The sequence below is a fragment of the Pongo pygmaeus genome, chromosome 4 (assembly GCF_028885625.2).
Source record: "Pongo pygmaeus isolate AG05252 chromosome 4, NHGRI_mPonPyg2-v2.0_pri, whole genome shotgun sequence".
NCBI lineage: Eukaryota > Metazoa > Chordata > Mammalia > Primates > Hominidae > Pongo > Pongo pygmaeus.
The window spans coordinates 17,557,944-17,702,122 of record NC_072377.2 but is presented as its reverse complement, the minus strand read 5'-3'; the positions used below and the strand labels follow the sequence as shown (position 1 = coordinate 17,702,122).

Sequence of the window (144,179 nt, the reverse complement as noted above, 5' to 3'; positions counted from 1 at the left end):
GGATAAAAGGAAGTTATTAGTAACCAGGATAACTATGGGACTCTTCTATGTTTTTTGGAGCCAGAAACTTCACAAAGGACTATGAGACTGATACATTCGTTTTTACCAATAGAAACTGTTGATGTACTAAATCGTGTTGTACACCATAAATATATACAATTTTTAAAAATAAATAACTCTTTTTGAAAAAGAAACTTGATAGACCAAACAAAATTGCTTGTAAAATATTTCTGATGATTAATATAATCGATTCTGACTTTCCTACTTCCATAGTTTGATTAAAATGCATGTTTGCTGTGCACATGATAGTAGTTACATTTTAGTTGATCAGAATTCTCTTTCTTCCATCCTAAATGTGCCCCCAGCTACATCTTAACAGTTTAGAGAGATTTCCAACCACTGAAGAATACTAACCAGAGCTTTATTTTGTTCATTATGAATTCAACTTTTTAAAAATAAATTATGTATAAACTTTCTTTCCCCTAATATGTCACTTATAACTAAAGATTATATCATCCTTTTGAGAAATACATTGCTGTCCAGGGTTCTATTATTATGGTATATTATCATTATATTACAGATTATATTACTATTCTATTATATATTATAATATGTGATTATATAATATTATTATTGTAATCGAGCTTGAAGTCATGTCTTAATACACGTCTTTGTCCTTAATACATACTTGATTGGATACAAGTCAGGGATGGGAGAGACTCAGAGATGGGATGAATTTTAAAGATAGATAAGGCTGATATGACAGACTCAAACCTATGGGCCAGATTGGTCCTACAGAGTATCACATTTGGCCCATATATTTTTAAGTATTACGTTAACATACGTATAAAAATTTAGAAGTTTCAGGCTTTCACGGTGGCTCACACCTGTAATCCACCACTTGGGAAGGTGGAGGCAGGCGGATCACTTGAGGTCAGGAGTTCGAGACCATCCTGGCCAACATGGTGAAACTCCATCTCTACTAAAAATCCAAAAAATTAGCCTGGCATGGTGGCGGGTGCCTGTAATTCCAGCTACTTGGGAGCCTGAGACAGGAGAATCACTTGAACCCAGGAGGTGGAGGTTGCAGTGAGCCAAGATCCTGTCATTGCACTCCAGGCTGGATGACAAAGCAAGACTCTGTCTCAAAAAAAAAAAAAAAAAATTAGATATTTCACATAAAAATTCAAATTGGGGGCTTCTTTTGGGGAAAAGGTCTGGAGACTCCGGTCCTGCATTCACTACAACAGGCAGCATGGGAAGGGAGCCGTAACTGGCCCAGAGCACTTTGCCCCAGTCCCCACACAGCCCTACCTGGCTCCGGCAGGCACCTGAAGTCTCCACACCCCCACCCCTAGTGAGGGAGTGTGAGGGCGAATCAGAGCTAGCGATGGAGGAGAACTGGGGATGAAGGCAGAGTCACAGCTGAGAGTTCTGTGCATGTATACACTGTGCATAGCACCGTGATGTTACCATTTGATGCAGCACCAGAAGGTTCTGCTTAACGTCAAAGACTGCTCTGGGGACTCAAGGATGATCAAAGGAAGAGGAGGAAGGCACTCATAGCAGCATGACCAAGGAGAACAATGAGTGTCTGGTGGGCGAAATGAAAAGACATTGACCTGTGAATGACCTTGAGCATAATTTAAGCTTTTCTTTGTGATTCAGTCATTTTTATGCATGTCAGATATTTTACTGTGCACCTCAGCGCAAGGATGTTTTCAAGAGTTCCTGAGACCTGTGGCCCCCCTCACCTGTGCTTGATGGACTCAGACTCCATCCTGTCTTCTCTCTCCATGACAACCATTACTGTGCGATAAGCTGGTTGTCTTTCTCAACTACTCCCTTACTTACAGACATTTGTCTAAGGAGGGTCTGGGAACTCCTGGAGAGCAGCACCTAGGCTCCGTGGCAGAGATTTTCTTTGTTTGTTGCACCTTGTTTTCTTTGACTCGTTCCTGGGTTCACATCTCATGAGTTTCCGTCAACCTAGTCCCCATTCCCAACCTCCATTCCCAGGTAAGGAGGAAACTACATGGTACCCAGTGCATCCACGAAGGGTGCTCTTTGATCTTCAAAAAAAATACTTACCCTATAGCACTGGTCATAAAAAATATATTTTTTTGTATTTTTGAAAACAAAAAGCAATTTTTTTTTTTTTTTTGAGACGGAGCTTCGCTCTTGTCACCCTGGCTGCAGCGCAGTGATGTGATCTCAGCTCACTGCAACCTCGGCCTCCCAGGTTCTAGCGATTCTCCTGCCTCAGCCTCCCAAGTAGCTGGGACTACTGCCATGATGTGCCACCACGCCTGGCTAATTTTTGTATTTTTGGTAAAGATGAGGTTTCACCATGTTGGCCAGGCTGGTCTCGAACTCCTGATCTCAAGTGATCGACCTGCCTCAGCCTCCCAGAGTGCTGGGATTACAGGCATGAGCCACTGTGCCCGGCCTAAAAAACAAATTTTTACTGTTGGAAATGTGCATGGCTTTGGCTACCAAAATGCTTCAGTTCATAAGTGTTTACAATTTTAACTCCAAATATCTACTTATGAAAGATGCTTCTCCAATTTATGAATAATTCAAGATAACAAATACATTTTCTTTAAGGGCTAGGTGAATTTAGAATAAAAACAACTTAGGAAATTTAATCCTGTTTCCATTCTTACTTCTACTCTTTTTTTATGGGAAAAATGTAAACTGGTTCTTCCCCAAACTCCTCTCAGCACGGCAATACTTCTTAGACGGCCAGCTCAGAAAGGGAGGGAAGAGAGTGACAGCAGCTGCATCTGTCTTCCTGCCCTGTGCTGTCAGTTCATTGATAGGATTGCTGCCGTCTCATATTAATTGTCTGCATCTCCAGTATGTTCATTTGCTTTCTACCTATTAATACTTATATGCACATCCATGCACATGCAAATGTACATATGCTTTCCATTCGTTGTCACTTGTTTGTCCACATATAAACTTAATCTAAAGTGTGTGTGTCTGAATCAGCAATGTCTCCATCCAATTTCTCTTTCCACTTTCTATCTCTAATAAATATGGACGTATCAGCCATGCCCTTACCTGAACCCACTATCTATCAACAATAGCCCCTCCCAAACCATATTAGTACTTCTCTAGGAATGTTGACCTTTCAGAGGTCTGATTAACTAGACAAACAAGGCATGGAACTCCAGCCCATATTTCCAACACATACAGTAGCCTTTTTTTCCAAATTATGACTTTTGCCTGTAAGAACAGTGAATGTAATGTATAAAAACCAAAAGCATTCTTCAAGACAGTGATTTAGTAGCATCTTATTCTGGAAGCATAAGCCATCTTGAACACAGATAATGAATGCATTAGTATGGAAACATCCAAAGGATTATTAAGTCAGAAGGCATACCCACCGTCGCACTCACGTTCTCAGCTGCTTGCTGAGTGTGTACTGGGCACATGTATGCCCAGAACTCATGGCTTTTCCCTTTGAAGTAAATCAGAGAAGACAAAAATTACTTTTCAATGAAATGGCTACCCAATCAAGAACAAGAAAGGTTTTAAGCCGGATTTAAACTGAGACATATTTATGTACAGCCATAAATCCACATAAAGTCAGGGCATTAGAAAACAGCAGCACACACCGGGCGCAGTGGCTCACGCCTGTAATCACAACACTTTGGGAGGCCGAGGTTGGCGGATAACTTCAGGTCAGGAGTTCAAGACCAGCCTGACCAACATGGCAAAACCCCATCTCTACTAAAAATACAAAAATTACCTGGGTGTGGTGGCACGTGACTGTAATCCCAGCTACTCAGGAGGCTGAGGCAGGAGAATCGCTTGAACCCAGGAAGTGGAGGTTGCGGTGAGCCAAGATCGCACCATTGCACTTCAGCCTGGGTGACACAGCAAGACTCTGTCTCAAAATAAAATAAAATAAAATAGAAAGAAAGAAAAAAGAAAACAGCAGCATAAAAACATTTGGATGCTACCAAATATCCATTTCAGATTGAGATTTCCATGGAGTAAAAAAAAATAAAAATAAAAATGTGAGTAGCACTTTCCAAGGGCCTGGCACGATTAACCCCATTTATCCTCACAAGAACCCCATGAGGTAGGTATTGTTAGCATTCGCATTTTACAGGTGGGTCTGAACGTAAGTAACTTAGCTAGGATTTAGCTCTGGATAGACTCAGACCTGGACTTCAAACCCAGTGAGTGAACCCTCTGAGTCTGTTATCAACCACTATGCCATCTGCTTACCTGGTACCCATCAGCAACAGAAACAAATCATTACTTTTTAATCTGGTGATGGGGCTTTTTGTAAGGAATTAAAATGTTAAAATATGGCATATGGAATTATATTGGTCAGTATGAAAGAAACAGAACCAATAGAAGATATGTAAACATATATAGGATAGATGATTGATAGATAATAGATGGATAGATCCTATTGTGTATATATATATACACACACACACACACACAATAGGACATACATACGTATATATATACACATAGTGTATATATATATATATACACATAATGTGTATATATATATATATACACATAATGTGTATATATATATACACACACATGATAGGACATATATATATATACAGTCATGCACTGCATAACAATGTTCCAGTTAACTGTGCACATACAATAGTTAACTGCATATACAATGGTGGTCTCATCAGATTATAATAAAGCACATATAGAAATCTGATATTTGGCACTTGATGTTGGCGTTGCAAATCAAGTAGGGGAATTGACTGATATTCAGTAATGGTGCTGAGACATGCGGTTTTCCAAGTAAAAATATAAATATATATGTATATATATACTCACACAACAACAAAATTCCCTAAAAATGCAATTCTGACAATGTATCTCCATCATTAAGTGATGCATGACTCTATTTACATATAGATATAAATACAAAAACACAGAGAAAGAGAGAGAGATTTGTTCTAGAAATTGGCCAAGAAGTCCCATGATCCATTGTCTGCAAGTTGGAGAACGAAGAAAGCCAGTGGCATAATTCAGTCCAAGTCCAAATGCCTAAGAACCAGAAGACCCAAAATCCAAAGGCAAGAGAAGATGGATTTATAGCCCAAACAGAAGCAAACTCATCCTTCCTCTCTGCCTTTTTGCTCTGTCCAGTTCCTCAATGGATTGGATGGTTCCCACTCACACTGGGGAGGGCCATCTTCTTTGCTCAGTTCACCAATTCACATGCTAACCTCTTCCAGAAACACCATCACAGACACACCCAAAAATAATGTTCTACCAGATATCTGGGCCTCCCTTAGCCCATTCAAGTTGACACATAAAATTAACCATCTCAGGTCATTTTCCTAAGAACACTTCTGGCCTTTTCTTCAAGGCTTTATATTTTATATTCAGGTCAGTTTACCTCCTCTGGGATATCAGCCCAAGGAGTAGGTATTTACAACAAGGCTTACAGTTTGGGAGGCTGAGGAGGGCGGATCACAAGGTCAGCCCATCCTTGCAGTGGGGCTGGAGGATGTCCACTTCCCAAAAAGATCTCTCTCATCCAACAATTACACTGCCTAAAATTTCACCACCAGAAAACTTGTAGGGATGGTCACATGTTCACAGTGTATTGTAAATTTGCCTTCAAATTGATTTCTCCCATCCCAATTATTCCACAGCAAAGGGCACCAGGATAACAAGACATAAAGCATCATCATATCAAAGATGATGTTTTAATCACCTCCTCTTCATACTGTTGACAGAAGAAGGATTCCCACCTGAGAGTTATGGGAATGGTCATAACTTTTTATTTTAAGGAACTAAAAAGTATCTAAAATGCCAAAAATATTTTTGTAAAATGAACTGTGAATGCCCAATGATAGTTTCATTACTATATCTGTATTTCACAAAAGAATCCTTTTTTCCTCACAGAGAGTTAACATAATCTATGGTCAAACACAGGTACTCTATGATCATTTCTGGAGATGTTTAATGGTGTGTGAAGAAGACAAGCTTTATGCCTCACAGTAATGAGAAGTACATGGCTCATGGGTCTGAGAGTCTATGCGAGATTAGGCAAAGAAAAACTCTTCCCCAAAACTTCTTTTTTTTTTTTTTGTGACAGAGTCTCTCTCTGTCGCTCAGGTTGGAGTGCAGTGGTGAGGTCTCAGCTCACTGCAACCTCCACCTCCCGAGTTCAAGCGATTCTCATGCCTTAGCCTCCTGAATAGCTGAGACTACAGGCATGCACCACCACGCATGACTAATTTTTGTATTTTTAGTAGAGACAGAATTTCTCCATGTTGGCCAGGCTGGTCTCGAGCTCCTGATCTCAGGTGATCCACCTACCCTGGCCTCCCAAAGTGCTGGGATTACAGGCTTCAGCCACCGTGCCCAGTCTCCCAAAATTTTCAATAACATCTTCATCTCAAAATTTTAGGACACAGTTCTTCTAATGAGTGACAGCATCACTGAACACCAGAAGCATCAAGGAACATCTGCTCCCCCACACCCATGGCTTATCTCAGGATATTGTCAGGCAGAGTCAGACACATTATAGTGGGAAGATCAGACTGGGAGAGCTGAGCCCCAAAACAGAACTGCGCCTTAAAGAGGGGGCATCTCAGAGCACCCTGACTCCTGCCAGCTCAGGGACAGAGCCAAGTCTGGCAGTGAAACCCTTTTTTCAGAGAATTTGGCAAATTTCTTCCAGTCCCAACAAATGGCCCCAATTTTAGGATGTGTAAGATGGAATAACAGGCCAGGCACAGTGGCTCACACCTGTAATCCCAGTAGTTTGGGAGGTTGAGGAGGGCAGATCACAAGGTCAGGAAGTCGAGACCATCCTGGCCAACATGGTAAAACCCCGTCTCTACTAAAATACAAAAAATTAGCCAGGCATGGTGGTGTGTGTCTGTAGTCCCAGCTACTCAGGAGGCTGGAGAATTGCTTGAACCTGGGAGGCGGAGGTTGCACTGAGCAGAGATCGTGCCACTGCACTCCAGCCTGGGCAACAGAGCAAGACTCCGCAGGAGGCTGAGGCAGGAGAATGGTGTGAACCCAGGAGGCGGAGGTTGCAGTGAGCCAAGATCGCACCACTGCACTCCAGCCTGGGCTACAGAGAGAGACTCCGTCTCAAAAAGAAAAAAAGAAAAAAAAATGGAATAACAATTACAGAATCATCTATACAGGTAAAGGTGACAGGAGATCCAGGAAGACGGGAAATTCAGAGATTCCTCCACAGGCACAGCCTCTGCAGAGAATTTGGGAAACCTGTGTTGGCTGCTGGCTGGGCTTCTGTCACTGGCAATGGGTTGAAGCTTCCTAATCTAGAAGACTGATAAGATCTCAGTGAGGCCTGCATTTTGGAGGAGCGTGGTTTAGGAGAGCTTATGTTCCAGAATATGATTCTGATCCTCCTACCCTAAGTGGGGTGTAAGGGTGGACTGTGCCTCAGGACTAAGGCCACAGTCTCATAATTTTTTTCTTTATTTTTTTTTTAGACAGGGCCTCACTGTATTGCCCAGGATGGAGTGCAGTGGCATGATCTGGACTCACTGCAACCTCCACCTCCCAGGTTCAAGAGATTCTCCTGCCTCAGCCCCCCGAGTAACTGGTACTACAGGCATACACCACCATGCCCAGTGCATTTTTTGTAGAGATGGGGTTTTGCCATGTTGCCCAGGCCAGTCTCAAACTTTGAGCTCAAGCAAACCACCCACCTCAGCCTCCCAAAGTACTGGGATTACAGGCGTGAGCCACCGCACCCGGCCCACCATGCCATTATTAACTTCAGTGTTGAACTAGGGCTTCCTAGGTCCTCAAACTCTCTGAGATCAAGAATGGTCCTCTATCCTAGGGGCAAAGATGAATCTTTATGTGAGAACAAAGTATTCCCAGAGGCAGATAGAGCAGGATTCACAGGATGAGAACTGGGCAGGGGCTGTCTATGCAATGGACAGTGATAGTGCCATCTTCCCATTCTTACGTGGAGCCGCATCCTTGCGAGGTCCAGTGATCCAACCTTCTATATCTAAATCAGTGGATTCTGCTCTGAATCTGGGTTATTCTTCAAGGGCAGGGATTATATTAGAATTTATTCTCTTTCAAAATATAACTCTTTTCAAAGTGATGAAGATTCGCGCATACCCCAGCATTCTGTAAGTTCTCCCTTATGAGCAAATCAAAGTTGTGTAGCCTTAATTTAAGCCTACTTCTATTTCAGTCCTATGTGAATAGAGGGAGACAGAGGGAATTATCAACCATTCTTTGGGAAAAAGAAAACAACTCTAAAAGTGCCTAAAGATACAAAAGCTGTCATTTAGCTTTCTTTTTGGAGGCAAGTAATATCCATTCAACATTTCACCACTTAAGCCTAGCATTATTCAAATATACACAGCAAAGTATAAAGCCTGGAAATTTTTTTTTTTTTTTTTTTTGAGACAGGATCTCACTCTGTCGCCCAGGCTGGAGTGCAGTGGCACAATCACGACTCACTGCAACCTCTGCCTCCCAGGTTCAAGCGATTCTCCTGCCTCAGCCTCCTGACTAGCTGGAGCTACAGGCATGCACCACCACACCCAGCTTACTTTTGTATGTTTTGGTAGAAACTATGTTTCACTGTGTTGGCCAGGCTGGTCTTGAACTGGCTCTAGTGATCCACCCGCCTCAGCCTCTCAAAGTGCTGGGATTACAAGTGTGAGCCACTGTGTCCAGCCCTAGAAATAATTTTTAATTACCAAGCCGGAAGAAATTAGATACATACCTATGACATATATTTTAAGAAGCAGTTAACTTCCAATTACATAGAATAATATTAATAATTTGAAGTCCCCTAAAACCTTGCTACTCAATGTGTGGATCAAGGACCAGCAGCATGAATGTTCCTTGGGAGCTTTTTTAGAAGCAAAGCTTAATCCAAACCTACAAAAGCTGCAATTTAACAAGAGCTGCAGGTGATTTGTATACATATTAAGTTGGAGAAATACTCTAAGCTATACACTAGTCCATTTGCCTCTTCAGTGTACTCAGTAATGATGAAGAACTTTTGAAAATTACATTTATTTCTATTGCAGAAAACTCTCCATCATAGTTCTCATCAGTTCCCTTTAAATATAGTTGTTAAATGAAGGTAAATATACTAAGCCACTAATCCCTATCTCTACCCTCCAGCCCTCCCATCTCAAAAAGATGAAAAATCTTTTTTTTGTTTTTTGTTTTTTGTTTTGAGACAGAGTCTTGCTCTGTTGCCCAGGCTAGAGTGCAGTGGTGTAATCTCGCCTCACTACAACCTCCACCTCCTGGGTTCAAGTGATTCTCCTGCCTCAGCCTCCTGAGTAGCTAGGATTACAGGCACACGCCACCACGAACAGCTCATTTTGTATTTTTAGTAGAGACGGGATTTTGCCTTGCTGGCCAGGCTGGTCTCGAACTCCTGATGTCAGGTGATCCGCCTCGGCCTCCCAAAGAACTGGGATTACAGGCGTGAACAACTGCAACCAGCCAAAAATTATTTTTTATTTGGCAAACCTATTATGACAAACACAGCTGGAATGAGGAATGGTGCAGGCAGCAATGGGCAGCCCACATGTTCAAGAAAAGCCCTGGAGGACTGGGGAGAAGCCTGAAGGCAGAGATACACTGGGGAAAAGTTGAAGGCACTGAGCATTTCCATCAAATGCACATGTAGTTGGCTGTTCTGCCTCGCAAATCATAAAGATCTCTGATTTCTGACCTTGTCTGCTGACGGGGTGCTCACATGGGTTACCAGTTTCTGCATTTGAGTTGCCGGTTCCCCAGGGGTATGCTCCTTTCGGGCCCTGCTGGTTTTCAGGCATCTATCGTGTCTAGAAACTATCACCCCAGAACCCTGATCTTCCTGAGTCCTCAAAGACCACACAAGACTCTCTTCTAACTCTTCCCGTAAACCCAAAACCATCTCAAGGAACAACACAGAGTCATTATCTAAGACAAAAAAGGAGGCCAGGCGCAGTGGCTCACACCTGTAATCCCAGCACTTTGGGAGGTCGGTGCAAGTGGATCACCTGAGGTCAGGAGTTCGAGACCAGCCTGGCCAACTGGTGAAATCCCGTCTCTACTAAAATACAAAAATTAGCCAGGCGCAGTGCCACATGCCTGTAGTCCCAGCTACTCGGGAAGCCAAGACAGGAGAATCGCTTGAACCCGGGAGGCAGAGGCTGCAGTGAGCCGAGATCGCACCACTGCACTCCAGCCTGGGCAACAGAGGGAGGTTCTGTCTCAAAAAAAAAAAAAAAAAGGCAAAATTCAAGTTAAAACTATCTTTAGGCTCAACACAACAAAGCTGTGTCTGATTCAACAGCAGTACTTTTTGGCCTCCTATTGCATTTGAGAGTGGCTTATAGCTGGTGTGAAATCTCTCCTAAGTATGAATTTATACCTGCTTCAGAGAATCAGATGATGGGGAAATCTACAGGAAGAATTCTGATTCTAATGTCAGAAGGACTTGGTGTGAGTGAACCTGAACTCACTGGTTGGGCAGTGAGGTGGTTGGGCAGGTATAAATAACCAACCAAAAAAATGGTGGCCTCAAAAAAATCAACCAAGACCAAATCTAGCCCACTGAGAATTACAGACCCCTGCCAGATGCAAATGTTTCCTGGAAGACCAAGTTTATAAGAAAGTACCAACCAAGCTAGGTAGATAGCACAACTGCCCAGAATGTCTCCCTAAAATCAAACTCCCAGTTTAAATGAAGCCACTACCAATGGGAATGTCTTTTAAAAAGTACAACGTTCTTGTAGCATCTTTTTGTATGTGTTGTGTAAATGAAGAATAAAAATTTTTAATTACTAAAAAGAAAGAATCCCATTATTATACATAAGCATGCTCAATAATACAATTTATAATACAAAGAAAATAATCTGCATAAGTTTATAAAATATAAGATTATTTTATTTTTAAAACATATTCACACAAGATAACACATTGTGTTGCTACCAAATACAAAATTGGCCTTATTAAGAGAGGGAGTCAGAAGTGTTCATAAGTAATAACGCAATTTCAGTGATTCTAGGGTGACTCCCACCAATATAAGTCTTCCTTCTCAGCAAGTCACCGTATTCTTCCCCAGATAAATACCTTCTCCTCTGCCCGACCATTGCCTGAAATTGGACAGTTGAGTGTCATTTTATTTTTTTTTCTTTTTTTTTTTTTGAGATAGGGTCTTACACTGTCACCAAAGCTGAAGTACAATGGCACGATCGTGACTCACTGCAGCCTTGACCTCCTGGGCTCAATTGATTCTCCTACCTCAGCCTCCTGAGGAGCTGGGACTGCAGGTATGTGACGCTAAGCCTGGCTAATTTTTTAATTTTTTGTAGAGACGGGGGTCTCACCATGTTACTCAGGCTGATCTCAAATTTCCTGAACTGAAGCAATCCTCCCGCCTCAGTCTCCCAAAGTGCTGGAGTTACAAGCATGAGCCATCAAGCCTGGCCAAAAGTCATTTTTACTTAAAGTTTTTGTCTCCTTGTAAAAGACAAATAGATCTGGAGAGAAAAGACTGTCCTGTTACTTAAGGCATTTACATCGCAACAGATATTTTGAAATGCTGAGCATGAAGCAATGTTCAAGGTACTGGGGATAAGCGAATGAGGAGGGTCCCTGCCCACAAGTCACGCGCAGCCTAGTGAGGAGACCCTCGTGCTCATGAGTCGATGTCGGTAAGTTGACAGTTGCTAGGAAGGAGCTGGAGTGAGCGACAGAGGAGCACCGGAGTAGTTACGTGTCAACACTCCTGAGTCAGGAATGGGTACAATGGGTAGAAACTTACAGACACACAGTGAGCCGTAGTGAAGTGGAGAAAGCAGAGGAGACTCATGAAGGAAAGGAATTCCAGGCATGTTCAAAAGCATAGCAGGGAGAATTGGACGATGGGTTGGAAAGTGTCCCGTACAGCTAGAGTCAAGGGAACAAACCAGGAAGTGGGAAGAGATGGGGCTGCACTTTTTCTTTGATCTCTTACTAGGTTTTAGATACTGTGTTTTAGACCACTTACGTCATTTGATCCTGGTGACAACGCTATGAGTTGAGCCAGATTATTACTCCCAGTTTACAGATAAGGAAGATAAAGCACAAAGAGGTTATGTAACTTGCCCCAGAGTCTCAGTGCCAAGCTTCAAGCCAGGGGTCTGCTAGCATCTTCTAGTCATGAGAGAGGGAGGGTCGAGAAGCATAAAGCCACGTAAGTCTTCAAAGAGATTTGAGGTGACAGAACAGTGAGTACCTAACCTGAGTGTAAAGTATGCCCGCCCACTCGTGCTTGGTTTGAGGGCCAGCCTACTAGGTGGACGGAGACAAAGTGGGGGACAGCGTAGAGAAAATTCAGGGCTTCCTCCTTTGCACTCATTAAGATAGCATCAACCTCCAAGAAGTTATGACCCAGAGCTGTGCAGGGGTGGAATTCACCTCCCTACCCAGAAGCTTAGAAGGACCTCACCCCAGGTCTTCTGACTCGAAACCTTTAGCCATTAGGCTCAGGGCTCTCCATCCCCCACGGGACTGCGGAAATCGAATCTCCATGTCCCTTATCTCCCATCACTATCAGCCAACACTGGGGTAAACTGCCATGAACAAACATTTCATTCTGCAACACCAGCAAATCCGTAAGGTTTCATATGGTTCCTTGCCCCAGATTCAGCCAAGTTCTGCCCTTACCTCCTGAATACTGCCACGTTGCCCTCCAAAACCTCTGCCTCATCATGTGCAAACTCCTTTTTACCCTCAACCTTCTTTTTGGAGGATCCTTCCCACCTCCTTGCCTTAACTGAAGCCCCTGATGACATCACTTTGCAACAGACTTTTCTTTTTTTTTTTTTTTTTTTTGAGACAGAGTCTTGCTCTGTCACCCAGGCTGGAGTGTAATGGCACAATCTCGGTGCACTGCAACCTCCACCTCCCAGGTTCAAGCAATTCTCCTGCCTCAGCCTCCCAAATAGCTGGGATTACAAGCTCGCACCACTATGCACAGCTAATTTTTGTATTTTTAGTAGAGACGGGGTTTTGCCATGTTGGCCAGGCTGGTCTTGAACTCCTGACCTCAGGTGATCCACCCACCTCAGCCTCCCAAAGTGCTGGGATTACAGGCATGAGCCAATTCTGTGGTTTTTACCACCTAAATAAAAGCCTCAACAGCCTGGTTTTCTCTATCTTTTCTGCCCCCTCTGTCATCCAAGCAACTGTCACCCAGCAGTCTGCAAATAACTTTCTCTCCAGTCTCCCTGAGGCCACCCCCATCTGTTCTCTACACTGAACCTAGAATAATCTTTTCTTTTCTCTCATATGCCCTTTCTGTCTGCAGCCCTCCTGTGACTTCTAATCATCCCAAGGATGAAGGGCGGCATCCTCCGCATGGCTTGCAAGGGTCTGCTGGCTCAAACCTCAGCCAGGTGCCCACACTCATCTTTTCCAACTTTGCTTTTTTGTCTGTGCATTTCCACTACTGTGGCCTCTCTTAGCTCATCAAGTGTTCTTCGTTTCCTCAGCACACAGTCAGCTCATCAAGTGTTCTTTGTTTCCTCAGCACACAGTTAGCTCATCAAGTGTTCTTTGTTTCCTCAGCACACAGGCCCTTTGTCCAGCTGTTCCCTCTGCCTGGACACCTTTCCACCTCCCCAGCTGGCTCCTGGTTGGGGTTATGTCTTTTGTGGAACTGGGTTACTGATATGGTTTGGCTGTGTTCCCACCCAAATCTCATCTTGAATTGTAACACCCACAATTCCCACGTCATGGGAGGAACTTGGTGGGAGGTAATTGAATCATGAGGACGAGTCTTTCCCATGATTTCGTTCTCGTGATAGTGAATAAGTTTCATGAGATCTGATGGTTTTAAAAACAGCAGTTTCCCTGCACAAGCTGTCTTTTTACTCGCTGCCATCCATGTAAGATGTGACTTGCTCCTTGCCTTCTGCCATGATTTTGAGACCTCCCCAGCCATGTGGAATCGTAAGTCCATTAAAACTTTTTCCTGTTTAAATTACCCAGACTTGGGTATATCTTTATTAGCAGCATGGAAACAGACTAATACAGTTACCTTCCTTCTCAGTACATGATTCTGGTTTAATTGTGTATTGTTGGATGATTGTTTGTTTAATTGTTACATCCTCTGCCACTGACCTACTCATCTCTTCAAATAAGATGTATTGACAATCTACTCCATCCTAGGCACTGGAAGTAACATTGAATGAAAAAGACAAAAATCACCATCCTCTGGAGTTTATAGTCTATGGAAGGAGACCGAATAACTAATTATTTAAGAAAAAGGCCTCATATCTTGATGACTAGCACTCTAAAGGAAATAATCAGGGAATGGGGAGGAGAGCAAGGTGTGTGTGTGAGAAGGGGTGTGCAGTGGCTTGCAATTTAAAATAGGATGATCAGGAATGGCCTCGCGAGAATGTGACATTGGAGCAAAATCATGAGAGTAGGGAGGGAATTTGGAAAAGCTCCAGGCAGAGGGACTAGCAAGCACAAAGGCCAGAAAGTGGCAAGGTGCCTGATTTCCTCTTGGAGAACCTGTCAGCTGGCCAGCCTGGTTAAGCAGAGAGAAAGGAAGAAGATGGAGTCAGAGATAGTGGAGGGAGGTATGGGAAGGAGGCCCCGTGGAGATCTTGCAGGGAGGACCAGCTTCATGGGTGTGCCACCTGGACAGTCACAAAGGACCCCACACTCAGAGTCCTGTGCTGGATCGAATGCTCTGCTCTCTTGAAATTCTTAAGAGTTTAAGCAAGGCCCAGCACATTTTGCAGTCAGTCCTGCCTGTAGGACCTAGTGAGTCACTGTTCCTTCTGCCAGGTCTAATCTAGTGGAGACCTTGGCTCTCCCTCTGAGCAAGACAGGGAGCCCACTGAAGGTTTTGAGCTGAGGAGTGACATGATCCCACTTACACCTTAGCAAGGTACTTCTGGTTGCTTTAATGAGAAGAGTTGAGTTTTAGTAGCAAGGGTAGAAGCAGAAAAGTTGGTGAGAAGGCTCTTGCAAATAATCAGAATAAGAGATTCCCGTGGCTCACATTTGTAATCCCAGCAATTTAAGAGGCAGAGGCGGATGAATCACCTGAGGTCAGGAGTTCAAGACCAGCCTGGCCAACATGGTGAAACCCCATCTCTATTAAAAATTGTAAAAGGCCTGGCATGGCGGCTGATGCCTGTAATCCTAGTACTTTGGGAGGCCGAGACAGGGGGATCACGAGGTCAGGAGTTTGAGACCAGCCTGGCCAATAGGGTGAAACCTCATCTCTACTAAAAAGACAAAAATTAGCCGGTCATGGTGACGCGCCTGTAATCTCAGCTACTCAGGAGGCTGAGGCAGGAGAATCGCTTGAACCTGGGAGATAGAGGTTGCAGTGAGCCGAGATTGTGCCACTGCACTCCAGCCTGGGCAATAGAGTGAGACTCTAAAAAAAAAAAAAAAAATTAGCTGCGCATGGTGGCACACACCTGTAATTCCAAGTACTCAAGAAGCTGAGGCAGGAGAATTGCTTGAACCCAGGAGGTGGAGGTTGCAGTTAGCCAAGATGGCGCCACTGCACTGCATCCTGGGCAACAGAGTGAGACTCTTTCTCAGAAAAATAAAGAATAAGAGATTCGCTTGGCCTGGGCCAGGGTGGCAAGACTGGCTGGATCCCGGTTATGGGGGACATGTAGAGTCAGCATTTCCTGACACATGGACTATCAAGTATAAGAAAAGCTGAACCAAGGGTGGAGTTGATGACTTGGGGTGAGTATCTGGAGGATGAATTTACCCTCAGATGAACCCTGAAAGGATGAAGGAGCAAGGTCTGGGGGAAATCAGAAGTTCATGTCAGGATATATTACCTCTGAGATGCCTGTGGGTCATCCAAGGGCAGCGGCCAAGAGGCAAGTGATATTTTGGAGTCCAGAGTGGAAGTGAGAGTTGTGGGCTCTGGGGACTTTTAATAGACAAATTATAGTTGTATATATTTACCGAGTACAAAACAATGTTATGGTTTTTGAATATAATTTGAAATTATTAATGAGTGACTTAACTTATCCATCACTTCCAATATCTGACCTATATTTTTGTGATGAGAGCATTTGAGATTTACTCTTTTAACGAATGGAAATGTGCAGTGCTCAGTTGTTAGGGATAGTCACCACGCTATGCAATAGATCTAAACAAAAATCAAACTTATTCCTTCTGCCTAAGTGAGGCTTTGTATCCATTGATTATCATCTCCCTGTCCCCCCACCAGCTAGTCTCTGATCACCATTGTTCTACGCTCTGCTTCTGAGATCAGTTGTTTTAGTTTCCACATATAAGTGAGAGCACGTGGTGTTTGTCTTTCTGCGTTTTGCTTATTCCACTTAGCATAATGTTCTCCAATTCCATCCATAGCATCACAAATGACGGAACTTCTTCCTTTTATAAGGCTGACTAGTATTCCATTATATATATATATGCCATATTTTCTTTTTCTTTCCTTTTTTTTTTTTGAGATAGGGTCTCACTTTTTTTTTCCACTGCAGTGGCATGATCTCAGTTCACTGCAACCTCCACCTCCTGGGCTCAAGTCATCGTCCCACCTCAGCTCCCCAAGTAGCTAGGACCACAGGCATGCACCACCACACGCAGCTAAGTTTTTTGCATTTTTTGTAGAGACAAGGTTTTGCCATGTTGCCCAGGCTGGTCTCAAACTCCTGAGCTCAAGCGATCTGCCCAAAGTGCTAGGATTATAGGCGTGAGCCACCACACCTGGCCTGCCACATTTTCTTTATCCATTCATTCATCCACTGATGGACCCTTAGGTTGATTCCGTATCTTGGCTATTGTGACTAGTGCTACAATGAACATGGGCATACAGACTTCTCTTCAACACGCTGATTTCAAATTTTGTGGGTAACTACCCAGAAGTGGGATTGCTGGATTATATGGTAATTTTATTTTTAGTTTTTTGAGAAACCTCCATGCAATTTTCCATAATGGCTGTATTAATTTACACTCCCACAAGCAGTGTACAAGAGTTCCCTTCCTCCACACCCTCACTAATATTTGTTATCTTTTGTCTCTCTAATAATAGCCATGCTGACAGGTGTGAGGTGATATCTCATTGTGGTTTTAATTTGCATCTCCCTCATGAGCTCTGTTTTTGCTTTTTGTGTTTTAAATAGAGATGGGGTCTCACTGTGTTGCCCCAGCTGGTCTTGAACTCCTGGACCTAAGGGCTCTTCCTACTTTAGCCTCCCAAAATGCTGAGATTACAGGCATGAGCCACCGAGCCTGGCTGGCTCTGTTTTTATGCTCAACATATTCCTAGCATTTGTGGGAATATAGTGCCTGGAAGATAGCAGCTGCTTAATAAATATTTGTTTAATGAATGAATGAAGCAATGTAGAACACACTAGGAGAGGTGACATATGGGAAAGTGTTATATATACAGAATGAATAAAAACTAAACCAGAGTTAATCCGTAACATCAGAATTTTCCTTTAAGAGAAATTGCTCATAAAATGGTGAGGGAAAAGATGAGATTGCCTCACTCATGATTGCTCTCTTGTTTCAGAAGGAAATGAACGTCATGGTCTTGCATCCATTTAACAAATGCTTGTGTACTAGGCTGTGCGCTAAACACAGCCTTCTATCCTCTCCACAGCCCCCGAGGCAGATATATTCTCCAGTTCTTTTTTTTTTGAGACTGAGTCTCACTCTGTCACCCAGGTTGGAGTGCAGTGGCATGATCTCGGCTCACTACAACCTCTGCCTCCTGGGTTCAGCGATTCTCCTGCCTCAGCCTCCCGAATAACTGGGATTACAGGCTCCTGCCACCGCATCCAGCTGATTTTTGTATTTTTAGTAAAGACGGGGTTCACCATGTTGGCCAGGCTGGTCTCCAACTCCTGACCTCAAGTGATCCGCCCGCCTCAGCCTCTCAAAGTGCTGCGATTACAGGCGTGAGCCACTGAGCCCAGCCTATCCAGTTCTTGAGTAAACACACAGAGATTCTGAGAAGAAATCTGTCCCCAGGTTACAGAGGTAACTAGGATATGAAGGTGGGATTCCAGCTACTTCACCTCCTATACATAAAGGCAATTTATTCTTTTTCCTTGGTTCACATCTTGTTATCTCCATAATCTAATTTGAATATTCTCAGGAGAACCATCTTGGATTTTGACTCCCCCTTTTCCCCTAAAAAGATTGCCATACATTTGCGTTTTCTTTTTCTCCTACAAAGAGGGGTTGTTCTCTGTAGGACAATTCAGATCTCAATTCTGTGGTCGTTGTAACTCTATTTCCAAGGAAACCTTAAGAAATTCCTTCTCAATTGAAGTAGACAGGCAGGCCAGAACTTATGACCCCAGCTTTTTTTTTTTTTTTTTTTTTTTTTTGGAACTGAAGCCTCCATTGGAATAGCTGTGGCTCACTGAGTGTATATCATAAGCAGTTACTTCCAGGTCTTATTGAAAATCCTCACAGCAACTCTGTTGTTATTATTACCATCTTTTTTTCTAATGAGGTAAACTTAAAATCAAAGAATGATCCACCAAACCCTGATTCTAGTCCAAGCTTCTTTGTTCAAATCTTGTGAGTCACTCTATCCCAGTAGATTCCCAAAGAGGAGCTTCATGAAACTCTTGCCCTGCCCCTCTACTTTCCTTACGAACTACTGAATCAGGCCAGGCACAGTGGCTCATGCCTCTAACAGCACTTTGGGAGGACAAGGCAGGTGGATCACTTGAGGCCAGGAGTTCAAGACCAGCCTGACCAACATGGTGAAACCTCATCTCTACTAAAAATACAAAAATTAGCCAGATGTGGTGGCACATGCCTGTAGTCCCAGCTACTTGGGAGGCTGAGCAGAGAATTGCTTGAACCCAGGAGGTGGAGGTTGTAGTGAGCCAAGATTGCACCGCTGCACTCCAGCCTGGGCAACAGAGCAAGACTCTCTGTCTCAAAAAATAAATAAATAAATAAATAAATAAATAAATAAAAACTACTGAATCAGGATCACAGCTTAGGGGCTGGGATCTCTTTATTTAGACATCCAAGAAAATTCTTATGTAGTCAATTTGTATGACATTTAGGAACTGATGCCTTGTTTTCTGAAACAGAGCTTCTAGTTGTAGAATCTTCAAGATTCTCTTTTAATAAGCACTGTACATCAAGGACTATTTCAAATTACCTTGAATCCTGAACATGGTCTCTCTTAATCTTTATTATTCTTATAGATAAATGAGGGGCAGGGGGAAGTGGAGGAGAAAGATGAGTAAAGTTCCAAGTAAATTATATTTGTTCTTCCCAAACAAATGAAGAATGAGGGTTATGCAGTCCAAAAAACCAGCAGGCTTAAAAATGTAAGAACTATACATTTCATGTGTATAGCTCTGGCCCAATGTAAGTGTTTGCCTCAGAGTGCAGTCAGTGGAAGGAAGGAAGGAAGGAAGGAAGGAAGGAAGGAAGGAAGGAAGGAAGGAAGGAGGGAAGGAAAAAAGGACGGAAGGAAGGAAAAGAAGGAGAGAGGAAGGAAGGGAGGAAGAAAGGATGGAAGGGAGGGAGAGAGGAAGGAAGGAAAGAAGGAAGGAAGGAAGGAAGGAAGGAAATAGGTAAAGAGTGAAACTATCACAATAGAAGTTATGTACTTGAACAACAACAAAAAAAGAGGAAGTAGGGAACTTGATGGGAAAGACAAAATGTAGAGGAAAGAAAATAAGGAAGGGAGGAAATAAACAAAAGACAAAAAAGTTATTATGAAGTTCTAATTAGCAGCCCAAATGTAAGCAACTCTTTCTGATTCATTCAAATTAGGTTTGTCTTCTATTTAATTGATTTTGATTTTGTCATTTCTACTATAGTGTGTGCATGTGTGTTTTATTTTGTAAAGGTAGATTTTGCTCTGAATGTCAAGGCAATTTCAGCTCCTGAAAGAGAAGGTAACTATTATTTTCAGCTCTTAAAACTGAAAAAAAAAGAAAGAAAGAAAGAAAGAGAAAGAAAAGAAAAACTCTACCCTCTGGGGAATTTGCATACTAGGCAGACTTGGGTGCTCGGCAGTGGGTGGTTCCGGCTGAGAGTTTGTCTATTCTTAGATGTCTGTGCTGAGGCAGAGTGGGACGGAAATTGTTCACTGCTGCTGTAGGACCTTAGAGTCATTTCTTTTAATGGGGTTCAACTGTCAAATCAAATCTCCCAACCTGTGTAAAAGGCTCTTGTAATTACATGTGTCATCTCTTTTCACGACAAAACTCAAAACTGGTTTGTTTCTGAGGTACTGAAATGCAGTCTTTCTCCTGCATTAAGAGGATTGCTTTCTTTTTAGAGGGAGGGCTGGGGGGATTTTTTTTTCCCCACTTTTTTGGTTAACAAAAGCATGTGACAAGGTCAACCGATCTTCCTCAAGGTAAAACACGGGCCTGTTTTTCTTTGAGTAATTATGTGATGTGCCTGACTTTCAGGTGTGTGGCTTTTAAATACAATAAATCAACATTAAAGATTAATTCATTCAATTACAAGGCAAGAATCTTTGTTGCCTATTCAAACATATTTTCTACTTGAATAAATTCATAGCTTAAAAAGCCAAAAGACAGTGAGATCACCAATAATGAGCCTCTAGTGTTTGGAACTCAGTCTGTAAGATCATTTTTTTTTAATTTATCAAAATATATATGTAAGTTTTACAAACTATACATAAAGTGCTCTCTAAATGATTTATATATGTGTATGTGTGTATGTGTGTGTGTGTGTGTGTGTATATATATATATATGTATATTTTTATTTTTAGACAGTCTCATCCTGTTGCCCAGGCTGGAGTGCAGTGGCACAATCTCAGCTCACTGAAGCCTCCACCCCAAGAACCTCAAGTGATTCTCCTGCCTCAGCCTCCACAGTAGCTGGAATTACATGTGTGCGCCACCATGGCCAGCTAATTTTTGTATTTTTAGTAGAGACAGGGTTTCGCCATATTGGCCAGGCTGGTCTCGAACTCCTGGCCTCAAGTGATCTGCCCACCTCGGCCTCCCAAAATAGTGGGATTACAGTCATGAGCCACTGCGCCTGGGCCAAAATATATTTATTTTTAAGCTTTGGTATAAGTTTCTATACCCAGATACTCGGGGAAGCCTGTAGACTACCAATGTTTTGTTTTTATCATCTGAAACTCTGATTCAGAATTCATGAAATATATGTAAAAATTATATTTAAGATGAGAATTCCCCAAGACAACATTTTTATTGAGACCGTTTTAGTCTCTTAAATCCTGGACTATATAAGCAATAAAAATGAAAACAAAACAAAACAAAGCAAGTACATGTGTACCCATCATTTTTTCATTTAACATTTTAACACACTGACCTCAAGGAGTTGCAATAAAAAGAATGGGTACATTATACAAAGCCATTAAATTATAAATGAATGGTATTAATGACAAATTTTCCTGGACCCAGAGGGAAACTCAGGGAAAATATAAAATTACCTTCAAAGACAACAAAATGAAAAATAAATGTGACATAATGGACCTTAGGAAAAAATGAAAATCAACTGCACATGAGATAAAAAGATAGGGCCAGGCATGGTGACTCATGCCTGTAATCCCAACACTTTGGGAGGCCAAGGTGGGCAGAGCGCCTGAGCTTGGAACTTTCAGACCAGCCTGAGCAACATGGCAAAAACCTGTCTCTACCAAAAATATTATACACAAAATTAGACGGGAGTGTTGGCGTGCACCTGTAGTCCCAGTTACTCTGGAAGCTGAGTAACTGGAGGATCACTTGAGCCTGGGAGGAGGTTGCAGTGTGCCAAGATTTTGCCACTGCACTCCAACCTGGGTGAAAGAGTGAGACTCCATCTTAAATAAATACATAAAAATTTTAAAAATAATAAAAAGAGATAAGGAGATAGGTATGAGATTTTTATTTGTTTATTTCAGTGTGTACAGTTGCACTGAGTATTTTTTTTTTTTATGATTGTAGTTCTTTTTCAAAGTTATTTCCCTCAGGAATTTCCTTAAATATGTATGTGAATGGAAGCATATAGCTTCAGAATGAATAATGCTTTTAATAAAATGAAGACTGAGGAAACTTGGAGAAATGTACCAAATCAATGATTCCCTGGACTTTGAGATTTTATATACTACTAATAAATTTTGTCCTTAAAAAGGTTGAGGCTGAGCATGGTGGCTCAGGCCTGTAATTACAACACTTTGGGAAGGATCACTTGAGCCCAGGAGTTGGAGACCAGTCTGGACAACATAGTGAGACCCCAGTTTCTACCAAAAAAAAAAAAAAAGAAAAAAATTAGCTGGGCCTGGTGGTGCTTGCTTGCAGTCCTAGCCACTGAGAATGCTAAGGCAAGAGCATCGCTTGAGTCCAGGAGTTTGAGGCTGCAGTGAACCATGATTGCACCACTTCACTCTAGCCTGAGTGACAGAGTGACACTCTCTAAAAAAAAATTTAAAAACAAACAAACAAAAAGAAACAGTAGAAAGCATATAGGATCATGGTAAGAGATAGCATTTATAAAACAATCAAAGAAATATAGCTTCATGAAAAACTCCCTACATTGCCTTTTTAATTTTTCTGTGAGGAGATAGCATTGAGGAAATACATGACGCTCTGGCCAAATAGCACTCTCTGAGCTAAATATTTAAAATATTAACTACTTAGTAAACCAAATCAGTGTCAGTTACAAATCAAGCAAATTGTGCCTCCTTTTATGAGGATAAATGTAAAAGCTCACCTGATTAATCTCACACTACTGGTGGTACTGCCATTTGGTACATTTTTAAGATTACCTCCTGAGCATCCAGTTTTCATTATTATGCAAATTAGCTAAAACAAAGCTCAAAATAACTCCAGTTACCTTCCCAAACAGCAGAATAGAAATCAAAAGGATGGAGATTAATCCCATCGATCTTGAGACAAGAAACCGGAAAACACCAAAATAGGAAATTTCATAAATAAGTTTTTTTCATAGATGAAACCTGACTGAAATTTGCTGGATGTGTATATGGCTTCTATCTATGAAAGAACTACTTAAGATCGGTGTCCTATAGTTAGCTCTGATCACGGACACTAACTAGTATGTTCATGTTTCAGTGAAGATACTGTGTTTCGTTATACCATGATGTTTCATTCAAGGAAAATTAAAGTCCCAGGATGCTTTATGAAAACAAACTTCCTGTTAGCAATGCAGTAAGTACTCTTGGCTATGCTGGTACCTAATAATTTACCCAACTTAGGTAAAGAAGTTACCCAGCTAAAGTATGTCTAGGTCTTGTCAGCGCAAGTAGTTGACAACCAAGTCCTTACTGTCCACTAGACCTACATCTTGATTCCAGAGAGAAAGGAGATTCTCCAAGAATGGGGAATGACGTTCTGGGAGTGCCAGTATCGCCTCTGCCTCCATATTTCCAGGAACAGACTGAAGATGGCCTTCTCTCAGGGTTGAGACCAGGAAGGGCCATCCTGGGATGCATGGCACATGCCAGTTCTTGGGGACCAGAGTCCATTCCCATCATGCAGAGGCGGCATCAGCTACCGAAAACAATCTTCAAAGTGGAGGGACAAACCTGGCATCCCTGTACAAGTTCCTCTGGATTCCTCATAGTTTCCTCCTTGCAGTATGCACAAAGGCACCCAGTAAATGAACATTAGACCCTGGAACCATTCATTCTTCATAGAGGACAGGGGCATCCCTGAGTTAGTGAAGCAAATACGTGGTAAGTTCCCCGATGGTTCTGACTTGCCTGTTCAGCACAGGCTGTGCAGTCCCTTCTCTTCATTTTAAATCATTCATGAGGCAAGAACAATCTAGGTTAATCCAAATTAACATGGCCCAACATTGTTCCCTTCCTGGCTGAGCCAATTACTCCCACACATACATTTTCTGCTGCATATACAACTTCAAACTACAGCTCAAGTTTTTTTCTTCAGTATGGTAAAATTCAATGTCATGAACCGTGGCTAGGTTAAAATTCTGATTTAAACATTTTGGTGACTATATTTCTAACACTTTTTAATTGCTTCAACACCTAATAGAGTCAGAAAAAAGAAAAATAAATATATATATATCTCAGATTTTAATTCTCCTACTCTGCAACTCCAAATAAATTCAGAAAAATGTCTATTTATTCAAAAAATGGCAATTTATAGTAATAAATGCTAATCTGGGAAGCTGATTTGATTGTTCTAATTACCAAAAAGCTTAGCATTTTTTTTTATTAGAAGAAGGGGAAGTAGGGAAGACAGTGAATATATAAAATATTACTTCCACCAAGCACATTTTTCTTCAATAAATGCATGGCATTTAATCAGTAATTATATAAATGTCCTCCATGGTTCACTGAATCTTTTACCACTCCATCACCATCACCGGCCCCCAAGCTATTTTGTATATGCGAGGACACACGGGTAATTACCTGGACATTCCCCTTCTTTTTTCTTATGTAAAACAGTTGCCTGGTGGTTACTGTGTTTACAGATTTCTTGTATGCTGTGCTTTCAAGCATTAAGAATTCAAATTTATCTCACTATAGAAACAAGAACCCAAAGTGCCAAAAAATGATCATAAATACCAATTGAACCCAACGGGTATAATATTTACATAATCCTCACTTTCACCACTTTTTCTTTCCCAATGAGGTGAGAGACAGACTATAGGCTACTCCCGAAATACTCAAAGATTTTTTTCCCTTTTTTATTTAACCATGTGTAATGTAACCTGTAAGAATGGAACCAAGTTCGTCTGAATCCATTGTGTCATTAATGTCCCTTTGAGAATCAATTCCATTACACTGGCCTTCACACATTCCACAGGACATTTCCTATGTCGGAGTTTTCTAAACTATGAAATTGTTATTCATTACTCTGTGAGTTTTGGAGAATCAAGACATGGAAGAGATAGCCCATCAGTCTGTGCGTACCTATGCATCGTGACATTAAATTGTCACCGGGTATGTACCCAAACCATTAAATGGGACCTTGCCTCAGAGATCATAAAGGCCACACCCTTTTCTAAGTAAAGCAAGGAAGGTCTGGGAAGGTTGGAAGGGACTTAAAACCCATCCAAGTCACTAGTGGCAAAAACAGGACCGAAATCCGGTCACCATAAAGGCCAGCTCCATGCTTGCTTCCGCATCACTGCTGTCTCATAACACAATTCTCAGGTCACCTTTCCTGGCTCTACCATGAATATGATAAAAATAAAAATAGGGGATGGGATAGAACAGAATAACCATTAGTGGTGCCACAATTTACAAACACAAGTTTCTATAAGATCCCGTCATTCATTTTTTCCCCAGCCTTCAAGATCAAATCTATTTATTGTCTTTTAATGTGTTTTATTCAAAATCTTTCTTCTTAAGTAAATTAATTTGTTACATTTTTAGAGGGTGCATATGCATAGACACAGTAAGTTTTCAGTTTAACTTCTTCTGAGATAGTTTACTGACATTGCCCTAGCTATTTTTTTCAACAAATAATGTTGACAACTTTTTTTTTTTAAATAGAGGTGGGGTCTCACTATCTTACTCAGGCTGGTCCTCAACTCTTGGGCTCAAGCCATCCACCCGCCTCGGCCTCCAAAAGTGCTGGGATTACAGGCATGATCCACCGTCCCTGGTCTATTTTTTACTTCTATCCAAATATATTCAGAAAAATGGCCAATACAGTGCTCTGTTCTCTGATAAAGTAGTTATTGAGGGGGACTAGACAAGTAAAACAAACAGAACAAAAAACCCAATAGTCCTTATTACTTCTTTTTAATTGTTTAACTTTATTACTGTTGCACCATTTATACAATTACATATAATTTCAATGCATCCATTGTACATTTTTTTGTTTTTTTGTTTTTTTTTTCCATTTTCCAATGAGTGGTGTGTTGGTGTCTGTGACACAGAATGAAGAGAAACTGGAACTGCAATGAACGCAGACTTTTTTTTTTTTTTTTTTCATTTCCACTGACCAATAAACAGAACTACAGGTGCACCCAACCACGGACATGCATTAACTCGTCATGAGAAATCTAGGTAGGCTAAGTAGGATGAGAGAATGTTTGTCACTCCCAAAAATATCTGGAGAGGAAGAATGGAGGATTGGCATTGAGATCCATGTGGACAAGCTAAGTGGGCTCTGTCTGAAAGCTGGCATTCATCCACAACATTAAAAAAATATCAAAATAAGAAAGGCTGTAAATTAAAAAGAAAACACAGAAAATACTGCTCTCATAAAGATCTGATTGCCTTGGCACAGGCCCTGTGGGCAGAATCAAACGCATCACTCCCAACTCCCATTGCAGAAGAAAAGCTATTCAACTCTCAGCGGTGGAGGAGTGCATGTGGCGGCAGTTTCAGGTACAAACGATGTACTGCACTTTCAGACGCGGATCTTGGAAATCCAGGACTTCTTGGTAAAGTTGACTGAAGGTATATTAGATATTTCCCCACAAAAATACTATTTGGATTCTCCCACCCCTCCCTCCCTTGATGGGACAACATCCTTTATTTTTCCTTGGGCATACATATCATTACTTCCAATTTGAAACAAGTTAGTATAGGAGAGAGAGAGAGGAGAGATAGGAGAGAAGAGAGAGAGAGAGAGGAGACAGAGAGAGAAAGAGAGAGAGAGAGAGAGGAGATTGTTTTAAGTGGTATTATTTTTCCTATAGGCTGTCCTTGTCACTCTTTCACGGCTACGGTTTGATCGGAATTAGCTGCCGGGGCCTCCACCGGCTTGGGCTCTTCTGCGGAGGCTGCGGGGGCCTGGGCCTTGGGTGTGGAACTAGGCGCTTCCGTGGCTGCGGGGGTCTCCTTGGAAGAGGGGGCAGCCTCCGAGCTGCCGGGTTTTGAGTCTGAAGCTGGGGCCCCGTCACTTTTGGTCTCCTGGGCGGCAGGAGCTGCGGGCGCCTCAGTCTTTTTGGGTTCCCCTTCCTCCTTGCTGGGCTCCTCCCCGGCGGCAGGGGCCGCGCTCTCGGCCGGGGCCGCGGCGGCCTCGGCAGCTTTGGGGGCCTCGCCGCCCGCAGCGGGGCCGGGGGCCGCCTGCTCCTGCTCGGGCGCCTTCGGGGGCTCAGCCTTGGCCTCTGCCGCGCCGTCCGTCTTCTCGGGCTCTGCCTTCGGGGCCTCCTCCTTGGCGGCCGCCGCGTCCTTCTCGCCCTCCTTTTCCTCGGCCTTGCCCTCGGCGTCCTGCTCGGGCTTCTCCTTGCCCTCCTTGGCCTCGGCGGGCTCCGCGGCCGCCTGGGGCTCGGTCTCCTTCGGGGTCCCCTCCTCTTCCGTCGCCGCGCCCTCAGCCTTCTTGTCTTTCTCCTTGGCTTTCTCGTCGTTCACATTGTAGCCCTTCTTCTTCTTGCTGAGCTTGCCTCCCATCTTGGAGTTCTGGAAGCAAACACAAAACAAAACAAAAACGGCGGTTACTAGGCAAGTGTGGGGACCACAAAAAGCTGCATTTTGCAAAGCAAGGGGTTCTGGGCCTGCTGCACTGCACACCCCAGTGGGGTGGCATGGTAAACTATAGTTAGGCACAGTTAAATTCAATTTATTCATGTATTTATTTTTGAGACAGGGTCTTGCTATGTTACCCAGGCTGGAGTGCCGTGGTGAGATCTCTTCTCACTGCGGCCTCCACCTCCTGGGCTCAGGGGATCCTCCCGCCTCAGCCTCCCACACAGCTGGGCCCACAGGTGTACCCACCACGCCCGGGTAATCAGTTAACTTATTATATTACACTATTATTACACGATTAAAAGTTAAAAATTTTAAAAAGAATCAAAAACATTAAGGAGCTCAATTAAGTGAGTTTTGTAATAATTTTAAATGAGTTTTTAAAACAATGTGTCAAGAAAAGAAATTAAGGAGCTCAGTTGTGGAGCTTCTAATCATAGCCAGTTGAGGGAATAATAAGCTGAGATCAAAGAATCAGTGATTAGAGGCAAAGTTTGTCAACCCTGGAGAGGAGGAGCACTATCTGTTTTTCATCTGCCATCCCATGTCTGATGCAAACACCAAGCGTGGAACAGGCGTGTGCAGCATGGCAGGGGCAGCCATCTTAGACCCAGGCTAGAGCTAGAGAAAGGCGTTGCAATTTTAAAGTGCTTTCTGGAGAAACTGCACAGCTGTAATAAAGCACAAATCACAGATTTCTAGAAAATAATCTCAAACTACAAACTCTCTCTGCTACATATGTGTGTGTGTTATATCAGCAAACACATCTTCAAACACGTAAGGTAAACGATTCAGTCTATCTTCTTACCAAGCAGGGGCAGTTACAAAAAAGCCAGTGTCTCCTGCTGGCTGTGTCTGACATAAATTCATTTCAAGGTATTTTCAGCTTAAAAAAAATAGTTCCATAGTAACATAAAATTGTTGTTCATTATCAATCTCCTGGTTAGAATTCAAACTATACATGTACGTTCAATGGTCATTAACAACTGTCTTGAGGCTGCCGCTTTCATTCTGGCACAAGAAACTCGATTTGTATTTGAATCTTGAAATTCTCTCCTCTGAAAACCAAGCATTAAACCAGATAAATAATAAATTATAAATTTATAAATAATAAATTTCATCCAGAACCATGGCCAGAGCTAAACAGGCTCTTGGTGCGTTTTTTTTCCTTCAAGTCCATTTTTCTGTCACCACCCATCAGTGAAAATCCACTGAAATGTTGCTTTTGCAAAGAAAATAGGTTGCTTTTTCTGGATGAAACATGGCAGAAATCACATTATACTATCCTGGTTAGTCCCACAAATGAGAAAAGCCCAGGAGAGGGCATCAGCCTCGCCCTGGACCCCAAGGGAGGTTAGAAAGAGCAGGGGGGAACCACCCGGTTTTGCCCAGGTCAGGTCCACTGGCAGAACTGTACACACTCCTTTGCCAGCTTTGCAAATATATACATCCCTCATTTAGAAGAGAAAGATTTGCTGTTTATTTATTACCTCCTTGGAATCAAGATTCATGACAGTGAAATAACCTACATTTATCTTATTCAAAGTCGAGTTTTTGATGGAAGAAAATGAATTCTTCAGTCAAAATTTTTCTCACCATTCTATATGCTAATTTCTTATCTGGAATGACTTCAGTAGTTGGGGAAGAGAAAAGCAATAAACTGAAATTTGACTAAAATACTAGTCATATTCTCAGGAAAGGTCTTTATGATGTTACCTAAGATTCTCTTACATGTCCTTTTTTTTAGAAAAAGGAGTGGCAGTTGGTCATAACCTGCTTCAGACAGGCTCTATTGGATTTACTTTTTGATTATTTCTCCCTCAAAAGTAGAAACAAACATACATGGCAAAAAATACAATTAAATATACTTTCATCCTATAAGCAATCACACGGCAGTACATGAAAATATAAAGAAATAAACCGGATCAATATTTTAAACTGTAGTTTATAACTCTTCCATTGAATTCTTAACTAGTCAGTACGCACGAATGGCCTATACCAAATATAATTTCAGCTCTGATATTTCAAAATACATTGGGTTCCTTAGGTTGAGCTAAATAAGAAACAGGAAACCTAACAGGTCTGCCTTTAGAATCTTCTCTCAATCCAGCAATAGAAACCCATACACCAACTTAGAAATTACAGACGCTAAGATGAAGTGCAAACATAGGGGGTACAGTAAGTATAACATGGGGTGCTGCTTTCTGACACCCACAGCATGAAATTCTATACAGCAATCCCCAGAGGTTTAAAGTCATGTTGGGTTACAAACCTAAAATCTGAGTTACTAAAACTGGATTTTCTGACACATAGTTAAGGCCACATTCTATTCTTTGTTTTATGCCCAGCTGCGATTTGTTTCTGGGTCAAAAATGAACACACATAATCAAGTTATAAGTAAGAAAATATGTCTCAATCCAGTTTGTTTTTCAAACAAAGTTAACAAACACCCCTGGCATTTTGCTAATTTACCTCTACTGGTTACATTGAGGTATCAGAGGGAGGCTCATAGGACCCACCTGAACCCTCGAAAAGCAGGATTGTCTCATTATTTCCCAAGACCATATGGGTGAAGACCTTGCCTACAACATCTATTAACTGTTTCCTAGGTATCAAGCACAATCCTACTCATAAATATGTTACATAAAATATGTAATCTCAACAGCACCATGGGGTAGTATGCCATTCACATTCTCCTTTTACCCATAAGGAAATCCTACTAGCTGAGTTCGTGGAGCTGTACTACAAGCTGTACTACGAGCAAAGGCCAAGTCCAGCAAAATTCAGTAAGGCAGGAAGGCACCATAGAGGGGATAGAAGGAACTCCGCTGAGAAGCCGGCAACGGGGCAAAGCTCTCAGCCCAGGAATGTTATGCGCCTGGGTTACAAGGATGGTGCCACCTGGGGTAGCTCAGAACTCAGGTGTTGAGGGAATAAGGAAGAAATTCAGTATTTAGAGTATCCTCTGCCTCTCAACATTTCATCTTCCTATTTGCCAGAGAAGCTTTTTACCAAGAGAAAGCAATGAGCACACAGTTTAAGGATTTCATTTTCTTTCTTTCTTCTTTTTTTTTGAAATGCAGTCTCGGTCTGTCACCTAGGCTGGAGTGCAGCAGCAGCACAATCTCGGCTCACTGCAACCTCCGCCTCCCAGGTTCAAGCAATTCTCCTGCCTCAGCCTCCTGAGTAGCTGAGATTACAGGAGCCTGCCACCATGCCCAGCTAATTTTAGTATTTTTAGCACAGATGAGGTTTCACCATGTTGGCCAGGCTGGTCTTCAACTCCTGACCTCAGGTGATCTGCCCACCTCGGCCTCCCAAAGTGCTGGGATTACAGGCGTGAGCCACCATGCCCAGCCGATTTCATTCATTTCTGTTACTTCTAATTTTGAAAGAAATCATTTGGTATAGAAAGTTAGAAGTTGGAACTTTTAAGATTAAAATAAAGCAGTTAAAAAAAACACAGCAACAGACCATCCATGCTGAAAGTCACTTCAACTAAAAAAGTCACTGAAAAGGCTGAGACTGACTTTGCATTTCTCCACAATTAGGAAATTCACTAGAAACTGAGCGGCACAGCAACAAAATTCAGACCAATGCTGAATGCACTGACCTCAGCTCTATGTGTTTATGTATTAACCAAACACTAAAACTGGACTCTGTTATGACATGTCAGAAAAAAGCAAATTCTGGAGCTGTCCTTTAAAGACCAGGTGTGGTGACTCACACCTGTAATCCCAGCACTTTGGGAGGCCGAGGTGGGTGGATCACTTGAGGTCAGGAGTTCAAGACCAGCCTGGCCAACATGGCAAAACCCCATCTCTACAAAAATTACAAAAATTATCCAGGCGTGGTGGTGCGCACCTATCATCCCAGCTACTGGGGAGGCTTGAGCCCGGGAGGCAGAGGTTGCAGTGGGCTGAGATCAGCCACTGCACTATGGCCTGGACAGAGTAAGACTCTGTCTCAAAACAAAACAAAAAACAAAAAGCAAACAAACAAAAAGGCTGTCCTTTAAAGAAAACTCGATGCCACAAGGGCCAAAATGACAGGCTTACCGATTAATATTGGCATAGAAAATAATCATAAACAGAAGTAGAGAGAGGAATTTCACCAAGTTTAATCTGGTAAATATTGGACAAGAATTGAATTTCAAGGAGACTGCACATTGGGTCATGGCAGAGTATAAAAATCCCACATCCACAGCACACCCACCCAGAATCCTTGGGCAAGTTATTTAATCTCATTGTCCTTCCGTTTCCTTTAAAATTTTTTTAAAAATGTCAATTTCATGGGAATTTAATGTGAGGTCATGTGAGTACAACATTTTACATATCCAGGGCCTGCAAAAATGTTAGTTCCTTCCCCCATCATTTAATTTGAAAATTCTTAGATAATTCTTTGCTGGTAAATTCCAACAGAATAGTTAGAACACAGGTTCCACACACACAAGTTCTAGAATCCGGAATCTGAAGCGCCACAATGAAAAGAACATTTAACATCTTTTAAATATGTTTAATGTTATCAGAAAGATGTTTGGTATATGTGTTCCATGCATGCCCCTGCTGGTTCTATTTGAAAAAGAAGTTTTTACAGTTATCTGTGGTCACCATATTGTAAAGGTAAAATCTCTACTTCTTCAATCTGAATATTTTACATACTTAAGATTCTAAGAGGTTTTGAGTCTTTTTAAATATATTAACAGTCCATTCTACCAAGAAATCAGTTTCTACACAGAGATAAAAACCAAAGATTAGTTAAATCCATTCCTCCCAATTAGAACGAGTATTGGAGTGATCAGAGAAAGAGAAGAGGGGGCTGGGTGTGGTGGCTCACGCCTGTAATCCTAGCACTTTGGGAGGCCGAGGTGGGCGGATCACCTAAGGTCAAGAGTTCGAGACCAGCCTGACCAACATGGAGAAACCCCGTCTCTACTAAAAATACAAAATTAGCCGGATGTGGTAGTGCATGCCTGTAATCCCAGCTACTCAGGAGGCTGAGGCAGGAGAATCGCTTGAACTTGGGAAGTGGAGGTTGCGGTGAGCCAAGATCACACAATTGCACTCCACCCTGGGCAACAAGAGCAAAACTCTTGTCTCAAAAAATAAAAATAAAGAGAAGAAATGTAATTCCATTTTTTGCTGTCCCCTCACCACCTCTTCATCACTTGGTCCAAGGAAACAAGAGAAAAGTGTTTTGATCACCAAGATGGAAAAGGAATCCCAATTCTTTTACTCATTTAATGCCTCAAATTTCATATGTAAAGGGTAAAAACCTGGTCTACAGCTTATCTTGGCTAATAAGCTAAACACACCATGTTTATGAGAGAAGCTAACATTGTCAAATGTCATTTTGTTTTGCCACTGCCCACAGAAGAATATTGTTCTTTTATCATATGTCAAATAGCTTAATAGAGATACTGACTTACATCTTTAAAATCCCCCACAACTATCTTGTGACTAGTTTTATTCCCTTCCACCTTATAAAACCAAGCCTCCATCTAATTAATCCCACCTGGCTAGAAACAGATATTCTGGAAGAAACGTGTTAAAGTTCTGCTTTTTGGTGAAGAGAGAAGACAATGTGCTATTCGAGCACTGTGAGTTGATCAGAGCAACCTGGGCTGGAAAGCAGGAAAATCAAAGGGAGGCCTGAAAAGGTCAGAGGGAGGGTTGGAGGTGATTATTCATCACACCAGCCTGGTCCTTTTTTGCCTACACCTGCCAGGAAACTCAAAAAGCGTTTGCATCCGTGGAATACATACCTATCACCTTCTGAGTCTCACTTCCTATAACTGATGTTAGCTTAGACTACACACTCAGTCCTGACACAAATCTTTCTTTTGTTTATTGGCAGCAAATCTTGTTCCCTAATAAATAAAAGTGTATATTTATGAACGTTCATGAAACTTCTAAAGACGAGTTTCTCTAACTTCTTCATGCCTAGGAAGGCCATAAAAGAGCAACTTCATAGCTAGGTAGGCAAGGTAAGGTGAAGTTTTTTTGTTGTTGTTTGTTTGGTTTTTTTTTTGTCCTCAGAGACAATTATACTTTAGTTTCTTCAGAGGACCTGGTTAAAAAAATCAATAAATAAAAACAAAGAACAAACATATGGCCTAAAAAATTGGTTTTAATTCTTCCTCCAAAGCAAATTGAAACAATTCTGTTGAGTCTTAGAGCTAACAAGTATTTCTTATTTTACAGAAAATTCTATTTATAGGAAAAATATGTGGTCCTATGCGTTGCTATAATAGCAAACTGCCCCCCTCCCCCCAAAAAAAACAGTAAATTCGTTCTTACTATTGAGAGCTTAAATTTAATATGAAAATTTCTTTGGAGAGTAAAGGTGAGAAATAATTTGAAATCTGATGTTATAATGAAGACCCTCTGTAATAGAGACAATCTCCTCTACCAAGTTTTCCAATTGCTTGTTCCTTTTTCTCCAGGAATCCTGTCAGGGAACACAGAAGATATTCCTTATGCATTCAGATTATCTGCTGTGTTTATTTTGTACACAGAATCCACAGGACACACTGGGTCCAGATCCCCTCTGTACATGCTTAATAGCTAAGAATTTCACTAAACAACCACAGTTCTTACAAACTATAATACGATCCCCTCTGTACACACTTAATAGCAAATAATTTCACTGAACAACCATGATTTGGCTGCTGACATGACCAACTCATCCAGAACTTTCCTAATACGCACTTACATTTTATCTTACCTTAAACCACTCCATTAGCACAACCTACTGTATTAAAATTCAGTCTTTCAGTTTGAGAAAATAAAGGTGGAAGAGTAGACAGCAAAATGCCATATAAGAAAAAAATAAATTATGAAATATTTTATTTGTTTGACTTGTGTCAAAAACAAGCCACCTAGCACTCAGTATGAAGTTTGCTAAAAACGGTAGGTGTGCTGGGGGTTGGTCTCCACTGTCAACAAGGTGCTATGAGACTCAGTGGTTACCTCCCACTCTGGATCTCAAATGTCCTAATCAGTAAAACGAAGATACTTAAAGTGCATTCTCTTTCTAGAGGGAAAAATAATTTTATGAATGCTTCTGGCACTAAATAAAATGCAATGCAAGATAAAAAAAAAGTAGTATTATCAATAGAGTTCAATACATCTGCTAATCACTGTCATAAAAATATATCATCTTACACCCTAAAGATTAAATTGACAACCAGCTGCTATTACTATGATTGGATGTCTTCATACGTCATTTCAATATGTGAAGCTTGCTGAAAATTAGAAATAAAAAAAATTTTTAAAAGCAAAAAAAAAAAAAAAAAAGGGCTGGGAGCAGTGGCTCACGCCTATAATCCCGGCACTTTGAGAGGCTGAGGCAGGAGGATCACAAGGTCAAGAGTTCAAGACAAGCCTGGCCAACATGGTGAAACCTCGTCTCTACTAAAAATACAAAAATTAGCCAGGCGCAGTGGTGTGCGTCTATAGTCCCAGCTATATGGGAGGCTGAAGCAGGAGAATCGCTTGAACCCGGGAGGCGGAGGTTGCAGTGGGATGAGATCGTGCCACCGCACTCCAGCCTGGGGCCTGATGACAGAGCAAGACTTCGTCGCAAAAAAAAAAATACAAATAAAAATTGTAAAATGACATCCAAATGTTTATTAAAGCACAGAATGTTTTTTAACGTTTTCAATTATATTTAGAAAATCTTCTCAGAATAATGTGTAAATTCTGTAAGGAATGAGTCAGGATGGAATGGCTCACTGAAGACATCTCAGCGTCATAACTGTCAGAAAAGTCAGGTTTCATCAGCTTCAGTCACGCAGAACTAGTTCACAGTGCCCTGGCTGTGGAAGACACTCGGTTGTTTCCCCTTTACCTACTTTTGATGGGTCATCTACCAACCACTGGTGGTCGTGCCTTGCAAGACCTGCCCTGTGCCCAATCTCTTTGAGCAAGCGTGCTTCCTAAAAATAACCAAACCATCTTTTCCTGTTATGCGATGCTAAGTAGCATCAGCCTACAGATACTTTAAATTATCCTTTCAAATATAGTTTAAATCAATCTCACAAGGGCTAATCACAATTCTCTAAAACTAATGTGATATTCAGTTTAGTGTTATGTAGAAACATTGAGAAAAATAAAGTGGGAAAAGTTCTCAGGCCCCAATTTCTAGCACAATACAACCACTTAACAAAACGAAACCAGGGTGTATCACCATTTTTACAGAGCTATCCACAGGCAACATTTTGAAAGATTATGTTTGGAGTTTCTACATTGGGAAAGAGTTCCAGCTCAGATATAGCCTTTTTTTTTTGAGACAGGATCTTGCTGCTCTGTCGCTCAGGCTGGAGTGCGGTGGCGCGATCTCGGCTCACTGCAACTTGCGCCTCTCGGTCCAAGTGATTCTCGTGCCTCAGCCTCCTGAGTAGCTGGGATTACCTGTGTACCACCACACCTGGCTAATTTTTGTATTTTTAGTATTTTAGTAGAGACAGGGTTTCACCATGTTGGCCAAGCTGGTCTCGAACTCCTGACCTCAGGTGATTCTCTTGCCTCAGACACCCAAAGTGCTGGGATTACAGGCGTGAGCCACCATGCCCCGCCCCAGATATAGCTTTTAATGCCAACTTTAGGAATATCAACAAGGAGGTCATGGTGAATTCAAACACAATAAGGCAAAGATTCACTACTCTTATATGAACAAGAGCAAGAGTGAGAATGAAATAAGGAGGGAGGGAGACAGAACAGAGCAAGCAAGGGAGGGAGAGGTGGGGAAGGAACAGAGAAAACGCCTCTCATTTTGAATAAATTCTCTTTTCATCCTCCTTAAAACTGCTTTTTCTGAAAATCTACTCCTCCAGACACAATCTTTTTCCTGCATTTTTAACCTATGGAAATTGAAGCCACATATACTGTTCCTTAAACTTCTATAGCAGAACACTGTCAGAGACACACCAGAGTGAAAATATCCCACACTGTAGGATTTAAATCATACCTCCATTCTGCCCCAAAGTAACAGCAATGAATTGGGAAGCCCAAGGGGTTAGTGTCCCTTGCTCTCTGGTGCTATCAGAGGAACCCAATTTGACTAACAACTGCTGTGGCGACTGGAGTCACTGAGCTGACCTGGTCTTCAGCAGGACTTATTATGTCCTTAATAGAAGACACTTCTGCCCCTTGCAGTGACTAAGGGTTCTCAAATCCCTTTGCTGGTACCAAGTGAAAACGCATGGGTCAGCCCTGCTGCCTATGCATTCTTTGGGTTTGGGTCAAGACTCCTGCAGTATTTAAAGACCCAACCCTATATACCAGAACGGTATCTAACATTTGAGCTGGAAGTTGTTCTAATAGCTTTGCAATGAAATGTGAGGTTTCTGAGAACTATCATTTATTCCTTCCTTTCTTTAGTCCTTTAAATAAAGCACTTACTAAACAGGTTGTTTATAGGAAAGCAAGAAAGGGAGAAATGTTGGCTCAAAAGAAGTATCAAGTAGGAAAAACAATAGTGTTATCATTACCACCGTTAAGAGGATTTCAGTGCTTTGTAGCAGGTCTAAGTGATGACATGCCATCAGGCTTCCAAAAGATGCCCTCCAGAGACCAGGGTCATCCAAATAGCTCTCAAGAGCCCTTCTGCATTTTGGTGGCAAGCAAAATTATTGGTAATGAAATGCTAATGTTTATCTCAGCCTATATACTTAATTTTAGAAGGTTTGATATGCAGATGCTCACCATTTGTGGACTGTTGAACCTTCATTTCAGTAGCATTTTGTTGGTTACATCCATTATTTAATGTTATTCAAGTCTTTGCATGAAACGGTTTTTGGATGAAAAATGCAAGCCCCCAATATACCATTGCCCTTCTTCAGAAAATGCAACCTTGCACAATGACACAACTTCCAGGAGTTATCCACCCCCAAGCCAAGGGGGTTACATGCACTGGGTCCTTCCCATAATTACCACATGTGCTCCATGATATCTCCAATTTGATTTTTCATTAACACGTTTTTACATTTACGTTGCTCTGTCAATGAACAACAACATGGTTCTGTAATGTAATAAGAATCACTGGCATACATTAAATGCCATATAAAATAAGAAAATGATATCAAATTTCTCCATATGATTTGAAAGTTACTATGTTCACTACTTTACATGCCACTCCTATTTATATCTTCTTTCCCTGCATTATTATAATATCTAAGCACTTCCTATATAGGGCAGTTTGAATCATACAAAGGCCCTATCCACTACAAAGTTTCTACTTTGAAAATGTAAATTTGGATTTATTAACCATTTCATCTAGAACCAGCAGAATAAAGTTATTAAGGATGAGATCAGACAGATGACAATGGAGAAGATGGCTCCAAGTCTATAGCAAAACCCAACATAAATATGCAACAATATGTGTCAGAGACTGGAGTGTTATTTCTGGTTTGATTGCAGCTTCATCATGCAATCAAGACAAGAAGTCATCTCCTTTTCATTCTGTTTCCATCTTATAATCAGAAAAAAATATATCTGCTTACAAAGATGCAGGGAATGAATCAAAGTTCCAAGACAAATTTCAATGCGTGGCTGCAGCATATTAACTGTGTACCCTTGGACAAGCAACTGTCATCTACTAATTCAGAGCTGCAAAGGTTAACAAGAATTATACACCAGCCAATCCACTAACAATTTTTTTTAAGTAACACAAAGTCACAACTGAGTTGCATCTACAAGCAAATCCATCACCAACAAGTTGGGTTTATAATTATGCAAGTGGAAAGAACCTACGTTATTGGTCAAACCTAACCTGAAGCAAATGTTAGAATAAGAGGGAAAAAATTTTTTTATATAAAGAAAAGAATTTACAAACAATAAAAAAGCACAATACATACAAAGTATTTTCAATACTATCAGAAGAAAGAAATCTAAAATATTTATGTCCAGCAATTTCTATTTTCAACAAATGACTGGCCCTTTTCTTTTAAAAGGTCAAAATTTTTATTCTAAAAGAGGAAAATGAAATAAAGGTAATGCAGCCCATGTGTATTTTTAGTATTCCAACCAGTATGTGCTCTGTCGCAGTAACTTGTCAAGTCTTCAGTGCCTGGTGGCAATTTCCATTGTTGAAATTATTGTTGTCGGTGTCTGATTCAGCCAAGGCTCATATTTAGCAATTCTAATAACATCCCCATCATTTAGAGGATACAGATGTCCTCTCAGGAGAGGAAACTGTCATAAGAGCTGCCAACCCATGTCTAAGTTTCTAGGTAAACCTTTGAAATATCATGAGTAAAAATTTAGAGAAAACATTGGAGACAATTTATTACCTTGTCACAATAAAAATGTTCCTCATTGTAAAAAAGTATGATAAAGATATGCAACAAACTTGAGGGAACAAAGTACACATACGCAGAGAAGCACACACTCACACTTCTACAACCAAATTTTCCCCAAGAGGTGATTCAGATGAGTTGGATCTACAAAGTCAGAAAGTCCCTAATACAAAAGAAGATTAATCACAAGAAACCCCTCCATTATTCTTCATGAAGCCCAGTCTAGCCCTACAGATGCACCGGCACAGGGTCTTTGGGGATCTCTCATCAAAAATCCAAAATGCATAAACATCTGAGGTGAGCGATGTTCATTATCTTAATTTTATCTTACCACATTTTATTCAAAAATTGTAATAGCAGCTGCGGTGCAGTGGCTCATGCCTGTAATCCCAGGACTTTGGGAGGCCGAAGCAAGAGGATCACTTGAGCCCAGGAGTTTGAGACCAGCCTGGGCAAAATAGTGAGACCCTGTCTCTATTAAAAAAGGAAAGAAAAGAAATGTTAAAAAAAAAAAGTAATACTACTTTGTACCCCATAAAGATACACAATGAGACTCTGTCACAATATAATTTGTAAAAGTCAACATCCAGAGTGATCTCAAGAACTTCTGATGTTCGGAATTAGTCTAGAAAAATAGATTTGATCGGGGCCGGGCGCAGTGGCTAACGCCTGTAATCCCAACACTTTGAGAGGCCAAGGCGGGCAGGTCACGAGGTCAGGAGATCGAGACCATCCTGGCTAACCCGGTGAAACCCCGTCTCTACTAAAAAATATAAAAAATCAGCCGCACATGCTGGCGGGTGCCTATAGTCTCAGCTACTCGGGAGGCTGAGGCAGGAGAATGGCATGAACCAGGGAGGCGGGGCTTGCAGTGAGCCGAGATCGTGCCACTGCACTCCAGCCTGGGCACCAGAGCGAGACTCCTTCTCAAAAAAAAAAAAAAAAAAAAGATTTGATCTTAGTGAGAAAATATCTTTTTTGAACTGTGTGCTAGGTTTAAGACGTGACAGGGAACATGAGTGAGTGAAGAGCCTACTCTAGCAAGAGGGAGAAGACATATGAAGACAATTAAAATATAAATGAGAGTAAGTCAAGCATTATCAAGAGAAGGAAAAGCAATAGTTTCACCAGAGGAGATGACAATTAGTTGAGATCAGGATCAGAAAGGTTTGTAGAGAAGGTAGAGTCTGAGACAGTAGAAATATAAAAAATACTTATTCATATACACTCAGCATAAGACTGTTTTGATACTTATCTTTACACATATCGACTCATTAGCTATCTCATCAGTTCTCTGAGGGAGGAATTATTACTATCCCCACTTTAGCACGAGGAAACTAAGACACACAGGAGATAAATAACTTGCCCAAGATCAACCAACCAGTTATTTGTGGAGGTGTGAGGTGAATGCAGTCACTCTGGCTCACTCAACCAGGTTAACGTTAAGGTCTCTTAGCCATCATAAGTTGCCTAGAAGAACAAATAAGCTTTCTACAGATGAGGATGGGGAAATGCAAAGTGTTTATGTCAAAGGGAACAAAGAGGAAATGTCCAATTGAGATTATTAGAAAACCCTATTGATATCTAAGAGGAAGGAGAGGACTCTCATATACTTGGAGTGAGAAAAGATGGACTCTAAATCTATAAAGGTTGCCTAATAGGGAAAATATCTCTACTTAGATGACAGAAAGCAGAAAAACAGCTCTTGTAGGAGTTAGAAAGGAAAAGATGATGTCTCAAAAAATCAAAAGAGAAAATTTTACAAAGCAGCTTGGAGGAGGCATATGCTGCTACAAAAAGGTTACGAAAGATAAGAACAGAGATGGCGCAAATTGATCCGGTGATGGGCTGTCAACAACGGACCCTAGAGTCACTTCGATAAAGGAGTGAAGACACCTGCCTCTTTGAAAGGGCTCACAGAGCACATGAGGCGCCAGAAGAGAAAGCCACAATGGTCAATACCAAAGAGTGTTGGTAATGGCAGAAACGTGCAATTTTGGCAAGAATTTGTTTACAAGGATTTGCAAGAACTGAAAATATCTACGGGAAGACAGGATGAGACAAAGGATAAAAATCAAAACTAAAGTGGAAAGCTGAGGGAGGAATCTTGACAGGGCAAAGTTCTGGGAGATTCAGAAAGGTAAGTCCAGATGTTTGTTGAAGTGGAACACTTTGTTATGCAGACTGAGGGGGGAGAAAAGCCAATAAGATAAATTCCAAATCTGATGGTTATTCCAACTCAACATGCTCTCTTTTACATGAATATGCTTAAATCTGAATTATTCCAGAGTAATGGCTCCACAAGATCTCCACATAGTAAACGTTAGATCATGTGTCTTTGAAATAGTCCTTTACCTTACAGTATTTCATTCTGCAGTCATTTACCTTCACTGAACTCTCATATTACAACACTTAGGATTTCTTAAGTACTGGGAAAGGGACAGACATTTCAACAACTAAAATGCTGAAGAACTGCCACAGTGACCACTAAACCTGGAGAGGTCTTATTGTGAAACAACTGGTATGCAAAAGTAAAGCAAACAGGCTTGCGGCATTATCAATGGTTTTAGGAGCTTCTGAGATAAGGAAATGCACAGTCAGCATCCACACGTGTATTCACTACATAAATGTAAAAAAACGAACCTTAATTCTTAAGAACTTCTTATTGTGCCCTTACTATGCAATCTGGTCTTGGTCTTTAGATAAACCATCCATCTTTAGTCATTTATCTAAATCATCCTTGCTTAAGCCTTTTACATTTTATTTATAAAATAGATTTTTAAAAAATTTTTAGAGATGGGGGTCTCACCATATTTCCCAGGCTGGTCTTTAACTCCTGAGCTCAAGCAATCAATCCTCCCACCCTGGTCTCCCAAAGTGCTGGGATTACAGGTGTGAGCCACCACCAGGCCAGGCCTGCTTAACCCTTTTATATTGTTGTATTGTGTTCAAAGTTTGAGCAGTTAAAACAGGCTTGCCTGACTTCACTTGAATCTTGACCTAGGGCACTTCACTTGAATCTTGACCTAGGGCGTTTCTTCAATATTTACTCAATCTGAGGCTTGAGGAAATCTGAGGCTTCAGAACAAAGATTTTGCTTCATGGTTGTTAGTGCACAATAGGTACTTGATAAGTATCACAGACTCACTACAGACTGAAACATCTAATTTTCAAATTATAAACCTGTAAGATGAAAGCGTCCACGACTATAAGTTGGGTTATGTAACTTACCTTTCACTAGCAGTAGAAAAAAATAAATAAGCTAAATTATAACTGAAATTTGCATTGCATTAAATGAGACGTGGTCAAGTTCCAGGCACCATCCATGATCACAAACTCTCTGCCACTGGGACTCAGCACATAATTAAAGACCAGAATGCAGAAATCACTGCAATGATATTGTGAGGATTTTTTTTCTTTTGTTAATATGTGCATATTGTACAGACCAATTTTTAATTGATTTTTAATCAATTAGGTGAATCTCCTAATTGATTCTACAAGATTTAACCATAAAACCCTGACTTGATAATGCTTCTATAAAGGTGGCAGATAATAGTTAAGCTTCTCCTTGAATGTAAAGGTTGACTGCATAGATACTAATGCAGAAGGTTTTTTCTTCTTTTTTAATACATCCTGCCACATGTAGCAAACACTATCAGAAAACATGCATTATTCATTCTCGTCAATAGTCTAATATGCTTTTTAGAGTCTGCTGTGTGTTCACATTGTTATTTATTTGCACTTAACGGGTGGTCCTTTCAAAAGCCCCAGTTACTGCAGCCTAACATATGATTTTACATGAATCACCTGCTCTTTTGGTCAATAAAGAGAGTAAGTGAACCACAACCCGCTCAGGAAATGCAAACTGCAGAGATCATTTCTGTACCATTTCTCTCTTCCATAGACCAGGAAACTAATAGATCATATCACCACAACTAATTTAGAATTCTCCAAACAGAGCTCAAAATAAGGCACAAGGAAAACACTTAGAGCAGCTGAGATATTTCTGCTGCTTCTTAATGGACTAGACAGACCATGATGGGCTTGGAGCCATGACAGGCTCGATCAATGTGGCCACCTGACAAAGACAGGCTGGTGATTAGGGAGAAGCGGGGAGGCCTGCCTACTCCAGAAATAACTGCAATTTATTTCCAGTAGTTCCTGTCTCCAAAAATAAAGGGCTGGTTCACACTTTTCACGACCACCTAAAATTCTTACATATTGACATTTTAATGTATCAATTTTTTTTTGGCACCAACAGCAAATGTAGTATTTTCTGTCCTAATGCTATTTCATATTTTAATGATTTTCAGTGAAAACCATTCTAAAATCCTTTATGCATGTCCTTCACATACTAAACAAAGAATTTGCTTTTTCCTTTGTCATGTTCAGCACTAACAGGGGTTTGGTAAATGTTTGCTAAATTTATAAAAGATTGTATTCAATCCAAAGATGAATAGTATGCTGATATGGTTTGGCTGTGTCCACATCCAAATCTCATCTTGAATTGTAACTCCCACAATTCCCATGTGTACTGGGAGGAACCCCGTGGGAGGTGATTAAATTATGGGGGCAGGTCTTTCCTGAACTGTTTTTGTGATGGTGAATGAGTCTCACGAGATTTGATGGTTTTAAAAACAGGAGTTTGCCTGCACAAGTTCTCTTTTTGCCTGCCACCATCCATGTAAGACATGACTTGCTCCTCCTTGCCTTTCACCTTCCCCCATGATTGTGAGGCCTCCCTAGCCATGTGGAACTATAAGTCCAATAAACCTCTTTCTTTTGTAAATTGCCCAGTCTCGGGTTTATCTTTATCAGCAGCATGAAAATGGACTAATACATATGCACTGTGCCATTTCCAGATTCTACTGCTGTGTTGAGTTCAAACAGCATAGTGTGACTTTCAATGACATTTGTCATCCGGCCCCTCCTTATAAATTCAAATGTATCTCCCCAGATTTCTCAAGCAAATGCTTCACCCCAAATTGTCCATGCTCACTTTCTGTTCCACACTTTTGCCTTCTTCAAATTTGAGCCCTTTAGCGACCTAAAAAAACAGGCACTGAGCCACAAGGCCACACCCAAGATGTGAATCCCAGAGGGCTGTGACATTTAAAAACATAACAGAGGGTATTTGTCCCCACCCCTGAATTCCAGAGACGATACATTTCATCCCCAGACTTGGGGATGAAACACAAACTAGAATTCAATACCAACTGCCCCTTACTCATGATGTGACTCAGAAAAAAGTCACTTCAACTTCTTATTTGCCAATATTTCTGTATAACATGTCTAATATTGGGAGTGAAATTTATATATACAGGAATCATCTGAGAAGCTTGTTAAAAATACAGATGGGGGGAGTGTTATCTCTTTACCAAGATAATTAATTAGTGGGCTCAGCATGAGTCCTAAGAATCTATTTTCTACCAAGTTGACCAGGTAACGCCAAAACAAGTAGTGAAGGGGCCGCATGTTGAGAAATACATATACATAGCATTTGCAGTGACTTTGAATCAACTAATGCTTTTGCATCATCTGTAAAACCTGAAACATGAAAACCCAAAGACCAATGTGATTACTGCTGGTTACAAAGCTAAAAACGAGCACAGCAGAAAACCTAGCCAGGTCTAACTGAGAAGTGAGTGTGCACAGAACAGGTGGTGTCGGCCCCGGTGAAATCTCATCAGCTATAGAGATATACTGCCTTTGAGTTCTCTTTGCTACCAGAGCCACAAATAAATTAGAATGACCCAGACTTACTCTCCCTATCAGAATTTCCCCAGCAGCCAACTGCCGTCTTGTTAGTACCACAGTTTAGCCAGAGGAGGCAAGATATAAGCAGCCTGTATTGAAAAGCAAGAGCAATGTGAGCAATTTCGAGAACCCCTGATGCCAACACCAGGCCCTGGGCAGTCCCCTTGCTACCCCAGATGCTCCTGTCACTGGTGGGGGAAACACAGGAACGGTGCTGTTTGGCTCTGTAAGCTCCTTTCTTACACAACATGAGGCTTCCATTGTTCAAGGTTTATAGCCTGCCCTGTGAGACAATACTGTTTTCAGAAGCCTCCATTTTATGTAATTAAAGTTCACATTTCAGAAAACAGGTTTTCCTCTTTTAGTTCAAGCGGAACTTTGATGGCTTGCCAATAAGATTTGGATCTCCATCCAATATACTCTGTGAAAAAAAGCACATAGGCAAGGGGATGAGAGACCACTTTCAGCTATGTGACCTGGGGCAGAGAGTCAGCCTCAGTGAACTCAACCTCGCCTACAGAAGAAAATAGAAGGGGAGGTGGTTGTTAGCATTAAATGGAATATTTGCAGTAAGGATATAGTTCAGCTCACTACACACAGTAGGTATTCAGTACATTTTACCTTCCTTTACCTAAAACCATTTCCCAGCTCCATTCATGTAGAATAGAGAGTAACTCTCAATTTCAAGATTAAGTAAAAGATCGGTGGGACCAATTGCTGTATTCAACACGGGTAAACAATAGGAATTGATTCAATTATAACAAAAATAATCACTCTTCTTTTTTTGTTTTGTTTTTCAATCACTCTTTTTAATATTTAAATTCTAGGTTATAGCCTGCAATATCCATTATATAATCTGTAGATTCTGAGAGCCAGTAAATGTTACTAAATCTCACAATGATAAAAACAGCCTCCTCACACTGGTAAAAGATGAATGCCAACCAGAAATACAAATGCCTGCGTCCAGTATATACAGAAAAATGTCTCCAAGAAACCATTAAAAGGGAGAATGAGCCTTAAAATGTGTTCTAAGTCCCAGGAGAGACTCTATTTAAAGCAACCTCAGCAGATTTTCCAAACTATTTCCATCTTACTGGCTTTAGGTTAGGTAGAAAGGTTGTGATAAAGGACCACGTGCCATATTCTGTTTCACCCAGTTCACCTGTTTGGGGTTCAGTTAAATTATCAGTAAACCTTTTCCCTAGAAATATTTTTTTTTCCACCCACAGCTATAAAATCCTATATTCAAACACAAAGTAAAGCAAAGAATTACTGGAGATCCTTCCTCAACCTTAGCATGCAATTCAGGCCACAAGTCAGCCACCACTATTTTTTTCCTATAGGCTTAGAGAATCACTCTCCTTAGAAAAGAAGCCAATATCATTCATTGTACATGATTTTTAAAACTTGAATTTTTAAACGATTTCTGTTCAACTTGGGATTCAATCTCACTACAGCCACTAAACTAGCTGCTGACATTAAACAAGCCACTGTTAACTTCCCAGGGTTGGTTATTTCATTTGTAATATAAACAACTAGAATTGTATCCTTTATGTCTATAATTTTTAGTTTTTGCACAAACATGCAGTAATAATGTATACACACAACTAGATTCTATTGAGCACTCAAATTCACTTATTTATTTGAGAAATGACACAAACATCCAGGCACTGCACTAGAAGCAGGGCACCGAAAGGTCGACCCTGACTGCTCATAGATCTTTCCATTCTACATCATAGGAAAACTATGACTCTTAAAAGGGTCAAAGGTAGCAGAGCCAATGCTAGCCTGTGGGCTAAATTTTGACAGTGTGGCTTAAACAATTTTAAAAAATAAACTACAACAGAAAAATCAATCTATTCCACAAGAGTTAGTGTAGAAAAGAACTAGGCAGGCTCCTAAATCTTTCCTAATGCAGTTTTCTGGACTCTCCTTGGAATGTCCTTCAAATTGTTTGTGCTCTGAGATATGGGCCAAGGTGGAAGCTGCAAAGAAGTGGGGTGCAGGCAAGTCATGCAGATACCAGACAAATGAAGAGCATGTGAAACCTCAGATGTCAACAAGAGGACACCTCAAGATTCCCTCAGCTGGGTGCAAATTCCTTCTGATTCAAAGACCAAGTTTCTACCCTACACATTCAGCCCATGCCTCCATGTGAGTATCTGGAGTTCCCTGTCTAGAAACCTACTCTGGTGTGTAGGACGTTGCTAAATGAAATATACTGGTGACAGCATTAGTCTTAAGCAATCATGAAATTGCAACAGATATGTTTGAGGAAAGGCATAGTGTCTTAATAAGAGTCAAATGCAAACATATTGTCAACTTGAAACAGAAGGTGGAAGTGAAAGAGGTGCATTTAACATGAGCAAATTTACCTGATTTATACAAGCTGGCAAAACTCAGCCTCAGTGATGACTCTGAATGTTCTATTATTTACGTCCACAGCCAGCCTTGCACCCCCAACAACTTCCTACCCTGTAACACCGTCAAGAGTGGTGAGTGATGTGTTACAAGTTGCAACACTTCCTGATCGACACCAGGCATCCAACGTGGGGCAAGAGGTTTCAAAATACACAGTGGCTTCAGATTAGCACAGGTACCACAGATTCCACATGATTCTCAGATGTTAAGGAAAATACAGAATAAAAGCTTGGAAAGTAATAGTAAACTATGACTCATGAGTCTGCTTTAATGGGGAAAAAAAACCTAGTGAACTTATTATAGTTTTAAGTGGGTAGATTACTATGTCATTAATGTGAAATGGAAGGACCCAAAATAGATTAAAAATTGAACCAAAGGGAAGGAGGATTTTTGTTAGAACGGCATGTCCTAGCTCTGGTGAACCTACACCTGTCCCTCACATCTCTAAGATTTCTTCTAGAAAATAAATGGATTGAGTCACTTCATCTCTAAAACTCCAGGTATCTCAAACACTAATACAATAAATACTAATATAGAAAGATTTGCAGGTCCAAATCTTTTACATGTTTGGAACAATGGGTCCAAATAAATAAATAAATAAAATGTTGCCAGTTAGAATAAATGATCACGTAACATAAGAGGGGAAAATATCAAAGCTACACCTTCGTCAGCTGGAAGAAAGCAGAGGGTGAATTGAAATTATCTATGACCACCTGCAAAGAGGGAACATTTACCAAGATACCCGTCAGTCTCAGAAAATTCTTACTTCCTTTGGTGTCAACTGAAATCATCTGTCCAATGTGGGATCTCTTGCAATAAGGATATCCAACATAGATGGTGCTTTAAGATTTATTCTCTCTGTTTTTATATTGGGCCTCTTTGCCTCTTTTTCTTATCCAAACCTAAAATGTCTTCGGATCAGTCCTAAGCATGGTACATACTAAATTTCAGTATTCTAGATGACAGGATTCATACTTTGTAATGATTCAAAGGTGGGAGCTGCAAATGTTCTCCAATTAAAATCTGATAAATAAATGTGATTATTCAAAAAGTTTATTGAGCACCATGATACACTGCAGATCCATTGCAAACCGAATGCTTTTATCAACTTACCTCCCTTTACTTATTCACACAGACTTATTCCGTGTAACACAGCTGTGAAAGTGACAGAACTGCATTCCCAAAAAAGCGACGCTAGAATCCAAACCATCATCTAAGTCAGGCAAAAGCATTTGCCTTTACTTGGAATTATTGAATCTTGATTGTGATAGGTGATCCTAATAGATTCATGGCACTTCCCAAACTCAGTCCACAAGCCCACCCTTGTAACACTGCCATGCATGAGTGCAGCTTGTCTGGAAAGGAAAAGGCACTTTAAAAATGAACACAAAAGACAAATTACAATTACATTAGCAGATATTTGTTTTTTCAATTACAAATAAATGAGAACTAACTGCTAAAAAGAAGAGAATCTGCTTATGACTATTTGCAAATTAATTATTCTCACTTGTCATAATCAACACTAATTTACCTTCAAGATGCTAAAGTTTTCCTGGTTTGTTCTCTGAGAAAAAAAATATATATTTTTTCCCTTAAAGATCTAGTCTAGTTCAAATTACCAAAAACTCTCAAGTATAGTACAAATGGAGATTTGTAATCTGAACACATCCTAAAGCTATCAACATGCAAGTTCTACTTATAATGCTTTTCCAGAATAGCTATGTACATCTTTTGCATAACACAAATAAAAACACTAGATATAGTAATTAATGTTGAAGGATTTCTGTGTTCCATGAAGCCTCCTGAATGTGTTGGCAGTCTTCTCATCACTGGTAAGTAAAACACATGTAAATTTGTTAATAAAGCGAGTATCCACGCTCTCCCTTGATCACAGATTCCAGTCTGTAACCCCAGGTATCGGGATGCACACAGATGGTGGTCAAAGCAACATAAACTTCTCAATTTGGTAATTGAGGGTCTTCATGATTAAGACGATAGTTTTGAAAGATATGGGTCATTCTGAGAGATTGGGAAGGACCATGATTAATCAGAATTCCAGCAAGACTACACAGAAAAAAAACAAAATAAAGAAGAAACTGGGGAATCTAATGTCATACTTTGCATCTGTTCTCCTAAAACCATCATTACACTTGTAAAAGATCATTATAAGCCAGACATGGTAGTTCATGCCTGTAATCCCAGCACTTTGGGAGGCCAAGGTAGGAGGATCACTTCAGTCCAGGGGTTCCAGAACAGCCTGGGAAACATAGTGAGACCCCCATCTCTACAAAAAATACAAAGAATTAGCCGGGCATGGTGGCGTGCCCCTGTAGTCCCAGTTACTGGGAAGGCTAAGGTGGGAGAATTGCTTGAGCCCAGGAGGGTGAGCCTGCAGTGAGCCGTTATCATGCCACTGCACTCCAGCCTGAGTGACAGAGTGAGACCCCGTCTTAAAAAAGTAAATACAAATAAATAAATTAATAATCATTATAGAGATAAGTCCTTTTTAAAGTAACTAAATATTTTGAACTTTGAAAATAATGAAAAAAAAAAAACCAATTGATTATTTTACGATTTTGTCAGATGATTTCACTTGCCAGATTATGAGCTGGAAATTCTAAAATTTGTCTTTTCTTCTAGAGGAGAGGTCAGTACACTGGGCTGCCTGAAGTTTTATTGGAACATAGCCATGGCCATTCATTGACCTATTATCAGCAAGTGCTTTCGCACTGCAAGAGCAGAGTTGAGGAGCTGCAACAGAAACTGCATGGCTGGGAAAGTCTGAAGTATTTATTATTATCTGGCCCTTTAAGAAAAACTTGACTGACCCCTGCACAGAGTCTTAGATGAACGTACTTCATCAGTGACTCAGTTCCTATGATCAGATGAGAGTGCGATTCAGGTCTAAAGGATACTGCAAAGATTAATCAGGCACTTTTTGGTTTGCAACAATATTATCAGTGAAAAGCAATGTCACATGGGAACTTTTTAAGATTGGGAAACAAGATAGTCTTTTTGTTTCTTAACTCTAATTCCTTCTTCTATGTATTCTGCCTGAGAGCAAAGAGGCAGGTTGCTATACAGCACGTACCAGGTCAAAAACTCTGGACAGTCAGGTTAAACTCCCCAGGAGGTGTGGTGCCAAGGCAAAACATCCACAGAGAACATCTCCAAAAAATGTGCTTGGGTGTCAAGCAAGAGTTCCATCCCTTTCTGCTGCATGGCACACAGCAAGTCACCTAACCTCTGAGCCTGTTTTTTCACAAGCACAAAATAGGGATAATACCTTTACATGAGAGGGGATTTATAAAAATTAAATAAGACAATAAAGACTTAAATGCTCCCTCTTGAGCAGATGACATGGTCTTGTGGTGCCCTTCTGATTATATCCTGCCTGCCCATCTCTGAAGTTAGAATGTTCATCTTTGCAATGTTTCCATAATACCAAAAAATAATAGCCGAATGGCAAAAAATGAAGCTAAAGAAAACACAGCTGTTTCTTATCATGAGCTTACTCCCCAGTCACAGCTTCCCTTTAATTCTCCCTAGACCTAGCTTTCTCACCTACAAGTCCCAACTTAAGCTCCTCTCCTCCGCCCTCTGTCCATGACTTCCTCCAAAGGTTCAAGGAGCTGTCATCCTTGGCGCTCATCAATTCAGTCTTGGTGCACTTGCTGGGAGACCCATCCAGTTGAAGGGTTTTGAAAGCCCTCTGGGATGCTGAGGATTCTTTGTCTACACTCTAGAGCCCACTGGATTATTCCTTGAGCTTCAGACTCATGCACATAGTGATCTACAACTGACCCAACAGGATATCCTTCGAACTCAACATTTCCCCAAGTGAGCTCATCACTACCTTTCTCACCTACCCAAACCTTCTTTCTCCTATGCTCCCTCCCAAGAGATTAGAACCACATCCACTCCATTGCCCGGTCAGAAATGTGGGAGTCTTTCTGGACCAACTTTCACCACCACCACCACTACCCTCACATCCAATGCTTATGTTCCACTAAATATGTTCCACTAAAATATGTTCATAACTCCACTGCTAGGTGCTAGAAAACAAAATATGAGCTGAAATACTGCATGGCCTTCTGAGAAAGCTTTTGTTCTTCCCTACCTCCTCCTGCTGCTAGACAAAGACAGTTGGAGCTCCAGCCGCTGTTTGGACCCTTCCACAGAAACCAACACTGTGGAAGGAAGAGCTGAGAGATGAGTCTGAAATCTTTTTAACATATATTTAATGGTTTTGTATTGATGTAAAATCATTTTATATATTTCAGGGGTACATGTGATATGTTGATACTTGTATACAATGTGTAATAATAAAATCAGGGTATTTGGGATATGTAATGGTTTTGTATTGATGTATAATCATTTTATGTATTTTGGGGGTACATGTGATATTTTGGTACTTGTATACAACGTGTAATGATAAAATCGGGGTATTTGGGATATTTAATGGTTTTGTATTGACATATAATCACATTATATATTTTAGGGGTACATGTGATATTTTGATACTTGTATACAATGTGTAATGATAAAATCAGGGTATTTCGGATATCTGAAATCTGGAAACTTGATCACACCCCTCAACTACCAGATCAGCCCTAGAACCCATTTCTGGAATTTAACATATGAAGAGTTAACCTTTTCTCTCACATAAGCCATTTTAGTTTTAGGTTTTCTGTTCTATGCAGCAAAATCTAAATCTAACAGCATGTAGATTGCTCAAAACCACTCTTCAAACACCAAAAATTCAGGTTAAAATATTTCGGCCGGGCGCAGTGGCTCACGCCTGTAATCCCAGCACTTTGGGAGGCCGAGGAGGGCGGATCATGAGGTCAGTAGATCGAGACCATCCTGGCTAACGCAGTGAAACCCCGTCTCTACTAAAAATACAACAAATTAGCCGGGCATGGTGGCGGGCACCTGTAGTCCCAGCTACTCGAGAGGCTGAGGTAGGAGAATGGCGTGAACCCGGGAGGTGGAGCTTACAGTGAGCCGAGATCGGGCCACTGCACTCCAGCCTGGGTGACAAAGTGAGACTCCGTCTCAAAAAACTAAAATAAAAATAAATTTCAATACATTTGACAATACAATATTCATGCGACCCCTTCCCCTATGATCCATCTCTCAAACAAACTTTTCTCAACGACCGGTATTCAGAGTATAGGATCACTTAAAAATGGCAAGTCTGCTCACTGACTTCTCCACATAAATTATATATTGATGCTGTAAAAAATAAATAGTAACAAAAAATTAGACCGATTGTTAAGTTACCATAAAGTCAATGCTGAAAATTTCAGAAAAGAATACACAAGTTCATCAAAGAACACACTTTTTATGAAGTGCAAAGTTTTGTAAAGAACAAAGTGACCTTTTAAAGTCAAGTGGAATATGCCTCAAATTAAAATCAGGGCCGGGCGCGGTGGCTCACGCCTATCATCCCAGCACTTTGGGAGGCCAAGGCAGGTGGATCACTTGAGGTCAGGAGTTTGAGACCAGCCTGGCCAACATGGTGAAATCTCATCTCTACTAAAAAAAAAAAATACAAAAATTAGCTGGGCGTGGTGGCACATGTCTGTAACCCCAGCTACTTGAGAGGCTGAGGCACGAGAATTGCCTGAATCCAAGAGGCGGAGGTTACAGTGAGCTGAGATCACACCACTGCACTCCAGCCTGGAAGACAGACCAAGACTCCAGTCTTAAAAACAAGAAGAAAAAAAATTAAAATCAATGGTGTACCTCAGTATAAGTGGACAAAACAGTGCCAGCAAGAAGGGTGTCAGCAATAGGTAAAAATAAAAGGAAATCCTTAAAACACATTAGAATGAGAAGCCTTACAAATGGTCAAGAAATTGTGGGTTGAAGAAAAATTAATAAAGTCGGAAGATGCAAAGATAGATAAATGTTACTACAGACAAAAGAATCATTTATAGAAAAAATAGAGTCTAAATTGAAGTTTAAAAAAGGTAAAAATGTTGTGGTCACTTATTAAAATCTAGAGGTCTTCTTTTTTGTATTTTGGTGGCACTATTTTATTTTCTGAGATCTCAAACTCAAAGGGTTAAAACTCTTTGGATTTGTGATTTTAGGTAGGGTTGAAAAAAAGTGTATGCCAGGAAAATGCCTTAGCATTGACTGAATGTGACTGGAAAAGCCTCATGGTTGGAACAGTAACTGCATCTGGCTTCTGAAATTCCTCACCAGTTAATCATACCCATCTAGACTTTTGCTGGCCCCAAAGCTCAGTAGGGATCTACCACGCAGAAGGCCCTGAATGTTGCAATCCAAGGAGATAAAAATCCTGACTTGCGCTACAGGCATCCCCAAGAGAGGAGCAGATGGCTTCTTGTTTTGACCAAATTTGCTTCTGGATGAAAGCAAGAAGGCTGCAGGAAGACTCATTTACTGCACCCCATCCAGGACAGGCCCACCACCAATGCAAGGCCAACAACAGGGATGGTTCCTGCGTTGGGCCCTGCAGGCACAGAATAAGGGGATCTGAGCTCACAAGGGCCCTGAAAGTGCAAAAGTTTGAGATCTCAGAAAATAAAATAGTGCCACCAAAATACAAAAAAGACCTCTAGATTTTAATAAGTGTTTGTCTACAGTAATACTTATGCCAATGAGCCTCTACAATGCAACACATATATAACTTTGCAAACTACAATTAATTGGGGATGGGAGTGTGTGTTGATGGTTACTATGACATGGAGCAGGGCCTCCATACTTAAAGGATGCTACAGCCCGTGGAGTGGTGGTACAAAGGGAAGAAGGAAATCAAGGAGACCTAGAATAGGCGCACCACATGTAAACGTGCTTTTTAAATTATCAACAAGCACAGCTGCAGTGTGGTACGTATTTTTTAAGAGATTATGGTGTCGATTCATTCTGTGCCATCTTGTAGGCACCCATAAATGTGCGTGTTTTTGGAAACATGGTGCTATAGTTCGGGCTGGAAATCATTCACATTCTACAGGGGACATCATTCAGAGTTTAAAAGAATACTGAAGTGTCTGAGCTTGGTTTTATTAACCCTCAAATGTATGCAATGAGAATGTCCAATCTTTGAATAAACATTGAACCGTCTAACGTAATGATTATTAAACAACAGCATACCCGAGAGTCATGTCCAACTGGGGCTGAAACAGATATTTTCTGATGCTTCTGCAGCAGTAGCCTCTCTAAAGTAACACAGCATAGTCCACTATAAAATTAATACCATATATGTACTGACATTCAGGGAAAATTTTTAATTACAAAAGTCTTATCCAGCACACAGCAACAGCACATGCTGAAAAAAATTCTTTTATTTTCAACTATGACATAATTGTTTTCACATCAAATGAAGGCATCCAGCTACCGACAGAGGCTACTCCAGATAACGGACATTAGGTATCAACTAGGTCCTTTAATTTCAACAGTTTACAAGCACTGGGCTAAATTTAAGTGTGAGCCAAGGGATTGTCACATTTATAGCTGAAGTGAGAATTCTGACAACGTGACTGACTACAGGTAACCATTGAAAAGATATTTACTAGAATATTGAAAAGCACGAAACCACCTGCCCACCATCCCAGATCTGGAATATTCAAGTGTTTGAATGGAAATGATGATAAGCAACTGAGAACAAGACAGAGAGACAAGGGATGACCCTGGGCTATGGCCAGTCTACACATAAGACAACTCCATGGTGGCCTAGGATGCAAACAGAATCACAATTTCTCTGGTCACCAATGCCCTTTTCCAGGAAAGAGGGAGGCACTGCTGAAGAGAGACCACAAAAATGCTAAATGTTTTCTCATCCTCTGCAGTGCATTTATCCTCTGATTCTCATAACATAAAGTCTACTGATTTTCTAAGTTAAAGACGCAACATAAATGTACATACGAAGCACCAGCACACGGATACGAACACACCTCATTCCTGCCACTGTCTCACACTGAAAGAGATGCAATTTATTAAATCCAGCTGAGGGGTTATGTCCTGAAAGGCAGGCCTAAGTGCTGGGCCAGGAACTTTATAGGCCACATCAAAGTTGACCCCCAACCACTGGAACCTTTTGAAGAAGCAGCATTCGTGGTTAAAGGCACAACTTCAGATCGGTCTCAAAGCCTGAAAATATACAGAAACTACATTCATTGGGCAGTCTGGTATTCAACCAATTTCTTCTGTAATTGAATGAAGGCATAATAACACTGATGGTCTCCCATCCTCTAAACCAGATAAAAACACAGTAACATAGTTGTTGACTTGTATGAAGTCAGGATCCACGTCCTTTATAGAACCTATGGGGTATTTTCTCAGCCTCTGGGCACCTGGATAAAAAGCTCTGAGATCCAGTGGCCTATACTTTACATGTTCAGAACTTTTAAGAATCCAACATTCAGAAATCCAACTGACATTTAAAAGACAACCCTTGCTTTCAGAAATCCAAATGGCATTTATCTATCTACTTATTTATTTATTTAGAGACAGGGTCTGGCTCTGTCGCCCAGGCTGGAGTGCAACAGCGCAATCTCGGCTCACTGCAGCCTTTGTCTCCTTGACACAAGCAATCCTCCTACCTCAGCTTCCAGAGTAGCTGGGACTACAAGTGCGCCACCATGCCCAGATATTTTTTGTATTTTTTGTAGACACAGGGTTTCGCCATGTTATCCAGGCTGGTCTTCAACTTCTGTACTCAGGCAATCCGCTGGCCTCAGCCTCACAAAGTGCTGGGATTACAGGTGTGAGCCACTGGAACGGCCAAATGACTTTTATAAGGTGATATAAGGTAACTGATGGAAGGTAGGTTGATTCTCAATGGCCACTGCCAAAGCGTTCAGAACCCCAGAGGCTAAGAGGGAGCAAAAATGCTATTTTCAAAAAGACTTTCCACAGAAGGATTTGTAAAGCAAATTGGGAAAATGGGCAATTAGAGAATGAGGTCCTTCCAGATTTCTTCAAGTTACAAATATTCTAAGAAGCCTGCATCTAGTCACAGAGACGTGAGTTGACATTATTCATTCCTCTAATCATGAGTTGTATTTTACAAAGTTAAAACACAGCATTATTCATTCCTCTAATCACGAGTTGTATTTAACAAAGTTCAGCCAGTTTTCAGGGCGGCCACATCTCCTGCAGTCTAGAGTCTCCACCTTTCCAAAGGTCTTTTATTAATTGAGACGCAGTCTCACCCTGTCACCCAGGATGGAGTGCAATGGTGCGATTTCGGCTCACCGCAACCTCTGCCTCCCAGGTTCAAGCGATTCTCCTGCCTCAGCATTCCAAGTAGCTGGGATGACAGGTACGCACCACCACGCCCAGCTAATTTTTTTTTTTTTCTTTTATCTTTAGTAGAGACAGGGTTTCACCATGTTGGCCAGGCAGGTCTCGAACCCCTGATCTCATGATCCACCCGCCTTGGCCTCTCAAAGTGCTGGAATTACAGGCGTGAGCCACCGTGCCCGGCCAGTTCTTTTATTTTACAGTGTTGGGTTCTTGTCAAGAGAGTCTCAACTGTCCTTTAAAGAGGCCAAGCCCATCCCACAGCTGGGACAAGTTGTGGCTATTGTTTCTGGCTGAAAGACTTCCTCCAAATACCCCAGAGAAGTCTTCTCCAATAATTATAGGAAATTCTAGAAAACATCTAACCATGGTGTTGTTTTTTTTTTCCTGGAATTCTATTGATTTTTTCTTCTCTATCCACGTGTTGGTATTATTCGACTTATTAGTAGTAATGCCCTACCGTCCCCTAGTTTTACGTTTTGACTCCATGAAAGCCAGCACACAAGCTCAGGCATCATACAGACTTGGTTCTGAATCCTGGGGCTTCTGCTAACCCCTGAGTTATCCTGAGCAATGTATTTATTCACTGTGACCTCAATTTCTTCTTCCATCTTTCTTTTATCCCTTTCTCCATTTTTCCTTCAGCCACTCCAGCAATCTTTCTCTGTATGTTTTTGTTTTTTAAAAAAGTGAGCCAAACAGTAAAAACTGAGATTTTTCTGCCTAGAGAAAAAAAAGTAACTTTCTACACAGAGCCTACTAATTTTTAAAGGCCTATAAAATTTATTATCATTAATCTCATATTAAATTGCTGAGGTAAGAGTGTTTATTTTTAAAAATAAATTAACCACAAAGTGGTATTGATAGATTTGGTCTCCTGAATACAATTATATCATATATTTGGCATTTAGATTTAGCATTTATAAGATGTCTGTTGTAATATCAACAACTATAACATAAAACTCCATCTTCAAAATGGGAGAAAGCAAAAATAATTTTAAATATAAATTATTTGACAGCCACTACAGGGAAAAAAATGTCCCATTTCAACATTGATGTTTAAGTACACTTTTTAAAACTATAATTATAGTATCAGCTGGGCGTGGTGGCTCACGCCTGTAATCCCAGCATTTTGGGAGGCCGAGGCAGGTGGATCATGAGACCAGCCTGGCCAACATGGTGAAACCCCATCTCTACTAAAAATACAAAATTAGCTGGGCATGGTGGCGCACATCTGTAGTCCCAGCTACTCAGGAGGCTGAGGCAGGAGAAACGCTTGAACCTGGGAGGCGGAGGTTGCAGTTAGCCAAGATCGCACCACTGCACTACAGCCTGGTGACAGAGGGAGACTCTGTCTCAAAAAAAAACTATAATTATAGTACCTTTGATATACATAAACACAAATATATACTCAATGTCTTCCCTCCTATCAAGTCCCATGAAGGCTAAAATAGAAGTCTTAAGTCTGACGATGTAAACAATGGCAGTGTGCTTGTGGGTCACACCCAGACCCTCTGTCACGAGTTCCCTCACCCCTAAAATGCAGAGTTGTAAACGATGACTCCCAGGATTCCTCTGGCTGTGCCCAGTCTCAGATCCTCAACTTAGTGGACTTTACTAACTAGAACCTAAGCCCCTAGACACTCATGCATTAGGGATCCTTAAGGAATCTGTTTTCCTGATACTGGAAAACACTATTATGTTTTATTTATGTTTGAGGTTTGATATCATTGTTACCTATATATATATTTTTACAAAATAAATCAAACAAAAAGTGACACCATAGAGAATCAAGTCTGCTGTTAAAGTAGATCACTTATAAGCAGATCCCATTACACTGGCATGGACTAATTTACTTGTCTGAAAAAGCACACATGGTGTTAAAGCCACCTTTTACTTAATTATTGTGTCCTTCAGATTCCGAGAATGCACAATGCGTATAATCTTATCAAGAAGGTATACATTGGAAATATGTTCGTGTATAGACTCTCACCAAATTAAAAGTTATCTTCCAATATTTAAGAACCTAAAATATCAATTAGAAAACTTCAACCCTAGCTGATAGTTTACAATGTAAGGATATATTTGCAAAAAAATTATCTTTATCCAATTTCACATAGTACCCGGAACTTATTGCACTTGAAAAGTCACACACAATGAACATTCTGGCAAGAGCTGCAGTGCTTCGCAGGGACACAGCAGTGCTTTGTTTTCTGCTGGCAGTGGACAAGCATTTGGTGAGAACCAAGGTGCAGGGTGTTAGGGAGACAGACCTACGGTCTGGAGGCATAGAGCTTCCATGACAGACTAGGAAGGGAAATGGTGAGAGTCACATATAAATAAGACAAGTTCACCAACAACAAGATCATATGGTAAGCCACAATCCTAAAACAAGTAAGACAAATTCACAAATGAAATAATGACCATGTGTTGTGAATGCTATAAAGGAAACAGAGATCTAGATTAGAACAGGCAGGAGAATGGCAGGAACAGCCAACTCTTATGGAGGCATTACTCTGTGCCTGGCCAATCCTCACCTTCTGCTAATTCATAGCAAGAGGCAGACATCAATAGTGTCAAGTTAGACACTGGAAACTGAAGTTAAGAAGGTTGGAGGGGGCCGGGCGTGGTGGCTCATGCCTGTAACCCCAACATTTTGGGAGGCCAAGGGAGGCAAATCACCTGAGGTCAGGACTTCGAGACTAGCCTGGCCAACGTGGCGAAACTCTGTCTCTACTAAAAATATAAAAATCAGCTGGACGTGGTGGTACGCACCACGCCTATAGTCCCAGCTACTCAGAAGGCTGAGGCACGAGAATTGCTTGAACCCAGGAGGTGGAGGTTGCAGTGAGTCAAGATTGCCGCCCTGCACTCCAGCCTGGGTGACAGAATGAGACTCCCTCTTAAAAAAAAAAAAAAAAAAAAGCAAGAATTTAAGTCTCAGTGGCTTTATCATGATGCCCTTTTGTCACCTAGCATGTTAGCATGTCGACCTGCTGGGGGCAACAGACTACAGGTGTTCCAGAATGTTCCCTTTCCCTTTACACGCGATCTGGTTTCATATCCAGATTTTCAGAAAGGCACAGACTTACAGGGACGACAGCGCTTAAAAAACATTTTACAAGCACATGTTCACTTATTTCAAGACATGTCCTCCCTGCCTCCAAACACAAAGAAATCCTTTTAGAAGGAAAAAAAAAAAAATGCTTACGATTACCTTTTTTTTTTTTTTTAAACTGCGTTGACTTTTTTTTTTCCTAGACTTACTTCGACTCCTCAAGGACATTAGCACGCAGAGCAAGGATGTACCGTTACAAATAACATCATTTTCTGTTGTTTAAAGTTATAACGCAAAGCATTACAGATACTTTAAACAGATTATTAATAAGCACAATGATGTAACAAATGCACTTACAATCATTTAATCCCCCTTAAATTAAAATAAGAAGCCCTGACTTGAGCATTTATAAAGAGATAAAATTATGCTACTCTAATTGGAGATACGTGTCATTATAAATTTGTCCAAACTCACAGAAGGTACAACACCAAGAGGGAACCCTAATGTAAACAAAGGACTTTGGGTGACAATGATGCGTCAATGCAAGTTTATCAATCGTGACAGATGTACTCTGTTGGGGGATGTTGATAATGAGGGAAACTATGCATGGGGGGGCGCAAGACTTGTATGGGAAACCTCCGTACCTTCCACTCAATTTCGTGTGAACATGAAACTGATCTAAAAAATAAAGTCGAACAAAAAAGAGAAATAAAACCACAGGACAATCCTCACCCGCACTCATCACAGGTATATATATACAAAAACTTCTACTATTTCTTGCATTTTAATAACAACTGAGTCATTGATCAAATTTAAATGAAAACAGGAGTTACACATTCACTAAGGTTGAGAGTAATTGCTAAAACTAATGCTGCATCAAAGAATGCCTTCCTAGTCGAAGTAGGGGAATGAAAGGAGAGCATGATTTCACTCCTTTCTCAGCCAATCAAGAAAGCATACAGAATAGACGTGAATGACAGAGGTGTTTTCTTTTAGAGATATCCATTCACCCTTAAAATGTGGGACACTCGCATTTTGTAGAGACACAGTGCAGTTCAGTATCTCCGTTGAGAGTCCCTTCCTACCCCCATTTAATTAAACGCTGAAGTTTGCGTTTCAGAAAGCCCTGAGTTTGTGTGCCAGCTCCGTGTACTTGTTTTGCAGCCTTGTCCTTAAATCCTGCAGCACTTGGTTGGAGCTTCTGTTTTGTTCCTGCGAACTGTCCCCACAGGCCTGACTCCCGCAGAGCACAGTTGAAGGGACAGGAGAGAACATCGAGGGACACCCATGGTGGCACACACTGGCTCACTCCAGTTCCTGCACAGATTTACGAAAGCTTCAGGGCCTTGTTCACTCCCAGCAAATGCAGCAAATATACAGCACTTAAAGAAGTCACAGGAACATTACTCGAACTGGAAGCAAAACAATAATTTTCTTGTTGACTGATATGCTTCCAGCAAATGAGAGACATGCAACATGAACTAAGATGTTCTGGGTCACACTGGCTACGTAACCTATTATTTATTTCTCTGTGCCACAGTTTCTTCATTTGTACAATGGGATAATAATAGAATCCATCTCATCTAGCTGCTGTATTTTAAAACGTCAATCTTTGGGCCGTGCGCAGTGGTTCACTCCTGTAATCGCAACACTTTGGGAGGCTGAGGCAGGCAGATCACTTAAGGCCTGGAGTTCAAGACCAGCCTGGCCAAGATGGCGAAACCCCGTCTCTACTAAAAACACAAAAATTAGCCGGGCCTGGTGGTACATGTCTATAATACTAGCTACTCAGGAGGCTGAGGCACAAGAATCGCTTGAATCTGAGAGGCGGGAGTTGCAGTGAGGCGAGATCACATCACTGCACTCCAGCCTGGGCAACAGAGCAAAACTCTGCCTCGAGAAAAAAAAAAAAAAAAAGTAAAATGTCAATCTGTGTAAAGCTTAGAATGTGGTCTGCCTGGCACATGCTACACTAGGCAAGCCTGTGCTCACCAGACTAAAAGGTGTTATTTTGTAATGTTATAATTAAAAGAAACTATTAAATATTTTTAAATGCCATTGAAAAAATAAATCTTTGCCTAGTTTTGCCTTCTCTGTAATGATGGTTTTATGTTTCCAACTTAAGATCAAAATCACAACAGTTTTGTCTTTTTGTTTAGTAGGTGTCTTAGTCCATTCCTGCCGCCCTAACAAAATACCTTAGATTGGGTAATTTATAAAGAATCGATACCTACTTCTCACAGTTCTGTAGGTTGGGAAGTCCAAGATCAAAGACAAAAGGGGACTAGGGCACTCCTTTCAACCTTTTTTATTTCTTATTTTTCAAAACATATGGAATGCTTCACAAACTTGCACTGTCATTCTTGCATAGCAGCCATGTTCATCTCTATACGGTTCCAATTTTAGTATATGTGCTGATGAAATGGGCACATTACTTCTCTTTTTTTAAAGAGTCAGAGCCTCACTCTGTTTTTTATTTTATTATTTTACTTTACTTTATTTTATTGAGAGGAGTCTCACTCTGTCACCCAGGCTGGAGTGCAATGGCACAATCTCGGCTCACTTCAACCTCCACCTCCCAGAATCAAGTGATTCTTCTCCTGCCTCAGCCTCCTGAGGGGCTGCAATCACAGGTGCCCGCCACCACACCCAGCTAATTTTTGTATTTTTCAGTAGAGACAGGATTTCACCATGTTGGCCAGGCTGGTTTCGAACTTCTGACCTCAGGTGATCTGCCTACATCAGCCTCCCAAAGTGCTGGGAATACAGGCGTGAGCCACCACACCTGGCCAGAGCCTCACTCTGTTGCCCAGGATGGAGTGCAGTGGCATGATCACGGCTCACCCCAGCTTCAAACTCCTGGGCCCCAACCTGTTATTTATTTATTTATTTATTTATTTATTTATTTATTTATCTTTATTTTTATTTTTTTCTCAACATGTTTTATAACAGCACTAATCCCATTAGTGAAGGTGGAATAATCATGACCTCGGCATTTCCCAAAAGGCCCCAGCTCTTACTTAATACTATCACACTGGGCATTAGATTCCAACATAGGAATTTTGGTGGAACACATATATGCAAACCATAGCATAGGGTCACTTTAAAATTACATCTCTATAAACAGTGCTGACTACAAAACTAGACAAATGAAAAGAAGAAACACCTCCATGCTACCAGGATAAAATTTCCAAAGACCTCATTAAAACGGTTACCAGCAAAGAGGATTTTGAATTAGTACAAATTCACAGATTTTGGGGGTAATCCGGACTAAAAGAGTTTTACTTCACTAATTTAAGCCTGTGTTTTCAAATGAAGGGCAGTATCACATGCAAATACAACACATATATCCAAATTCCTAACTGTGTCCTAACTAGGATCAGCTTTACTTTGCAAGGCTCTAGAAGAAAGATAACCAAAGTTGTATTACAAGATTGACAGCCTAGGGTATTTAAACACATCCTGACATTGACACCAAGACCCCAGGGTGAGTGTGGGGTCAACGGTTATCACCAAAAATATGGCCTTCTGTTCCATATACTAACACATTGATCTGTTTTATTTAGATCCTGAGTTTAGTGACCTCAAGAATTATTTACCATAGTGGATAGGGAGAATTTCCACATTTGCCAAGGCTTTCTTTAAGAAAGAGCTGGGCCGAGCTCACGCCTGTAATCCTCGCACTTTGGGAGGCTGAGGCGGGCAGATCATGAGGTCAGGAGATCGAGACCATCCTGGCTAACACGGTGAAACCCCGTCTCTACTGAAAATACAAAAAATTAGCCGGGCATGGTGGCGGGCACCTGTAGTCCCAGCTACTCGGGAGGCTGAGGCAGGAGAATCACTTGAACCCTGGAGGCAGAGGTTGCAGTGAGCTGAGATCATGCCACTGCATTCCAGCCTGGGTGACAGAGCAAGACTCCGTCTCAAAAAAGAAAAAAAAAAAACAGCTGAAGACAGGGTGTAAGATTTAGTCAAGTGTTGATTGATATCAAGTAAGGAAGGGAATTGTGTGGTTTTATTCCCCAACTATTGGATGAACTAAACTGAGCTGACTTCTTACAGGGCTAACATGAGCAAGCACTGAACCAACTATCCTTTCCTACCCATTGATCAGACAGCTGGGAAGTCCTCATGAAGGGAAAGATATTAAAATTTACTGAAGACAACCAAAGTTGAACAGAAAACAGGTGATTAATAACTGACACTCAAAAAGCACATTCCACATATTCTTTGAAAACGCATGGAGTCATATCAATATTTAAATACAGTTCACTATGAGTCATGTTTAAATAGTCATATAATTGATGCCATACATCAGATATTTATCAGAAAGCATGAACCATTCATGGTGCTGGAAAAGAAGATGACAAACTAGGGAAGAGATAGCAGGAGATGAAGGGGAAAAGTAGGTCAGGTTCACATTTGGAATGAATGCAGTGATGCCTCAGTACATTCAGATGAGACTATTTGGGGATCAGGCGAGCATTTTTATCCCAGCTTCCATGGTTTCCACAGAGCACTTGCATCAAATGCTAGACACACAATACTAAAGGTTTCTCCTCACTGTTCTGAAGCTTGAAGTTAGTCTCCATTAACACTTAACTACAGGTTTCATCAAATAAACATCAAATTATTTCCAAGATAAACATCAGTAGGTGTTAGTTGAAAGGGAGGGGAGGGAGGCTCAGCTTCTTCTGTTTCTTTGAAGTTTTATTTTGGTTTCAATAAAAAAAACTCAGATAGCCAGCTACGTAGAATGAATTGACTGAACAGTGACCACTTTTCCTACATAAGACAGCTGAGATGAGGAAGACAACCAAATGAATCTGGAAGATTTCAAAGAAAATGTCCAGTGCTGTACTGAAAAAAAGAGGGCAGTTTAAATAGAAAAAATATATTAATAGAAAGGCACCTAGACAAACAAGTCACAAACCAAATAAAGTGTCAATAGGAGTGCCAATCAAACCGTGCATATCCATCCAAAAGAGAGAAGGCCACTGAGAACAAGAATCCCCCAAATAAGCATTTATGTAATTAAATAGCCTCTTAATACATGTTGTGTTTCATACATGCTTGGCGAACACTGAGAATACAGGTAATCTTACTTTAGAAAGCAATGTCAGGGGGCCGGACACAGTGACAGATGCCTGTAATCCCAGCACTTTGGGAGGCCGAGGTGGGTGGATCACTTGAGGTCAGGAATTCCAGACAAGCCTGGCCAACATGGTGAAATCCTATCTCTACTAAAAATTCAAAAATTAGCCAGGCATGGTGGTGCATGCCTGTAGTCCCAGCTACTCAGGAGGCTGAGGCAGGAGAATCACCTGAATCCAGGAGGTGGAGGTTGCAGTGAGCCACTGCACTACAGCCTGAGTGGCAGAGCGAGACTCCATCACAAAAAAAAAAAAAAAAAAAAGAAAGAAAGCAATGTCAGGGGACACTCACCTAGCAAGAACCAGATTATAGAACCTGTTTAAGCATCTTATTTCCAGAGAACTGTAATGTGTGCAAGCTCAACCATAGATTTAGGCAGTTTTCTATCTTCAAAATAAGCCATACCGGAGTCACTAATGTTAAGAACATGTTCTCAGTCTGTGCTTTAATCCAGAAAAGCATTCTGGGTGAGCTCAGTGAGAGTTCTTTGGGTCCTTCATTAGATAGCCTTATCAACTCTCTTTCTTTTTTTTTGTTTTGTTTTGTTTTGTTTTGAGACGGAGTCTTGCTCTGTCGCCCAGGCTGGAATGCAGTGGCACGATCTCGGCTCACTGCAAGCTCCGCCTCCCGGGTTCTCGCCATTCTCATGCCTCAGCCTCCCGAGTAGCTGGGACTACAGGCGCCCACCACCACGCCCGGCTAATTTTTTATATTTTTAGTAGAGACGGGGTTTCACGTGTTAGCCAGGATGGTCTGGATGTCCTAACCTCGTGATCCGCCCGCCTCGACCTCCCAAAGCGCTGCAATTACAGGCGTGAGCCACCCGCCCAGCCGCCTTATCACCTTTCTTTACAATACCTCCATCAAGAATTCTTGGTTGTTTACTACCCGGTGGGCTGGTAGATTTCATTAGCTTTCAAAGTATACAGAAAAATCTCAGCTTTTGAAAATTCCAGAGGAATGACACAGTAGCACAAGCAGCTTTTTAAATATACAGAATTGTGATTTATTTACATCAAGACTGCCTATTAAGAATTTTTTTCTGAAGATTAGAAGATACCAAGAAAACTACTAAAAACATTTTTTTCCCTTAAGATATGGGTCTAGTTAAGAGTGCATTGCTCACCATATTTGAACCACTCAGCTTTCAGATATCAGGGTCTTCATATCTTTAATTCCTATTATTAAAATATTTCTGGTTTTTTTTTTTTTCAACAATAACATGAAAAATAAACTCTTAGGACCTGCTCTCAGGATATATTCAGTAGCCATCTAACTACACAGGAGAGGATATCAACAAGGAGTGAACATTTTATCAATCAGGAAACCAGCTCTCCACCGAGCGCGGTGGCTCACGCCTGTAATCCCAGCACTTTGGGAGGCAGAGGCAGGCGGATCACCTAAGGTCAGGAGTTCGAGACCAGCCTGACCAACAAGGCGAAACCCCGTCTCTACTAAAAATACAAAAAATTAGCCGGTCATGGTGGCAGGTGCCTGTAATCCCAGCTGCTCCAGAGGCTGAGGCAGGAGAATTGCTTGAACCCAGGAGGCAGAGGCTGCAGTGAGCCGAGATCACGCCATTACACTCCAGCCTGGGCAACAAGAGCAAAACTCCGTCTCAAAAAAAGAAAAGAAAAGAAAAGAAACTCGCTCTCTGGATAACCTGCCCAGGATCCCTACAAATGTAAATACTGGTTTAAATACATGTAATAAGAAATCATTTTTGCTTTTCTCCCCCAAGGTAGAATAGTCTTAAAGACTAAATGCAAGGGTGGAGGTGTCCAATCTTTTGGCTTTCCTGGGCCACACTGGAAGAAGAATTGTCTTGGGCCACACATAAAATACACTAACAACAGCTAATGAGCTAAAAAAGAAAGAAAATAGTCTCATGTTTTAAGAAAGTTTACAAACTGGTGTTGGGCCACATTCAAAGCAGTCCTGGGCAGAGGACTGGACAAGCTTGGACTAAAGCAGTGATTCATAAAGAGCAATTACTCTGGGCCAAGTAGTGTCTGAAGGTCTAGGAAAACAAAAATCAGGCAGAGTTCCTACATCCAAGGAATCTCCCTGTGGGGTCATGAGAAACAATCGTCAATTTCAGTGGTGCTTAGTATAAATCAAGCTGGAGGATGAAGGCTAGAGGAATGATAAAATACTAGTTACCAATCCTGCCTTTCGTTTGTTGACAGATTTCATTTTAAAAAACATCATGGTCAAGAGTCCCAGCTACCTTGGTAAGCTATTTGCAACTCAGGAGTCAAGAGAAAGGAGCACTTTTGAGCAAAAGTAACATCGACATCTGAATAGGGATGTAAGGAAATGTAATTCATATGAAAAAACATAAAGAGCAGGCCGGGAGCGGTGGCTCATGCCTGTAATCCTAGCACTTTGGGAGGCCGAGGCGGGCTGATCACGAGGTCATGAGATCGAGACCATCCTGGCTAACACGGTGAAACCCCGTCTCTACTAAAAATACAAAAAAAATTAGCCTGGCCTGGTGGCGGGCGCCTGTAATCCCAGCTACTCGGGAGGCTGAGGCAGGAGAATGGCGTGAACCTGGGAGGCAAAGCTTTCAGTGAGCCAAGATCGCACCACTGCACTCCAGCCTGGGTGACAGAGCGAGACTCAGTCTCAAAAAAAAAAAAAGAAAAACATAAATAGCAGACGAGAGCAACAGCAATTCTTCCTGTTTCTCAAGCTGAGTGGCCCATCTTAATGCAGTTAGCCTGTCAGGTGAGAGCCCCAGCAGAAGATACTTCCCCAAGGAGTCCGACAGTAACTACAAACACTGTGTTCAAGAGCTAAAGCATATTCTTACTGTGTTTTAAGAACTAGCTACTCTTGGAAATCTTTTCCTTCAGTTTCTAATCCCCAAATACCTGCTTTTTGATGGAAATTTAAGATGTGTAAATCTCTTTTCTATCTAGTGATTAAGACCTTTGAACTAAATGTAGTCAATGCTGAATTCTTCCATATTCTCTACAGTGATATTCACATAAAACTCTTTAAGTAATAGCTAATTGAACTGGAATATCTCACATGGCTTAGTGAGGCAAAAGGGGTGGATCTAGGGACAGATTAAAGAAAAAGAATATAATTGATTGGAGTAGTAAACTTAATGACTATCTGCTGTTTATATCTCTACCGCATGTATCTACAGACCAACATTTGCTTCGCTGTAATTACTGATTTCCTTGTTTGCCTTCACCCATTGTAAGATACTTAAAGGAGATGCGTCTCCCAACTCCATCAATAAACAAACATTAATTCTGCAATATTTTAATGTGGTTTGTATGTTTCCACGTCGCATTCACAAAGTAGAAAAACCTCATGACAGCTGTTCATTTGTATACAAAAAACCAAGTTTGCAACATATTCTTGGCATTTTGAAGCCACTTGAACCACTTTTAGGAAGTTTTATCTGAGAAATACATGAACAAATGCCACTGATCTTTCATTTAAAGAACAAATTCATCACAAAAGCAATTATTTGTACCTTTTAACTACATAATTTTTTTTTTTTTTTTTTACTTATGGCTTCAAATGTGTAAGTGTGTATCTTGCTCATCCAATCCAATAACATATTTATAGAGCAGGAATAGAATAATCTTCATACAGTTGAAGTATGTTGTGTGCCTACAACAGCAGAAGACTGAGACACACACAGACATTTCCTAAAATCGAGAAATGGTAGAGTCTAAACATCTACCAGTCACTCCTTGGGCTTGTTTGTGTTTTCCAGTTGTGTTTTTTTGCTTGTTTTCTTTGATTGTTTGTTTTTGAGACTGAATCTCACTCTGTCGTGCAGGCTGGAGTGCAGTGGCGAGATCTCAACTCACTACAACCTCCACCTCCTGGGTTAAAGCAATTCTTCTGCCTCAGCCTCCTGAATAGCTGAGACAACAGGCATGCGCCACCACGCCCAGCTAATTTTTTTGTATTTTTAGTAGAGACGGGGTTTCACCATGTTAGCCAGGCTGGTGTAGAACTCCTGAACTCAGGCAATCCGTCCGCCTCGGTCTCCCAAAGTGCTGGCATTACAGGCGTGAGCCACTGCGCCCAGCCTGTATTTTCCAGTTTTGAAACCAAAATGACACCATCTCCATCACTAGCAAATCATATCAGAAGGTTGAAAAAAAAAAAAGAAAAGAAAATATCATCTACTTGGAAATACACATCAAAAGGCGTATCAGTCACCTAGTTACTCATCTGTCATAAATTGCTGCTCAACCGTCGATACCGTGTCATTCCAGCTAAGTACACAACCTACAAGATGAGCCAAGGCTTCCAAACAAAACATACAGTAGGTCTGTGAGAAATCATGAGGCAGTATGGTGCATTAGAGACTCGAAACATTAAGATAAAAAATTAATTGCAAACTGCCCTTCCCATTCTACTACCTGACTTAAATAACACTGACATGGCCTTCTGGACTAGATGACCCACAGCCAGCTCCTTCAGCTCTTACCCAGGGAGTATCTGCTGTATGTTAGGGGAGGAACACGAAGAAGGGGAAGGAGATATAGGAGTTTCAGCTGAAGAGGATGCCACTGGCCAATTCATGAGCTGAATTCATTTAAAATGAGACAATCTTCAGACCAAGTATTGATTTAATAAAGTGCCAGGTGTTTATGGCATAGATAATAGAGATGGTATGAGAATGTCTTATATTTCAACCCAGCTCACAGGTATAGACAATAAAGACCCCTACCATCACCTCAACTACAACTATAGTTTTAATATGCAAACCAGAAGCCTATGAAAATAAAAATTTTGCAAATAAAGGATCAACATCCAGAAATGTTTTGGAATGAGTAAATTGTATTGCTAGAACTAGACATGCTTACTGGAACCCTGCATTATTATTTAACTACAGGTTACTTTAGAAATCAATTTCATACCATTGTGAAAAGCTACACACTTTTTTATTTAATAAGAATTTCATCAATAAGAATCAGCAAAAGAAAACTAGACATTGATCTGATGAGAGATCTCAAGATGGACACAAAAATATTTCTAATAATCCTAGTTAAAACCATGATGGCTGTCTCATGTCTCAGAAATGAGACAGCAGAAGGTGAATGTTGACCATCTAAGAGAGGTAAGTGACATGGAAGAGGAGGGGGAGTAAATCACAAATGATGTCTTAGTTGTGCCCCTACCTCCTCCTCCAAAAAAAAAAAAAAGAAAAAGAAAAATCCACGGTGATATTTGCCAAAGGTTTGTTACAAGCTGGTTCCTAGATGTCAAAGTAAAGAAAGGGACAGCATTCTGAAATGTGCCTTATTTGCACAGCATGATGTCACATGGCCACGAAACATGCCCTTCCACGTATCCAGCCCTTTACTGGACCACAGGTTCGGTTAGGTGCTAGAAACTGACGTCCAAAGATGAACAAAGCAAGGTCCTAACCTCGCAGAACTCACGATGCAGAGTAAGTAGTCACAGCGCAGAATTAGAGCTAAATTCATTTTTACTTCATTAGGTTTATAATTGAATAATGTGTAAAGATTTCAAGCCACCTGCTTTTCTAGGGGCCTGATGTTCGCAACTTCACAAAGGCGGTTACTAAAATGCATTCAGTTAAGTTGTTCAATAATGATTGATCCAAAGCAGACCAACAGCATTCAATAATCTAGAAGGACAGACGAGGAGTGTAACCACAATCATCCTCAGCTTTCACTCATCGTGTTGTGTTTCTGAAAGGTTCCCACAATGTAATACTATTTGTCTCCCTCAAATAATACACAGCTTCATTTTTCATTTCAGACTCTACCTTGGGAGGACGCTCAGATGCATGAGCCATCAGTACTCATTACTTGTAATGTCTCAGGGCTTTAGAACAATTACTACTAAGGTTATTGCCTGGAAACAGAATAATTACTGTAATTGGAGTTCATCAGCTATTCATCTTCACAGTAAGCACAACTGATGAGGTGAAATTTTGGCCCATTTATGGAAGTCATCTCAGCTGCCAAAGGCGACGTTCAGAAGACACGTGCTCTCCATGAACATAATGTACTGTAGACAGCCTTCAACACTGAACAGACATGGGGTTGCTTGGTATGGATCCGAAATTGTTATAGGGCACTGTTATGGGTCCACAAAACAGACACATCCCTGCCTCCTGGATGTTTTAATCTAGAGGAGCAGAGACATTACATAATCTCATCAATTCTGGCAAATGCAGGGACAAAAATGCCCAGTGCCAGGAGGTGTGGGAACATCTTTGCAAGAGTGACATTTAAGCTGAGATCTGAACTAGGAGTAACTTCAACAGTGGGGAAAAGAATATTCCAGGCAGAAAAAACAGTAGGCATGAGCTTGGAGCCCTGGGAGACCTGGGAGCCTGTTGGTATGGCTGAAGAGGGTGGGTGAGAGAGTGTGTAGGAACGGAGGTAAGAGACAAAAATAGAAGGTGAACATGCTGACAGCTGGCATTTTATTCCAGGTTTAATGGAGAGTTAGGTCTAAAATCTTAAGCAGAGGAATGTCATGCTTGGATTTAGGAGATTATTAGGGCAGTGATCCACAAGAGGATAGAAGCTTCCACTAGAGTAAAGGCTTCAAGTAGAGGGAAATGGACATATGTGAGTTTCACTACCCAGGAAGGAGGCCATATGGGGAATTCCAGGAGACAAGCCTAGTTTTCTGGCATGATTGGAAGAAGGTGCTATCTACCAGGAAAGTGAGTGCTAAAGGTCCTCAATGACATTGCATTGAAAATAGACACTGCATAAATTTTAAGAGTTTAAATTTTTAAATTCTACAATAACTTACATCCTATGTTTTATGTAGAAAACAATTCACCAGTGAAAGTTGTTATAAAAGACATTAAACAGCATCGTTTCAATTATTTTTAAGACTAGTGGTTTGTTTATCTAGTGTAGTAAAATTAAATTGTTATTCCCAATTTCACTGGGGATTCATGAGGCAATATTTGTATTGCCAGAGTTAACATAATGTGACCTTACACTGGAGCCAGGAAAGCAATAACTGAATTACTTGACAGGGTACGCCTAAAAGTCGTAAACTGTTTTAAAAAGACCCTCTCGGGCTGGGCACAGTGGCCTGTAATCCCAGCACTTTGGGAGGCCAAGGCAGGTGGATCATTTGAGGTCAGGAGTTGGAGACCAGCCTGGCCAACATGACGAAACCCCATCTCCCCTAAAACAGAAGACAAAAATTAGCCAGGCATGGTGGCACACACCTGTAATCCCAGCTACTCGGGAGGCTGAGGCAGGAGAATCGCTTGAACTCGGGAGGCGGAGGTTGCAGTGAACTGAGATCGCACCACTGCACTGCAGCCTGCATCACAGAGCGAGCCCCTGTCTCAAAAAATAAAATAAAATAAAATAATAATAAAAAAGACCATCTCAAAAGGGTTAAGTGTAGACATACCCACATCCACACTTGTTGAGAATGCCCCTCAAAAGAATCCCTGTAAGTATCACTACTTGTTTTATTGCTTGGAAAGGCCCCAAAATTCATTAGCCTTGGTTTCTATAGTCATGGAGGATTTCCATGACTCCCAACACACACTTCCCTTTCCTCAGTGTCCCACTGATTCATAAACTTTCTGTCAAAACCCCCACCACTCTTCCTGCACTTGCTTCTATTCAAGCCCCTGCCTTCTGTCTTCAACCCCAAGTTTCTATCCAGTAAAATCTGTTCCACCGTTAAGAGTCTGTCTAATGAATTCCTAAAAGAAAGCACAGATGCTAGAATAGGATTTTAAAGTGGCCTAGGCATCTGGTCAACTCTTCTGTCTAGAACAAGAAGGGCTCTCTACCATTGCCACTCTGGGTAGGAGATTTTAAAATGAGCTTCCCCAGGATCATTCCATTCTGATTTAGAAAACTCAAGTCTGGGCCAGGTGCGGTGGCTCATGCCTGTAATCCCAGCACTTTGGAGTTCAAGACCAGCCTGGCCAAGATGGTGAAACCCTATCTCTACTAAAAATACAAAAAAATTAGCCGGGCGTGGTGGCACACGCCTATAATCCCAGCTACTCGGGAGGCTGAGGCAGAGAACTGCTTGAACCCAGGAGGCAGAGGTTGCAAGTGAGCCAAGATAGTGCCACTGCACTCCAGCCTGGGTGACAGAGCAAGACTCCATCAAAAAAAAAAAAAAAAAAAAAAACCCAACCCTACCAACATGTAGATCTTGGACTTCCAGCCTCCAGAACTATGAAAAAATATATTTTGGTTAAGTTATCCCATTTGTTATTTTGTTATGGCAGCCTGAGTAGACACAGAAGCAGAGCATTGGTGCCTCCCCAACTTGTGTTAATGCGGGTGCATCTTCCCAGCCTCTCCCAGACTTCCCTTCCTCTTCTCCTGCTCTGTGCTTTCATCCCCTGAACACACAATGAGGAGGGAACAGAGGGGCTCAGAAACAAGAGGTCATTGACTGCTGACCTAGAACAATGCAGTTTTGCTTCCTGTATTGTACTTACCAAAAATTCTGCCCACATAAGGGGAATTTGAACACTTCTTGGAGCAGAAACGAAGGGCTTTCTTTCCCCTCCCCTCAGCCAGGAGCAAGGCTTCACAATTACTATGCTCAAAACGTCCCCAAGTACAGCCATTTCTTCCTTTTCGGAAGGGTTTTCAAACCTTATTTAACAACACATGCCACTGCTCACAGGTGCCTTTTCCTCTCTCAAGCCTGGAACTGTGTAATTAGCTAGGGAAGTAGTTAAATGTGTTATCAGAATCAAATTTAAATGGAAATGTGTCCCCAGCCAATTAAACCTCACACTAACCACAGTGCATGTTAGTGTCCTCAAACATTTGGTTCTATCTGTGGATGCTTTCTCTACCTGGTAAACTATGCAAACAACTGCTAACAGGTCAGGGCTTGCTGGTTTGCCACGCTGTGTGATATCCTAAGAGTTTTTTTTTTTTAAAATAGGTATACAGCCCTGAATTCTCACCGCCTTCCAACAGGAAGCACACTCAACTCAAAACTGGCTTGGGTTTCTTCCACTCCCCTTAGAAACAGCAGTAACATTTTTTGCAGCATTACATCATTCTGGAAGTCTTTGCCCTTTTTCTGAGATTCCTGGCTAGCTCACTGAAGAAAAGACAAAGAATTCCCCTTTAGTCGTATGCTTAGCCAATGTGGATCAATACAGAAATGAGACTCACAGGTAGGAACTACGGGTCTAAAGAAAGCAAGTTAAAGGAATAGTGTGTGTACATGTGTCCCAATCTGCCAACTGGTCCCTCTATCCATCACTTCCTTCTCCCCTTAAATGGCAGTATTTGTTGCTGGAAACAAGGATATGGTCAAAGAATACATTGCTAGTCACAGCATTAAAGTTCAACAGGGTGATTTGATTTAAGCAAGAAGGGCTAATTAACACGGGTTTGGGGTGAGGTGGAGAGATATGAAGCTTGTTGGCTTTTAAATTCACTTCTTTGTTAAATTCACTTTTTAGTTAAATTCCCTGCATTTAACAGTTAGTTAAGTTAAACATAACAACTTAGAAATATTCATAGGACTCCTTTCCCATTAAGAATTCATTTCATTTAATACTACAGTTCTTACCGTAGTGGAACCATGTTACCATTCCATTGGATAGTTACCTCTCTCTGCATTGTGGTCAGTTGAGTTCTCTTATGATGAGCCCCTGTACCTGCCCACCCAGAAAACTTTGGTACAGATGAAATCAAATCCCAAGCTCTCTGTCTGGATAGCAGAAATAAATCCAGTTACAATAGAAAAGTAGAGGTGAATGGAATAAGCCACTTATGTCCTGTTTTTGTCTCTTCTACCAATGAAAGGATAACCAAACCTTCCATGAGACTTTCCATCAGACAATCATTGGGTCAGATGAGGAAAACTAGTAACATGCAGCTGTGAGTCAGAAAAAGAAACACATACCTGGGAAGCATTATCAATCTTGTCTTAACAACCTCCTGAAGAACATTGGTACAAACACTTGTTACTATTTGTCTGAAAACCAAACATTTGAAAATTCTGGAACCAGGTTTCTAAAGTCCAGTTGTGTGAGCCTTGGGAAATCTGAGCTTGGGTTCTCAACAACAGATCACCAGGGCTACTGAGGAAAACCCAGTGCCACAATAAACCTCCTGTCAATAGGGTGGCATTCACCCTGTTTACCTGAGGTTGGGTGATTATGAGAAGCCTTGGGAGGCACTGTCATCACCAATTGTTAACTGAGATTCTTTCTTTCTTCCTTAGAAAAATGAGTTATTGGCCGGGCATGGTGGCTTGCGCCTGTAATCCCAGCACTTTGGGAGGCCAAGGCGAGCAGATCACTTGAGGTTAGGAGTTTGTGACCAGCCTGGCCAACATAGTGAAACCCCGTCTCTACTAAAAAATACAAAAAAATTAGCCGGGCATGGTGGCGGCACCTGTAGCCCCAGCTACTTTGAAGGCTGAGGCAAGAGAATTGCTTGAACCTGGGAGGCGGAGGTTGCAGTGAGCCGAGATTGTGCCACTGCACTCCAGCCTGGGTGACACGGCGAGACTCTGTCAAAAAAATATTATATATATATATATAAATTAGCCGAGCTTGGTGGCGTACACCTGTAGTCCCAGCTACTAGGCACGAGAATCACTTGAACCCAGGAGGCAGAGGTTGTGGTAAGCAGAAATTGCGCCACTGCACTCCAGCCTGGGCAATAGAGTGAGACTGTCTAAAAAAAAAAAAAAGAAAAAGAAAAAAGGATGGGCGCGGTGGCTCATGCCTGTAATCCCAGCACTTTGGGAGGCCAAGGCAGGTGGATCACGAAGTCAGGAGTTCGAGACCAGCCTGACCAACATGGTGAACCCTCGTCTCTACTAAAAATACAAAAAATTAGCTGGGCATGGTGGCGGGTGCCAGTAATCCCAGCTACTCGGGAGGCTGAGGCAGAAGAATCGCTTGAACCCAGGAGGCAGAGGTTGCAGTGAGCTGAGATTGCGCCACTGCACTCCAGCCTGGGCGACAGAGCAAAATGAAAAAAAAAAAAAAAAAGAAAAATGAGTTATTCAGAGAAGATTCCAGGACACTTTATCTAATCATAGTAATAATGGCTATAGTAAATACCCAGGTGATCACCTAACCTCACCCTGCCTTCTGGGTGCATTGCAGAATTAAGGAGTGAGAAATCACTCCAGAACTCTCTGCCTGTCCATCTAAAGTCAATCTGATTTCTCTACATTTTCCTTTTCTCCAATCATCTTACACCTAAGGCAAATACAGACACTGTGATCCTCTACTGAAATAGCTGAAAACATTAGTAAGGGTTAAAGACAGCAAATATTCCTGCAGCCTCTACAGTTTCCAAGGCAAGCTCAGAGAAGGACAGGAGAGCATCCTATGAAGACCCAACAACTCCGAGGAAACCTTTCTTCTCTGTCTCTTTAAGAAAGAGCTAGTTCTCTCTGTCAGTGGATACTGTTTTCCCCCTTTTGATACACTATTTCCCCCATTAGATCTTGTTACTATCTACCTTGGTTATTGTATTAGTCTACATGGTAATGGTGTTTTGAATAGACTGTCAAAGGAAAAATGAAGTGGGTCTTTTCAAAGTCACTTTGCCAAGCAATTCAGGGAACTTGTAATTTAGAAAGCTCAACCAGGAAAAGTTTTTATCTAACATCTATTTCTTCATAAACTTAAAAAAGAAGTATTTTTCTCTAACAGAACCACAGCTTTTCTTTAAAAAGACAAAGAAGTTTTAATTTTGGTTTATTTTAGGAATATATCCACTTCTGAATCTACATAAATGTAATAATTAAAAGCATTAAGAAAATAAAAGTTACCTATTAATCGTGGGTTTCTCTGGAAAATGTAAATTCAAAGCTGCTCTTATTGACCTCAATATATCATTTTAAATGTGAAATTAAAATTGTGTCTCATCAAAAACTAAACTTATCACAGATTATCCAAACACAAATGCACACAGTTTACATTTACTAACATGTTTCAAACATCCCAATAGTATGCTTTAGAAAGTGTTTTAGCATCTTAAGCACTTTACGTTACATATTTTAAGGACTACTTCAGAATCTAACAGATTTTTTAAATCCTCTAAATCACCCCCAAATACTATAAATGGTAATTTTAAATAAAAAAGATTAAACATCCCATTGTATGCAGCTCTCAAACCAATAAGCCAGATAACGCTAGAAATCGGCATAAAAGCTCTCCATCCACCACCTGCCGCAAAAACGTGCACACTGGATCTGCCAAGAGGGCCCCGAGCATTTCAGGGGTGGGTGGGATGCCTGACTGCTCCGTTTGCTCTATAGCCCCCAAATAAGTCTAAAGCCAGCTGGCGTTCTTTTCAAACACATACCCACCATCGCCAGCTCCCCAGCCCCCAACCACTGTGCATTTTGGGAGAAAAACAAGGATTTAATTTAAATTTTAGAAAAACTAAAGTTTAGTTTTATGAAGAAAGTTATTTTAGTGCATGCCATATACTTTTTGGCATATAAAGGAAATCACGTGCACATAATGTAAGAAGCAGAGAGGGGTAAGTTGAGGGGAAGATGGCCTGTGGGTGAAGTGGCAGCAGGTAGTGACTGCAGCGCCCCCCTGGGGCATGTGTGGTGTATTAAAAGGCCGTGTGTGGTGTATTAAAAGGCTGAAGAGGTCTCCTCTGAGGGAGATCGTGAGACGGATATAGGATCCAGACTGGTTGTTGTTTTTTTTCATGGTTCTAGGGTACAAAAAAAAATGGTAGACAAAAATTTTTACGTTGCAGACAGTGAGTAAGAGTGACTCAATTAGACATTCTCTGCTTCTCTCTCAGAAGAGAGGGGCAGCAGGAGTAAGGCTTTAGGGGGAAATAACCTGGGTTTCCACGCAGCCCAAAAGCAGCTCGTGGGACCTTGAGCAACCCACTAACTTCTCTAAGATTCTTTTGAGTTCCAAAATGAGTGTTTAGTCATAAGCTTTTAAACCTTCTGCTCCAAGGGAAGTATTTACAAAGGACTGAGTTTTCGATAGTGGTTAAAAGCAGCCACTGGCTTTCTCTAAATGAATCCTGAGTGGACGCGGAACAAAACAGATTGACAAATTTAGGCAGGACTTGGTTTATTTCTAATCAGGCAACACTAACTACACAGTGGCAGAGGGTCTACTAGAACCTGGTCCGTATCTCAGAGCAAAATTGCAGATAAGTAAGACATTTGGGGTTATGACTTCCATCTGCAATGTCCAAGGAGAAACGTGAAGGTATCAACCAAATCTACATTTATAGTCCTTAGTAAGAGCAACCACAATCATCATACTAGAAAGGAATGACTTAAGGTATTAGCCTCCATTCACTATGACAAGAAGCACCTCTCATCTACAAGCAATTTAACGTAATACTGATGAAATATTACAAGTATACACTGGATCTCTTCCATAAGTAATTTTTCATTGAAGAAGTTAGTATCGCTCTCTCTAAATTAATACTGAAGATGTCAATATGTGAAAAGGTTACCCATTTTATTCAAGAGCCCCCCTTCCCCTTCCCCCCCGCCCCCCGAAGAGTCCGTATTACCTAAGATAAAATGGCCAAGGCTTAGGAGAAGTACAGTGTAGCTCCATCAGACATGGATTGAAATCCTAGGAAACTTTTTAAAAGACATACCACTATATCTAAAATCCCCTTCCTTACAGTGAACACCTGACAGATAAAGTAAAATATATGACTTCCCTCCAGAATCCGTAAGATACAAAAACCTGTTTAAGGAAGCTATTAAACAACAATTTACCCAAAATGAGAGTGAATTCACCTTTGCTCAACAACAAAGTGTCCAGAAAGACAAAAGCAAATCCCTTGGGCATATCCCTGAAGTAAATGTCTGAAATGTTAAGACCAGTTCCAGAATTGATCCACCCCAAATATCTGAAATTCCAAAGACTTTTTTGTTTTGTTGTTCAGAGTTCCTGATTACTAAGGTCCCCACGGGGATAATTCCTTCCAAAGATTTGTCAATAGATCACAACATCTTTACATTCCTACATAATACAACTTTCAGTTTTACTCCAGGTATGGAGGCGGTGGGCATGTGATGCCTGTTTGGCGGGGCAGGTGGAGGTAGTGGGACTAATATGGAATGTAAAATACCTAAGTTGGCTTATCAACCTTAGTACTCATGACTTAGACTTCTTTCAAATGCTAATGATACATCTGATTCGAGACACAACAAAGCTAAGGATTTTCAGGAATCTAAATGAGTTATATCTACACCCCAAGGTCATACAGCTAATCAGGGTGAGTCCAGGTCTCAACATATCAAAGCAGTAATCTTGTCTCTGAAGTTCCAAGGACTTTCATTTTTTCCCTTCAATTAAAAAAAATACAAATTCAGTATGGAGGCTGGGTTGTATTAACCTACCCACTGTGGACTTTTGAAACTTAGTCCACATGAACTACTGACGTATTTAGGGTATTCCTAACCACACCTGGAGGACTTTTCTAAACCACAGACTTCTATATTCTACCTACTGAGCAAGGCACCACCATTAGCCTGTCTTGCAATAATGGTCTCTTTGAAACAAACATATGAATAGCTATAGATGAAGGATGCAGTAAAGAAAACTGATATTCTCACTCCTTTACAGTGACTGGTTAAAAAGATGCACTGAATATAAGGAGGCATTGTCCTAAGTGCATGACAATTTTGTTTAATACTTACAGTAACCGTGTATCACAATTCCCATTTTCTAAATAAAATTGAGGCACAGAGAAGGTAAGCAATTTACCAAAGATCATACAACCAGTAAATGGCTGAGAGAAGATTCGAACCTGGTGCTGTGGCTCCAAAGTCCATCCCCACCATGCCTAACCCTCCAAATCATGCTTTCTAAATATTATACTCCCTACACAACGTACAAATTGCTGAAATATCTACTTCAAACAGAAGTTCAAAACACAAACCAGTGAAGTCCAGTCCTGCCTCCTTCAAAACGAACCAAAAAAAAAAAGTTTATAAAATGCTTAAGTGATAAGGGGAAAATATTGTGTAAATGCTTTGCTTTCTCCACTGCACACCATTTTCCTATATTATCCTCAAGTGTTTCCTTATGCCCTGGGCCCCTGTGGTGCTTGCAGATGGTTTCTATTTCTAAATCTCTAAAGCTTTCAGGAATGTATTCCTAGACTTCCAAGCCTGCTCAATCACCACCTCTCAGCACTGAAGGCCTTGTTGAGTCAAAAAATCTCAGCTTTCCCTGTTTTTGTTCAAAAATGTACTGAGTATGGAAAGTCTGTAAAACATTAAGAAATAATTTTTTATGTTATTTAAATCCTTAGGGTGCAGAAGAAAAACACACTATTTCATTCTCTCTGCCTCCCATTTCATCCCACTTCTGACTTCTAGAGGGAAAAGGAGAATGCTGTTTTAATCACACTGCTTCCTTCTTAGGCTTGTGGCTCCTCAAAATTACAACTGAACTACATTCTGGTGAGAAATGGACCCTGTATGGTTGATTTTTACTCTTGAGAGCATTTACCAGACATCTGTTCTCATGTGACACTTACCTAGACGTCTGCCTCAAAGGCTGTGGCTGGAAAGGCATTTCACAAAAGCCTTCCTTTGGCAGGCTGGGCACTGCTGTGGTTTCAAGACTACCCTTGTATTTTCTCAAGAGAACTTAAATGCCACCTCTTAAGTTACATAAGTATAAGCAGACCTGGGGAATTCAAGGAAGGTGGCCATCTTGATATCATGAAATATACTTTCAGGCTAATTCCTATACAATACAGAATTACAAATATCTACAAACACAAGGACAGAAAATAGGAACCATGATATTTGGTCCCCTTTAGGATTGAGACATCCTACTTCTAACTTAATACTCCTGGGGTCCCCCGGGCTTCATTAATCAAGCTGGAACAAAAATACAGCTGAATATACTGAAATTAGTTAGTGATGTCAATTACACTGGAAGTGTTGATTGACACTTTCAGTTGCTGAAAACACTTTCAGTGTAATTGATATCACTAATGGAGACTGAGAGGTTGAGGAGCCCTTCAGAGCCAGCCATTCCACACTTAGTCATTTTTAGATATCATATGTAGTTCTTATTATAACCCCAAAATAGGAATTATTAGATTCTTCAAATCCAGTGTCTTTACATGATATCCTGAGAAACCACTCCAAAAACATTACCCCAAAACACATAAAGAGTACTTTATCTTTCAAAGTATTCTATTTGCAACCTCACAGTTACTTCCTAATATTTGTCCACTATAATTAAGCCAAAGAAAAAAGCTCGTGTTCACTGGCTTATCTAATGTCTTAAGAAATACAATAAATCTAAAGGATTAGATATAATTAGAGAAAATTTGATATAACAATACCTACTCAGTGTTTTTCCCCAGCAGTTACCTGGTTTCCAGGGTACCAGCTAAGACCATCATTAAGAAGAGAAAGAAGATGTGAAATAAGTAGGTACAAACTACATTAAGATAAAGGTCTGGACAAATCAAAGCATTTCTTTCAATAGAATCACATACCAAGGGCAATTGCTTCTGACAAATAATAGTTCACAGGTCTTTTTGGATATTAAAAAAAAACATTTACAAGAGATCACAAAAATAAGACAGAACAATTTCATAAATCTTTTATTTAGTAGGCATTGTTTATTCCAGCTTGTAAAGTTCAGTAGTGTTTGATGTAAGTTTTTAAGCCTGTGGATGAACGTCTTAGCTTAATGCTCCAGGTACACTGGGATAAATGGGAAGTGAGCTTACTAATAGACTTGCTAGGCTTTCCCTTTCAAACACATATTTAGAAAGACGGAAATTGATTATGTTCCAAAGACCAGTATCAAAGCACTATAAAATAATATTCCATACCAACCAGTTTGATTTCAAGTTAATCATAAGATTTTAGAGTGTGTATAAACAAGTATGTATATGTGTGCATGTGTATATACATGACACCTTGTTTTTAAAAATGGGTATGGATTTTGCAATTTTTACAAAACTTCCGTGAATAACACAGACATCCATTTTAGAGTGATCAAATCTCCCCCAAATGAAAGTTTCTCTCTGATGTCATACTCCGCTTGACCATGGAATGAAAATGGCTTCAAAGTGTTCTTAATTGTGAAATTAAAAAATAAAGAGACAGAACGCATCATCTCTTGCACCATAAGATCCAGGAGGATTATGGATCCTAGTAAATCCAGGATTATGAAGAGGCCTCCAAGGATAGACAGCCTAAATGTTTAGGGCTCTCCCATTGGACCTTTAAACTAGGGTGATGTGGGGAGATAAGGTTCTCTTCTACACGTCACAATGGCAGACCGAGTACCAGTTAAAGAACAGAAATGCCACTGTCATTGTTGGTGCATTTTATCAAAAGGCTCAATTTCTCTACCTGCTAAAGCCTGGCAAAAAAGCTAGCTGGCTAAAAGAATAAGCGAACTGATAGAAATTTTTTAATTCTCTAATAATTTTTAAAAATCGATTTAAATATTATCTCACTCAAAAACCTAAGATTTACTGAATTTGGGACATGCTGGTGTATATTCGCTATTGAATTTGTTCTATATTCCAACATACCCCTCGCCAAAAACACAACCTAAAGGAAAAAAGAAAGAACGTAGCTCTCTAAATCATAATAAACTACTCAATACTAAGGAATACAGAGGGTACAATCCATGCCACCTAGAAGACAGCTAGACAGCCACCCTAGCCAGTAGATGGGCCCTGATATATTAAACGTGGTCAATATCAAGTTCTCATCAAAAAGGACAAAAGAGATGATTTCCATTGCTGCCACGCGTTATTCCAACAGGATGTACTGACAGTACTTAAGCATAAAACCCTATTAAACATAACCTACCACTGCAAAAAATATCATATTTGGCTCCTATTTGATATACACAATAAGTCCCTTTTTGTGTGGTAAAAACAAACTACCTGAAAATAAATCTAAATGGCCATAACCTGGAAAATAGATCATCTGAAAGAAAATCAGCCATCAAAGGTATATCATGGCTTCTGTTAGGTAATGGGGAAAAAGGAATCATTGCGAACCTAATCAACCAGCTTCACCCCAACGACTGCCTTCTTTCTCCCCCCATCAGTAGATTTCCATCTGGACGCCATTCGCCTTTTGGAATCCTTAATGAAACAATGAGGTCGGAGTCCAGAGAAAACAGAAAGGGTTAGGATCCTGACAAGGTAATCATTTTCTTCTCTCCGGTTTTTGTAGGCCATCTTGTTCGAATAAACGCCAAGATGTCTTAATTTTCCCCAAGTGGTGTCACTGGAGGCAACGCCCACTGACAGTTTTGAGGCTACCTTCCCTTAATCAAATGACCAAAAAAGATCTGTCAAACGGTTAATTGATGCAAATTAAGAAAACCACCCTCACTGCAGTAAGATATGTTACAGGAAAAAGAACAATGAACAGCACTAGAAAGGAAAATAGCAGTGTGCGGGTACAAAATATTTAATCCACAATTTGCCTTCATCATCATCAAGGCAAATCTTAATTTTGGTCAACTGAAATCAGCAAGAAAGCAAAAAATGAGAGACAGCCTGGAAAAGAAGAAACACACACACAGGCGGGAAAAACTGTCATTGGTGTCCAAGGGTTTCCCGCAACATTTAGGGCAAACGCCTTTGTTCCTCGGCTCGGGAGGGGAGTGGGTGGCTGGATGATGGAGATGGGATGGGGCTGCCGGGCCCTCCACACCCTGCTCTCCGGCGCATGCGCGAGGCCAAGACAAAGGAATAGGTAATTACAGTCCCGATTCATTCATTTTGCCCGCAGTATACTGGGGGTCTGTTGGCCCGGGCTGTAATCCCGGGAGGTGGGGGTGGAGGGTCGGTCCATAACCCTATAGCAGAAGGCCATTTCGATGCTAGTGTTGGGTTTTAGCCCGCCCCACAGTGCGAGTGGCCGCGGGGGAGACAGAGGTGTGTCAACCCTGTACAAGGTACTAAAAAATGCACCCATGTGCGCTGTGCTAATTTCAGCAGAGTGAGAATTACACGGGCAAGGGCTGTCCACTGAGTTCGTTTCAAGGCGGAAATGTCTCTGGGGACGAAGATAAGGAGCCTGGCCAAGCGTTCGATGAATATTCATGAAAAGAATGCGGTTAGCAGCCGCGCATTGTGTGTGCGATCGGATCCAGGATTCCGCAATTTTTATTTTTCTGGAAATAGAGGGGGGACAGGGGCGGGGGGAGCAGGAACCGGGCGCCAGGTTTCAGCTTTAGCGCTTTGGGCAAAAGCTGCTCAACCCCAACCCTACGCTCCCAGCGGGACTGAGCCCAGTTAGGGCCGCGCGCTGTCAGGTTCAAGCCCACACCCCCCGGGCCGGGGCCGGGGCCGAGGCCGGGGCCCAGGGCGGAGGCGCCTGGCGCATTCTTGGAACCAAAGGCTCGAAAAAACAAACCGCTCCGAGGCAGCCCACGGGTTCGTGGGAAGGCAATTCCGCCACGGACGAGGCTGGGGCTCCGATCTGCTTGGGAGGTGCTTCTGAGTGCACGTCGCCGTGTGAACCTCGTATTCCTTGGCCCCAGAACCAAGATCCAGGAGTCCCATGGGTCGAGAAAACCCGTTTGCCAAAGGAAAAAGCCACCCACTTCCTTCTGATCGGGTCAGATTCCCCATCTTCTTTCTCCCCGGACTCCCGCCCCACCCCACCCCCACCCTCCATCTTTGGCTGCTGAGCCCCTCGCCCCGAGCGCTTTCTCCCAGGCTGGTAAGGGCTCCGATGACGGAAGCGCTCCCTTCAGCCCACAGAACCGTCTCCCCGGGACTCAACGCACTGAGGGGGTTTCGCATTCGGCAATTCCTCCCGTCACCCGCAGCTTCTCTCCCCGACAGCCCCCTCCCCCCAGCTCCGTTTACCAACCTCGCCGCCCCCCTCACCCCTCCACCATGCGAGTGGCTGAAGCCTCCTACTTGTAGGCCCCCCATCACCCGGGATCCCCGAAGTGCGACGGAGCCCTCACAGAGGGACCCCAGGCCCTTGCCGTCCAAGCCGGGCCCACATCCCCGCTGCCCGCTGCACGAACGGAGAGCCTGGGGGCTGCGGGGCGGGGCGCGGCGCGGTGGGGGACGGAGGCCCCCTGGTCTGCGGCGGCGCGGGGCCACCGGGCGCGCCTCCTTACCGGCTCTGGGTGCCTGTGCAGCCCCTGGGTTAGCTCAGTGCCGCCGAGAGGCCGGGGTCGCTGGCGTCGTCTGGCTGGTGCCTGGCCGCTGGCGGAGGCTCTCTCCCGGCTCGACGGCGGAGCCCGGAGCGAGGAGCCAGTTGGAGCGCTGCCGCCGCCGTCGTCGCCGCTGCCGCTACTGCCGCCGCCGCCGCCGCTGCAGCCTCTGCATTTCTCGCGCTCGCTCCCCCTCCCCTTCCTGCCCAGTGCCCTCCCCCCGCGCGTCCGCCCGCCCAGCCTCCCTCCTCCCGCGCTTCCCGCCCGCCTCTCTCCCCTCCCTCCAGCCCGGCGCCCCGCCCGCCTCCCCTCCACCCCCTCCAGCTCCGTGCTCCCCACCCCCTGCACTCCCTCTGCTCCCCTCCCCTCCCCTCCCTCCGGCGCAGACCCTCCCCTCTCCCCTCCAGCCTGGACACGCCCGCCTCCCCTTGACTCCCCCCAGCTCTGGGCCCCCACCTCCCCTCCCCTCCAGCACAGTCACCCCCATTTCTCTCCTGTCCTCCATCCTGGTCCCTCCCTTCCCCCCACCTCCCTTCCCCTCCCCTCCAACTCTCTGCCCCGCCATCGTTTCTTAACTGCCCTCTATTCAGATCCCCCCTCCGCCTCCCCTCTCCTCTCCTCCATTCCTGCGTCCCCCTTCCCCCGCCGCGCCGCCTGGGCTGTCCGTGGGCTTCTCTCACTCTCTCACTCTCTCTCTCTCTCTCTCTCTCTCCCCCTCATTTATTTGGAACCGTTGGATAAGAAGTGCTCGGGCTCTCGCTTAGACTTGGGGAGCTGCCTCGAGGTGATGAATGACACCCCCTGGCACCAGCTACCCTTCTCAGACCCCAGTCCAGCCCGCTCCCGACGTCGACTACGATTCCGCTACCTCGGCGGGCAGCGAGGTTGGGGTGAGCCCCAGCTGCAGGCGCGTCTGGGCTGTGCCGCTGCAAACGAGTTGCGCACCTTGGGCGGCTCCGCACCTGCACCTGCACCCGCACCCGCGGGGCTGAGCCCCGAAGGCTGCAGCTTCGGGGGAGGCGCGGTCGCCGAGGTCCAGCTGGTGGGGCGAGAGACGTCACCCCTCGGAGGATGCTCTCGGAACTTGGGAGAGGAAGGAGGGAAGAGAAGAGGGGAAAGGGGCCGTCGATGTTTTTGATGTCTGTGCTTTAATGGAGGCCACCAATATTGAGAAGACGGGGTTGGCCGAGGCAGCCCGCACGCTGCTGCTCGCGAGCGCTCGAGTCAAAGCTAGGGCCAACCGCGGCTTGTCCGGGTGCCCTGGGGGGCGGACACTTGGTTTCGCACCGGGACACAGAATAGCCACCGGGGTAGGAAGATGCGTTCACTTTGCTTACCTGTTGGCAAGAGGGACATACAAAAATAACGTAAGGTGACATCGTTGACAACGGTAGCTCTTTGATTACACAAAAGCCAATTTTACCTTCCCGCAAAAGCCAGTTGACGCCTTTGGAACTTTTATTTACGGCATTTTGGCGCCCTCTGGCTGTGTTTGGATCGCTTTCATGCTCGCCTGCGTCCCAGCCAAGAAAAAATCGATTGAGTTGCAGGTTGTCCTCAGGATGGTTCTGCCCTCATGACCTGGACGCGAATTCAGGGACAGGGTGGCCCTCCAGAACCGGAGTGACAAACTGTAACCATACTTAGGGAGGCAGACGTCAAAGGCAAGTACATCTGTATTCAACTGGGTAAAGGTAAGTGCATTTTCACTTAACAGGAAAATTAACTTATCATAACTTTAACTTACATATTTGAATTAAGCAAAGTGGCAATATTTACTCAACTGCACTAGCGATTTTGCAGTGGAAACACTTGACGACCCTACTGTACACATTTACAGGTCATAGGAGGCAGCACAAAATTAGATTAATGCATGCCAGCTGGAAATGTTCAAATTTAAACCAAAGGTAAGAAAAAAGCAGGAACTGTTTGTTTTTTCCTGTTTATCTTTCTGCCATTTAAAGTGAAATAAAAAGTTCATGTAGTAAAATACCAGGGAAGCAAATTACAAATGAGGCTGCCTCCAAAGCATTTTATTCTTTTGAATATTTATTTCCCTCACACCAGTACACCATCTATAAAGCTAAATGGAGGATGCAGGTTTTCCCACCTCCTTTTGGGGCCAGGTATTTCTTTGTTGTGGAAGGCTGTCCTATGCACTGTAGGATGTCTGGCATTCATTGCTGGCCTCTACTAGCAGCCAGTACCACCCTCCACACACACCACCAGCACCAGCACCAGTTGTGACAACCAAAAATGTCTCCAGATATCGCCAAATGTCTCCTGGGAGGCAAAATCACTCCAGGCTGAAAACCACTGGGCTACATTTTCTTTCAACCTCTATGAGCAAGTCTCTAGGTTTTTACCCTATCAAATTACATGAATATTTGCAATGTTCTGCTCAAGACATTTCCTGAGTTTGTTAGAGGAGCTGCATACTTGTTCATTTAGCATTCAGGGTTTTTATCCTTGTGATCTTCCAGGCATGTAAATCATCTTAAAATTAGCAAATACATTTCCTCATTGTATTTGCAGTATAAGCCTGTGGATGTTATCTTCCTTCTCTATTCTCTTTTTCTCATTTTTCCAAAAAAAAAAGACAACATAAAAATTAATGTTCAGTACCTTCAGTGCTTCCAGCTAAATCTTCATGATGGAGAAAACAAACCTTTCAAAGGTGTGATTGGAATACAGATCACGGGTTACCATAGAAACCGGAGGCAAAAGCTTACACCAACAAGGAGAACTGCAGGTCTCCTTAATTTTGTCTTCCATCAGATTTAGTTGTTCTCTTAAAACATTTTTTTAAATCTTTTTAAAGGAGGGTGAGAATTCATCTTCAGTGAGATAATGATGCAACTGACTGATAGTGCTATTAATCTTTAGAAGCTTTTACAGAATTTGTAGGTTTGCAGCAAATGGTTGCCAAAATGTTACCTCTCAATGTAACTATATTACTACATAAAATCCAATTTGGCGATGTTTTTAGTCTAATTTTTAGTTGTTCATCTAATATCATACATTTTTAATGTGTATGCTCTTTAAAACATTTTTTTAAACTGATGCTTAGGGAATAAATGAATAAACCTTTAAAGTTCTGAATTTTAGAAAACTGTTAACATCAACTATTGTGAATGTGTCTGTTTAGATTATAGACTAATGATCTTGAGAACAAATGTTAAGGGTGTAATTTATGATAAATTTAATTAGCTTTCACCATTATGCTCATGAAAAAAAGACTGTTTTACTCTCCAAATGGAATGAATGCATTTGTTTTTGACAAACAAAGCTGGATTTCATCGGTTATAAACTGAATTCCATTGTCATTTTTAATTGCCTGCATAACTTGCTCCAGAGAAGCATAACCTGCATTATGAAAATCATTATCCAAAAGATAAATCATTCTATGATTACTAATTTTTTTCTAAAAGATTTGTCTTTGCTTGCAATATAATGGACTCATTGTCACTTAAATTACTAGTCAGTTTACAAAAATTTCCATGTGCGTTCAGCTTTTCAAATCATATCTATTGTGTCAACTAAGACACCTACAATAGATAATTATACAGACCTCATCAAGCCTCAAAACCTCACTCTTATCTTCCCTCTCCCCACCTCCCACATCACCCACCAAGGCCTAGCGTCTTTCTCAGTTCCCATCCTTTCCTCTTAAATAGTAAAAAGAGGATTAAAATCTCAAATAAAAGATGTAGAACAAGAATGAATCAAAAGCATGGTGACAGTAGTGTCACCCGAGTGTGACTCTAGCCACCTTTGCTTGACATCTTTCTGGATAGTTCCTGTTCAAGGCCACTGCATTAATCCAAACCCTCAGAAACCCATTTAGAGAATTTGAAAGTAAATTCAGCTCTACTGGTAAGTTTTCGGTGGAGGACCAGCTTGCTGCAATTTGTTTACAAAATCTTATCTGCAAATTGCAAGCAAAAGGCCAGACAGTATTACAGATGAAAGTGTACAGCTTTTTTTCTCTTAAATATATTTATAATTTTTTAACCAAAAGAAAATATTGAAATCTATATATTCGTCTTTCTTCCTTCCTACCCCAACCCTACCCATTATTACAACCTCACCTTTCACACAGCCAAGTGAAAGGACTTCCTTTGTTTAAATCAGTGGTTCCCAATCAGGGGCTATTTTGCTATCCAGAGGACAATTGGCAATATCTGGAGGTATTTTTGGTTGTCACTATGGTAGGTGAAAGGGTGAGGAGGAAAAAGTGCTACTGGCATCTAGTGGGTAGAAGCCAGGGATGCTGTTAAACATCCCACAATGCACACAGGACAACCCCATGACAGTCATTCTGGGCCAAAATGTCAATAATGGCAAGGTTGAGAAACCCAGGTTTAAATGAGCATCAAGTTGCTGCCCAATTGGAAAATGCCTGATCTTTTTTTTTTTTTTTTTTTTCCTAAGAGCGCATGCTGCAGAGGGAAGCTGCCTCTTCCTCTGGCTTAAGGTATCTTCAGCAGGGCAAAGGCTTGGAGGCACAAAATTTAATGGAGAAATTTTAACAAGGGCCTGCAGCGCACAATGTGTGCTGAGCCCTTCATTAACCACATTCTCCACTATAACACAAATTGAGGCAATAGTTTCAAGAGGTATGTCAAAGACTAAAAGCAATGATTTTGAATTGCATTCCCTGTTACTGCACACCGAGTAACTGGAAGAAAATGACTTAACCTTGCTTCCCTATTTAATTTCCTCTTCGTGTACTGTAAACGGATAGCTGGGAAACCTGAGCAAACATTTGTTTACTACGAAGCACTGGACTTGAAATGGAAGGGACAGCCTGGCCTTGGTGCTACATTAGGAACATTTGCCCAAGATGAGAGGCAGATAAAAACAATCCTGTCTACCCGAATAGCTCTCATTCCCAACCCCCTTCTCCCTTTCATAGACTGTAATTCCTCCACTTATCCTTTCAGTCCCAAAGTACATTTCTAGTCACCGGCATTTTCTTTCTTTTTTTTTTTTGAGACAGAGTCTCACTCTGTTGCCAAGGCTGGAGTGCAGTGGTGCGATCTTGGCTCACTGCAACCTCCGTCTCCCAGGTTCAAGAGATTCTCATGCCTCAGCCTCCCAAGTAGCTGGGACTACAGGTGCCTGCTACCACACGCAGCTAAATTTTTTTTTTTTTAGTAGAGATGGGGTTTCACCTTGTTAGCCAGGATGGTCTCGACCTCCTGACCTCGTGATCCGCCCACCTCGGCCTCCCAAAGTGCTGGGATTACAGGCGTGAGCCGCCGCGCCTGGCCCAGCATTTTCTATTAAGAAAATACATAAAATTGTCGAGGCATTTAAACCATTGTGACTCCACCTTGAATAGGGGCTGGGTAAAGTAAGGCTGAGACCTACTGGGCTGCGTTCCCAGGAGATTAAGCATTCCAAGTCACAGGATAAGATACAGCAAGGTCTTGGAGACCTTGCTGATAAAACAGGTTGTGGTATAGAAGCTGGCCAAAGCCCACCAAAACCAAGATGACAACGAAAGTGACCTCTGATTGTCCTCATTGCTCCCACTAGTGCCATGACAGTTTACAGATGCCATGGCAACATCAGGAAGTTACCCTATATGGTCAAAAAAGGGGAAAAACCCTCAGTTCCGGGACTTGCCCACATTTTTCCCAGAAAACTCATGAATAATCCACCTCTTGTTTAAAATATGATCAAAAAATAACTATAAGTATCCTCAGCCAAGCAGCCCATGCCACTGCTCTGCCTACGGAGTAGTCATGTTTATTTCTTTACTTTCTTAATAAACTTGCTTTCAATGTACTATATGGACTTGCCCTGAATTCTTTCTTGCATGAGATCCAAGAACCTTCCCTTGGGGTCTGGATTGGGACCCTTTCCTGTAACAAACCAATGGTAAAAAGGTGATAGCCTCCTAAGCAGCGAGGGCTTTTTCCATGCAGTGCCTACCTGTTCCTACAGACGCCAGGGAGGGGATTATGGCATAGCAAGCTCAGTCTTGGGAAAACAGTCCTCGATTAAACCAGTCAGAGAACAAGTTACCTTACAATGGCATAAAGAATGTTGTAGAACAATTATTTACATGGCTCCACCTTTGAATAATGGAGACTGTAGAGGTCCTAGTGTTAAATACTGTGTGCTGCATCCACTCCTCAGCACCACCTGCTTCTACTCTCAGATCAGCCCTTACCATAATTAGAATATTTCTACTTTAACTTCAATGCAAGGAATGGTGCCTGAAATAAATTGGTAAGTGCAAAAGCAAGTTGCTAACCAGAATGCAAAGGATGCACATTTTTACTATAAGTAAATAAATTAAGGGATGCTGCCTTGCCTACTTCTCTAAAGTGCAAATACGGACCAAATTCCAGTGTCTACCTAACTCTGCTCTTTTGATAAACTCCCTAAGACTCCCAAACAGATACCATAGCCCTCTTGCATTTCAAGCCTAGGAATCTCCTACTCAGATAAGTTCAACTCAGTGTCAGAATGATTTCTCTCTACAGGAGGAAAGTAAATGATAAGAAATAAGAGAGCCAGGTTTGAACAAACAAGCAAAACCAAGCTACTGTGTCAGTAGTTTCAAGGGAAACAGAACGGCATATATGAAAATGTGGTAGATGAACATAAGATGTAGCAGGGTACTTGGCACGACAAGAAATCATGGTCACCGTCTTGAAGCCTCAGTGTTCCTGGAAAAACTTGAACAGAAAAAGAAAAGCAATTTCATGGTAATTAAGGTATTCGTTTTATCACAGTCAAACACAAGGGAAGTTGTCAAAAACGACTTCTTAGATGCCTCTAGCAAGTTGCTGAACAGTATGTAGGGACTGTCCCATTGATGTTATAAACAAAAACATGGGAAAATACCCCAGACTGCTAAGAGTGGATCTCGCTGGGCACTGGTGTCATTTCAGAGGTGGGACAGAGGACAGCTTATCTTTCATTCCATGTTATAACGTTTTATGTTGAACAAATGTTTTTGCAATGACCATTTGTTACTTTGGTAATCAGAATATACAATTTTAGGAGTTGCTCAGGATTCCTGTTCAGGGCTAAGAAGTCCCTGCCTTCTTATCAACTTTCCCTGGGCTGTTTTTTGGGCTTTGTGTTTGTTTGTTTGTTTGTTTTGTCTTGTTTTGTTTTGAGATGGAGTCTCACTCTGTAGCTCAGGCTGGAATGCAGTGGCACTATCTTGGCTCACCGCAACCTCCGCTTCCCTGGTTAAACAATCCTCCTGCCTCAGCCTCCCGAGTAGCTGGGATTACAGGCACTCACCACCACACCCGGCTAATTTTTGTGTTTTTAGTAGAGACTGGGTTTCATTATATTGGCCAGGCTGGTGTCAAACTCCTGACCTCAGGTGATCCGCCTGCCTTGGCCTCCCAAAGTGCTAGGATTACAGGCATGAGCCACCAAGCCCAGCCCCCCGGACTCTTTTTAACACCATACATCTGCTTTCTGTGTCTTTCTGCTTCTTCATCTTACAATGAGTGATGCCATGTGAGTCAAGAATGAGGCCAAAACCCTAGCACTTCTCCTTTGACTTTGTTGCATTATTTCCACTCATTTTGACCTCAGAGCAAATAGAAAGATATTCCACCCCTGGTGCAGGTCTCCAGTCCACTTCTAGTGCAAAGGAAACTCCTCTCTAGCTTTATTCATGTTGAGGTCATTGATCAAATGACTAGCGCTTACAGGAAAAGAACGTTTTAGCCTATAGTTAGCCCCTACCTTCTCCGTTCATATATTAACCTTTTTGTATTGATGAGCCCACAACACTAATACAAAGTTCTGTTTTTCATATGACATTGTTTTTTGTGTTCTTCCCAGTATCTCTGAATGATCTTCTATGACACAGCATTGCTGCTGAATCAGGGCTATGCTGATTTTTATGACTTTTGCTCTTCAATAAAATTAAACAAATTCAGTGCAACCAAGAGCCTCAACACCAAGGCATCCTAAAACTTTTTTTTTTTTTTTTTTTGGTAGAGATAGGGTCTCACTTTATTGCGCAGGATGGTCTCAAACTCCTGGCTTCAAGCAACCCCCCTGCCTCAGCCTCCCAAGGTGCTGAGATTGCAGGCTTGAGCCACCAAGCCTGACCATTACAACTTTTTTTTTTTTGAGACAAAGTCTCTCTCTGTCGCCAGGCTGGAGTGCAGTGGCGCAATCTCGGCTCACTGCAACCTCCATCTCCTGGGTTCACGCCATTCTCCTGCCTCAGCCTCCCAAGTAGCTGGGATTATAGGCGTCTACTACCACACCTGGCTAATTTTTTGTATTTTTAGTAGAGATAGGGTTTCACCACGTTGGTCAGGCTGGTCTCGAACTCCTGACCTCAGGTGATCCACCTGCCTCCGCCTCCCAAAATGCTGGGATTACAGGCATGAGCCATCATGCCCAGCCTAAATTTCTTAAAGTCAATTTTTTCATGTATATTTTTACTAGAGATAAATAAATTTTCTCATCAGGCCACATATTATATTGATGTGGTTTGGCTTTGTGTCCCCATCGAAATGTCATCTCGAATTGTAATCCCCAGGTGTTGAGGGAGGGACATGGTGGGAGGTGACTGAATCATGGGGCAGTTTCCCCCATGCTGTTCTTGTGATAGTGAGTGAGTTCTCATGAGATCCGATGGTTTTATAAGTGTTTGGTAGTTCCTCTCTTGCCCTGTCTCTCTACTGCTGCCATGGAAGACGTGCCTGCTTCCCCTTTCATCATGACGATACGTTTCCTGAGGCCTCCCCAGCCATGCAGTACTGTGAGTCAATTAAACCTCTTTTTATAAATTACCCAGTCTCAGGGAAGTTCTTTATAGCAGTGTGAAAATGAACTAATACATATGTCGACCTCCAAAGGGCAGAGACCATCATATAATTCTTCTAAAGCGTTTTTCTGAGAAGGTAAAAATAATGTTGTCCAGACAGGCAACTTTGTGCTGGAGTTGACAGTGAGATTCTCCCTCCATGGGGTGGAGGGTGGAGGGAAGGAGCTGGAAGCTTGTCCTTGGTCAGTGTCAGCATTTCCACTGGGGAAGGAAGGTCTCTTCAAAACATACACATCTCAGTTTCTGATTCTGCCTCCACAAGAATGTGTCTCAAGCAGAGCTTTTCAACCTGGGGACCCCAGTCTCCTGGGGGATTTTGGATGGATATTAGGGAGTTCTTGACCCCTCCACCCAGATTTCTTTTACTAAATACCAGACATTTTGGGTTGAACTTTAAACAAATACTGAAGAACAAAAATTGACTTTTGAAGTATTGTGTTGGCAGAAAAACAATAAGAAATATTTGTATTTTAAGGGCCTCCTCCTCTTCCTCCTCCAGCTTCTGAGTTTAAGACCTTGGTTTATGTTTATGTTTGGCCACCATTTTTCTTTCTTTCTTTCTTTCTTTCTTTCTTTTTTTTTTTTTTTTTTTTTTTTGAGACAGAGTCTCTCTCTCTCTCTGTCACCCAGGCTGGAGTGCAGTGGTGCGATCTTGGCTCACTGAAACCTCCACCTCCTGCGTTCAAGCAATTCTTCTGCCTCAGCCTCCCAAGCAGCTGGGACTACAGGCATCACTATGCCTGGCTAATTTTTGTATTTTCAGTATTTTCAGTAGAGACAGGGTTTCGCCATGTTGGCCAGACTGGTCACAAACCCCTGACCTCAGGTGATCCAGCCCCATCAGCCTCCTAAAGTGCTGGAATTACAGGCATGAACCACAGCATTATGGCCACCATTTCTGCCTGGAAGGGCACAGTGGGACTCTAACAATGGACACCCCACGTCTTGTTAGTAGCTGTTTCAAATCTTCTGAAGGATGAGAAGACTTAAAATCTATTCTCTTAGCAATTGTCATTATGCAATATATTGTTACTAACTGTAGTCACTATGTGAGGCCATGCCTATGTTAAATAGTTTGATGTAGCCATTTCACATTTTCTGTATACATCTATCAAAACATCATGTTGTATACCTCATAAATATATATAATTTTACTTGTCAATTTTAAAAATTGATTAATAATAAAATTAAAAATCCTATTTAAAAAAACCTGTTCAAGGGCCTGCAAATTGCTGGGGGAAGCACAAGAGGCAGGAAGCACAGAGAAAGGAAGAGGCAACCTGGGCCAGGAAGAGGGCAATTGTTCCCCAGCAACCCACTGGATCCACGCAGAAGCACCCTAAGTGGCTCCTGGGGAACACCGGGAGGAGATTCGAACTGGAAGACCAGGGACCTGACACCTGCACCTGACCTCAGGTGATCCACCCGCCTTGGCCTCCCAAAGTGCTGGGATTACAGGTATGAGCCACCACGCCGGGCCCGGACTTTTTTTTTTTTTTTTTGAGACAGAGTCTCGCTCTGTAGCCCAGGCTGGAGTGCAGTGGCGTGATCTCAGCTCACTGCAACCTCCACCTCCCAAGTTGTAGCAATTCTCCTGCCTCAGCCTCCCGAGCTCCTTCTGGGATGGGGATGCTGAAGACCCCACCTGAGGGTGGGGACGTGGAATGAGCCTAAAGGACATATGTAACTACTGGTATAAAAAATGCCACCCACTGCATAAACGTGTGTTTGTCACTATATTTCTTTTTTTTTTCTTTTGGTGGGTTGGCGGGGGACAGAGCCTCACTCTGTCGCCCAGGCTGGAGTGCAGTGGTACAATCTTGGCTCACTGCGTCTCTGCCTCCTGGGTTTCAGCGACCCTCCTGCCTCAGCCTCTGGAGCAGCTGGGATTACAGGCGCCCACCACCACGCCCGGCTGATTTTTTTGTATTTTTAGTAGAGACGGGGTTTCACTATGTTGGCCAGGCTGGTCTCAAACTCTTGACCTCAGGTGATCCACCCGCCTCAGCTTCCCAAAGTGCTGGGATTACAGGTGTGAGCCACCAGGCCCCGCCATGTCATTATACTTCTTAATGTTGTCATTAACAGATAATCTCAAAAGTACTGACTTTTTTGGGGGGGCAGAGTCTCTCTCTGTTGCCCAGGTTGGAGTGCAGTTGCTCGATCTTGTCTCACTGCAACCTCCACCTCCCAGGTTCAATTGAGTCTCATGCCTCGGTCTCCCAAGTAACTGGAATCATTTTTAGTAGAGACACGGTTTCGCCATGTTGGCCAGGCTGGTCTCAAACTCCTGAACTCAGGTGACCCACCCGCCTTGGCCTCCCAAAGTGCTGGGATTACAGGTGTGAGCCACCACCACGCCTGACCCTAACTTTTTTTTTTTTTGAGACAGAGTCTCGCTCTGTCGCCCAGGCTGGAGTGCAGTGATGGATCTCGGCTCACTGCAACTTCCGCCTCCCGGGTTCTAGCAATTCTCCTGCCTCAGCCTCCCAAGTAGCTGGGATTACAGGCGTCTGCCACCACGCCCAGCTAATATTTTGTATTTTAGTAGAGACAGGGTTTCACTGTGTTGCCCAGGCTGGTCTCAAACTCCTCAGGTGATCCTGCTGCCTCAGGCTCCCAAAGTGCTGGGATTACAGGATGAGCCATGGCACCCGGCCGACATTTTTTTTAAGAGCAGTTGAAAACTAAGTTTAAGCACAGAGTCCATGCTTTCAGAAATACAGAGTCTGATACAGAGGCTGATAATCTAGAGCAGAAGTCAGCAAAATTTTTCATAAAGGGTCAAATAGTGAATATATTTGGCTTTGAAAGCCATGAGATTTCTGTTGACACTACCCACCACTGCCACTGTATCAGGATGCAGCCACAGACAATGTGTCAACAAATGTTCATGGCTATGTTCCAATAAAACTTTATTTACATAACACCTAGCAGGTCACTCTTGACACAAGGGAAGCAGTTTGCCCATTCCTGATCTGTATCTTTAATAATTTGCTCCTGCTAAAATCACTCCTAAACTATAATAATGTGAGTTTGAAGGTTCCTTTCAAATAACTCAAATTGCTTTAATATGTATTATCTTATCTACCTTAGGAAATTATCTGGGAGCAAAAAATAAATGGAGAAAAAAGAGTTCTCTAATTTTCTAACATGTCATATACAGAATTTCATGTGAATATTTCCACATTCTCAAATCATTATTTTTTCTTTTCACTAAGGTTAACTCTGTACATTCTTTCATGTATTTAAATACATTTCATTGTTTTTTTCATCCACTCAAAACATTTATGACATAAGGTGATGACATTTGAATTTAATCCCGATTTCCATTAGGAGAGGCTTATACTCCCTTCTGAGGTCTATTTTATTTTAATCTCATGAATTTCACAATATCCTAGTAATTGAATATAGCTTGAAATATCTGCCAATGTAATCTGGAATTATCTCCTTGTAGGGAAGCAAAATGGGGGAAAGAAAGCAAGTAATGTCAGTCAACTAAAAGGCATAGAGATAAAAGGAAATGAAACAGGAAGCCGAATAAATGCCAGGTTTAGTGCACGCCATTTTTCTGAATGGGACATTTTTTAATATTCTACAATATAATACTTTTGCCTCATGATATAGGATAGCAGATGAATCCTGGCTAAACGAATAGATGCAGATCTATTTTCAGTTATCTTAGATTAATTCCTGAAGACTGCAGTTTAATAATTCTGAGTCTGAATTTCATTTTTATTATATCACTACATATTGAGAACCCTTCAAAAGTTTGTCTAGTTCAATTCTAAAATTCAACTGAGGCTAGGTGCAGTGGCTCATGCCTGTAATCTCAGCACTTTGGGAGACCGAGGCGGGCGGATCACCTGAGGTCAGGAGTTCGAGACCAGCCTGGTCAACATGGTGAAACCCTGTCTGTACTAAAAATACAAAAATTAGCCAGGTGTGGTAGTGCATACCTGTAGTCCCAGCTACTTGGGAGGCTGAGGCAGGAGAATCGCTGGAATCCAGGGGCAGAAGTTGCAGTGAGCAGAGATCGCACCACTGCACTCAAGCCTGGGTGACAGAGCGAGATTCCATCTCAAAAAAAAAAATTAATTAAATTAAATTCAGTTGAAACAACAGTGTTTTGAAAAGCTTTTTAAAACACTGTTTAAAATTTAGAACTGAAAGAAACCATGTCCAAAAATACACAGCCAAGTCACCTCCCACATTCGGGGTAGGTGTTGATAACCAATCAATATCAATCAATCAAAGCATTCTTTCTGTGGCTAAAAAGTTTTTTGTAATACTATGCCCCAGATTCTACTGCCAATTAATCTGATCTCACCCCAAAGCTGATATGTCATTGTCATCTCCACTGTAGTCCAATTTCTTCATATTATAAATTGAGAATCTAAGACACATTGAGGTTAAAGGATCTTCTCAGTGCCAAAGATGCTGCTCCAGTCAGTTCAACGCCTTTCTGCTTCTGTTTTTGAAATACCAGATTACCCCTACACCAGGATGGGATGGGGTGGCCACTATGGCAACATGGATTTTAAACATATGCAAACTAAACATAATTTGGGTCACCTATTAAACGCTGGAAACTATTCCTGAGTGCTGGGAATTCAGCAGCAAACAGGGCAGACGCAGGGCTTGCCAGCATAAGGGGTAAAAAGAATAAGGTCACTCCAGATAGTGCTTCCTCTCAGGACGGGTCGCTTTCTAGAATGCTTGTGGAAGGCGTGTAGGAGGAGGAGAGCTGAACCATGAGAGCCAGCCCTGCAATCATGAGGAGAGGGTGGTAGTGGGTACAGGGTGCCGCTAGTTGAGAGCGAAAAAGGATTGCTGGAAGGAGGCAAGGGCAGCAGTCTGCTGTGTTCAGTGCTGAGGGATAGAGCGGGATGAGGACCCAGGGGCGCTTTGGGGATGGGGGCAGTGTGTGGCCCGGGCTGGACAGGTTCCAGGGGAGTGGTGATAACAGACGTCCTGGGCTAAGGCGAGTGGAGGGGAATGGAGACTGAACACGGACGAAACTTTCCAGAAGTTTTATTGATTGTGACAGGAAGCAGAGAAATGCAGCATTAGCTAGAGAGAATTTTGGATTAAGGAAAAGGTTTTGTAATGAAGGCTTTGAGAGCGTGTGTATATGCCGATGGGTGTACAAGGGCCAGGGAGCTGAATGTTGGAGGAAGAGGGGCCAGATACAGATGCAAAGTCCTTGAGTCCTTGAAAAGGCAAGGTGTGTTTGGGTGCAGGGGATAGAAACAGGGAAGGGATGGGCTTTATAGGAACAGGGGTATTTTGCCCACCTACAGGAGGAGGAATTATAGGGAAGAGGGGCTTGCACGTAGGTAGGCTATTAGGTTAAGAGGTTGATGAAGGTGGGATACGTTTCCAAATACTAACTTAGATACACATTTCTTATGCTATGAGACATAAACTCCAGAATAGTGTGGCTCCTTGTCCATTTCATTCACTGTTGTAAGCTCAGAGCCTAGAACAGGGCTTGGTGACTGTGACATTAGACACTCAATAAATACGTGTGGAAGCAAAGGCATTGCAGAGCACTGGTTTTGCCAGTCTGGTTTTCCAAATAACCACAAGGTGGCAGGCTTGTTCAAAAAAAACACAGTGTCGCCTGCTTGGCTAATTTCTACTGTGTAATAAGTAATAAGCCCAGGATGACTTTTAAGTGAATTTTTTTTTTTTTTTTCTAGACGGAGTCTCTCTCTGTCACCAGGCTGGATTGCAGTGGCACAATCTTGGCTCACTGAAACCTCTGCCTCCTGGGTTCAAGCGATTCTCCTGCCTCAACCTCCCGAGTATCTGGGACTGCAGGCACGCGCCACCACGCCCGGCTAATTTTCGTATTTTTAGTAGAGACGGGGTTTCACCGTGTTAGCCAGGATGGTCTCGATCTCCTGACTTCGTGATCCACCCGCCTTGGCCTCCTAAAGTGCTGGGATTACAGGTGTGAGCCACCGCGCCCGGCCAGGATTAGTTCTTTGTTCATCCCGAATGTTTACTTGCTGTCCACATGTGGCAAAAACAGATTCTTTCCAGTGATGATCAATCCCAGTGTCCGCTGCCTTCCTAACACCGTATGCAAAAGCTCTTCCCCTTCTCCATAGCCTGGTCCCTCCAATTCCCACTGCTTCACAGTACTGTCATCGCCAACAGTAAAAAAAAGAAGTCCCGGCCGGGCGCGGTGGCTCACGCCTGTAATCCCAGCACTTTGGGAGGCCAAGGCAGGCAGATCACGAGGTCAGACGATCGAGACCATCCTGGCTAACACGGTGAAACCCCGTCTCTGCTAAAAATACAAAAAATTCGCCGGGAGTGGTGGCGGGCGCCTGTAGTCCCAGCTACTCGGGATGCTGAGGCAGGAGGATGGCGTGAACCCGGGAGGCGGAGCTTGCAGTGAGCCGAGATAGCGCCACTGCATGCCAGCCTGGGCGACAGAGCAAGACTCCGTCTCAAAAAAAAAAAAAAAAAAAAAAAAAAGCCCCACAAAAGTGAGGACATATTCCTCGTACAAAGCCTTCATGTGCTTGTATTGTACGGACACATTTCCGTTGAGTCAGGTTCCAAATTCTAACCTCTCCATCACATGGCCGAGAAAGGACAGGAGCCAGGCTCCTTGGATGCTTCGCCAAGAAATTGACCCCGTCTCAGTGACCATCCAGGGAAGAAGGAATGGTTTTGCAAATACTCTTTCCAGTTTGACAGCATTTAAATCTCTTACGCATTCTCGTGGGACCGCAGAAGGATGTATCATAGTTTCTGGGAAGTCTGTAAATCCAACTTGCTTTCACGGACATAGTTATCCGGGTTCCAGCTCAGCATCTTCACTTTCCTCTTGGTTGTTCTTCCTGCCAAACTCCACGAGCTTTTCATTCCGGGTTCCTATTTTCTCGTAGAAATGATTTCCCCTTAAAATAACAATACTTACTGCCTCTCAGCTATTTCTTACATTTGGCAAATTTCAAAGTCACATGAGAAATGTAAAACACTACAGAATCCCCCATATGAAACAAGATCTTCTCTGAGATCACCTTAGGTGTCTGGACTCTTGATTTTAGAATCTGAATTCCATTTGTATAAGTCAGATAAGATTCCATTGGCTGCTTTTGTTTTGCTTTTTTTGTTGTTTTGTTTGTTTGTTTGTTTAGACAGGGTCTCGCTCTGTCACTAGGCTGGAGTGCAGTGGCGCGATCTCAGCTCACTGCAACCTCCGCCTCCCGGGGTTCAAGTGACCCTCCTCCCTCAGCCTTCTGAGTAGCTGGGACTACAGGCATGCGCCACCACACCTGGCTAACTTTTGTAATTTTGGGTAGAGACGGGGTTTCACCATGTTGTCCAGGCAGGTCTCCTGACCTCAACCAATCCGCCAGCCTCAGCCTCCCAAAGTGCTGGGATTACAGGCGTGAGCCACCGCACCCATCCTTAGATTGGGTCTTTTGAAAAGAAATCTCTTGGTGTTTTTCCTCATAGAGAATTTCTTAACATTTGATTTTTTTTTCCCTAACTACATCCTGGGATATTGAAAATTCGGGTGAAAATTAATTTTTGTTCTTTTTTTAAAAAGTGGCATATAGGCCGGAGGGTGGTGGCTCACGCCTGTATGCCGGGCTCCCAAAGTGGCTCAGCACTTTGGGAGGCTGAGGCGGGTGGATCACCTGAGGTCAGGAGTTCAAGACCAGACTGGCCAATATGGTGAAACCCCATCTCTACTAAAAATACAAAAATCAGCTGGGTGTGGTGGTGGGCGCCTATAATCCCAGCTACTTGGGAGGCTGAGGCATGAGAATTGCTTGAACCCAGGAGGCGGAGGTTGCAGTGAGCTGAGATTGCACCACTGCACTCCAGCCTGGGTGACAGAGCAAGACTCTGACTCAAAAAAAAAAAAAAAAAAGTGATATATAGGGTTGATTCTGATGCTTCTGTGTGATTATGTCCCTGACACTGTATTTTTGTTCTGTTTTGCTTTGCTTGCATTTGAATTCGATAAAATCTATACAGTCTTTTAGGTGTTCAAATCAATTGCTTCCTTTAGAGAGTTTGAGAATTGGACGCCATCCTTACCCTGCTTCATTTTCCTCACCAGTAGAGTGGGAAAATAACAGTATCTATCTGTGGGGGGTTGTATTACCCAAAACATTTGTTGCCCCTCCCTGGTGGAGGACTGTGCTTTCCCCATCCACTGATATCACACGTGGCCATGGGATTTGAGATGCCCTTCCATGTAGTAGGATAAAACCTCCCCAGCTCATTGAGGTCAGGAGGGACACTGTGACTTGCTTTGGCCATTGAATTGAGGGGAGATGTGATGTGTTTCACGTCTGAACAGAAGTTCAAGAACTAGCTCCTGGCTTGCCATCATTCCTTTCCTTTTTCCTGGAGACTACCAATCTCCACCCACGTACTGCACTTCCTTCCATGACACAGCCCCACGACGGACACAGCATGTGGGCGAGAAGCAAACATGAATGGCTGTGAGCCTCTGAGATCTGGAGACTATTTTTTAACTGAGGCATTACTTAGTCCAAGTTAACTGATACAATATATGGTGGCTGTGAGAATAAGTGAGCTCATATCTGTAAAATCCTTAGCCTCTTGTGTGGTATAACTTAAGCAATGAACACATATTAAGTTATTAATATCCTTGATCACTATTCATTCATTCAATTTATCTGCCACATTGAGGATAAAAGACCATGTAGGTATCTAATTTCCCTTACAAGGTGTTGGCATAATTCAGAGGTTTAAAATGAGATTTAGAGTCCAATAAAGGGGTTACGATCTCCTCTCTATGGAAAGCAGTGATAAGTGCAGAAGACGAAGTGCCAATTCATGGGACACATGTGCTCCAGAATATTTCTCAGGCCACTAGCACTAATTTCCCTGGCACTGCAACTCTGCCTTTGTGGCCTCTTATAGTTCAGAAGGTAAATACTTCTGACTGCTCAATACAACCAATAAGAAGAAATTACTCAACCTAAGATACTCTTAATTTTTTTGATTCAATTCTATTGAATGATTGTCTTCTTCGACTTATGATAGTGAGTTCTTGGCACCTAGGAAAGGAAAATGCACACTCCCCTATCTGTGCTAGGGAAGGTAACAGAGCCAGGTCTATTTGGTGCCAAATTAGAATTATTTTGAAATCTCCTTGACATAGCTGAATGTCAAGAATGCAGATGCATTCTAAGGTCCCAAAGAATGCAAATGTACTTTCAAATTGATGTCAACTTAGTGCTTTTCATACAGTTTTGAATGTTTACATGTTAACAAAACCGTCCTGAGTGATGTCGATTCAGAGCTGCAGTTCCCACCAATTCTTTCCACCCAGATCAAGCACCGCAGACTCCACCCATTCAGACAATTCACAGCAATATTCCTTCATTTGGGCCCTTGAGTGAAGAAGAAAACAGTATACACTGTAATTCTTTCACTGGAGGGTCTGAAAGCCTGTCACCTACAGAAGCCCTCCAAGGTCCAGGACTTAGAGGCAGGGGTTCCCTCCAAATCGTTCAAGAGGCAAGCACCTCCAAGCTCCCTGACTCCCACCCTTGTCTGGAAACATGTCTGGAGAAATTGACTCCAAGTGGTGCCAGTCCATTTGTTTGTTACTGATAAGCACAGAGGAGGGAGATTGAGGCGCAGACCTGAAAATGGGGAAATTAACCTTAGCCAATTGATGCAAGCGTGCCCATTCCATTTTCCACAATCTGATCCCAGAAGTCTGTAACCAGGAAAATACCCACCAATAGGTTACTGCAGGCTTCTCTGGAGACCAGGTTACCTAATAAAGAGGCCAGCTGGCTCTCTAGCCAAAATGAGTTTTGTACCTACTGGGAAACCCACTTTTTCACAAGCTCTGCCCAAACTTGCAAATTGCTTTTATGTATTTTAGTCTTAATTATAAAAGGACAGCCAAGGATTGCCAGGCATTTAAGAAAACTTGCTGCTGGGTGCGGCGGCTCACGCCTGTAATCCTAACACTTTGAGAGGCCAAGGCAGGTGGACCACTTGAGGTCAGGAGTTCGAAACCAACCTGACCAATATGGCAAAACCCCATCTCTACTAAACACACACACACACACACACACACACACACACAAAATTAGCCGGGCATGGTGGCAGGCGCCTATAATCCCAGCTACTCAGGAGGCTGAGGCAGGAAAATGGCTTGAACCCAAGAGGTGGAGGTTGCAGTGAGCCGAGATCGCACCATTGCACTCCAGCCTGGGCAACAAGAGTGAAACTCCATCTAAAAAAAAGAAAAGAAAAGAAAAGAAAACTTGCAACCTGAGCTAGAGAAGTCTGGTGGGAAGGACTCCAAAGGAAATAAACGATACAGGAACTGGAGATATATATACATAATATCAATACCCTCAGAGCTATTAAAGAAGAAAGTATCCTCATAAAATAAGAACAGGAAAACATGAAACAAGTTCAGAAAGCAAGAGAAATTCCTTGTAAATTAACAATGTGATAACCAAGATATAAATTTCAGTAGAGGATTAGAATATAATATGGAAGAAATGCTAGAAAGGAAAATAGAAATATCAAGAAATAGAAAACAGGAGTGAAAAGAAGAGGCAGAGATTCAAAACAAGAGGTCCAACATTTCTGAAATTCCAGAAGAAGAACAGAAGAGAAGAAATTATCAAAGAGATTGTAGCAAACTTTTCCCAGAACCGAGGATCACAAGTCTCTGAATTAAAAAGGCACACTCGGTGCCAAGCCCAATGAATGGATAAAAAGATCATAAGAAAGCACACCATCTTGAAATCTCAGGACCCTGGAGATAAAGAAAAGATGCAGAAGACTTCCAGAGAGGAAACAAACAAACGGAATCAGGAATCAGAATGGCCATACTAGATTTAAAAAGATAAAGACTTTCAAAATTCTAAAGGAAAATTGCTCTCAATCTAGATGTTTTTTTTTTTTTTTGGATACAGGGTCTTGCTCTGCCACCCAGCCTGGAGTGCAGTGGCATGATCATGGCTCACTGCAGCCTCGACTCCCCCAGGCTTAGGTGATCCTCCCCCCTCAGCCTCCTGAGTAGCTGGGACCGTAGCATACCACCATGCCAGGATAATATTTTGTACTTTTTGTAGAGACGGGGTTTTGCTATGTTGCCCATGCTGGTCTCAAACTCTTGCACTCAAACAGTCTGCCCACTTCAGTCTCCCAAAGTGCTAGGATTACAGGGATAAGCCATCACACCCGGCCAGTCTAGTATTTTATACCCAACCAATCTATCCGTCCAAAGAAAGGATAGAATAGACATATTCAGACTTTTAAAGACTGTCAGAATGAGGGTCAAAGCCAAGGAGAAGAGAGACATACAATCAAAAAGGAGGGTATCCAACACAAGGGAGCATCAGAAAGAAGTCCCAGCATAACAACAGGACAGCCAATCCAGGCAAGAGCTGGTCCAGGTCAGATCAATTAAACCAAAAGATTATGATGCATTTGAGAATTTGGAAACTAATACTGATAGACACTTGGAAATAAGAAGTAATTACACTTTCAGAGACAACAAAACACATGAGAAAAGGTGGCAACTTCAGGAACAACAAAAGTTTGTAAAAAGGAATCAGCTTATATACCCTACTTGGCTCAGTGGTAAACCATATTTATTTGGTCATAACAATGTAAATCCTGACTAGTAATTTAACAACAAATTACAACATATTGGGAAAATGCAAGGCTGAAAAGCAGGGAAGGAGAGATGAGAGGGAGAGCTATCAGAACACCCTATGCTTATATCGCATAACAGAAATTCAGTAAATAATGTCTACAAGTGACAAATCAAAAATTAGAAACTAAGAGCAGTAAAATATAGAGGAACTTGCCAGGAAAACCAACTAAGGATTGCAAGGCCACATCCCTAAGGAAAGCAAAAAGAAAGATGGGAAGGAATGAGTAGGGGAATGGTGTTTTCCATTATAAGCTCTTTTGTACTGATAACGTTTTAAATTACATATACGTATTACCTTGATTTTTTAAGTTAATTTTTTTAAAACGAAAGAGAAAACATAGGTTCATCATCAAGGAATTACCAGTGTAGCTGGGGAGATAAGACACCAGCATGTAAAAAGAGAATAAGAATAATACAAGTTTAACTTTTAAGGACAAAAATAGAACACAATTCACCAGGCAGTTTGACTAATTGCCAAAAAAAAAATTCCAGAGTCAGAGAGAGAAGAGCTCGTTGCCGCCTTGAGGTTACAGGGGAAGACTTTGTGGAGCGGGAGGATCTGCCCTGGGTTTCCTTGGGAAGGCAGAACTTTCTACTTACACACGGCAAGGTCAGGCCAAAGAATTCTTAGAGGCAAACACAAGACATGCTGAGAGGGAGGACAGTGAGCAATCCGTTTGGACTGAATCGCTAATTGCTTTTTTCCAATTTAGGTCCTACAGGAGCTGTTCAACCATCCAACCAGGAAGGGTCGATGGAGTCCAGGCTCCAAAAGGTCTTAGAAGTCAGGTTAAAAAGTTTTTGAGTGTTCCCCAAAGAGATGCAGGTCCACACTGAAGGTGCACAAAATGACAGACAGCAAGAGCACGTTGGGCCTTCTGTTTTGTCAACATTAATTATAGCAATTGACATTATATCTTCATTCAGCCTGTATGTAAGATGGTCAGTGTGTGTATGAATCTATCCCAAGGTGGTGTGCGTGACAGGAGTGGGGATAAGTTTATACACTCACTGGCCATCTCACATACAGGCTTTCCCACCCCTTACTTCCCATGTATTGTCCTGTTTTGCAGTACACGTGCCTCATGTGTTAGCCTAATTAACCCTCAAAAAATGGACAAGTGGCTTAAAAAGATACTTGGAAATAAATTACAGATTGAACTTAATATTAGTACTAATAGAGAAAGAACAGACAAGCCACAGGAAATCTGCAGAGCCGACTCACCTATGTCTCAGCCTGAGCTAAAAGCAACATGGGCCAGGTGCAGTGGCTCATGACCAAAATCCCAACACTTTGGGAGGCGGAGGTGGGCAAATCACCTGAGGTCAGGAGTTCAAGACCAGCCTGGCCAACATGGTGAAACCCTGTCTCTACTAAAAGTACAAAAATTAGCTGGGCATAGTGGCCCACACCTGTAGTCCCAGCTACTCGGGGGGGCTGAGGCAGGAGAATCGCTTGAACCTGGGAGGCAGAGGTTGCAGTGAGCCGAGATCACACCACTGCACTCCAGCCTAGATGACAGAGCAAGACTCCATTTCAAAAAAAAAGCAACAGTGATCACCTCATCTCTAACAATACGCTGGAAAAAAAATTAAATTACCAGGAAGATGCACTGTAATGAGATTTGTATCCACTGCTATTAAAGAGAAAACCCACCCTAAGTGTCAAATGTGCCTTGAAAGGGTAGCTGATGATAGGTCTTAGCACCATGACTAGAGACATTTGGAAATACTTCCCATTTCAGCTTAAACTCATTTCCCAAAACTTTCTATTGTGATGTGTTTTATCAAGTATGTATGATTAGTATAATAGCATTTGTGTATTATTTATATGGCATGTCACTTTTTTTTCCCACTGAATGTATGCAGAATCAAAAGAGTTTTGAGGTCATTGCTGTAGACTTGGGGAATTTCACAAGGTTTGGGGACTACAGAATGCTGTGCTCAAAATTCTGCTGAAGGGAAAATAGTTATATGGGGATGGGTTCCATGAAGATTTACAATAGTGCTAGAATGAAGTAATAATGGACTAAATGAGATTAATCAATTCACCTTTGAATTGAAATGATGGAATAGATTTGAGAAATACTGCAAAGGATTAAGGAATGAGACAGGGTAGCTGGTTTAATAAGGGAGGGCATTTGTCATACTGCCTGCTAACTATAACTATCAACAACATAAAGCATAATTAATACCGGCTTTATGGGCATGTCATTTCTTACTCATCCAAGTATATATAATTCTACTTAAAACCCTATTTTCAGGGTTACCAAGGATTATGTACCTAGGAGCACTTTCTTAATTCTTTTAGCCTAAGGAAATAATTTAAAGTTATAAAAGTTCAGACCCTTCCATTTTTAAGGAGCTTTTACACTAATTAGATGTTTAAGCATAAACACATGAACACTAGTTAACACTTCTATGGTGTTCACTATGTCCCATGTGTCATTCTAAAAACTTTACATACATCACTTCACTTAATCCTCACCAAATAACCCTGCAATTTGGTACAATTATATTGTACCCATTTCACAAATATGGAAATCAAGGCAGAGAAAATAAATAACTTGCTGACAGCCAATTGATAAAGCTGGATTCCCACCCAGCAAGCCCAGCTCCCAACCACACACTAATTGTAACAACAGTACAATGAGTGTAAATGCTCAAAAACACCCTCACGTGACTCACATATCCTTCTGAGATGTCAAACTCTTCAATTCTATAAGTTTTCTAGGCTTTTGCTTCAAAATGTATGAATTAGAAATAAACCAATTTCTTAGGCCAGGCGCCGTGGCTCATGCCTGTAATCCCAGCACTTTGGGAGGCCAAGGCGGGTAGATCACGAGGTCAAGAGTTCAAGACCAGCCTGGCCAACATGATGAAACCCCACCTCTACTAAAAATACAAAAATTAGCCAGGCGTGGTGGTGGGTGCCTGTAATCCCAGCTACTTGGGAGGCTGAGGCAGAGAATTGCTTAAACCTGGGAGGAGGAAGTTGCAGTGAGCCGAGCCGAGATCGTGCCACTGCACTCCAGCCTGGGCAGCAGAGCAAGACTCCATCTCAAAAAAAAAAAAAAAAAAAGAAAGAAACCAATTTTTTTGTTGTTGATTGGTAAAGAGACAGAAGTCTCCAATTCTAGACATAGCCCATAAGTTGGCCAATAAAATGTAATGAATAGAATATGCAAAATGACCAAGATCTGTGACCCCAAAGGCGGAGAAGAAGTTATTAAATAAGGGAATAATGACTGACTAGCACCTTATAGGAAATGTATTGAACACAGCCTTGGCATGTTGGAGACTTAGCATATTAGTTTTCTGTGGCTCCCATAACCAAGTAATACAAGCTTGATGGCTTAAAATAACAGAAATGTACTCTTCTGGTGTCCAAAATCAAGGTGTTGGCAGGCTGCACTGCCTCTAGAGGCTCTAGGGGAGGATCCACCTCTTGTCTCTTCTAGCTTCTGGTAGCTGCCAGCATTTCCAGCAGTTGTCAGCATTCGTTGGCTTGTGGCCGCATTGCTCCAATCTCTGCCTTGTCTTCATATCACCCTCTCCTTGGCTTGTCTCTCCTATGCATGTCTCCCATAAAGACACTTGTCATTGGATTTAGGGCCCACCAGGATAACCCATGGTGATTTCTTCATCTCAAGATCCTTAATTACATCTGCAAAGAGCCTTCTTCCAAATAAGGTACCATCCATATGTTCCAGGGGTTAGGATCTGGACGTATCTTTTGAGAGGGTGTCACTTGACCCAACTATAAAGACATTATCCAAAACCAACAAACTAAATAGCCCAGATATATAACAATTCAAAGGTTAGAAGACAAAACAAAGCAAATTGAAAGGTACACAGCAAATATATACAAGTAAGACGATGTGACGTGTAGACTTTTAACATGCAGAGTAGGATAATGCATGTATTGTGTAAATGCTCAGTATCAACTGGGCATTAGAATATTGTGCATATTTGGAATGACACATGAAAATGGAATTAAACTTGAAAAAACATCAAACAATTAAATATTAAGATAAAGCCTTAGGCCAGGCATAGTGGCTCATGCCTGTATCCCAGCACTTTGGGAGCTGAGGCGGGTGGATCACCTGAGGTCAAGAGTTCGAGACCAGCCTGGTTAACTTGGTAAAACCCCATTTCTACTAAAAATACAAAAATTAGCTGGTTGTGGTGGCGCACGCCTGTAATCTCAGCTACTCAGAAAGCTGAGGCAGGAGAATTTCTTGAACCCGAGAGGTAGAGGCTGCAGTGAACTGAGATCACGCCACTGCACTCCAGCCTGGTCGAGACAGAGTGAGACTCCATCTCAAAAAAAAAAGATAAGGCCTTTAAATAAAGGATTAAAAGTTCAAGCATGATTAAAAGAAAGCTTGGAAAATAAAATAACGGATCCAAGCCCATCAGGTGAAGGCGCTCAGGAAAGGAAATGTTGACTTTTCCTCAGCTCAAATGTGGGGCAGGGGGGATATTCACCAGTTAGCACTGCATTTCAGGGGGTGGGGTTAGGTGCGAAATTATGCATCCCTGTATTTCAAGGGGTGGGGTTAGGTGCGAGATGAATCACTGTATCATCTCAGGGAGTGGGTTAAGTGTGATTTACATCAGGAGACCCAAACGCGGCCCACCCATCATCTGAGATGTGCGTCCCTGTTCAAGGTTGCAGTGTTAGGCTGCATGGGCCATATAGAGTAGTGCTGGTCTCTCCAAAAACAACTTGAGTGAACCCCTGCATGTCCTTTGTGTCATCAAGGCTGATTATCAACTTTGCAATATAAGGAAATTTAAACCAAGTCATGTTAGACCCGTTCTGGCTCTAAATGGCTGTCTAAGGGTCTATAAATTTCCTCTGTGAGAGTGAGAATTCCTGAGCATTAGAATGCAATGTCTAGGGAGGCTTTGGAATCCTTCCTCTGAGGTTCTGAACATACGGGCACATTCCCATCTGTCTGGAATAATCATGTACAGTTCTGCACAAAATTAGGAGGATTAACCAGCAGACCCCTTAGGTCCTGTGGTTCCCAAGAGCCTCTCAGCTCTGATCTTCTCACGTGTTCTCTACCACAAGCCGAGGCCAGCAGGGAACGAGTTCTGTAACTCAAGAGGGCAAAAGCTCTCCTAAAGCAACAATGTAGTCCTAAGTCCTGATTTCAAAGAAATAACTTAGTGGAGGCACTCTCCAAGTCACACCAGAGAACGTCAAAGTTCAGGGACAGAGTTCTCATATCAGTCCCCAAATGCCAGTCCACAGACAACTGCTGGTTCACAAGAAACTATTCTTTGCTTCGTGGTGAAATGAAAGAAAAGTAAGGACAAATGTGTGCGTGTACGTGTGTATACATGCATATGCATATGTATTACACATGCATATATATCTTTTACATAAAACATGTTCTCCTGGGAAGAAATGTCCTTACTTTTAAAATTATGCCTGTCTTTTGTGTTAAAGCATTCTTTCTTTTATGAACCAATGATGGTAGGTGATGGTAGTTGTTTCATTATTCTTTTTTTACGGAGTCTTGCTCCATCGCCCAGGCTGGAGTGCAGTGGTGCAATCCCGGCTCATTGCAACCTCTGCCTCCTGGGTTCAAGCGATTCTCCTGCCTCAGCCTCCCGAGTAGCTGGAATTACAGCTGTGCGCCACCACGCCCAGCTAATTTTTGTATTTTTAGTAGAGGTGGGGTTTTGGCATGTTGGCCAGGCTGGTCTCAAACTACTGACCTCAGGTGATCCACCTGCCTCGGCCTCCCAAAGTGCCAGGATTACAGGCGTGAGCCACTGCACCTGGCCCGTTATTAGTTTATTTTTAATGCTATTACAGGGAAAAAAGTTTGTTGTTTTTTAAAGTGGGCATCTTTTTTTAATCCCCCATTAAAAGCTTTCTTTATTCCTTGGCTTCTTTGTAAAATCTCAAAGTCTGGGAATCTCTGCCATAGCTTTACAGTCACTTTCAAGGAGCCTTCAGAACCCTCCAAAGCTGTGCCCCACACAAGACAATCCTGGCTCGAATCACTTGACTTTGCCACCCTGCAGACTCCTAACGCTACAACGCCAGGAAGTGAGGTGAGGACTTTCACCTGAACCCCAATTACATCCACAGTGAGAGGGAACATGCAGGTGGCTGGAGAGCCTGTCTTCGCTGAATCATCTGGGGATAAAGTCACAGGCAGGACACCTCTATGCAAAGCAACAAGAAGGTGGCCTTTATCTGGGGACTCGCCGTTCCTCCCCACATGCTTGCCACAAGCCCACTAGAATGGAATAGATGTCAAACTCTTGCTGAAGGAGTTCATATTCCTACCCTGCTTTTAAATGTTTAAGTCATAATCATCTTAGTTTTAAAGCCTCATTATTGCGGTATTTTTAGCATTCTAGTTTTCCAGATACATATATCATATTACCAACCACAGTTCAAAAGCTCTTATGGCAACTTCCTCATGTGCGCATTTTATTCTGTCTCTATTCTCTCCTAAGATGAGGAAGAGGGGGGTGTAGAAAATTTACTGTGAACAATCAGAGGATTGTACATAGACACAATTTGGTCATGTATTGAAGTGAACCTTAGCTGGGGAAAAATTAAAACCTAACAAGAAACAAAAGAGGAACCTACTGTAGAAAACAATGAGTTTGTTCAAATGCATTCTTAACATTTCTGTGAATATTGATCAACCATGAGAAACTTGTATAGCACAAAAGTGTCCACTAGGAGGCACTGCAGCCAAAGCACACAGACTCAAAACCCTTAATTTATGTAAACTCACGTGTTTTTATCAATATTGTCAATAGTGAACTGTTTTTGCAAAATGAGAGGTCACTATTTTTCAGACCTGATTAGGCAAAAATTGCACAAGGCACTTTTTGCTGAAGAAAAAAAAAATTCATTTTCTGGCAGCAGGAGTTAGCTGACTCGTGGCAATCCAGAGCTGGCCTCTTACTAAGGTCAATATGCATGTGCTCAGGAAACTTGAACCCACACAAGAATGTGAACCAAGACGGTCAGGCTAGAGATAACATGCGGGGCTTGTAAATGTCAAACTTTGCTTCCTCTGCTCAGCTGAAAACATCCTCTTCTCTTTCCCTTATCCTCCTCTCACCCTACCACTCCTGATGATATCCATAAACAAAAAAAGTTTAATGACTCGTAGAAGCTTTAAAATAGGAGGACATTTAATTTCATAATGCATCTGCGGTCACCAGCTGACTGCAGCTGAGTGAAGATACAAGCTTTAGCAGTGTTCCCTGACTACAGGTCAAGCGGATGCTCTCCTTGTGACTGTAGCAGACGGAGGAGGAAAAATAAAGGTGAATGCAAGAGGCTAGAAACATACATTGTGATCCCTTTTTTAAAGCCTTTGATTTTTTAAGATTAAACTAACCCATTTTTTAAAGTATTTGATTTGTTCATTAAACTACAAATACATTTCTTGGATTGCAAGCTGAAGAGCAACTGAGAGCTACGAGAGGCGTGATGAGACCCAGGAAAGAAACTACAGCAAGGCGCCCTCATGTCGCTTACAATACAATGCAGGTCCCTGTAGCTCCTGCTCCCTGAGCCTCCTGGCATGCCTGTTAAACAACCACTGCCTTATTCACGCAAAGAACTTGCCATGCCGGGGTCGCCCAGGGAAAGTGAAGTTTTGGTCAGTGTTTTGTGTTAAATTGTATGTCTTCTCCGAAAAAATATGTTGAAGTCCTAACCCCTCTTTACATGCGAATGTGACATTATCGGAAGGAGGGTCTTTGCAGTTGTCCTCAAGTTAAACTGCGGCCACTAGGTGGCGCTAATCCAATGTGACTGCTGTCTTCATAAGGAGAGATTTCAACACTGAGATGCAGAGAGAGAACGCGGTGGGACGACAGAGGGAGAGATGGGGGTGATGCATCTACAAACCAAGGAACACCAAGGACTGTCAGCAGCTAGGAGAGATGGAAGGAGCTCCGGAAGGAACCAGGCCTGCCCACACCTTAATTTCAGACTCCTGTTCTCCAGAATTGGAGAAAATAGATCTCTTGTTTTAGGCCACCCAGTTTGTAGTCCTTCATTATGGCAGCCCTAGGAAACTCATGACCAAATCTGGAAAAAGTAGGCCGGGCACGGAGGCTCACCCCTGTAATCCCAGCACTTCGGGAGGCCAAGGGTGGGTGGATCACCTGAGGTCAGGAGTTCGAGACCAGCCTTGGCAACATGGCAAAACCCCATCTCTACTAAAAATACAGAAATTAGCTGGGTGTGGTGGCGGGCACCTGTAATCCCAGCTACTCAGAGCCTGAGACAGGAGAATCACTTAAACCTGGGAGACGGAGGTGGCAGTGAGCCAAGATCGTGCCACTGCACTCCAACCTGCACAACAGAGCAAAACTCCATCTCAAAAAAAAAAAAAAAAATGGAAAAAGTAGAATGGAATTCTGGGAATGATAATCAAGAGAGGTTCAACTGCTGAAGCACGAAGTTTTAAGGCTTTTTTTTTCTGTGTCTTCTCCTTTTCTTCCCTATTTTCCTGTCTACTCAACCCCGATATTCCAGTTTCTCAATATGAAATATTATGTTTATGTATCTTCAAACGCACAGCTGTTGGTAATTTCTGGAGACATGCCCATTACTTTTTCCAGTCCATTTTGTAGATCTCCTCAAATACCTAAAAACTTCACAGTCTGGTTGGCATTTTTAAAGCCCTTTGCTCCTTTTAGTTGCTCAAATCATTTGACATAAATGTTCCCTTATTGTTCATGTCGGTTTAAAGGAAAAGGTAAGTACAAATCTTATTTTAAACCTCAGGACACATAGAGCAAAGTTAAGCATCTTAGAGTAAATCACATTGCCTTTCAGCGAGTGAGCAGAGCCTGGTGGACAGACTCCCAACTCCCTGTGTAGTCTTTTTAAGGTATTATACAATTATATTTTATTCTTTATTACCCACCTACAAGACAAGAATGAATAAATCCTCCAAAATGGTGGTCAATCAAGAGTTGCCTTTTGGGGAACTTTCTCTTTTTTTTGATAGAAATGCCTGATATTTTGAGAATTCATAAAACCTCAAACAAAATGGAGCGAGTACCTTGTCATGTTCTAATTCTCCAGTAACCACAAGTATCTTCTTTCCTCTCCATTCTATTCTGAGAAAGAGCCACTTCACCTCCCAGAATGATGGGAAAGATAAGGCACAAGCCAAGCCAAATCTTCTCCCCCAGATTCCCTGGCTCTACACTTCCCTGGGACAGGAAGGTCTCAGCTCACTGACTTGGGCATCCTCTGTGTGCTACAAGTGGGGGATCACCATAGAGAGCCCTTGGTCGGACTCCCTCTGCCCCGGCATTCTGCCTCCCAAAGTTAAGTGTCGTCTTAAAGACGGAGCCACACCACGGAAAAATCCCTTATCCTTGCTGTGTTTCAGCAGAAGTGAAACAGACTGCAATTTCCAAAGGTACTAAAGAAAGGAGAAAGGGAAATCAAAGAAAATCAAGAAAATTTAACAAGCCTAAAACTCAGAAGCACAGAAACATGGCTGAGCGTGTCCACCGCTCACAGGCCCTGTGCCACCCCTCATCCAAGCTCACGGGCTTGATTCACATGATCAAGGCCACAAGGTGGTCCTTGCTTCCCAGCCACAGAGTCATGGCCACTGAAAAGTGCCACCTCACCTCCCTGCCAAGTCTGTGTCCTAGACAACTAACTCCCTGGATCAGGGGCATTACTGAACTAAGACCAAATCTCCAGATGAGAGGGAGATTATCAGATTCTTCACATGCGATCCGGCTTGTGGGAATGCGTGTGAGGTATAGGAAGTGGTTCAGCCCCATATGGATCCTTATAATGGAAGAATTATGAAAAATATAACCACAGAATAAACATGACATTCACACAAGATGAATCAGATACACACCACAAACTGTGGTGTGTGAAAGTCTCAGTGAAAGTAGACTATCTGGCTGAGGTTGGAGGGTCCCAGGCTAGTGCTATGGGGAGACAAGGACATGGTGGACAAGAAGGAGGTGACCCAGGAAGGGAGAAGGAGCAGATAGATTAGGAGGTTGTTGCCAGAAAGTGGGGCAGGCCTGTGGTAGAAATGCATGCCCCAGAGTTAAGGAAGCTGGGAACTGTCAGGAGCAGGCTGTGTGATGCCAAAGAACATTGACATTTTTCAAATGGTGGGGGATTTGAAAAGGCAAGTGAGCAGCCCAAATGTGATCATAGTTAACATCGACTGAGTTACACCAGAAATGTGCTAGACACTTCATATGGATCTTCTCATGTAATCCTCACAACAACCCCATGCTATAGAAGTACTGCCATCCACATTTTATAGAAGAGTTAACAAGCCTTGAAAAAAGTAACTTGAACAAAGTCTCACAGACTAGTGAGTACAAAACCAAAATTAGAACCCACATCATTGGATATTGAAGCTGGAGCACTTAACACTATATATGAACACACACAAGCAAACGTGCACACACACACATACACACACACACGTCTTAAATATCAAGGACTCTACAGAGCGGGGGTATTTTCCAAAAGGAGGAAGAGTCATAGATTGCAAGTGATCATGGAGTATTGGACTAAATGAGTCCCCAACCCAGTAGATGAAATGTGAAAAGGGGGAAGCCGGGATACTCTGGAGAGAGTGGGACTTCAGCTAGGGTGCGCATTCTCTGAGACTGAGGACGCAGAAGGAAGTATCCACTGAAGAACAGGAATCCCAGACAGCCCAATGGAAAGGGTTGCCACGAGAGTAAAAGAAGAGTCAGGAGTCCATGGGAAAGCCCCCACAGAGCAGCAGGGAGCAAGGGCGTGCAAAGGAGATGGATTACCAGCCTGGCCAGAGCTTGGGTGATCCTTGGAGATGACAGGATGGTAGGCCAGATGGGACAGACTCCAGGGGGCCGCAAGTGTGCTGCTGTTTCCCCGTCCTCTGAGCTGCCAGGGCCTGGAGCACTCAGCCTGTGGTCAGTTGGTTGCCGGCCCTGGTGGAAGGGGAATCTTTGGGGCCACAGATGGTGGAGGAGGAAGGAGCTCTGCCTGGCCCCCTGGCAGCTGGGAGCTGGGAGCTGCCAGAACTTGAAGGAGAATTAGTTGGTCTAGGAAGCTTACCCTGGCATGACTAGGGAGGTAAAATAATCTGCCTAATGTACATTCCTCTTTTCCCCTGGAAAATCTGAAATAGAGAGCAGTCTGCTCTAAGCATGGTTGTACATTCTGCTTATTTGAAGAAGCCAGGCAAGGAGTTCCCCCACAAGCAGCAAGACATGTAGGAACTGTAATGTGGAAGAACCTAAAACTATATTTTTAGTTCTCAGGTAAAGTAGGTCATGTATGGCAGCCATGTGACTAATGTCAGAATCACTGCTTTCTGCCTATTTTTCTAGTCCTCCAACCGTTTATTTATATTTGGAAACTATCTCAACCAGCCACTAACTGTATGTCATGGGCTTTCTCAACCGTCTTGTACACCAGCCATCTCTGACTCCTGCCAGCAGGGATCATGTTGAAACAGTTTGGGAGTGTGGTTTTTAGGTTCCAGCAAAATACTTCTTGAAAAAAAAAAAGCCTCCTAGGAAAATGAGTTTGAACTGTATGTAATTTCTGCTTCTGTTGAGTTTTCTGCAATGGTTCTTTCAAGCTAAGAACAGCCCAATACTCAAGCCAGGATCGTTTCTCTTGGCCACTGATCCATTTTTCCTTTTTTATTATGGAAAGTTTCAAACATGCAAAAATATAGAGAAAAGAACAATGATGCCCTGTACACCCTCACCTTGCCTCAACATTCGACAATTGTCAACTCATTTTAGCCATTATATTCGGTGGATGATGAAGGAAGGAAGGAAAGGAAGAAAGGAGAGAGGGAGGGAAAGAGGGGAAAGAAGGGAAGGGAAGACAAAAATAAAAGAAGAAAAGAGAAAAGAAAAGAAAAGGGCTAGGCCTGGTGGCTCCTATCTATAATCCCAGAGCTTTGGGAGGCCAACGCTGGAGGATTGCTTAAGACCAGGAGTTTGAGACCCACCTGGGCAACATAGTGAGATCCTATCTTCATAAAAATTTTTTACATTAGGCAGGCTTGCTGGAAGGTGTCTGCATTCCCAGGAAGCTGAGGCAGAAGGATCACTGGAGCCCAGGAGTTCAAGGCTACAGTGAGCCATGATTGTGCCACTGCACTCCAGCCTGTGCAACAGAGCAAGACCCCATCTTTAAAAAAAATAAATAAAAAGAAGAAAGAAAAGAATACATTAAAATGGGTTGCACAAGATTTGGAGCATGTTCCTCCATATTTCTTCTTACTTTGGAACTCGAGTTAAAACAGTTCTCAGTCCAAATTACATACAATTGGTTTTATGAAATTCTTCCTAGATTCAAAATTTCAATTAGATTTCAGGGAAATCACTAGAAGCCTAGTTAAAAAGGAGTCTGTCTCATTGCAACTTACTATTATGAATGTGACTCTAAAACAAAACTGATTATTGATGCCAAGCTCACATTTTACTTGTTGGGGATTTTAACCACATGGCAGCAACTTCCAGTAAGAAGCTTAAAAACTTCCCAGCTAAAGAAATGCTGGTGGTGGCAGGAGTGGCGGGAGATGGGGGAGGGGTAGTGGAAATAACATTTGATTTCTGAAAACTCCAGACAAGCCATGGAAGTTTACATTTCAGATTGTTTAAAGAAAAGCTCATCATGGGAGATCATCTTAGGGTGTGAATCAATGGAGATAATTCTAGAGGAAGTCAGCACTGGCCTGTTCTTGAGGTGGGAGGAGACATTGGTTTATCTGTTGAGAATTTCTCAAGTATAGCGTGACTTTCTTCCTCCCTTCCTTTCTTTTCTTTTCTTTTCCTTTCTTTCTTTTTCTTTTCTTCCCTTTTTTTTTTTTTTTTTTTATGAGACAGGGTCTTGCTCTGTTGCCCAAGCTGGAGTGCAGTGGTGCAATCACAGCTCACTTTAACCTCAAACTCCTGGATTCAAGCAATCCTCCCACCTCAGCCTCCCAAAGCGTTGGGATTAGAGGTATGAGCCACTGTGCCTGGCCTTTCTTTCTTTTTTGAAGCACAAGGACCAGTGGAGAAAAAGTGAATTTATATCATCAGTATTAACAATCATACAGTCACTTGCCAGCGTCTTCTGTTTTCTGTTAGCAGGTGAAAAGTGAAAGGAGAAAACGCAGGCAGTGGCAGCCAATTTTAGCTCCCCATCTAGCCATGTCATTTATAACCAGAGTCATTTGAAACCTCCCATTGTGGGATTTGATGAACTCAAATGACTGCCCCAAAATACTGACCACGTCTACATAACAGCAAACATAGGTTTGGCATGACATCGATCAGGGCCTGAAATCTTGGCCAGCGGCTTCCCGACTTCCACGTGGAATCCTCCTTAGAACAAATGCTTAGGGCAGATGTTTGTCTGAAATGAATGCAGACACACAGAGGCGGATGCACAGCTTTCTCACACACGCACACAAACACACCTGCATTAGTAATTACATAAGGTAATTACTTTGCACCAACCTAATATGAGTTTTTTCAAGGGCCCTGGAAGTAGCCTGCATCCACCTGGGACAAACTTTCTCTTTCTTGACCATCTACAAAAGCGCAAGGGAAAAGACCACCGTCTGGAGAGTTAGTGGCCTGAGTTTTTTCTCTGTTCCATCAGGAATGCACAGGTACTTTAAGTTCCGGGGCCTCATTTTCTTCTGCCCTGACATAAGGGAAAAAAGTAGGCCAGATGATTTTTGAAGTTCTAAAGGCAGCTCCAGCCGGGTGCAGTGGCACTCACCTAGAGTCTCAGCTACCCAGGAAGTTGAGATGGGAGAATGGCTTAAGCCAAGGAGTTCAAGACCAGCCTGGGCAACATAGCAAGACCCCATCTTAAAAAATAATAATAATAATAAATAAAGGCGGCTCTACAAGCACAGTGAACTATTAACACAGAGTAGGGCTTGGTGTCTGCCAGTGTGGATTGAAATCTTTGCTCCATGCTTCTAAACAGGGCAACCATGAGACTGTTGGTTGCTTTCTTTTGAAAACTATAAAGAATACCTATGTCACAGATTCCCGTAAGAATTGAATTCTTTAAACATATATAAACCACCTGACTTAAGAAATATGTCATTATGCTAGTACCCTCCTTCTTAAAATGCGATGATTTCAAACATCAAGGAATCTGGGAAGTTTGCCTTTTTAGAGCACAACTAGACAATTCTGTCCAAAATATTTCCCACTATAACTTATTACTCATTGGAGGATCAGTATAAACATTTAGGTCAATACCACTGAAAAATACTCATGAGACAGAAGTGTTGCATAGTCCATGTCTTATGTGAGATATTTTAGATACTTTTTCTTTCTTATTTGTTTCTTCCTTATTTCTTCCTTATTCACTTCCAAATAAAAGAAAGGTATAAGTTGAACCAAGTTGAGAAAGTGAAGTCTTTACAAAGTTTATATTGCTAATTAAATTAAGGTTTTTAGCAGATCAAGGACAAATAGCTGAGTTCAACAAAATATTTCCTTTGATCTCAAGGCTTTTTACTTCAAAGACTAACCAGCGGGATCATGCAGGGGGCTGCCAGTGAACCCCTCCTCTCCCCACAATGAGGGGGCTTGGGTGAAAAGAACTTTGGAGAATCCACTTCAGAGCAGTGTGAACGCCTGCAGTGGTTGGTCCTGCCCAGGCCAGCCTCTGGGGTGAGGCATGTCAGCAGAAAATAAATGAGTCAGAAGACGTGAGTTTGAGGCTTGAGTCTACCCGTTACTCACATCCCAAGAAAAAGTTGCTTGACATCAGTCTTCATGTTCTCCCATGAAAAATGGGACAATGATGCCTAACTTATTTGTCTCCTAGCTTTGATCTAAAGATAATGCTGGCTCTTTGAATATAGCAAATACTGAAATAAGATTAAGAAATAAAACCCCAGAAGGATACTCAAACAGTCTGCATTTTCTTCCAGGAAGAGTTTTTCAGCCTGGCGTGGTGGCTCACACCTGTAATCCCAGCACTTTGGGAGGCCAAGGTGAGTGAATGTCCTGAGTTCAGGAGTTCAAGACCAGCCTGGACAACATGGTGAAACCATCTCTACCCAAAATACAAAAAATTAGCCCAGCGTGGTGGTGTGTGCCTGAGGTCCCAGCTACTCAGGAAGCTGAAGTGGGAGGATTGCTCAAGCCTGGGAGGTGGAGGTTGCAGTGAGTCGAGGTCGTGCCACTGCACTCCAACCTGGGTGACAGAGTGACACTCCATCTAAAAAAAAAAAGTTTTTCTACTTCTCTCTCCAGTGCTGTACACAGTAGGTGCTCAATATTTCTTTGTTGAGTGAGTGAAGGGGTAAATGAAGACTGTGGCGAGAGGTGGGCCCTGGGACCCTCTGCCATGTAGATTTGTGCTTCCTTCCTCTTAGATGACCCCATTCATCGTGCCATTGCAGCCTAGGCCCTACTTAATCCTGGGATGTGGTAAGAAGGGAATTCCAGGGTCGGGGAGGGAGAAGGGTAGTGGGAAGCTGGGAGAAAGAAAGGGGCACCCTGGCGCAAGGAAAGAAGAAGGACAGTTATGGGCAATTCCTGCAACTGCCCTCTAATGAGAGCCTGCTATGTCCCCAATATAAAGTGTGTCACACTACCTTGGACAGGTGGTCCTCAGCATTATTCCATTGAGCCCATGTTTGCCTCTGATTGAAAGGATTAAGCATTTATATGTTTCCAAATTTTCTTAAGCCTGGAAAGATGAACACCCTACTTGGTGAAATCCAATGGCAAGTCATCCTAAATTCTTAGTCACCAAAGAGAGAATTTGGGGCACTGGGGAAACCCAGACGCTGACTACGCGATGAGAACATAATGAATAATGAGGGCTGAAACATTACAGGTATGTGCCACAGGCTTCTAGAGATGGCTTTCAAGCTTCCCTGTGCCTTTGAACTTCTCCTTCTCACAATGCCTTTGGACAGACGTTATTTTTCAGAATCAGAGATAACAGGCAGATGCTAATGAGCTGAGCTTTGCTGTGAGCTCTGGGGTGGGTCCCAGATGGGATCCTCCTGTGGGTGTCAGCACTGGGTGTTGCCACATCGGCGTTCCCCTGCCTTGGATGGATTGTTTCTCTTTGACATTGGGATGGTTTCCTAACCCATGTCTGCAGTGAATCAGCCCCTGATAGAGGAATGATTCAGTGGACTCCTGTAGTCGGGTACCCAGGTTGAAGGAGACACATTCAAAGACACTGGTATCACTCAGGATGTCTGAGGCTGCAACTCACAGGAGATCCAACTGATAGTGACTTCAAACAGAACCATGTGTGTTTATCTCATGCAGCAAGAAGTCTAGGGATTTATAGCTCCAGGGTTATGCAGCTTCTCTGCAATTCTGGTTCTAGAAAGGCAGTATGTCGCAACAGTGAGGAGTACAGCCTCTGCCATGGGTCTCCCTGAGTTCAAATCCCAGCTTTGGTGCTTCTTGTCTGTGAAACTTCCCACAAATTACTGAACTTCACTGAGCCTCGGCTCCCTCCTCTGTCAATTGGAGAGAACGGTAGTTCTCCTTCCAGAGTTGCTGTTAGAATTAAATTAGTTAATACTTATAAACTGCTTAAGGAGAGGCTGGCATGTATTAAGCACTATGAGTGTTAGTTCTTGTCTATCTTATTTATTTTTATCATTCCCTCATTGTCAAAAGATCATTCCCAAAGCAGCAGGCTTTCACACCACACATGACAGTATGCAGAACAGGAAGGAAAGTGCTGGAGGGGACAAGGCAAGGGATAAGAATGACACGGGCCTCTCTTGGACATCTCTCTCCTTTAGCAGGGAGAAAACTCCTTCCCAGACCTCATGCCTTTGTCAGAGCCTATAGGTCAGGATTGGGCCACGCAGTGATGTCTGAGCCAATACCTGGCAAAGGAGAGTGAAATTATCATGGTTTAGAGCCTCTGTGCTATCTCCCGTGGTAGCTCCTAACCACATAAAGCAATTTAGATTTAAATTAAAATTAAATAAAATTTAAAATTTAGGCTGGGCGTGGTGGCTCATGCCTGTAATCCTGGCACTTTTGGAGGCTGAGGCGGGTGGATCCCCTGAGGTCAGGAGTTTGAGACCAGCCTAGCCAACTTGGTGAAACTCCATCTCTACTAAAAATACAAAAATTAGCCAGGTGTGGTGGTGCATGCCGGTAATCGCAGCTACTCAGGAGGCTGAGGCAGGAGAATCGCTTGAACCCAGAAAGCAGAGGTTGCAGTGAGCCAAGATAGTGCCACTCTACTCCAGCCTGGGTGACAGAGCGAGGCTCCAGCTCAAAACAAAATAAAAATTAAATTAAATTCAGTTGCCCAGTCAATCGAGCCACATTTCAGGTGCTCAGTAGCCACGTGGGGCCAGTGGTCTCCATAATGGGCAGTGCAGCTCTAGACCGTTTCCATCATCCAGGAAGGTCTGTCAGACAGTGCTGGAATCAGAGCCCACTCCCGCAGCTGGATGAGGGTAAACCTTCCCTGAGCACATTTTCTCATGGTGTCTGAACAAAATCAGGGCTGTGTTCACAAGGAAGAAGGAGGAGTGGCTGCTGGGTTGGTAATCAACAATGAAGGAGACACAGGAGGGAAGACCAGCATAGACACTGGTGAGATCAGAACTGTGGGTGTGAGTGTGGCCATTGGGTGAGAAGCTCAGCAGGGTTTAAGAAGCCTCGTTAGATTTCATGTTGACCCTCCTGGCCTCTCTCCGCGAGGCACCCTGACACACACAGTCTAGCTATTTTATTGTGGTGGAAATTGGAATTATAAGAATTTGTTGGCTGGGCACGGTGGCTCACACCTGTCATCCCAGCACTTTGGGAGGCCGAGGCAGGCGGATCATGAGGTCAGGAGATCAAGACCATCCTGGCTAACATAGTGAAACCCCGTCTCTACTAAAAATACAAAAAATTAGCCAGGAGTGGTGGTGGGCGCCTGTAGTCCCAGCTACTTGGGAGGCGGAGACAGGAGAATCACTGGAACCCAGGAGGCAGAAGTTGCAGTGAGCCAAGATCATGCCACTGCACTCTAGCCTGGCAACAGAGTGAGACTCCATCTCAAAATAATAATAATAATAATTTGTTAGACGCCCTCTCCCCTCTTAAAGTTAGGTAGTTCCTGTTACTAAAGTGCAAAAATGAGCCTCCACCCTGCCTATATCCTGGACCCCAACCCAGCCTGAGAATAAGACTCTGTAAATGCCCCTGTTGATGTTGCCTATTTTTACTATTGACATACAAAATGAGAGAATAAAAACCATTTTCCACTATACATACTCACCGTGAAGCACAATATACAACACACCAAAGCCCTTGGGGTAGTACTATAGATCTGACTGCAAAATGCAGGCTCACACACTTCCCTAGGGGCCCCGGGGAGCAGTAAAAGTCTTAGAGCTCCTCCTAGTATTTGAGAAGGTGTTGGTTGGCTGTGGCAAATGTGCATTTGGAGCAATAATAATAACAACCAATGTGCAGTTATGCTTAACTATATGTCAGGCATTTGCTCAAGGTCAGGAAGTGGTGGAGTTGAATTTGCACCCAGAAATTCTAGTGCCAAAGTCCAGATTCTGCTGCACTCTCTTCTCAGGACTCGAGGTGAGCATGCTCTTTGGGGATCCACAGGCTCAATGCTTATTGAAGCACAGATGGCTGGGCCAGCGGTGTGCTGGAGCCGGCTCCTCCTCTCAGCTCAGGAGAGCTTCTTGTGCACACCTCTTCCCAACTCCGCAGTCAATAACAGCAGGTTGATATCTTACAATCAGTCATAGTGTGAGAATTTAAACCACTGGAATCAGCAACTTGAGGGTATGTGCTTTCTGGAGAGCTGGTTAAATCTTTACCAGCACACCACCTGCTAGTTCCTATCCCTAGAGTCCCTGATTCAGTAACTCTTGGACAGGACTTGATGATTTACGTTTCTAACAATTTCCCAGGGAATGATGATTCTGCTAGTCCAGAGAGGACACTTTAAGAAACACTTGGAAGAAGTGAAATCTGTTGTCTGATTTCAGGGCTCTCCGATTTCAGACAACACACAACAGATTTTTTCCTCCCGCCTAAAGCATAAGTCATCATTGACAAGAGGAATGCTAGCACTTTCATCTAAGAATGCTGGCTGTAGATGACCCTATATCAAATCAATACTAATAAGAGCTAATGTTTACAGAATATTGACTGTACACCAGCTATTTACTGTCCTGCTCATTTCATGCATTAACTCATTTAATCCAAGAACCATAGACAGCAGGTTCTACTAGTACAGCTGGGGCTGAAGCACAGAGCAGTCAAATAACTTGCCCAAGGTTATACGGGGAGTAAGTTGTGAAGATGTGAATATGAGCAATCTGGCTCCAGAGCCCATGGATTTAACTGCTGCAAATCACAGATGAGACCTGACTGTAGTTCTGCCAAATAGAAAAATCTACTAACTGTTCCCTTAAAAGAAGAATAAGAACTTCAAAGAAAACACACAAAAAGGAGAATTTAAATTTCCAAGTCTCTCCCAACTGGACTTTCAAGACGTAAAAGAAGATGGATAAAGAAGTTTTCAATCCTCTCATTGTCCTTCAGCATCATCAACATGCAGGAGACCACACCATCAGTTGATGAGAAAGCCAGTCTCCTGGTCAGGGGTCAGCAAATGTTTTCCATAAAGGACAAGATAGTAAACATTTCTGGCTTTGCAGGCTGTACAGCCTTCATTGCAACAACTCCACTCTGCCTTTGTAGTTTGAAAGCAGCTATAGACCATAAGTGAGAATGAGAATGAGCACAGCTATATCCAGTAAAGCCTTTTTTTTTTTTTTTTTTTTACAAAAGCAGGCATTGGCCTTATTCAGCTGTGGGCTGTAATTTGATGACGTGTCCTGGATTCATCTAGAAGTTGCTCTTTATTTCTAAATAACTAGCAGAAACTATACCTCCATTAAATGTAGGTAAAACTTTACAACAAATACATAAATAAACACCCAGCCAGGAGCAGTGGCTCACCCCTGTAATCCCAGCACTTTGGGAGGCCGAGGTGGGTGGATCACCTGAGGTCAGGAATTTGAGACCAGCCTGGCCAACACGGTAAAACCCATCTCTACTAAAAATACAAAAATTAGCCTGGTGTGCTGGCGTGTGCCTGTAATCCCAGCTACTTGGGAGGCTGAGGCAGGAGAATCACTGGAACCCAGAAGGCGGAGGCTGCAGTGAGCCGAGATCGTGCCACTGCACTCTAGTCTGGGCAACAGAGTGAGACTTCGTCTCAGAAAAAAAAAAAAAAAAACACACCCATATATCTAGGTAATCACTTAACAGATACCGGTGGGAACCTCCCCAGAAGACAGTCCATCTCTGTGGTTCTAATCTGGGGACAGAAGGTCCTTCTTGGCTTTAGGTTATGATAGGAGGCTCAGTTGGCTGGGGAATCACACTACTGAGGAAAATGTCCACAGATCCAAAGCTTAGCTTAGCTTGAGTCCTGTTGGCTAAAAAGGAAACAATGCAAGCACAGAGTCTCATCTCATTTGATCACCTCAAATACACACTGACGAGCCCAGAACCGAGTCAGAGTGGAGCTTAGAAATTAGCAGTGTCATCTTTCTTCTTAAAATGTTGATTCATTTTATTTTATAAACCAACACGATGCCAAGGAATGTGATGACGGTCTGGTCTGTAAGGGATGTTTAAACAACGTGTCCCAGATCCATCTTCTCCTTAATATTGAGATTGGTGCCATCTTGGTAAATGCTCCATAACTTTTCTCCTAGGCCCTAGTCTTTTCTCCCTGCCTCTAGGCTTTCACTGCTCCTGATTACCTTTCTGAATGTACATCTCTGATCCTTTCGAATTCATGATCAATCCTCTCTGAATTACCACCGCATATTGACTTAAGGTCAAACTCCCCAGCTTGGCATTCAAGAACTGATATGACCTAGCTTCTTTTTTTCTCTCCCATTTTACCTCAAAACTATCTTAATTTCTATGCCTAGAAAATCATGTCTTGGCCTAGTGCGGTGGCTCGCGCCTATAATCCCAGCACTTTGGGAGGCCGAGGCGGGCAGATCACTTGAGGTCAGGAGTTCAAGACCAGCCTGGCCAACATGGTGAAACCCCGTCTCTACTAAAAATACAAAAATTAGCCAGGCACAGTGGCAAGAACGTGTAACCCCAGCTACTTGGGAGGCTGAGGCAGGACAATCACTTGAACCTGGGAGGCGGAGGTTGCACTGAGTGGAGATTACACCACTGCATTCCAGCCTGGGCAGCAAGGTGAGACTCTATCTCAAAAAAAAAAAAAAAAAAAAAAGGAAAAAGAAAAAATCATGTCTTGCCTAAGGAAGTTCCAAAGGCATAGTCAAGTGAGACAAGTGTTTTAACTACAGCAGCAAGACCCACATAAATAACCTTAGGAGAATCATATTCATAGCAAAGGAAAAGACAAAGCTGTAGGCAGCAAGATAAACTAGAAATCAAAGGAATAGTCTGGGACAAAGTTTCAGAAATAGAACAGCATTATGTGACATTTCCCATTTTCTATGGTAGTTGGTACATGATGTCTGGACAGATCTGGAACCTTAAAAGAACTGCGGGGCTGACGCCCTAAGGTCAATGCTTTTCAAACTTCCCTTTCTCTTAGAAACATTTTGGTGAGTTTTAACTTTAATAGGCTTCACCCCAGACCCAGAAAAGATATCAGCAAATCTGGTTTTTTTTTTTTTTTTTTTTTTTTGAGATACAGTCTCACTCTGTCACCCAGGCTGGAGTACAGTGGCGCGATCTCAGTTCACTGCAACCTCTGCCTCCAGGGTTCAAGCGATTCTCCTGCCTCAGCCTCCTGAGTACCTGGGACTACAGGCGCCCGCTACCAAGACTGGCTAATTTTTTTTTTTTTTTTTTTTTTTTTTTTAAATTTATGAAGTATTTATTGATGATTCTTGGGTGTTTCTCGGAGAGGGGGATATGGGAGGGTCATAGGATGATAGTGGAGAGAAGGTCAGGAGATAAACACATGAACAAAGGTCTCTGGTTTTCCTAGGCAGAGGACCCTGCGGCCTTCTGCAGTGTTTGTGCCCCTGGGTACTTGAGATTAGGGAGTGGTGATGACTCTTAAAGAGCATGCTGCCTTCAAGCACCTGTTTAACAAAGCACATCTTGCACCGCCCTTAATCCATTTAACCCTGAGTTGACACAGCACATGTTTCAGAGAGCACGGGGTTGGGGGAAAGGCCGGAGATCAACAGCATCCCAAGGCAGAAGAACTTCTCCTAGTCAGAACAAAATGGAGTCTCCTATGCCCACCCCTTTCTACACAGACACAGCAACAATCCGATCTCTCCTTCCTTTCCCCACACTTCCTCCCCTTCTCTTCAACAAAACCGCCATCATCCTCATGGCCCGCTCCCGATGGTCGCTGTCTCTTCGGAGCTGTCGGGCACACCTCCCAGACAGGGCAGCCGGGCAGAGGCGCTCCTCTCCTCCCAGACGGGGCGGCCGGGCAGAGGCGCTCCTCACTTCCCCGACGGAGCCGCCCGGGCAGAGGCGCTCCTCGCTTCCCAGACGGGGCCGCCCGGGCAGAGAAGACTGGCTAATTTTTATATATTTAGTAGAGACGGGGTTTCACTATGTTGGCCAGGCTGGTCTTGAACTCCTGACCTCAGGTGATCCACCCGCCTCGGCCTCCCAAAGTGCTGGCATTACAGGCATAAGCCATGACACCCAGCCAGGAAATCTGAATTTTAATAAATGCTTCAGGTAATTCTAATGATTGTTCAAGTTTGGGAAAATTCTGACTTCACATTAAAATCACCAGGAGGCTCTGCAGGGAGACCTCATGCAGAGGCCACAGGGAGGTGTTCTGGCCAACAGCCCAGCTAAGGTTCCAGCCAGCAGCCAGGCTCAACTGCCGGACATGTGTGTGAAGATACATCCAAGATGACCCCAGACCCCAGGCACCACCACACCCCAACTGAGGCCCCAGACATCGTGGAACAAAGACAAATCATCACCTATTTGCCCTGTCTCAATTCTCAACCAACAGAATCAAGGAGCCAAATAAAATGGTCATTTTATGTTTTTTTTTTTTTTTAAACGCATCTGGAGATCTTTTTAAAAGTGCTGCAGCTTAGGTCCTGTCCCCAGTACATCCTGATTTATTTAGTCTGGAGTGGCATCTGGTATTAATTTTTTTCCCTAGTTTTCGTTATAAAAATTTTTAATATCAAGAACTGGACAAATAATACATGCAAATCTGTAGATCCATTATAATTGTGAATATTTTGCAATACACTAGATGGGTAAGTAGATAGATGATAGACAGATAGATAGATAGATAGATAGATAGATAGATAGATAGATAGATAGAAGACAGATACAACTGAACTATTTGAAAATAATTTGCAGACATGACGTTTGACCCCTAAGTTTAAGCACGGAACTATTTAACAATAAGAGAAGAGATTACAGGCATGCACCACCACACCCGACTACTTTTTTATTTTTAGTAGAGACGGAGTTTCACCACATTGACCAGGCTGGTCTCAAACTCCTGACCTCAGGTGATCCGCCCGCCTCAGCCTCCCAAAGTGCTGGGATAACAGGCATGAGCCACCGCACCCCATCTTCTTATTTACTTATTTTGACTTTTTAAACAGGCCAGCCTTTTTTTTTTTTTTTTTTTTTTTTTTTTGGACAGAGTCCTGCTCTGTTGCCAGGCTGGAGTTCAGTGGTGAGATCTCGGCTCACTGCAACCTCTGCCTCTCAGGTTCAAGTGATTCTCCTGCCTCAGCCTCCCGAGTAGCTGGGACTACAGGCATCCGCCACCATGCCCAGCTAATTTCTGTATTTTTAGTAGAGACGGGGTTTCACCATGTTAGCCAGGATGGTCTTAATCTCCTGACCTTGTGATCCGCCCACCTCGGCCTCCCAAAATGCTAGGATTACAGGCATGAGCCACCACGCCCAGGCCGACAGCTTTTTTATAGAATAGTCGACAATCTATCTTGGTCTGACTATCTCTTCATGGTGGCATTTAACTTGTGTGTGTTTTCCCACTTGGTCCTGTAAACTGAAGTTTAAGTCTAGTGAATTTATATTCAGATTAAGCATTTGAGGCAAGTACAATTCATAGGAGATGGATACTTCCCATCACATCAGATAGTACATGTTGTCCATTTGTCATACTATTACTGATGCTGAACTTAATCCCTTGATGAAAGGAATGGCCATCGTATCTTTCCATTACAATATGTTTTTTTATTTGCAATTAGCCCGGAACCTGTGATAGTCTAGCACATGAATATACTGTTTCCCCAATGAAATTTCACCTAGTAGTTTTGCCACCCATTGATGACTTTGTCTGAAATAATTATTTGGTTGGAAATGGAAAAAAAGGTCATATTTTTACTTTTCTATTAAGAAATAACTTACATGGCAGTAAAAATTCACCCTCTATTCTGTAGTTATTCAGGTCTTGACAACCATGTAACCACCACAACCATTAGGATATAGAGCAGGTGACTGACGCCTGTAATCCCAGCACTTTGGGAGGCCAAGGTGGGCAGATCACGAGGTCAGGAGATCGAGAGCATCCCGGTCAACATGGTGAAACCCTGTCTCTACTAAAATACAAAAAATTAGCCAGGAGTGGTGGCGCACACCTGTAGCCTCAGCTACTTGGGAGGCTGAGGCAAGGGAATCACTTGAACCTGGGAGGCAGAGGTTGCAGTGAGCAAGATCGTGCCACTGCACTCCAGCCTGGCGACAGAGCAAGACTCCATCTCAAAAAAAAAAAAAAGATACAGAGCAGTTCCACTATCCCCTCCAAATTCCTCTATGTCAACTCTCGCCCAGCCCCAGCCCCTGGCAGCCACTGATCTTTTTTCTGTCCTGTTAGATTTGCTTTTTCCAGAACGTCACACACCTGGAATTATACATTGTACAGCATTTTGAGTCTGTTTTTTTTTTTTTCCACTTAGCACAATGCATTTGAGATCCCTCCATGTTGTTCTATGCATCAGCAGTTTTTTCCTTTTTATTACTGAACCATATTCCATTGTGTTCCATTGTATTCCAGCTTGTTTATTCAGTCCCAAATTGAAGGACAGATGGGTTGTGTTCAGTTTGGAGCAATTCCAGATAAAGTTGTAGAAACATTCTCTTCCAGGCCTTTGTGTGAACTAAAGTTTTCATTTCACTCGGGTAAATACTTAGAAGTAGAATCACTAAGTTGTTCAGTAAATGTGTGTTTAACTTCACAAGAAACTGCTAAATTCTTTTTCACAGTGGCTGGACCATCTTGTGTTTCTCCCCACAGCATATGAGAGTTGAATAATTGTTTTTAAATTCTGTCATCCTTTATATTTCTTAGCTGGCATTCTCCCATGATGAAAAGCATTTCCTCATCAACTTGAGATGAACCACTGATTGGTTTATAAAGGCAGAGTAAATGCTAATTTTTCCACCTCGTTACCCATTTCTAGAGGAAAGAGTTTTACAGTAGTCACTTCCAGACCTCCTCTTTTTCTCATTCTTCCTTTCTTTTTTATAGCTACAGACGTAGGTATTTTTATTTACTCCACATTTTACAATCACTAACACTTATCATTCTTAATAATGCTCAAATTCTTCTAAAATTCTTCCCTGGTGGGAAGGCTGTCAAGCTAGTCCTTAACCTTTCAACATGACTTCATTGGCTTTTGACACTTTTTTGCTTTCTGGCACGGTAAGATTCCCATTCTCACCTTGAACTTTCCTTGAATCAAGCCTAGGATCAGCCATTCTCCGAGAGATCTGGTTCCTTTTAATAGCCTTCAGAAACCCATTCTGGGCAGCAGGTTATCTCATGGCTACTGGACACCATCACCTCTAGGTTCCTTGATTAGGAATACATGCACAGATAAACACTTTAAATCAAGACTAGGAGCTATGCATACACTGAAATTACAGATTCGTACCAATACTTCCAATTAAAATTTGACCTTCTTCACGTCTTTTTTTTTTATTTGTATTTCTTTTCTTTTATATCAAAATTACAATGCCAGCCTTACAACTCCTAATAAAACTACTGAGGAAAGCTTAAGATTTCTTTGCATTTCTTTTTACTTTCACAATATTTCCTATGAGGGGTGTCTAGTCAGAGCACTGAGGTCAAAAGTCACTTGAAATAATTATTTCTCTGTGTGGCTATGTTTCCAACTTGGTATACAGCTAGGTGGATTTGTTTCCATTGTTTTCAATTTTAGGATTTGGCATGAATATATTTTATTCTATTTTATTTTTTTTTTAGAGATAAGGTCTTGCTTTGTTGCCCAGGAAGACTCTCACTGCAGCCTCACACTCCTGGGCACAGTCAGCCCTCTCACCTCAGCCTCCTGTGTAGCTAGGACCACAGGCACACACCACCATACTGGACTAATTTTTTAAATTTTTTGTAGAGATGGGGTCTCTCTATGCTGCCCAGGTTGGTCTGGAACTCCTGGCCTCAAGCGATTCTCCTGCCTTGGCTTCCCTAAGTTCTGGGATTACATGTGTGAGCCACCATGCCCGACCAACATGAATACATTTTATTTTATTTTATTTACTTTTTTTTTTTTTTTTAATTTTGAGACAGAGCTTCACTCTTGTTGCCCAGGCTGGAGTACAATGGCACAATCTCGGCTCACTGCAACCTCTGCCTCCCGGGTTCAAGCAATTCTTCTGCCTCAGCCTCCCGAGTAGCTGGGATTACAGGCACCCATCACCACACCCAGCTAATTTTTTGTATTTTTAGTAGAGACAGGGTTTCACTATGTTGGCCAGGCTGGTCTCGAACTCCTGACCTCAGGCGATCCACCCGTCTCTGCCTCCCAAAGTGCTGGGATTACAGGCATGAGCCACGGCACCCGACTGTGAATACATTTTAAGAGCTTTCCAGGGCATCCCAGTGTGCGGTGAAGCACTCAGTTGGTCATTTGCTCTTTTTACTGTTTCCCTCGCCCAGGAACGGCTTCTGTTCCATATCCTTTCACTGAAACACATCTTTCCTTTCCTTTATGGCCCACTCCCTCCATCCACAGAAGTTTCTGTGATCCCATGCATTGAGAGTAGTGTTTCTCTCCTCTGCACTCCAGTGGCCTTTTAGCCACTCCTGATAGGGATCCTGAAATAGTCTACCTTGCTTTACAGTTCTTGTGTCAAGGGTTGGCAAACTTTGGCCATCAGGAGCCAGACGGTGAATATTTTAGCTTTGCAGATCATATAAATTGCTGCTGCATACTCTCTTCTGGTTTGTAACCCTTTATATCCTTAGCTAGCAGGGCCTGTAGAAACAGGTTGTCTCCTGAGATCTAGCCCTTGGTCCATAGTCTGCCAACGCCTTCCTTATGTCATCTTCCTATTTCAAGTACATTGCGGGCAGCAAAAACCTCTTACTCACCCTGTGCCTCCCTTATAGCAGAGCACATGAGGAAGGACGCTCACTAAATGTTTTTTAAACTCATGAACATATATTACGACTGTATCGCAGATTGACAAGACTTTGTTATTACTCCAGAAAATGCAGCTATATTGAATAATAAAAGCACTATGTGTAAACACAGAGCATGACTGACAGACAGTAACCTGTAGCTAATGCCGTCCTCCACGTTCAGTCACTTGTCTTACTTTTGTCCGGGGTGGGAAGAGGGTAGTGGTGGTTTATGAGTACTTAATCATCACAGAATTGGGGGTTCTTAAAACTAACCAGGGCCGGGCGCGGTGGCTCACGCCTGTAATCTCAGCACTTTGGGAGGCCGCAGCGGGTGGATCACGAGGTCAGGAGATCAAGATCATCCTGCCAATGTGGTGAAACCCCGTCTCTACTAAAAATACAAAAAAATTAGCCGAGCATAGTGGCAGGCGCCTGTAATCCCAGCTACTCAGGAGGCTGAGGCAGGAGAATTGCTTGAACCCAGGAGGCAGAGGCTGCAGTGAGCCAAGATTGCGCCACTGCACTCCAGCCTGGCGACAAAGCAAGACTCCGTCTCAAAAAAACAAAAAACAAAAAAAACTAAACAGGCCAGGCATGGTGGCTTATACTTGTAATCCCAGCACTTTGGGAGGCTGAGGTGAGCAGAGTGCTTGAGCCCCAGGAGTTCGAGACAGCCTGGGCAACATGGCAAAACCCTGTCTCTACACGTGTGTGTGTGTGTGTGTGTATTTTTTTTTTTTTTTTTTTTTTGAGACTGGGTCTCATTCTGCCACCCAGGCCAGAGTGCAGCGACATGATAACAGCTCACCGTAGCCTCGACCTCCCAAGCTCAAGAGATCCAAGATGTTTTGTATTTTTAGTAAAGACAGGGTTTCACCATGTTACCCAGGCTGGTCTCGAACCCCTGGTCTCAAGTGTTCCTCTTGCCTCTGCCTCCCAAAGTGCTGGAATTACAGGATTGAGCCACTGTATCCAACCTACAAAAAAACTTTTTAAAAAAATTAGCCAGGGCTGGGTGCAGTGGCTTGCACCTATAATCCCAAGCACTTTGGGAGGCCGAGGCTGGTAAATCACTTGAGGCCAGGAGTTCAAGACCAGCCTGGCCAACATGGCAAAACCCCATCTCTACCAAAAAAAATACAAACATTAGCCAGGCATAGTGGCACGTGCCTGTAGTCCCAGCTACTCAGGAGGCTAAGGCAGGAGAATCACTTGAACCCAGGAGGCGGAGGCTGCAGTGAGCTGAGATCGTGCCACTGCATTCCAGCCCAGGAAACAGAGCTAGACTCTCTCTCAAAAAAAAAAAAAAAAAAGACTAAACACAAATATCCAGTGGAGACATTTCCTGCCTAAAACCGTACAGGAATAGACAAGACGGCAGAGGTGGGGCTAACTAAACTTCCCTCCTTATAAGCCAAAAAGTGGCTCCCAGTACCTGTGAAGGTATTATCCCTCTCCCCAGGGGAAGATGCCAACAAGATGAGAAGGAAACTCCAGTTTCTAGAAACTTCCATTTTCACCTGTGTCTGAAAGAGGAACAAGATGCAAACCATCTAGAAGAGAAAGGAAAAAGACCTGTAGCTGGCTTCCAGTGTTTCAGCACTCTGAGTTTGTTAGGGCTAAGGAAAGGAAAATAGGGCGTGATTAGTATTATGAAGGAGGCCGGAGTGTTGTACTAAAATATCTTCCCTGAGCACCTTCCTGAAACAGTTCCTGAATTGACACCTCAGTGCAAAATGCTACTTTCACTGAGAGAAAAAAAGACAAAAACCTGGAAATGCTTTAAAAAAAAAATCTGTTGTCTGTGTTTCAGGAAGTTTCTACTGATTCTAAATTTCACCTCTGATAGAACCCTGGTGGTCTGGTGATATTACTTCCTAATTCTGGGACCTCCACCCTAGGAAACCCACCTCTCACTGAAACAAGTGGATGTCTTTGTGGTTGCTGCCATGGGATTTAAGAGTCTTTTTTCTTTTTTCTTTTTTTTTTTTTTTATATGGAGTCTTGCTCTGTCACCCAAGCTGGAGTGCGGTGGTGTGATCTCAGCTCTCTGCAACCCCCACCTCCTGGGTTCAAGCGATTCTCCTGCCTCAGCCTCCCAAGTAGCTGGGATTACAGGCATGCACCACCATGCCCAGCTAATTTCTGTATTTTCAGTAGAGACGGAGTTTCACTATGTTGGCCAGGATGGTCTTGATCTCCTGACCTTAAGTGATCCTCCTGCCTCGGCCTCCCAAAGGGCTGGGATTACAGGCGTGAGCCACCACGCCCAGCCTAAGAGTCCATTTGAAGCATTTTTATTCTAAGAAAATTTATTTCCATATGTAGTTGGGATGAAAAGTCTATGAAATCCATTCAGAACAAAGGTGCTTTCAACTGTACTGTTTGAAGTTACAGTTTTGTTTCTTCCCTTATCCTGTGCTATCTTAAGCCATATGTTGTTGTAAATTAACACGAAAGAGGGCATTTAAAACAAATGGTTTATGTGAATAGCATTAATCCCGTCAAGACTAGTTTGTGACAAGAGCTAAAGATTGCACTCTTGCCTTTTAAGCTCAACCAAGTTAAACATCTGAACTATTTCTGCTGTCTCTTAAATATTAAGATGTAACACGTTTCTGATGTTTGTTGACATTTGTTGTACTTTTGATGAACAATTAGCCTGCAAGAATATTAACAGGAAATTCCATTCATGAGATAAGCAGCTGTTTGTGCACAGCTTCAGCCAGATCATGGGACCAAAAATCTTCTTTATGCAACTACTGTTTGTTGAATAGTCAGCATTCCTTGCACGTTCAAAAGGAAATGCTTTGGAAATAACTTTTATGGCTAATTTTGACTTTTATATTTTCGTAAGGAGAAAATAACTTTCATGGTTAATGTTGACTCTTATACTTGCAGGTAGTAAAATAATGTCCTTTATCACCATGTAAATTTCAAACAGTAGTCATTGACAAATCCCTAGTAATTTCCAAATTGTAATACAGAATCCTAAGGCTGGTGTTAAGATCCCTGAGTCCACGTCATATCATAATGCATGATTATTTTATTGAAATAAAAACCTACAATTGTATGAAACACTCTCTCTCTCTCTTTTTTTTTTTTTTTTAAGACAGATTCTTGCTCTGTCACCCAGGCTGGAGTACAGTGGCACAAACATGGCTCACTGCAGCCTCAACTTCCCAGGCTCAAGTGACCCTTCTGCCTCAGCTTCCAGTAGTTGGGACCATAGACACGCACCACCACACTCAGCTAATTTTTAAAATCTTTTGTATGGACAGGGTCTTGCCATGTTGCCCAGGCTGGTCTTGAACTCCTGGGCTCAAGCAATCCTGCCTCTTTGGCCTCCCAAAGTGCTGGGATTACAGGCATGAGCCACAGAGTCTAGCCAAGAACACTCTCTAATTCAAAAATGTTTCTTAGGCCAGGTGCGGTGGCTCACACCTATAATCCCAGCGCTTTGGGACCGAGGTGGGTGGATCACCTGAGGTCAGGAGTTTGAGAGCAGCCTGGCCAACATGGGGAAACCCCATCTCTACTAAAAATATAAAAATCAGCCAGGCATGGTGGCACACGCCTGTAGTCCCAGCTACTCAGGAGGCTGAGGCAGGAGAATCGCTTGACGCCGGGAGGTGGAAATTGCAGTGAGCTGTGAGCTGAGATCTCACCACTGCACTACAGCCTGGGCAACAGATCAAGACTCTATCTCAGGAAAAAAAAAAAAAAAAGTTTATCTTCCATTTTTTGAGCTGTTAAAACATTTCATGTAATATTCACATAGCAACATGTATTTAGTATCCACTAAATTACTGGGGATACAACTCCAAAGGCATTTGGAGAGAGGAAAAAGACTGACAAATAACTAGGTAGATAATTTTGCCATCATAGAAATGATGGCAGGTCTCTAGAAGCACTAAGAAGACAAAATTGTTTTTCATGGAGGGGTGTCTTATCAAAGATTCACTCAAAATTCATCAATCATCAGTCACCAAGTCCTGTAGAATTTACCTCCTAAATACCATCCCCTTTGCCTCTTCCTCTTTATCTCACTGTCCCGACTGCCCCCTCTCCTCTCATCTGCAAAAACCTATCCGCTTCTATCTAGCCTGCCTGCTTCTCATCTCTCTGATACACCACTAAAGTCCAAACTTTTTGGGTCATGTGGTCCTATCAGTAAAAGATTTCTGACCAGGCATCCCCAGTATGACACTTATTTATCACCTCTACATGTGTACTGCTTGCTCTCAGTCATGTATAAGTATCAGTAAAGCTTAGTGTCTTCTTTATTTTTTTTCAGATTAAAGAATACATCTGTATCCAATTTTCTTGCATACTTTTAGGGGTACAGGCCTCCCCTGTAACATGAGAGACCACTGCTCAAAAGGGCTACAAGAGAAAAGTTTCTGAAATGGTATCAACTCATAATTAAGACTCTCCCTATAGTCTTTCACTTTGACTTTAAAATAAGCTCAAGGCCCTTCTGGGTTTCCTTTTTTGCCCATGATATTCTCAGACCTGGCTATAGAGCTAAACAGGGGTCTGCTCAGATGAACAGATGCACCTCTCCATCCTCACCCCTCATCCTTTTTCGTGCATATCCAGGCCTTTGCTGGAGTCCCACTGACCTCTCAGCAGGGAAGGAGTTAAGATAGAACAGGCACTGCCCACTAACAGCAGTTCTTGACTGCCGTGTGCCAAGTGGTTTTCCAATAGAGAGCACCCCTGAGGTTTAATTGGCCAAAGTCTGAACTACAATTTTTCAGGAGGATTAAGAAATGTCCCTTTTAAAGCCCATTTCCAGGAGTGTGAGGTGATTATATGACAGATAGGAAACGAGCCTAGGCATCTTTTACCGGCTCCAACTGGCTAGAATAATCTACCATAAATCCAAAAGGTAATTCCAATATGCATCCCATCACCCAAACTATTCCACATCATTTACATGAAATCATGTAAATCATGACATCATGGTTTCTCCCCAGTTCATAAATCAGCTCTGCCTTCTATAGTCAGTCAAGTTCCCCATGAATGCTATCACCACCAACCCTGCTTTCCACATAGCAAATCTGACATTTAAACTGAATTTCTCCCTCTCCTTCATGCTCACATCTATTTACCAACACTTCCTCAACCCCGCCTCAGAGAAGTCTTTGAAATCCATCTTTCCTCCTCTGACACTCATTAGTCTAGGCCTTCAGCATGTCTTGCTTGAGGAATTACAATCATCTCCTACTTTGTCCACCAACCTCCAGGTTCTCTGTTTTAGCTCAGTTGCCTAATTATCTTCTTAAACAAAAGTTTAGCTGATATCCATATGCCTCTCTTAGTAAAAACATTTGAGCACACACCTCTAAAATGGGATTATTTAAAAATTATAAACATGCATTACTTTGCTAATATATTTTGCATATTGTAAAATTATATATATACAAATATAAATTTAAAAGTGTGGCATGGGCCAGGAGCGGTGGCTCATGCCTGTAATCCCAGCGTTTTGGGAGGTCGAGGTGGGCGGAACACGAGGTCAGGAGATCAAGACCATCCTGGCTAACATGGTGAAACCCCATCTCTACTAAAAATACAAAAAATTAGCCAGGCATGGTGGCATGTGCCTGTAGTCCCAGCTACTTGGGAGGCTGAGGCAAGAGAATGGTGTGAACCCAGGAGGGAGAGCTTGCAGTGAGCCGAGATCGTGCCACTGCACTCCAGCCTGGACGACAGAGCGAGACTCCGTCTCAAAAAACAAAAACAAAAAAAAGTGTGTCATGATCTCTTGTGTCATTGAGGAGGGATAATGAAACTGTTGTATGTCCTGATTATAGTGATGTTATTATAATAGGTTGCAATAACTTATATGTTTGTGTTAAAATCCAGAAAACTATACACCAATTAAAAAAAACTCAATTTTACTGCAGATAAATTTAAAAACTAAATTTTAATGAAAGTATGAGATAAAATTCAAGTAGTTGTAATATATTTGCCCATTCCCAACTGGATTACCTTTTGCATCTTTTGAGAAGACACAGCCCATTTGGGATCACTGGATCACAGGATTAAATTCAAACTCCTCAGACTGGCATTTTTGACTGCTATTGTAAAAGAAGTAGCAAAAATTCCTCAAATCATTAAAGGCTTTTTCACCTATTTTGTCATGACTCTACTTCTAGTTACATGGTGTTATGGAAATATTGATAGTGAAAATAAATCATAGTATGTATAACTGTTATAGAAGAAGGCTATTTGTGTTACTCTTCTAGAGCATGTAATTGATCTACATTTGCTTTTGTGACCTGCCCAACATAATGACAGAGAAAGGCATGAGCTGATGGTGATAAGATTCAGGGAAGAAATATCTACAATGCTAAGTAAAAATCACCTATCAGGCTGGGCGCCTGTAATCCCAGCACTTTGGGAGGCCGAGGCGGGTGGGTCAAGAGGTCAAGAGATCAAGACCATCCTGGCCAACATGGTGAAACCCCATCTCTACTAAAAATATAAAAATTTCCTGTAGTCTCAGCTACTCAGGAGGCTGAGGCAGGAGAATTGTTTGAACCCAGGAGGCGGAGGTTGCAGTGAGCCGAGATCACACCCCTGCACTCCAGCCTGGGCTACAGAGCGAGACTCCGTCTCAAAAAAAAAAAAAAAAAATCACTGATCAAAGCAAAGGAACCAGAACACTAAGAACATAGAGGAGGAGAAGCTTCACAAAAGGAAGTTCAGGAGGGGAGAATGGGATGGTTCCTGTCCCAGATAAAGTATCATTCTGTGTCAACCACTTGAAAACTCTGAGCAAACTACTTGACCCCAAAGTGGAGAAAAGCCAGAAAACTTCACTCTTCTAATTTCATCAAGGCAGGCCCATATGATCTGCCTATTTACTAAGGTAAGGACAACTTGTGAAAGATGTTGAATGGGCAACTTATAAATAAACTTACAGGTGTCTCCTGGGTAGCATACCCTTCAAGATTATCTGATTCTACAAGGGCCTGCAGTTTTCATTGTCTTTGAGCTATTTTACAACTCTCTACGTTGTAGAAAACTAAAGATAATGCAAATGATTCTTGTTCACAGAAATGCAAATGAATTTTTTTCACTGGAATACAACCAATAATACTGCCATATGAACATTGACCAGTTTTGCATCCATTTTTAAGATTCATTTTAGCATTCCTGATTGCCTAAATATGTGTGTGTTATTTGAATTTTCCTTTGAATCAGTTGTAACATCTTACTAGTTATCTTATTAATTAGTGAGTTAAATAAAAGCTTTTTTTTTTTTTTTTTTTTTTTTTGAGATAGAGTCTCGCTCTGTCGCCCAAGCTGGAGTGCAGTGGCGCAATCTCCACTCACTGCAAGCTCCGTCTCCCGGGTTCACGCCATTCTCCTCCCTCAGCCTCCCGAGTAGCTGGGACTACAGGTGCCCGCCACTGCGCCCAGCTAATTTTTTGTATTTTTAGTAGAGATGGGGTTTCACCGTGTTAGCCAGGATGATCTCGATCTCCTGACCTCGGGATCCGCCCTCCTCAGCCTCCCAAAGTGCAAATAAAAGCTTTTACACATGTTCATTTTCATGAAAATCATGATTTTGCCTTTTTAATAAAAATGTATCCTTTAGATACGTTTTTTTCTTTAGATATGTTCCTTAGAAACCAGGAATCCAGGAAAACCTGTGAGACTTACATGTCCTCTTGATAAGCAAGCAAAGAACCCAAAGGAATTTCCCTCCCATTATCCTTCTGTTTCGATGTAATAGAGCTGCTGCGGTTTTGCTGCAGAACGGCTTAAACTTCTTTTGAAGATGTCAGCTGCCTCTGCCTTTTGCAGAAAATTCTGTTAAAGATGAAACAAATAAAAACTCTAATTGAAGCTTTGCCATTCAAACCTACACTGGCTATCAGAAATTTAGCCACAGCCTCTTTCTTCCCTTTACTTCCCAGTCTTCTACCGCTAGGACTGTGCGCTCCAGCCATTTGTTCTTCATCCCCTTACACTACTCCCTCCACATAGAATGGGTGAGGGTGGGGGTCCTCCTTCCTTCTCATGCTTCAAGATCCTGTGAAAGAGTCACCTCCTCATGTGACAAGGCTCAAACATTTGCAGAAATGGCTACAGGACGTTCACGTCTTATCCTAAATTTCCACAGAATTTGTACAAATCTTTTTGTTTATGTTGCTTAGATGCAAACATTTCATGGCTTTGCATGAGTATCTAGTTCAGAAAGCTCATTTTTCCTAGCTAGCTCTAGCATTTCACCTTGGGGATGAAACTATGTATAAGGGGCAGAAGATGAGGTCTTAAGGATGGAATTTGGAAGCAAACTACCAAAATAGAGTTCAGCAGCTTTGCTTAATTAATAAAAGAGAATTCGATGGATGGAATGAGGGAGGTAAGGGAAAGCGGAGAATGGAGGAAAAAGAGGAGAGAAGGAAAAGGAGCAGGAACAGGGAGTGCAGAAAGAGTCCTCATCACAATAGTGGTGGAGGCCAGGCACGGCTCATGCCTGTAATCCCAGCACTTTGGGGGGCCGAGGCAGGTGGATCGCCTGAGGTCAGGAGTTCAAGACCAGCCTTGGGCAACATGGTGAAACCCTGTCTCTATTAAAAATACAAAAATGAGCCAGGCACAGTGCCATGCTCCTGTAGTACCAGCTACTCAGGAGGCTGAGGCACAAGAATCACTTGAACCCAGGAGGTGGAGGTTGCAGTGAGCCAAGATCACGCCACTGCACTGGAGCCTGGGTGACACAGAGAGACTCTGTCTCAAAAAAAAAAAAAAAAATAGAATGAAATTAGAGTTGGTGGAAACCCCCAAGTAACAGTTTGAAGTATAGGGGAATCTGTTATTCAAGTTTATTGATCTATGGTTCTGCAGTACGCCTTCCTTGTCATCAAATTGCCAGCAAAACTTTACCACAGAGAGCTGCATCATGTGCATTGTATTTTCATGGAAAGAGCAAACAGTCCAGGGTTGTGTCCCACATTTGTGTTGACTCCATGGGAAAAAGGAAGGAACAGCTGCAGGACAGAGAGTGGAGAACAAAAATTCAGCAGAAGCTGGAAGCAGAAAACAGAGGTGACTGGGAATGTAATAGGAATATCCAGAAATTTTGGCAAACTCATTGAACTTTCACTGTCTGATGGACAAGGAGTTTGAGCACATATGATTTAGATCTAAGAAGAGAGTGGCAGATAGCCCAGTGGACATCTGGTTGCCTCAGATATGTGATCCCGCTATATCTGGATGAGATTCTGGACTACGAACTCCTCAGAAACAGGAGGCAGAAGATATTCATTTCTCCTAGCAAAGCAAAGTGCTTGCCTTATAATGGGTGATGAAAAAATATTAACGGATCACTTAACAAACTTTAATTAATTAATAAGTAGTGAAATGTCATTTATTCTAGTTGGTAACCTAATATTCTGTTTTTAGCCTAAGCTATTTATTATCTAGAGGCACTTGGGCTTCTTATGTTTATTATATAATATTATTTTATTTATATTATTATAGTTATTTTTATTTTTTCTGGGATTAAAATACTTATTATTCTTTCATAGTATCAAGTAATGTGTCAACCCCTTGAGGTTGTCATTGTTCTTAAGTGTTCTTAAGCCACATTGAGTAGGGCCATAATGACCCAAAAAAGTTCAAGTTCACTGGAGGCTACAATATGACCAGTCCCACAGGGACTGTTATGGGCTGAATTATGTCCCACTCATCACAATTCATATATTGTAGCCCTAACCTGCAGTGCCTCAGATTATAACTATATTTGGAGATAGGGCCTTGATATGGTTTGGCTGTGTCTCCACCCAAATCTGACGTTGAATTGTGATCCCTAGTGTTAGAGGTGGGCCTGGTGGGAGGTGATTGGATTATGTGGGTGGTTTCTAATGGTTTAGCACCATCCCCCCAGTGCTGTCTCATGACAGAGTTCACAGGAGATATAGTTGCTTGAAAGTGTGTAACACCTCTCCCTTCACCCTCCCTCTCTCCCGCCAGCCATGTGAAGACGTGCCTGCCTCCCTGTCACCTTCCACCATAATTGTAAGCTTCCTGAGGCCTCCCCAGCCATGCCTGCTGTATAGCCTTCAGAACAGTGAGTCAATTAAACTTCTTTTTATAAGTTACCCAGTCTCAGGTAGTTCTTAATGGCAACGTGAGAACAGAACAGACTAGTACAGGCCTTTAAAAAAGTAATTAGGCTGGGTGTGGTGGCTCACGCCTGTAATCCCAACACTTTGGGAGGCTGAGGCAGGCAGATCACGAGGTCAGGAGATCGAGACCATCCTGGCCAACAGGGTGAAACCCCGTCTCTACTAAAAATACAAAAAAAATTAGCCAGGTGTGGTGGTGCATGCCCGTAGTCCCAGCTACTTGGGAGGCTGAGGCAGGGGAATAGCTTGAACCTGGGAGGTGGAGGTTGCAGTGAGCCGAGATCGCACCACTGCACTCCAGCCTGGAGCCAGAGCAAGACTCTGTCTCAAAAACAAAAAAGAAAAAAAGAAGTAATTAAAGTAAAATGAAGTCTTATATTGGGCTCTAATCTGACATGCCTGGTGTTTGTATAAGAAAAGAATATCAGGACACAGACACAGAAGACCATGTGAGGACATAGAGGAAATGTAATGATCTGTAAGTCAAAGAGCAGTTTCAGAAGAAACCGAACCTGCCAACACCTTAATCTTGGACTTTCAGCCTCCATAACTGTGAGAAATAGATTTTTATTGCTTAAGCCACACAGTTTGTGGTTTTTGGTTACGGCAACCCTAGTAAACTAATATAGCGACCATATTTTCCAAACTAGAAATTGAGACATGTGGCTTGACAAGTATAAGTGATTTATAGACTCAATTGACTGGAATACCCTATATTAGAAACCCAGCCATACCTAATTCATAGTTAATTCACAAACTTACTTCCAAACAGGACTTCACTTAATCCTAGAAAAATACTGTTACTCAACTCTTTATAAACTCTTAGGAAATGGGGTTCTATTCCTATCCCTGAAAATATACCAAATCCCAAGTTCTGAAACTGAAATTTTAACACCATGCATCTTTTTTTGGGCCTTTTAAAATCAAACTAAATACAATTTAGAGAGAACTAAGGGCAGAAATCCATGGACTTTTCATTCTTTTTTTTTTTTTTTGAGACGGAGTCTTACTCTGTTGCCAGGCTGGAGTGCAGTGGCCCGATCTTGGCTCACTGCAATCTCTGCCTCCCGGGTTCAAGTGATTCTCCTGCCTCAGCCTCCTGAGTAGCTAGGATTACAGGCACATGCCACCACACCCAGCTAATTTTTGTATTTTTAGTAGAGACAGGGTTTTACCATGTTGGCCAGGATGGTCTCGATCTCTTGATCTCATGATCCACCCGCCTCGGCCTCCCAAAGTGCTGGGATTACAGGCGTGAGCCACCACGCTCGGCCCGGACTTTTCATTCCTAACATGTAAGTGTAGGTTAAATTCTTGTAAGAGCACACTGTTCTATTTTTAGAAGAGAAGAAATCTGAGAATCTAGCATGCCTTCAGGAAGACAAGACCTTTAAGAAGAGTAGCACAGGCCGGCATTCACATCCTCAGGCCAACCACCTACATAATTGGAAAACACCTAGGGGTGGGGACAGAGAGGAATGATTTTAAACTAAATATTTTGTCAGGGCACAGTGGCTTATGCCTGTAATCCCAGCATTCAGAGAGGCTGAAG

At 42.4% G+C, this 144,179-nt stretch overlaps 1 protein-coding gene, 1 long non-coding RNA gene, 1 other non-coding gene and 2 pseudogenes across 4 annotated transcripts in view; all 5 read right to left on the bottom strand.

Annotated features, from left to right (window-relative positions):
• The window catches only part of LOC129036139 (small ribosomal subunit protein mS38-like), a 17,554-nt pseudogene extending 5,014 nt beyond the window's left edge, over nt 1-12,540 (bottom strand).
• Nucleotides 12,541-25,714: 13,174 nt separating this feature from the next.
• Nucleotides 25,715-84,687, bottom strand: BASP1 (brain abundant membrane attached signal protein 1). Its single transcript, XM_054488264.2, has 2 exons — nt 84,471-84,687; nt 25,715-27,335 (listed from the first exon to the last, which is right to left on the bottom strand). The coding sequence occupies exon 2, from the start codon at nt 27,324-27,326 to the stop codon at nt 26,643-26,645; it is 684 nt and encodes a 227-aa protein (XP_054344239.1). The 5' UTR covers nt 27,327-27,335; nt 84,471-84,687; the 3' UTR covers nt 25,715-26,642.
• LOC129037680 (U6 spliceosomal RNA) lies at nt 61,541-61,645 on the bottom strand. The gene has a single exon (XR_008502909.1). It is a non-coding gene; the product is annotated as a U6 spliceosomal RNA (small nuclear RNA).
• A 13,339-nt stretch (nt 84,688-98,026) lies between the features above and the next one.
• LOC129036137 (DDB1- and CUL4-associated factor 13-like) lies at nt 98,027-100,218 on the bottom strand (annotated as a pseudogene).
• Nucleotides 100,219-133,930: 33,712 nt separating this feature from the next.
• The window catches only part of LOC129036727 (uncharacterized), a 19,510-nt gene continuing 9,261 nt past the window's right edge, over nt 133,931-144,179 (bottom strand). For both annotated transcript variants that reach the window (XR_008502633.2, XR_008502634.2), the window contains exons 2-3: nt 140,154-140,303; nt 133,931-134,026 (exon numbers count right to left, since the gene is read on the bottom strand). This is a non-coding gene — a long non-coding RNA (uncharacterized LOC129036727). The remainder of the gene's footprint in view (nt 134,027-140,153; nt 140,304-144,179) is intronic.

Bases quoted from the DNA above. Each gene is read 5' to 3' on its own strand.
- BASP1 (XM_054488264.2), bottom strand. From the start codon at position 27,326: ATGGGAGGCAAGCTCAGCAAGAAGAAGAAGGGCTACAATGTGAACGAC.